The sequence below is a fragment of the Pituophis catenifer genome, unplaced genomic scaffold, assembly GCF_029215685.1.
Source record: "Pituophis catenifer annectens isolate HBS135680 unplaced genomic scaffold, rPitCat1.0.hap2 SCAF_3, whole genome shotgun sequence".
Classification (NCBI taxonomy): Eukaryota; Metazoa; Chordata; class Lepidosauria; order Squamata; family Colubridae; genus Pituophis; species Pituophis catenifer.
This window is the reverse complement of record NW_027256883.1, coordinates 145650109-145756448: the sequence shown is the minus strand read 5'-3', so window position 1 is coordinate 145756448 and position 106340 is coordinate 145650109. Positions and strand designations below refer to the sequence as shown.

General features: G+C 37.1%; 3 protein-coding genes across 3 annotated transcripts; 1 reads left to right on the top strand and 2 right to left on the bottom strand.

Annotated features, from left to right (window-relative positions):
• Positions 1–28553: 28553 nt before the first annotated feature.
• LOC139313971 (methylcrotonoyl-CoA carboxylase beta chain, mitochondrial-like) lies at positions 28554–60750 on the top strand. The gene is made up of 13 exons (XM_070939468.1): positions 28554–28774; positions 33011–33204; positions 35743–35921; positions 39560–39640; positions 40291–40469; positions 42615–42807; positions 43521–43612; positions 52122–52278; positions 54063–54185; positions 55243–55391; positions 58587–58668; positions 60450–60543; positions 60722–60750. The coding sequence occupies exons 1-12, from the start codon at positions 28554–28556 to the stop codon at positions 60537–60539; spliced, it is 1740 nt and encodes a 579-aa protein (XP_070795569.1). The 3' UTR covers positions 60540–60543; positions 60722–60750.
• Positions 60751–62009: 1259 nt separating this feature from the next.
• On the bottom strand, positions 62010–79009 carry RPE65 (retinoid isomerohydrolase RPE65). Its single transcript, XM_070939467.1, has 14 exons — positions 78966–79009; positions 78077–78159; positions 75635–75785; positions 74411–74518; positions 74166–74307; positions 72966–73113; positions 72625–72706; positions 71473–71605; positions 68009–68148; positions 66842–66971; positions 66322–66436; positions 66143–66237; positions 63121–63232; positions 62010–62478 (listed from the first exon to the last, which is right to left on the bottom strand). The coding sequence occupies exons 1-14, from the start codon at positions 78974–78976 to the stop codon at positions 62327–62329; spliced, it is 1602 nt and encodes a 533-aa protein (XP_070795568.1). The 5' UTR covers positions 78977–79009; the 3' UTR covers positions 62010–62326.
• Positions 79010–83700: 4691 nt separating this feature from the next.
• Positions 83701–96660, bottom strand: DEPDC1 (DEP domain containing 1). The gene is made up of 12 exons (XM_070939466.1): positions 96609–96660; positions 95612–95877; positions 94998–95148; positions 93921–94030; positions 92757–92887; positions 92172–92219; positions 91220–91360; positions 89983–90843; positions 89133–89305; positions 87917–88093; positions 86060–86245; positions 83701–83841 (listed from the first exon to the last, which is right to left on the bottom strand). The coding sequence occupies exons 1-12, from the start codon at positions 96654–96656 to the stop codon at positions 83701–83703; spliced, it is 2433 nt and encodes an 810-aa protein (XP_070795567.1). The 5' UTR covers positions 96657–96660.
• Between the last annotated feature and the right edge of the window lie 9680 nt (positions 96661–106340).

The following is a 106340-nucleotide window of genomic DNA, read 5'->3' as shown; positions in this document are numbered from 1 at the left end:
TCTAGTGAATTCTGGAATGATAGTCACAAGACAACGTGTTGAAAAGGTTTAACAGATTTTGGAAAAATAGAGGCAGGAACGATGAAAGTAATTTTAAAAATTCATTTATTTTTAAGGCGCTGAAAGTGGGAAATACTTTGAAACTTTTCCCCATGGTCAACTGTTTTTCATTTCCTTTTTTTTTTAAAGATCTGTTTTTCAGACGCTTGCGTTAAAGCAAAAATCATTCCTGTTAACTGTTTACAATTTAGAAGCCTGAAGAGTGGGGAATGAAAAAAAATCATTTATCTAGTCTCTTATCTGTTATGAATTCAGCTTGAATCAGTAGATCCAGCTTTCCAGGAGCCTTATTGTGCACTAGGGCATTTCCAAACTTTCAAATTCTAAACACCAAATATAAGAAATCTAAATGCCTGGAAAGCACTCCTGGACAATGTCATATAGGGGATAAATGAGACAACAAATGCTTGCCTAAAGTCCCAGATTTCAGAGCTGGCATCCTCTGTATCACATCTACCTGTCTCACATCTGCCTGTCTCTAATAAAAAAAAACTTGTTTGAGGAGATGTTGTGGCTTTGGGAAATTCTTGTTCCACTGAAAATTTTTTTACAATGCCCTTCAGATTAAAAAAAAAAATTAAAATCCAGGGGTCAAGTTAATGTGGGTGGTACACTTCAATGCAAAAATGATCATTGTTAGAATATTGTGATCTGAAGGGCATTGTAACCTAGTTATAATATACAGGTTAATACTATGTATAGTTTTCATTGCAACATAAATATAGATCAGTTTAGCAGGTGAATTTTCTTTTGAAATTTGAGCCAATGGGGAACTGGGAATAAGCATCCAACTTTACTGAAATATCCCTAATATAATCAGGCCAAAACTATCTTGAGTCCATTCTTGCATTTCTTTGCCTTGTCTTACACATTGTTATTCATTGATGTAATTTCTGGAAACCCAGTTGCATTACAACTAGGATTCAGAAATCTTGTCTTTCATGTTTCTTTCTCATCTTGCTACAAAATGCTTGTTCCATGATCAAGAGAGTATATGCCTTTTTATGGACTCCGAGTTTGCCCATTCAAGAGTTTTTGATCTGGAAAGGGATATGTCTGACCCATTCCTTCCCTTGGGATGTGTGGGGTTGAGAGGCAATCTGCCCACCACCTAAATTTATCCAGTTACTATGATTTTAAATGGGATAGTTTTATCCTGCTGTGTGTGTGTGTGTGTGTGTGTATACACACACACACACACGTGTATGTGTGTGTTATATAACCTTTTTAAATATAACCCACACTTCTTAAAAACTTAAGTAAAACCAATATATATATATATATATTTAATAGTTTTAGCATCATGTCATCTAACATTGGTGCCTCTTTACTGTTATACTAAATCATGCTAAACTAGCTAATTGGCTCTACATGTGAATAAATTTGACAAACCACAGTTTTGCTTCTGAGTAAACAGTCACATATATGCTTAGTATAGTAAACTGAATTGATCATTGGGAATGTTATAATGCCAAATACTCAAGAAATTACAAAATCTAACAGATAAAGTTTAGGCTTAGTCACTCTTCCCACCCCACTCCCTGCCAACTTTCCTCTTATTCATTTGTGAAGCTTCCATTTGGGCAGTAAGAGTCACGTTAAGAGGAAGGATAACTGGAACCCAGCCCTCTATCTAAACATGAATACAAATAGAAGGTGGATGAATCCGGGTACAAAACCTTTCAATATCGACTTCATAATTGTTTTTATTCCTCAGTGCTGTATGTAATTTTAATTCTACTGAATTTATAAGGGTTTTATTTAAAAAATTCAAAGAATCATATTTATAGTTCCAGGCAAACATGTTATTTGCTTGTGTGGAAAAACATGCTTACCTGGAACTATAAATATGATTTATAAGCATATTTTTCCACACAAGCATATCCCACTTAATATAAGAGGACTGGATATCCAGGGAAGTATGGATAGGTTTGCAATCTTAAAATGTATGGAGACATAATCAAGCAGAATGAGTATTAATTTTGACAACTACTATTCTGCTCAAACTGTACTTATGTATCAACTATTTTTAAATATGGTCATACTGGGGGTAACATTTCTTCTCACAGAATTTGAATTTGTACAGAAGCTCTAAAGTAAAATTTCTGTATATTTAATTGGGCAATATTGTTAATATAAATTGATTAAAGCTCCAGAAAATTACACTGTTTCTTTTACAGTGATCCCATTACTCAACACTTGGTAATAAACAAAAGTACAACTTTAGAGATTATAGTAAAACAAGATTTTTAGCTATAGTTGAATAAAGCACATTGGCAAGTGCATACATTGCATTAAACAACAATATGATCTATAAAATAGAAGGGCTTAATGCATACAACATGCTAAATCAGTATGAAGCAACTACATTGGTTTATTTCAAGATTATTGTCCAAATCCAAGGGGATAAAAATTACTAAAGCTAAGGCTAAAATAAGATTCACAAGGTTCCTTCTGCAAATAAATTGTAAATTTCTATGTTAAAATTACCAACTATTCAGGAAAAAAATGCAACCAGGCCTGCTTTTTCTTGTTTTAGCAACTTACTGTACCTCCAAAAGTCAGCAGAAGCTTCTCATAGTAGGAAGATAAGCACAATATCTTATAAATGTGTGTTATTGATGACATAGGACTAGAGGATGGAAGATGTCCTTGTTTCGTCTAGATGAAATTTACAGGCAGCCTTTTCTAGTCAAAAATTAATGTGTAATAAATAAATACCTACTCCATCTTGTTTGCAAAGGACACTGACAGCTGCTTATTAAACCATCTTCACAATATTTTGAATAAAACAATGACTTTTAAAAATGAAAGACAATTTTATCAATGATCTTACATTCAGACACAGAGAAAAAGGAGAACAAACATTTATCTATCTGGGCAATGAACTCACGAAAACATAATCTACCTACAAAAGTTGGCTATTATTAAGTTACATTTACTGGCTACTTCACATTCAGCAATAGTTCTTGATATACGATATATGATGATCTGGGAAACTGTAGGAAATCCATATACATTCATATCTTAATGTTTAAGATGTTTATCTTAAGACATAATAAAAATATTTTTATTCTGCAACAGCCAGCCGAATTGCATTCCCTAGATTTTTGCCTATTTTAAAAATACATTAAATGAAAATTAGAACAATTAGTAAAACATGGTACTAGCTAGCAGCCAAGACACACTCTTCATATACAGTCAGAGGTAATATACTTTTGTAGTGGTCAGATATTAACAAAAGCAACTGCTATAACCAGAACCATGCTGTCATTTATTTATAATATTTCCAGAAAGCAACTAGATGGTTGCTAAACCAAACTATTAGCTTGTTGATCCAGAAACAAATTGTAATTTTATTATGAACATGTGTTGAAGGAAAAAAAAATCCCACTCAAATCTGGCTTGACATGATATACCGATGTAATTTTTCTTAATTTGCCACAGCCTTTTTTCAGGATACTTTTAGACTTCCAGTCTAGACTAAAACTTTCAGATTTCTTAGTGGTCTCCTATCCGAGTACTAATTAGGTCTGATTATACTTTTTGAAACCAAGGCTGCTGGGTATGTTTAAAAATTGGTTCTAAAGACGTATTTTAGCAGATAGCTAGCATAGCTTATTTCTGTTACTCATTAAAGTCTCCTTTTTGTCAGTTTTCCATATGACCGATGACAAAAGTAATGCTTCTGTGACAAGAATCAACTTCATGGAAGCCTGGAAAAAGAGGACCTGCTTAATAGATAACATTGAGAAACTGCTCATGCAAGGTCAAAAGGATTTATCTTGCATCAGATTCTCCTGCATATATAAACAGATACTTGTAGTTCAGCCTTACTGTTAACTTGACTATAGTTTTTGTAAATAATAGAATAAGAATTTATTAAATTTGTATGATACTGAGGCCTATCTCAGCAATCAAATACTTAGTAAATAATATTCTTCCAATATTAAAAGATCCTGAAGGATCACACTTTGGGAGAAGAGCTGCCCTTTCCAAACAGGTGTCATCTCCTTGTGCAGGACTTCCAAAATTTCCAGGCAGCAAATGTGATCTTGCTGGCCAGGAAATCTGGGAGTTATAATCAAGGAAATCTTTTAAAAAAGAAAATATCTAGACTTTTAATGTTTTTTAGAAAGAGCCCAATACCCTTAAGAAATCAAATATGAGTAACATATATCTGGACATCTTAATAAATTACAGAGTAGCTTGCAACTGAACTACAAAGATTTTGTTTTTTTTGACTAATTGATAATTAAATGCCCCCACCCAGTTCTATTATTGGTATATAAAAAAGTAAAAACAAAATGTTTTGTGGGGGAGGGGTGTCAGAGGGAGGGGAAGAGAGACAGAGAAATCATAATGCACATAGTAATATGATTTCCTTGCAAAAGAGAAAAGTATTGTTTTAATTAGGAGAAATAAATTCATTTTAAATTTTGCAGAACAGCCAATTATATGGTAAAACTGAAAACATAAGTCATAACTTAATTCACAGACTAAATGAAGCATGCTAGACAAAACTACAGTCTTCTTCCTTGACATTCTTTGACCTTTCCTGGCAGAATAAAAACGCAGTGAAATGAGTTTTCAAACTCTTCCCCCACCCCCTCCTCAGGACTGATAATACAGTCTTAGTCTTAAGAGAGCGCATATCAGGAAGTGTTACAGGATTTCACAGTGTGGGCATGCATTTCTTTGGCATGGTTTGAAATACATTGCTCTGCTGCCAAGAAATAAATGCTCTGTGAAGGAATGCCCTGTGAGAGGCAGTCTAGAAGGATAATAACATGAACACCCCCTACTGCTAAGAATATGAATCCTCCATTTCAAGGCTTTGTGCATTTTGCTTTATCTGCACTGCCAATATGGATTTGCCTTTCTACTTCTTCTCACAGATTCCTTCAAGACAGAAACATTATCTCACTTTTGCCTCAATTAAGCTACAGACAGTTATCTCTCTCCCAAGTTCCTAACGCAGAGACACACTGGATTATTTGGATACTGCTTCAATTGAGCCTGACCAAAGGGAAGTGAAGCACAAAATGAAAAAAAAGCAGTGCCAGAAATACACAGATTTCCAAATACACACACACACACATTCCAAGATTGTCTTCTGTGCTCAGCAATTTAATTTTATAAACATTTTGCTCAAAACTGTTTATTGTTTCATATGTATTTCTGAGAAATGCTATGCATACGACTGGTTTGCATCATGCCACAATTGAAAGCTTGTTTGCTGAAAATTAAGTTCCCATTTCCTCAGGATAAATTGGACACACACTTCACTAAATATGTTTAGGATTGGAACTTTAGTAGATGTACAACTTAAGTTTTTCCAGTTTAATTGAAGGGATGAGCTGATTCTTGCTTATCTACATTTCTCTGCAGGATTAGTGGACTTGGTGCAGAAGGGAGTGTTTAAACTGCATGCCTTTCTCTCTCTAACAAAGAACAGCAGCAATAGCTTTTAAACCTTGATATATATATGTGTGTGTGTGTGTGTTAAATTTATATTTACTGACAAAGAAATAAAGGGAGACTAGTATAGATCCATTTCAAGCTATTTAGCTCTCATCAGCTAGCCATACCCTTCTGGGATTCAAACCTGGGCTTGCCTGCATATTAGTCAGATGTATTAACCTCTAAGCCACAGGTTCTCCTCGCTTTGTCAGTTTATACCAGGGGAGATTAAATGGGTTTTCTATCGAAGCAACCTGGTCTCCCCAAATATGGGAAGGAGCATACTGCTTCTTTTCGCCTTTCAGCCCCAATCCAGGAGCCCTCAGGCAGTCACTTTCTGGGGCTTTCTGGGATTGGGGCTGAAAGGCGAAAGGAAGCAGTATGCTCCTTCCCATATTTGGGGAGACCAGGTTGCTTCGATAGAAAACCCATATATAGATATAGATATAGATAGATATAGATATTATATATTAACCCTTATTTCTGTTATACTGCTAGAGGTGCAGTGAATGGACAGAACAATTGCAATCATTCCATGCAGCAAAATAATGCAACTTTTTTCTAACCATAGACCAGTAACCACTTTTTGACATGACCAGAGCTGCACTCTAAAAACAAAAGGCCAAACAAAATCAATAATTATTTAAACTTATTTAAAATTGAAGTGAATGAATTACTGTAGTTTTTTCCACATGTATTTAATTATTTTCTCCTGTCATATTGAACATTACAATTCAGAGGCAACGTTTGAAGAGGTACAAAAGAGCTGCACCCAAAATTTTCAGGGGCTTTTCAGGAATTTTTGCTATGCAGAATCCTATTCTGTGGGATAGATGTCATGATGGAACATACTACTGGAAGGATAGATTTTATTCAAATGAAACAGATTTGACAAGAGGGAAAATGGAGCCACATTATATGTAGAGAATGATTACATCTGTGTGGGAATTAGCTCTACAAGAATGAAAATCCTGTTAAAGTTGTCTGAGTGAATATTAAGGGAAAAAGAACTAAAATACCATTGTTGTGGATATATACAGTACCTTGGTACTCAACTACTTTGAAATTCATTTAATTTGGTATTCAACACATTTCGGCACAAAAATTTTGTTGGACACACAAGCTAGAACTTACTGGTATCAGCTGCTTGTGGCTCACTATATTATTCCTTATGGGAAAATTTTGGTACTCATCGTTGGTACTCATTGAGCCTCTCAGAACCAATTAATGATAAGTACTGAGGTACCACTGTACTTAAATCCAATGCAACAAACCAAGCAGAAGCTAGCTATGGAATCTTTGCAAATCAAATAGTCAAGATATTCAGGAAACACAATTGTTTTCAACTTCCCTGAAATCAACTAGGAATCAAATTCTAAGATATGCTTTGTAGAAAGTTTCATTATCAAAAAACTGGAAAAGGCAACCAGAAGATCAATTATATTGGACTTACTTACTAATAAAAAAGAAATGGTTAAAAAAGTGAAAAGTGGTAGGATCCTTCGGGGACAGTTACCAGAAAAAGGAGAAAGGATTTCCATGGATGAACATCCTGAAGGTAAAAACAGTTGTGGTACAACAGTTTAAAAGAGTTGGGAAATTCTGAGAAAAAAAAAAAAAAGAAAGAAATTAGGAAGAAGAGGATTTCTGTACTTTGAAAACAGATTTCTGTACTTTTGGGGGGGAAAAGTTGTGGAAAAAAAATAAAAAAAATCAGAAAGGAAATTAATCATTAGAAAATAATGTGGGCCTAGGAACAGAATTAGAGAACCCAATGGAACAAATTATGTATTTAGCTAATGAGAAATAACCAAGATGGTTACATCTTACAATTTCAATTTATTTTTTTCATCATAGAAAGCTAAAACACTTCCTTGTGTTAACTTTATTATAATATAAAATTCCAATTGCTCATGAACATTAATTCCTATATGAAGTGCTGACTACTCTGCCCTTCTCATCAATAGTGGAAAACTGTGAATTATTTTAGCAATTTGTTTTATTTTTATCCCACCTTTTTAATATATATTTTGGTCAACTCAAGATGGTGAATTTGGTTTATGTTTTCATTGTGGCAATTAATTTTTCTTATCAGAGTTTTATTCTCTTTTGCTTCATCTCTGAAATTTCCACACCTGGGATATTTAAACTGAAGATCAAGTTCTGTGTCTGTAATCAACAGATGGAAAGAGTAACAAATGAAATTGTGTCTAATAATAAAGACAATCTTATGCCTGAAGCCAGAAACTGTGTTTTTTGTTAGGCTAGACATGATTACATAAAGAAAGAAATTACTATTTAATTATATGCCATAAACGTCTTTTGAACGTCTTTAGTCCAAAAAAGCTTTAGAGCAGGGTTGCCAAACTTGCATCTTCACATTGTCATCACATGACATATCACAACTTTCTCCTTCACTAAAATGGGGGTGGGTGTGGCCACTGCAGGAGGCATCTGGCCCACGGGCCCGCAAGTTTGGTACTTCTGCTTTAAAGAGTAGAGCCAAATAATCATCTTCTTTTGCAAAATAAAGAGCCTTATTTTCTTACATCACATATACAAATACACTGAGTAACCTATATTCTGTATTTCCTCTACTTTAGAGAAACATATATTAATTCAGTGAAAAATTAAACTGACAGTAATAAGATACATTTCATTGTCCACAGTTCTATCAAATTCATGACGAAACATTGAGAAAATAACAAACTATACTTTTTCACTTTTTCCCAAAAAGCTTTGAAACACATCAGCAGTCTTGAATCATATTCCCCTCTTTCTCCATATTTCTTGCTATTTAAATATGGCCTATGAATTTTGTGGCTTGGCCTGATTGCTCTTCTGCTGGCATGAATCATATATGGAAGGAGGAAAAGGAGAAAAAACAGCTCACTTTTAGCCTTGAAGGGCTAAATGAGGCTTCATGAGCTGAGCTGACTGCTAGTTGGGGCTGGTGTGAAGAGATTTTGATTCAACAGTCCCACTGGTGCAGTGAGATTTATAGCTCCGGCGGCGGAGCTATGTGCACTGCGAGACTTCCCCCTCTCGCAGGTTTGGCCCTCCACTCTATCGAGGGCCTACCTTGATCACGGGTTTTGGAACCCTGAGAGGTGGCATGGTGCGAGAAGGGGGTTGAGGGGCTTCTTGACTAAGATTTTAGATAGTATTTTAAGGGGTTCTGGGAGGGATAATTTATGGGGGGTTGGGACTAGCCCGGCGAGGGATGGCATTACAGGGGATGTGCGGTCCGGGATTAAGGAGGGGGCCAGTGTCCATACTGTGGAGGGTTGTTCCATCTGTACTGTGGTTGGGAGGGGCAGATATGGCAGGAGCAGGGGGCCATATCATGTTCAGGGAGCGCGCACTCGCTATCTTCAAGCGATTGCGCGCTCTAGCCCCCAAGGCTCCTCTTGTTCCCTGGGTAGTCCAGATCCTCAGGGCCCAGGTTTTCGGCTGATGCTGTGCAACGCCAGGTCCATGGTAAATAAAGCCCCCGTTTGCGATCTCATACAGGAGGGGGGTGCGGACCTCGTGGGTGTTACAGAGACCTGGTCGGGGCAGGAGGGGGGTCCCCCTCGTTGAACTGTGTCCACCAGGTTTCTGCGCGTTCCATCGGCTGAGGGATCAGGGTAGGGGCAGTGGGGGGGGCGGTTATTATTAAAGAAGATCTGAGTCCGAGGGAGGCCACTGTTCCTCAGTTAGCCGGAGTTCCTCCTTGTGAAGTGGGGTCATGGGGTTCAGATGGGCCTGCTGACTGCGTACCTGGCTCCCTGCCACGTAGCAGTGGCCCTGCCCGAGCTGCTCAATGTGATAGCTGGGGTGGCGGTGGATATCCCAGACTTATGGTTATGGGGGATTTTAACCTGCCGTCTGTCGGCGAGACGTCAGAAGAGGCTCGGGAGTTCATGGCTTCCATGACAGCTATGGACCTGACCTAGGTAGTTCATGGCCCCACGCACACAGGGGGACACACTCTGGACCTGATTTTTGTCTCAGGTCAGTGGCTGAATGATCTAGATATAGGGGATGTAGTCATCGAACCCTTGTCATGGTCTGATCATTCGCTCCTCTGACTGGATTTCTGTACTGCTGCCCCCCGCCGCAGGGAGGCGGAACCGGTTAGGTGGTTCTGCCCCAGGCGCCTGATGGATCCGGATGGATTCCAGAGGGAGCTTGGGCCATTTCCTGAGGTTCTGGCTCACGATTCGACCGAGGACCTGGTAGCCGCCTGGGATAGGGCGGCTGCAGGAGCCTTGGATCACATTGTGCCTTTGCGGCCTCTGACCCGGTGCCGATCCCGTGTGGCTCCCTGGTTCTCCGAGGAGCTCAGAGAAATGAAGCGCCGGAAAAGATGCCTAGAGAGCAGTTGGAGGGCCAGCCAATCCGAATCCGACCGGACACTAGTGAGGTCTCATATTAAGACCTACCTAGTGGCGATAAAAGCAGTGAAATCTGAGTATTTCTCCGCTCTTATCACGTCATCAGATAATTGCCCAGCCACCCTGTTTAGGGTGACCCGCTCCTTACTCCATCAGGGAGTGAGGGATGATCCCTTACACGGACGAGCTGAGGACTTTGTGCAATATCTGTATGACAAAATCGCTCAGATTCGGGAAGGATTGGACTCTGACTGGGTAGTTTCAGGCGGGGTGACGGAGGCGGGCCTTGAGAATGTCATTTGGGAGGAGTTTGACCCTGTGGCTCCCGAGGACATGGACAGGATTCTGGGCAGGCTTAGCGCGGCCACATGTTTACTGGACCTGTGTCCCTCCTGGTTGGTACTGGCCTCCCGGGAGGTTACACGAGGCTGGCTCCAGGGGATTATCAATGCTTCTCTGAGTGAGGGTAACTTCCCCAACGCCTTGAAGGAGGCGGTGGTGAGGCCCCTTCTTAAGAAGCCTTCCCTGGGCCCAGCTGTATTAGCAAATTATCGTCCTGTCTCCAATCTTCGCTTTGTGGCGAAGGTTGTTGAGAGTGTGGTGGCGCGACAGTTTCCCCGGTTCCTGGAGGAAACGGTTTATCTAAATCCGTTCCAGTCGGGTTTCAGGCCTGGGCACAGCACAGAAACGGCATTGGTCACATTTGTCGATGATCTCTGGAGGGCTCGGGACAGGGGTTGTTCCTCTGTCCTGGTCCTATTAGATCTCTTGGCGGCTTTTGATACCATCGACCATGGTATCATGCTGCGCCGACTGGAGGGGTTGGGGATAGGGGGCACCGTGTTGCGGTGGTTCTCCTCCTTCCTCTCCAACCGGTTGCAGTTCATGTTGACAGGGGGGCAGAGATCGACCTCGAGGCGCCTTGTGTGTGGGGTGCCGCAAGGGTCAGTTCTCTCGCCCCTTCTGTTCAACATTTATGTGAAGCCGCTGGGTGAGATCATCCGTGGTTTCGGGGTGAAGTGTCATCTGTACGCTGATGATACTCAGCTGTACATCTCCACCCCAGACCACCCCAATCAAGGCTGTTCACCGCCCCGAGTCCTTCGGGAGAACAGCGGTATACAAAATAAATAAATAAATAAATAAATTAATAATAATAATAATAATAATAATAATAATAATAATAATAATAATAGGTATTGGAGACTAGAACCCCACTTCCTCAGACACTGTGGGACATGTTGCAAGTCTAAACTTTACAGAGAAAGAGAAAGTGTAGATTAGAGAGAAAGCAAGCAGACTAAAAGTCTGCTTTTAGTCTGGAGGGAATCTGGAGAAGCTAGGCAGTAAAGACTAGAGAGGTGTTTGAGGATGTAGCATGCAGGGCAACTATCAGTTCCTATTTGGGGAGAGGAGAACTATCCTGGATGTTGGGAAGTGAAGACCCAGAGGGACAAGCTAAACCCAAGGCCAGCAGGGCAAGGAAAGAACCGATTGGTTGCAGAAAAAGCTGCACCTTAATAAAGTTTTAGGCTGGTATTTCAAACATATATTTATAATTCTGTCCCTTCATGCTGATAATAATACAATACTCTGTTTTATAGGTCTAAAAATGTACCAAAGCCTGAAATTTCACACACTAAGGAGTTAAGTGCAGATAGCACTTCTATACAGGGCTAAAATTCTACATAAATTTACTTAAGAATAACTCCAAGTTGCTTTTCAAAACTAAATTTATGGACATGCTCTGCTGGAATTACTTTAGGTTGCAATATTTCTCCTATATAATGTTATAAAAATATATTTCTAGTCTCCTAAAATAGGTTGTTCCTTAAGTAGTTACCTGAGTAGAGTTCTAGCTTTTTATAAGAAAAAATGCCTGTTTTAAATATAAATAAATAATAAAATGTGGCATATAGTATTTAACTTACCTTACACAAATAAGTCATTCCACCTAACAGTTAATTCAAAGATTTGACTTTAAAATAGGCAACAAAACAAATGTAATTAACTACATAGTTGCATTTTTAAAGGACAATATGCTCCCAGGAAATTCAATAAAAACTTTATTTGATTAAATTATTCATAAGGCATTTAACAATTTATAAGGTACTCAACCATGATTTTTTAGGATACTATCATTCTCTCATAAAATAGATGCATTTAAAGTTTAAAAAAAAGAAAGTGAAAATAGAACATTTATGGTATTAAATGATGTATGTAACGAAAAGTCTGGTTTATAATCTCTAGTTTCCAGGAAGTAAATGATTAAAGTACTTTAGGCACTTGTATCTAACTGAATTTTTTAGTTTTTAAAACTCCAAATCCATGACATATCATAATCCAAATCCAAAATCATAATAACTTTGGATTGATTCACAGTACAATAAAATTACAGTATTTTACAGTTCAGAAGAGAGGCAAACATGGGAAACAGACAGAATACTTAAATAATGGGTGATAGATCTTGGCCAGTCTTTAACAAAAGTTTTCCATTGTCATCACAAACCATTAGTAGAAAAGAAAGCTTATATAAACATATAAATTGCTGCTGCAAATATGTAAATCAAAATGTTTTTTGATATAAGGATATTTACATAGGCTTGATGAATTTCAAAACTCACAAGACAATTATACATTTAAAAATGTATATTGAGAAATGTAATATAATGAACAGTTATTTATCTTTCAGCAATCAAGCTACTCATCAGAAAAAATAGCAATTCAAATCTTGATATTTTTCTCAAGTGTCTTCATCCTTCACTGCTGCTGGGTACCTAGCTTCAGTTGTGTTTTACTTTTTATGACACAAGTATTCTGCTGAGTGATTCCAGTTGACCCTGGCAAATAGATAGTTAAGCAAAGCAGTCACTAAATGAAACTGAGACTGTGCTTATGATCTTACTTCAGCTTTTTTTTTTGCTTTACAGACCTGCATAAGATCATAAATGTGAGGATTGGTTGCAAACTTACATTTTTGTCACCGTCTGCAAATGATCACTAAATGAGGACTATCTGTATGGTAATGAGTAATTACTTTTTACGTTCCAATTTACAAACTTTTATATATCATGGTTGTCACCAGATGGGCCTATACATATTGATCTCGGCTGCCCATTAAGCTTTTGATCAACTGAGGATTTTATAAAATGTTTTTGAATAATATAGAGGAGGTGTTTAGAGAAGGTGTCTATTAATGATAATAATATTTCTCAATTTTGGAGCATTCTGATCAGAAAAGCAAACAAAGTCCAGAGTTAACTCAAGTATATACACAGTATTCTATGCAAGATGGAATATCTAATCTGCCTTGCAAAGCCAGTGTTTTGTTGCTACTATCACATTACCTCAAAAGTATACAAGTAATCCTCGACTTATGACAGTTGGAACTGTAATTTTGATTGCTAAGTGATTTGATTTAGTGATGTGGTTGTTAGATGAGTTAGCACATGACCAGATCTGATTTTACAACCACTTTTACTATAGTTGTTAAGTGAACCACTATGGTCATTAAATCTTGTTAAATGAATCATGTAGTCATTAAATGAATCCAGATTTCCCAATTTACCTTGTTGAGAGCTGTCTGGGAAAGTTGTAAATCACCATCATGTGATCATAGGATGCTGCAACCATTGTAAATGCAAGACAGTTACAAAGTGCCCTGATTGTGATCATGTCACCATGGGGATGGTGCAAGAATTACAACATTGAGGACAGGTGATAAGTCAGTTTTTCCAAGGCCATCATAGCTCCAAACCATTGATAAATGAACAGTCATAAGTCAAGGACTACCTTATATAATATTCTGACACATACTCAGGATACAAAGTTGAATGCATTTCTTACAGAAACTATAAATATGAGGTAGAAGACTTAAATTGTACAAATGATCTCAGTTGCTTCACTACTGTCACTGTTAACACTTTTAAAATTTTCTTTCGCTAAACTAAAGATCTGGCTGGCACACTGTCAGATTATAAAATCACAGAAAAAGACAGTGAGGAAGAACCTTCAATTTGAAAATCCTTGTGACCCACTTTACTGAACAAAAGTTCTGCAAAGAAACCACAGGTGATCCTTATTCAAAAATAGTTCAAACTAACATTTCTATACAACACATTTTAATTGGCAAGTTTTAGTAATAGAAACATTTTAAGAGCTAACTTACTCAGTTCTTTCAAAAAATTTTTTAAAACATTCCTTTCAATTAGTAGGCTCCCTGCAGAATTAACTGACATGAATAATGAACAAATGGTTCTCTTATAGTATTTCCTACTGTCAAATTTAGGTGAAGATGATTCAAATGATACATATTTATACCACACATAACACAAATAAGTACATTGCGTAGATGAGAATGCATCAACAGTTACATACCAATAAAGGATAATATTTGTAGCTCAAGGTTGAAATGAAAGGTTCTTGGTGCTCTCTGAGCTTGGCTGTTTTCTTTCAGACATTTTATTACCCAAACCAGGTAATATCATTAGTGCTACCTCGGACAGCACCAAGGACCCTGTTACATACCATTTTTCTCAAAAATAGTGTTTTTGTCTAGTGTTTACAGGCTACAGATAGTACTAGGACAGTGCTATGTCTGAGGCTGTTTTTAGAAACTTTTATTTTAGAATTTTTATTCCACCTTTATTATTTTTATTAATAACTCAAGACAGTAAACATACCTAATACTCCTTTCTCCTGTTCTTTCCACAGTAATCCTTGATATGTAGATCTCTAGAAGCAAGAGAGCCATTTGATGTAGTGATTAAGATATCAGTTTACAGTGAGACCATGAGTTCTAGTCCCACTTTAGGCACAAAGGCAACTAGATGACCTTGGGCCAGTGACTTTCTCTCAGCCCTAGTATGCAGGCAATGGCAACCATTTCTGAAAAATCTTGCCAAAAAAGCTGTAGGGACTTCTTCAGTCAAACTCTGAGAGTCAGACACAACTGAATGGAAGGGAAAAAAGCAGATACCTGACATCAACTAGTGAGAAAGAGCACATGTGATCCTGATAACTCATTTTCAGAGTAAAAATTTGGGGCCGCTGATATGAATGGATTCTGATTTCTTGTTCAATAGATTATAGAAACTTGGCAATAACCAGTCTTTCTACTTTTATTTTATAGACTGAAAAATGTTTTAACTTCTGATTAAATGATATAAGCTTGGAGACTTGATGATGCACATTAAAAAACAGCTTCACCCATCACCAAGGGAAAGCAATAAACACTTTTATGGTTGGGTGGGGGAGAACTACACTGGGGGGTAATGTACATTACATTATTGTTCAGGAACATGTAATTTCTCCAAAGACATAAGGCAGAAACTGGAAGATATAAGTGCAAGAAAATACCATAGAATTAAATTACTGAAACATTTAGTTTTTGAAGAATTATGAAACTTTCAAAACTGCAGAAACAAGTTTTCATTTTTCAAAAAAAAATCTAATTCACAGCTATATGATTTAGAATATCTGTCTTGATGGTGGTGCTTGTGGAAAAGTACTGGAATAATAATTTATTGCAAAACAAATAAATATAAGCCAGCAACATGATGTCGCTGCAAAAAATTATAGGTTTCATCAACTTATATATATCTTTTTAAATTGTTTTTTAATTTTTTTATCTATGTTTTTTACTTTGGCTGTACACCGCCCTGAGTCCTTCGGGAGAAGGACGGTCTATAAATTTGAATAATAAATAAATAAATAAATAAACAAACAGAAATATCAAAATCACAGAAACTAATAACTGCACATTATTTTGCATTAATTAGACACCCCCACCCCAGTCTACTGTATCTTGTTCTGAGTATGCAAACTTAGGAAGTGTTGGAAAAAATGCCTGGGTTTGAATCTAGCCAGATTCTCATAGAACACACAGAGGAAAGTTTATTCAGACAGTATAATGTGGAGTACAGCAATCAAAAGGTAGGCTACAAGATGCTCTTGTCCTGAGGACATGTAAAGTCCAAAATGGGCTTTCTTCGTAAAGAGTGTGGTAGATGTATAGATCTTCCCAGATGTGGAATATTATGAGGGATCTGATATAGTATTGTGATTTAGGAGATTTGCTTATCTTGCTTCCTGGCTGGTTTCCCGGGAAGATGCCCTTTTGTCATCTGTAGCCTTCCATAAGATGAAAGCTTAAGTATCTTCTGTAACTTTGTGAATTAGAAGAGGTTTTTGCCTATTTAAAGGGGTGATCCAGTTGGAAGGTGGATAGTTTCCTTCCTAGAGAAGAATTCATAAGGTAGAACAGATCAGGGGTGAAATGCTCCCGGTTCGGACCGGATCGCCCAATCTGGTAGCGATGGTGGCGGGTGGTTCAGAGAACCGGTAGCAAAAATCCCTGCGCCCCTGCCATGCCCATCTGAGCCGTGAGATCATCAGAGGCTGTTTTTTTTACTTTTAAAAGCATTTTTTCTACAATCTCTTCGACTGAAAAAATGCTTTTAAAAGTAAAAAAAAAAAGCCTCTGATGATCGCGCGGCTCAGCTGGGATTGTCAAAGACTTCTAAAACCATTTTTTTCTGCAACCTCTTTGGCCGAAGAGGTGGTAGAAACAAAAATGCCTTTAAAAGCCTCTGGCGATCCCAGCTGAGCTGAGTTGCTGAGTTGAGAAAAGATCAAGTATCTGAAAGGATTTTGCACAAAAGATTAAAATCTGATCTACCGTGTTCCAGAGTGAAGGACCCAGAAAAATAAATTCAAATAACAACATATTCTGGATGAATATCCAGAATAGCAAGAGGTATTTGATAGATCAAATTATCCATACATAGTAGACTCCCCTTGGCTGGATTTGTTCAAATGAGATGAATCCATGTGAGATGTTTTAACTGGGACTCCTTCAATGAGCAAGTGGTTGGACTTGTGACTAAATGGCTCCTTTCAACTTGCTAATTCTATAAAGGCAGCAGGAAAGAAATGTTGTAGCCCTGAAATAACAACCAAATCTATTTGCATCATAACATTTTCCATATTTCTTAAGAAATCTTAATGAACATAGTGCCTTTGGAAGTCAACATCCAGGTATTTTTTATTCAGAATCTGTACAGGTAAAAACCAAAGCAAGACGTATTTGGATAAAATTGCTAGGCATTGTGCTGTAACTTATAGCCCTCTGCTGAAAATTTGCTACAACTTAAGCCTGTTCATAAGAAGCTGAATTTAAATTTAGTTTGGAGTACTAATCAAATAAATCTGAAAAAAAATGAACAAAGAAACTTCACTTAAAGGGCTAAAAAACAAATCAGAAACACACATATATGACACTCATGCCAGATAACACTAGTTGGTTGCTCATTCCTTAAAAAGATCTGTATGGCTCCAGCAATTCAGAGAGCATTTTTAATAAATAACTTGTACAAGAACAATGCTCATGTAAGAGATGAAAGCTGCCATGTCAAAAAAAATCCTGAGTGATTGTACATTTGAATGATTTTATAGATATATTGATATAGATTTTAGCTTCTTAATCCACATTCTTACTAAAGGATTAGTTCAAGATATTGAGATTGTTCTGGAATGTGACAGAAAATGTAGTTAGATATTATAAATGTTTCAATGTAATTTTTAAAGATATATGAATAATCCTGATGTTTCAAAAAGTATTAAACAGTATGCGAGACAAGATGGAAAGCAGTAGGATATAATAGAGAAAACCAGGCCATTAAATCAATAGTAGCAAATGCAAAGTTAGCTATTCATATACGTTCAGAACCAGTGGTGAAATTCAGCCAGATCTATCCAGCTCGCACAATTTGGTAGGGCCAGCGGCAGGAGGCTCCGCCCACCCGCCCATATGTCATGTCCCGTTTTTTATCATCTGCACATGTGCAGAAGGCTCTGCGCATGTGTGGAGGAGGCGCACATGCTCACATTTGTGATCCGGTAGTGAAGATAAGTGCATTTTACCCCTGTTCAGAACCACTGCCAAATGGTTATCTTATCTCAGCCAAACAATCTAATTGGTATCGTGGTCAACTCATATAGAAAGCTAATATTAAAACACCACTGCTCGTCCACAATTGTGCATAGCATTTCCGGAGCACATAGGACACTGCATGAAATAGTACACATATAACACACACACACTCATACACAGAGAATAAATTTATCTTAGATAATTTATAAGAGCGTAGAAGGTACTTAAGAATACATGCTGAACTAAACTGAAAGTGAAATGACAAGATATGGTTAAACTGTTCCATCTACAGGCTAAATTGTTCCATCTGCAGCTAATTTTCTCTTTGTGGAACAATCAGATTTTTAAAAGAAGCACTCAAAAGTGTTTCACTACCGCCTGATAGTAACTCATACGTATTCAAATCAGTAAAAATATTCATGTGTTTTTCTAGAGAGAACCCTTTACATGCATTTCAAATTATTATAATTTCTGGCTCTTGTAATTCTAATGCAAACACACAGCAGAATGGTCATAATTTAGTATATGTATGGTTCATTGTTGAATGTCTAAATAAGAAATAGCATGTGCCATAAATGTCTAGGAGACTTTTAACTCTGACAATATATTTACTTCATCAATTCTTAGCTCTGATAGTACAAGAAAGTATATTTGCTATACTGGTACATGGATGTACTCATAAATAAAAAGTAAATCATTACACTAAACATTATGACTGTGTTATATTGCAAATCACTTTTAAAAACACTCTAAGCTTAGCTGAAATTCTTCAAAAATCAGAAAAATTGAAAAGTTAGTAAAAGGTATAGTAGTAGTTAAGACGTTGAATTAAGACACCAAGAGCTGGTGAGTTCTAGTCCTTCCTTAGACATGAAAGTAATCTGATTGATTTTGGGTCAATAATACTCTCTCAGCCCAACTCACCACATAGAAATTGTTGCAGTGGAGGAAGTAAGCAGAAGCATTATTTATGCTGCCTGAATTTGTACAGAAATAAAGGTAGGATAGAAATAAAAAACATATATACATCTCTAGGCAAAAAATGAGAAAATGAAGTTCTATGGATATTACTGAATTGCATCTCTCAGCAGACATCACTATTGGTCAAGCTAACAGGCTGCTAGGAGTTTTATTTCATCACTGACTGGAAAACACAGTTCTACACTCTTGCCTTGAAAAGATTCTGGATAAAGAAGCAAGCAGTGGGAAAAGTCACATGAAAATAGAATTTTAATTGCCAATTCTGTATTCTTCTCTTTTACTTCATCAGCAAATGTTTCCTTCCTCAGAGGATTATGACAGCTTGCTACCAGTGATGCTGAACATTGAGACACCATGTTAATTAAATAAAAATATGCCAGCGAGTAACTCTGAAGGAATGTTTTCCAATCTTGAACAGATGGCTGTCAGACAAAGTGAGATGTTAATATATTTAACAAGTTTATATATGAACATTTTAAGGATTAGTGATCCAGTGGAAAAGCAATATGACTTTAACATAGCTGACCCTGAGGCTTTTGAGAATTTCTCTTCTAAACATAAAATTATCTGTGGGTCATATTATACAAATATATCAATTTCCTCAAATATTTCATTTACTGGATGATTTAAAAAAGGAGGAAAGGGACACAATGCCACTTTCATGTCACATTGTCTCTGGTTGAAATATTAGAGGTTGTCATTATTGTTCAATGGGACTAAACACTCTTTATACTTTGATTCGGCAACTATTACTTTCTTCTTTCATGATGTGACAAAACTGATGAAGTCTTCTTCAGGTTGAGGTCAAGTATTGATGATTGATGACTTGATCATTTAGCCATATTATTTTCTTGGCAAAGTTCAGAAGAAATTTGTCATTTCTTTATTCCACAATGTTTTTTTTAACTTCCTGGATTAGAAGGCCAGTATTAGTACTGAAAAGCGTGCCTCTAGGCTTACAACTGCTAAAAGTGGGGATCTACCAGATCTTTTGCCAAAAATTCAAATTGATTACACTGTTGTAGTTAAGTGTATATGGTCCTGGAGATACTTGGTGCCAACCCATAAATTTATATTCAGGAGGAAGAACTGTCATCTATATCAATATCTGGAGCTCAGTTTTAGTCAACATGAGAATCTTCCGAGTGAAAACATTTCGGCAACTACTAATTAAATGTCCCTTTCCTCACTAATTTCAAGGAAAGAAATGCAAACTTTATTCAGCGGAGGCTAACCAGCACTTCATATTTTAAGCAACTCCGTAAACCAAACATGTCTTTTCCTGGGATCACATCACAGCTGAGAAGGGCAGCCATGTAATACAATAAAACTGCAGCTATTAAAAACTGAAAGGTTTTATATGAGCCATCCCACATGCTCCAAAGCGCTTTTACTCCCTTTGAATTTAAAATGCTGTACAGTACACGATTACATTGTAATCCTAACTGAAAAAAAGGGGAAATTACCTTTTTGTTTCAAATGGGTTGAAACTAGTGGTTAATTCTATTAGCAATTTAGCCTGTCCATTCAAACCAGCTCCAGAAACAGTGGGAAGTAGGACTGTGGTTGTGGAATAGTAAAAGGAAGCACTGTCTTGTGTAACATGTGAGTAAACAAGTTTGAATAATGTCAAATATTTGCTGATATAAATATTAAAATAAAAATTTAAATTAATTTACATTAATTTACATTAAATTACATTTACTTTTCTTTCCTTTCCAATTGGTACTTCTTTAGAAGGAGTACAAATGAAAATGGCCATATTTAATATATGTGGAAGAAAAATAAAAACAATTATCTATGTCTATGAACAAAATATCTATGGATAAAAACCATGTCCATCTAACCCAGATAACATTTATTTTATTTATTTTATTTTTTTTGATTTATATGCCGCCCTTCTCTGGAGACTCAGGGCGGCTTACAGTGCATTAAGCAATAACCTTCATACTTTTGTATATTTATACAAAGTCATCTTATTGCCCCCACAAACTGGGTCCTCAATTTACCTACCTTAGAAAGGATGGAAGGCTGAGTTAACCTTGAGCCTGGCGAGATTCGATCTTACTTTAATTGCAGACAGCTGGTGTTAAATTACAGTGCTTCTGTCTGTTGAGCTAAACCAGGCTCCTAACATAAGGTTGAAGTCTTAAGAAGCACACACAATTGAATCCTGTTTAACTACTACATGACACAAATCATGTTTAAGATTGTTTAGTCCTTGACTTACCACAGTTTTTAGTGTTTGAAGTTACAACAGCACTGAAAAAAAGTGACATGACCATTTTTCACTTATGACTGTTGCACCATCCCCAAGGTCATGTGATCAAAATTCAGATGCCTGCAACTGATTCATATGACAGTTGCAATGACAGTGATCGTCTTTTGTGATTTTCTGACAAAGTCAATTGGGAAGCTAACTACAACAGTGTTACTAACTTAACAACTGCCATGATTCACTTAATAACTGTGGCAAAAAAGTCATAAAATCAGGCAAAACTCAAGAACTGTCTTGCTTTGCAACATAAATTTTGGGCTTAATTGTGGTCATAAATTGAGGACTACCTGTATCCTCTTCCTTCGACAGTTCCTATATTTGTTGAAAAAAATAACCATCTGGTTCAGTTCCAAGTGGAAAGACACTGGAAATGTGGGAGCTAATTGGAAAGATGGTTTATTGATGGACAGGACTACATGGGTTTGAGGTCCTGGGCAACTGACCAGTGCTGTGGAGTCGGAGTCGGAGTCGGAGTCGAGGAGTCGGAGTCGGAGGAAATTTTGGGTACCTGGAGTCGGAGTCGGAGTCGGCAAACAATGCACCGACTCCGACTCCGACTCCTACTAAATTTAGATTGGAATTTTAAAAAAAGCAAGTTTAAATGTCCCAATTCACAAAAAGTTATAATTAATGACTTCTCTACTGTAAGAATAAAGACCAATGCATGCAGTGCCTCACGTAACCGCAAAATGAACACGTTAAGTGACCGTGAAGAAGCATGCTTTTCATGTGCTTCACTATAAGGCACGCAACGCACAATTAGGAGTGGCAATACTTATACTTTCCATAGTGTTGTGTTCTGCTGTTACAGGGAACGCAGCGCCCATGGGTAACCTAGCCTCTCACTGATAAGGGATTAAGTAAATATGTTTTTTGCAGGACTAGAGACACTTGCATAAGTGAAGGGAATGGAGGGTCAATAGTTCAAGACTGAAGCTGTAAACCATTGGAAAAACTGCTGTCATTCAGCTAAGGCTATAAAAACTTGTAACTCTGATTGTTAGCTTAAACTTTAAACATGACTAAACACTGTTTAAATTTATGAACCGGCCAAATACTCTGTTCAAAGAAAATACATTGTATGTTTGTATGTGTGTTTCTAATTATTGTTATTTATTCCTATTTGTTCTCTTTTATTCTTTAAAGTTTAACAATTCATTCTTTATCTTAATATCTTTATATTTGTTTGGGGTTGGCTTTCTTCCCTTTCATCTTTTTTATTGTACAGCAATCTTTCTCCTCAAACCTACCACCTCTCTCTTTTCTTTCCTTCTTACTTTCTCTTCCTCACCCTCTTCTTCTCCTCCCTACTTCCTCTTCCTTTCTCCTTCTCCTCCTCTCTTCCTCCCTCTCTTACCCTCACTCCTACTCTAATTTCCCTTCCCTTCCTTCATCCCTCTCTATTGCTGTATCCTTTTATGTATATGGACTACTCAGAGGGCTGAAAAAGTTATTTCTGACTGGTCCTCTCCCTTTTGACCAGTCCTCGAACTTACGACTGTCCTCACATTTTACGTTTTTGCCCTATCTTGTCACCATGGTGAAGAGAAGCAGTTGTGAAATGAGTGACATGGTTGTTAAAAATGCTGCACGGGCATAAATGTGAGGATGGTCATAAGTGTGAGGACCAGTCAAAAGTGCGAGGACCTGTCAGAAATGACTTTTTTCAGCCCTCTATACACATAGCCATGGCCACCCGGTCACATGACCAGCTATCCACACCCACCCAGTCACATAACCTCCAAGCCATGCCCACAAAATAAGCCACGCCCACAGAACTGGTAGTAAAAAAATTTAGAACCCACCCCTGGTTGGGGGTCACCACAACATGAGGAACTGTATTAAAGGGTCGCGGCATTAGGAAGGTTGAGAACCACTGGCTTAGAAGAACTTGGTGGAACAGCTTCTTGGATTCAACTGTAAGTGTTTATATTGTATAGGACAAATCATGTCTAGGTTTAGTGCTGGGATATATAGCTTATTTGTTTGTATAAAGCCATGTACGTACAACTTACAAGACTGTGTATGTTGATATTAAAAATCTAATTATATGCCAGTTAGTATAACATATTTTATATTTTAGGGAAAGAGGCATCCTAAACAATGGCAAAAAGACTGCTAACAACAAACACAACAAAGTCTACTGTTTATGAGCACTTTGCATTATCAAGTGATGGAAAACATTACGTGTGCCAATGTATTAGAAAAGATGATGATGGTGAAAAACAATGTGATGCAAAAATTAGCAGTTTCAGTGGGCCTGATAAAAATGCACCTACAAGAGCATCAAATTTGAAAAGACACTTACAGTGTTTTCATCCCAAAGTGTTAGAAGCCGTGAATGAGAAAGATAGCAATGAAAACATTGCATCTACTTCTGTGACAAAAAACGTTCAGAAATCTACTGGAGAACAATCACAAATAAGAAAATTCTTTATATCTGACAAAGTTACCATAAGGATGACACCAGAAAAATTCAAACACCACATTATTGAAATGGTAGTAAAGAATAGTGTACCACTATCCTTCTTTTCACAGACAGCCTTTTTAGGCCTAAATGGAGAAATGGCAAAAAAACTTGGTGTTTCTCTGGAAAGAGAAAGTATAAGGAAACTTATAATTGAGGAGGCCAAATGTAAAAAGGAAGAACTACAGAAAGTTATGAAAGGACGTTTTGTCTTCCTTAAAATGGATGCATGCACACGTCACAGAGTCAATTATTTCGCTATTAATGTTAGATTTGTGGATGAAAATAACAAAACAATAACACGGACCCTCGGAGTAAAGGACACTCAGGCACATCACACCAGTGATTACCTTCAGAAGTTAGTGGAGGGTGTTCTAGAAGATTTTGAAATTAAAAAGGAACAGATTTTATGTGTTGTGACAGATAACGCTTCTAACATGTTGAGCACAATTGAGAAGATGAAGGCAGATGAAGAAGGTATCAAACAGATATTAGACTTAGAGGAAGACAGCTCTGCAAGTATTAGAGAAAGTTTAGAAACTGAAGAGAATGCTGACATTTTTTTAGACAACTTTGTTGAAGAAGCATTGAAGCTTGCTACTATTCATCATATGCGATGTGCTGTTCATACACTGCAACTTGCCATAAGAGATGGATTAAAAGATCGCCATGCAGCTACATTAATTGGCAAATTACGGCAAGTAACTGTTGCAGCCAGGGCCCCAAAAACAGATGCAATTTTGAAAAGACGTGCAGGAAAAGGAGCCATTTTGGATCAAACAACTCGCTGGGGAAGCACTTATTTAATGGTGAAGCGTTTGCTTGAACTTAAAGACTTCATAGAAGAAATGGACAATGAAAATCTTGCATTAACTGCAAGCCAGTGGACACAAACAAAAGAGCTGGAGAACCTTCTTTCTCACCCCTTCACTGTCACCAAGAGGTTGCAATGTGATGATCTAACCCCGGGTAAATTCCTCTTGGAATGGAAGAGCCTGTTATATCGCCTGAACAAAAATGGAGGGTTAATAGCTGAGGGCATTGCATCTTCAATGATGAAAAGAGAGTCTTTTGCTGGAAAATGAAATCTTGTTAGCGGCTATTTATGTCGACCCAATGAGCCGACTTTTATTGAACAGTAAACAGATTGCTACTGGGAAAAAGGCCCTCTATGATGTAGCAGTTCGCATGAAGGGATTACGACCTGAAATACCTCCACAGGAGGATGGAGTTCTTTTAAGCAATAGTGGTAACTCAGAATCATCTTCTTCAAACGAAGAATTAGACTTTGATTCCTTCTTAGACAAAATGGAAGTTGCTAAAGGAAAGCGACGTCGCATAAGCGTTACAGAACCAGTAAATGTCCAAATAAAAAAATTCCAACAGGAGTTTTATAAAGCACTAAAAGAAGTTGAAAAGTATGATCGCTCATCAAAACTTACTGTTGAAGAAGCCATCCTTGTTTATCCAGAGATCGTTAGTGATGTGGCCAGAATAGTTACTGCAATGCCACCCACCCAAGTCAGTGTCGAAAGATTATTTTCAGCCCTAAAAATAATAAAGTCTGACTTAAGAGCCTCTATGAAAGAGGATCTGGCAGAGGCAATTCTCTTCCTTAGAACTCTACATTGAATTGATTTGCATTTGCTAAGCCTATAACTACATTTCAAGATTAATATAAACCATTTCTAGGTTTTACAGATTTTGTTTTTGGTTCATATAGATAAGCTTTGTTTTTGTTCTAAAACAACCAAATAATGTGGTTTGTATTTTTGAACTGGTAAAGTTCCTGTTCCTGATGTTTATGCCTGCTGCTACTATCCAGCAACTTGATTAATTAAATTAATAAAAAAAAATTAATAAAACTTTGTTGTTTTCATTGTGTTTGTCTTTTGCTTAAACTGTTCAATACAGTAGACTGTTGGCTTCCCAGCCAGTAGTCCTGTGGTAATGACATGTATGTTGCCTTTCTTTCCTTCAAGGAATGTATAAAATACATTCGCATATTAATACAGAGGAGTCGGAGTCGGGGAGTCGGAGTCGGAAGTACAAAAAACTGAGGAGTCGGAGTCGGAGTCGGAACATTTATCTCCCGACTCCACAGCTCTGCAACTGACCACATGGAATGGAGAGTGAGGGTTATTTATACCTTCTCCTGGGCCTTGAGCTTCCTGTTCTTGTGGAAAGAGCATGTATTCTATTGGTTGCTGTAGGGGTCACTGCTAACTTAGTAGGCTGTCTGAGTCCCAGGCTTGGTTGAAGCTTGCTGAGTGATGCAATGAAGGGGCTTGTTGTGCCATGTGGTGAGCTCTGCTGCTAGATGGGAGGGCTAATCCTATTATGTCCTGAAGGGTCATGTCTTAATCCCATCACCCTGAAGCTGAAGGTCTTTTGTCTTGTAGATAGGCTGGCCCAGTCCTGCTGGGGATATTAAGAAAGGTGGGGGCTGCTTTCCAAGAGCATGTTTCCCCTTTAGGGAAGTATAATATTCTGCCTTTTTTAATATTTCCCAAAATATTTCATTCATTTAGGAGAGGGGTGGGTGCTAACTTTCTACATATTTAAAAAAAAAAAACTGAAGCAGGCAGTATTTCTTCAGTTGTTGCCCTAGGACCACAGAGGGTCCTCCAAGACTCTCCCAGGGGTTTGCACAATCCCAAATGGTTTGAAAGCTTCTGTTGAAAAACAAATAACACTTTTAAAATCCCATCAAGCAATCATGAGGAGTGGGAGGTAGCATCCCAGTCCCCAATCGAATCCAAAATTTCCGCTGCTAAGCAAGACAGCCACTAAGTGAGTTTTGACCCATTTTATGGACCCGCCCCACAAATCAGCGTTCCGCTGTAACCTTCAGCTTTATTTTTTTTTTTTTTTCACGGAGTGAAATTAACACGCCCGAAGGAAAATAATCCAACCAAGGTTTAGTAGCCGCCATCGCAGGTGAGACTCCTCCTGAACCTTCCCGTCCAGACGATGTTTTTAAAAAGCGCCTGGTAAAACGAAGACGAAAAGAAAGGGAGCTATGGGGCTTTTGGAAAGAAAATAAAACGAGCTCCTACTTTAAACTGCAAAATGAACGACTAATGGTGAGGCTCAGGGAAACTTTTGGCGGGAAAAGTGCCGGCCTACCGACCGGCCTGGCAACAAACGGCTCCTGGGTCTCACATGAGGCAACACCGCCTCAGCGCTTCCTCGGCGCATAGTGAAGGACGGAGCCGTAAAAGCAGCCAGGAAGTGGAGCGGGCCTGCGCAGTCCGCCACGGAGCGGCTGGGAGTTCAAGCTTGTGGAGACCGGAGTTACTGAGACCAGGAGAGGCGGCCCATCCGTCCGTCCCTTTCTTCCCTGAAGGCGCGGCGCCGCTTGTCGTAGTGCGGGGTGAAGCTTCTGGGAAGCGTTACGCCTGGTAAACGGTATAAAACGGCTGAGTTTGGGGGCGGGCGGGGCCGCTTCGAGCCAAGTCGGATCGTTAACTCTCGGCGGGCTCCGCTGTGCTCCGTCAGCGCTCCTTTTCGCTACAAAATTTTCAACGGTCTGAAGGGTGCCGGCCGTATTGTTTGCTTTTTGGTTACGGAATTACAGGATTTCTCGTCGGGGAGCGCCTTTATGGAGTAATACCGAGCCACAGCATGTCCGTATGCAACAGTTGCAAAGTCAGGTTTTGCAGTGTGGGGTGTCCTTTCGGGATTTGGGTATCCAGGTTTTCGGAGCAGTCGAAGTGCATTTGCGCCACTAATAAATTACTCTTTCCTTCCCCCCCAGATGTATCAAATGCGTTTTCTGCTGTGACTATATCTCAGTTACTATTGCAAAATGTTCTGTCCAGAAGTGTTTTCAAAAAGGGGTTGGAAACGATCTGAAACGGCCAGTGGACTTCTATACTGATGGCAAAAAGCCTAGGAGCTAATTTATTTTACATATGATTCCAACTGATAGTTACGACTGTAGTGAACCCCCAAGTATTTGCAATCTTATTATCTGGAAGACTACTCATTTCTGAGCTTGTTCAGGCTTTAAAATGTTTGGGAAATTCTTCATTTTCATCTTCCTTCTTCATCTTCATGCCTAATTCTGAAAAATCCCTGGAACTGGATACTAAAGCTTGAGTAAAGCTTGAGAAAATAGTTACTGATAATAACTTTTTAGTAACTGTTTCCAAATAATACCGAAGCTTTGATATCCAGTTACTAGTTGCTAGTTACTAATCTTCCAACAGTATCTTCACTGTTCTCTACTTTTGCATCTCAGATGTGATAGCTCTGATTCAGAATCTGACAAGAGGCTGGTACATTTTATCTAAAAGGAAAATCTGATATTGAATTAGGATAAATAATATAACAAACATAACTGTACAGATAATCGTCAACTTAAAACCATCAGTTTAGAGGCCGAAGTTAACAACAGCATTGAAAAAAGTGACTTATCACCATTTTTCACACTTAACAACCTTTGTCGTATCCCTGTGCCATGTGATCAAAATTCAGATGCTTGGCAACTGGCATGTACTTATGCCAGTTGCAGTGTGCCGGGGTCATGTGATTGCCTTTTGCGATCTTCTAACAAGCATAGTCAGTGGAGAAGTCAGATTCACTTAACAACCATGTTGCTACCTTAACAACTGCAGTGATTCACTTAGCAACTGGGGTAACAAAAGTCATAAAATGGGGCAAAATTCACTTAATTGTCTTGCTTTGCAATGGACGTTTGGGGCTCAATTAGGGTTGTAAAATCATTGGTCAAATAACCTGGAAAATTGTGGTGGTATAGCTCAACCTATTTGGAGACCATAAAATTGGGGAAAGATTTTTATTACATTATGTGATTTTGTAATTATGGGTTTTTTTAAATTAATAATTGTTTTTGTTGTTTTTTCAATCCAGAATGATATAGAATTGTGTTCCCTTTATTCCATTCTCCAGGAATTCAGAGTGCCCTTTGTTTACATCCTACTTCAGATTATTCTAAACACCAAGAGGCAGTAGCAGGAAATTGACATGGGCAAACAACAAATATGGAACTTGCTGAACTGCAAGTCTACAATAAAATCGATCAATAAAGTTCCATATAACATGATGCATTCTACACCTGTGATTTTAAACCTAAAAAATAAGTGTCAGGATATGAGAAATTTTCCAGTATTGGAAGGTGAAATACCTTCATTCTGTAGACATATATTTGAGGGAAATGCGAGGAACAGCAAGACATGTATTCAAAGGTAATTCTTTTGTTCGCAATATTCCTACCACTTTCATCTTTCACTTCATCATCAAACAATTTGGAGTAATATATTTATATATGCATATATTTACTGTATTGATTTATATATTGCTCATCTCACAATTGCAATTTTGGGCAGCAAACAGGAGTTTAAAAATGTAATAGTAACAATAAACATTCTATATATTAGTATCGGAAGTAATTTTGTATTGTTTTAGCTGAGATTGTGGATTCATTTAACTTGTCAGCACATAACCAGAGTTATATATAATCAATAATTTATTTTTTATTTTATTTATATCACCACTCATCTACCAAAGATACTATGGGCAGACTAGATAAAGAAAAACCAGAATCACAATCAAATACTTAAGAAAAACAAACAATGTAAGAGAGACAATTGCATATACATCAGAACACCATTAGTTGTTGTTAGTTGCGAAGTCATGTCCAACCCATCGCGACCCCATGGACAATGTTCCTCCAGGCCTTCCTGTCCTCTACCATCCTCTGGAGTCCATTTAAGCTCACGCCTATTGCTTCAGTGACTCCATCTAGCCACCTTGTTCTCTGTCTTCCCCTTCTTCTTTTGCCCTCAATCTTTCCCAGCATTAGGCTCTTCTCCTGTGAGTCCTTCCTTCTCATTAGGTGGCCAAAGTACCATAGTTCAAAGGCCACAATTCTTTGGCGCTCAGCCTTTCTTATGGTCCAACTTTCACAGCCATACATTGCAACTGGGAAAACTATAGCCTTCAGTATACGTACTTTTGTTAGCAGGGTGATGTCTCTGCTTTTTAGTAAGCTATCAAGATTTGCCATAGCTTTCCTCCCCAGGAGCAGGCATCTTTTAATTTCTTGACTGCAGTCCCCATCTGCGGTGATCTTGGAGCCCAGAAAAACAAAATCTGTCACTACCTCCATTTCTTCCCCATCTATTTGCCAGGAATTGAGAGGGCTGGATGCCATGATCTTAGTTTTCTTAATGTTGTTTCAAGCCAACTTTTGCACTCTCTTTCTTCACCCCCCCCTTTTTCATGATGTGCTCTGCATATAAATTAAATAGGCAGGGTGACAGTATATAGCCTTGCTGGACTCCTTTCCCAGTTTTGAACCAATCAGTGGTTCCATGTCCAATTCTCACTGTTGCTTCTTGACCCGCATATAGGTTTCTCAAGAGACAAATAAGATGGTCTGGTACTCCCATCTGTTTAAGAACTTGTCACAATTTGTTGTGATCCACACAATCAAAGGCTTTAGCATAGTCAATGAAGCAGAAGTAGATGTTTTCTGGAACTCCCTAGCTTTCTCAATGATCCAGCATATGTTGGCAATTTGATCTCTAGTTCCTCTGTCTCTTCAAAATCCTGCCTGTACTTCTGGTAGTTCTCAATCCACATACTGCTGGAGCCTAGCTTGTAGGATTTTAAGCATAACTTCTCCATCTTTGGCTGCAGAGCACATAGTCAATCTGATTACTGTGCTGACCTTCTGGTGATGTCCATGTGTAGAGTCATCTCTTGGGTTGTTGGAAAAGAGTGTTTGCTATGACCGTTGTATTATCTTGACAAAATTCTGTCAGCCTGTGCCCTGCTTCATTTTGTTCTCCAAGGCCAAACTTGCCTGTTATTCCGGTTATTTATTTATTTATTTATTTATTTATTTATTTATTTATTTGTCATATTTCTATGCCGTCCACTCTCCGAGGACTCTGGGCGGCTTACACCAAAGACAGTATACTAAATAGCATATTGCCCCCAACAATCTGGGTCCTCATTTTACCCACCTCGGAAGGATGGAAGGCTGAGTCAACCTTGAGCCAGTGAGATTTGTTCCGCTGATCTGCTGAACTAGCAGTGAGCTGAAGTAGCTGCAGTACTGCACTCTAACCACTGCGCCACCTCGGCTTTTTTGGCTTCCTATTTTAGCATTCCAATCCCCCATGATGACGACATCATTTTTTTGGTGTTAATTCTATAAGGTGCTGTAGGGCTTCATAGAACCAGTCAATTTCATCCTCTTCAGCACCAGTGGTTGGGGCATAGACCTGGACTACTGTGATATTGAATGGTTTGCCTTGGATTCGAACTGAGATCATTCTGTCATTTGGGGGATTGTATTCCAGTATTGCTTTTCTTACTCTTTTATTGACTATGAAAGCTATTCCATTTCTTCTGAGGGATTCTTGCCCGCAGTAGTATACCTGATGATCATCGGAATTAAATTCACCCATTCCTGTCCATTTTAGTTCGCTGATTCCTAAAATGTCAATGTTCAGTCTTGTCATCTCTTGTTTGACCACGTCCAGCTTGCCTTGATTCATGGATTTTACATTCCATGTTCCTATGGAGAAAAAAATCTTTACAGCATCAGACTTTCCTTTCACCACCAGATGCATCCACAGCTGAGTGAACTGTCGGCTTTGGCCCAGTTGCTTCACTCTTTCTGGCGCTACTAGTACTAGCCCTCTGCTCTTCTCCAGTAGCATATTGGACACCTTCCGACCTGAGGGGCTCATCTTCTGGCGTCATATCTTTTTTCCCTTTGGTACTGTCCATGGGGTTTTCATGTCAAAGATACTGGAGTAGGTTGCCATTTCCTTCTCCAGTGGATCACGTTTTGTCAGAGCTCTCTGTTATGACCTGTCCATCTTGGGTGGCCCTGCACGGCATAGCTCATAGCTTCATTGAGCTACACAAGCCCCTTTGCCACGACAAGGCAATGAACCATGAAGGGGAACTCAATTAGTACTCTGGGCCTAGTGTATTGGGGAACAGCCAGGTTTTCATGGTCTTAATGGAAGGGAGGCTGTTTCACAAGACAAGTATCAATATAGGGATGTTTCCATGGGCCCACCAAGTGACACTCTTCACCAATAAAACGCAGTGCATGCTGATTCTGTCCAATGTGTGGTGGGCAGAAATAATTGAGAAGTCCCCACAAGCATCTCACATACTGTATTCAAAAGGTTTCCATAGTTTATTAAGGATAGAAGATGGATGGATAAAGATACACATATATTTATTCTTTACCCATAGGTTATGTACATTCTTAGAATCATTTTTGGGTGTAGAATGGCAGAAAATTATATTGTCATCTCAAAAACATCAAGAATATAGTACCAAGATGTAATATTTAAAATCAGTAATCTGATTCAAAGTATTTGGAATGAAGAGTTACTTAATATAATATTAAGTAATTATACTATATAATTACTAAGTAATTATAATAATTAATATTATATTAAGTATAATATAATAATATAAAGAATCATTACATCTTTAAATAGTATATAGGGTCATAAGTATCAATATTATGATAACACATTCTATTCTTAAAAAGGTATTACAGAAAGACCTTCTGCTATTTATAAATATAAGTTAATTCCTCCTCCTTAAACATCTTCCATATAATTTCAGAGGGAAATAAATACTCAGCAGCTCTCTTTCTAGCACCTATACAAGGCTAAGAAAGTAATCAAAACTAGATACTTTTAATAAATACAAATAATCTATATTATTGAAAGGTGGTCTTAAATTTTAATTTGAATGCAAGATATTTATATTGTAATTACTCGATTGTTTGTAAAATCCCACCAAATGAATGCCTGTTTACTTCAGTTAAACATGTTCCACAGATAAAAACAGAGAAAGCAAGAACTTTACAAGGATTTTATTCAGAATCATTAACAAGAACTGAAAGAGTAAGATGAAGGCAAAGGAATAACTTTTCATAAATTCTTAACAGCTTAATTTCCAGAGAATCTTTTGAGAAAGCCAAAATCCAAGAATCAGAGAATGAAGTAATTTTAAATGGTAGATTTCTTTAAGATCTGGGATATTCACTATCATGGCAAAAGATTTCTTTATAATAGAACAGATCAGACATACCGGTAGTCAAATCTAAATCAAGAATGGCGTGCTTATATGTCAGGAAGCAGCCAGTTTTGCCAAGAATTTTGGCTTACCATGAACAATCAAGCATGCTAATTCAGGCTGTTTTATTTCTACCAGACTCTCATATAAGTTTATTTTTCTTTACATACTGAATAATAAAAATACTAGTAACTATTAAGTATGTGGAATTTTCATCTAACTATATACAATCGCATTATTTCTCTACCATACCCGTATGATAGCAAAATAATATACATACTGCTGTTTAGCATCTATGAGAACATTGATAAGGAGATTTGGGAAACATTTCTGGTCTCTTGACTGTTTCTTTTTCATATTAGATATTCAGAGCTATCTGAGAAGGTCAAAAGCAAAACAAAAAGTGCAATATTGATTCATACACAGAGGAAAAAGAAATTGCTTGTTCATGAACGCTTAAAATTGCTTCTTGATGATGAATCTTTTCTTGAGCTTTCTCCTCTTGCAGGGCTTAATATGCCCTATGGTGATGTTCCTGCTGGAGGATGTATCACTGGTAAGTTTTGTATAAGGCATAACTGGCCCAGGAATTCTGGGAATTGATGTCCACAGCTCGTAAAATTTCCAGAGTTGCCCACTCTTGGTATAAAGGGAAATTCAATGTACAAGTAGTCATTGATTTTACAACCACAATTGGGACCAGACTTTCTGTTGCATAGCAAGGCAATTGTTAAGTGTGTAGTGCCTGATTTTCTGATCTTTTTTACCACTTTTTAAAATTGAATCCCTGTAGTTATGTGGTCATTAAGCAAATCCAGCTTCCGCCATTGACTTTCCTTGTCAGGAGCAAACTGGGAGGGTAATCACATGACCCTGAATATTGCAACCATTGTAAATACATGTTGGTTGTCAAACACCCATATTTTGGACATGCAACTGTGGAGATGTCACAATGGTCATAAGAGTGAGGCCCTATTGTCACTCTTTTCAGTGCCATTGCAACTTTGAATGGTTGCTAAACGAATGGTTATAAATCAAGGGCTATCTATACATAACATCATTTGTGTGTCCAAAACTCCTAACCAGTTCAGATGTGGTAGGAATTGGACTTTCTGTCAATAATGACAGCAATAAAAAAGAAAAGAAATTTGATGCATATTGAAAGATATACTTTTGAATACAGAATTAGGGGAGATATCAGTATGAATTTTGTGACTTCTTAGACACATTTTTGGGTTTTTTAAGATACATCTTATAAAATTGTCATAGTTTGACCCAAATTCACACCAGCTTACAATTACCACTTTTCTAGATGAAGATGTGCTTAAAATGGATACTTTTAAAATAACATTATATATATTTCTTTTAGTAATTGAAAATTTCTGAATACCTAGCTAATCTGTAGGTTTTCTGGTTAGCTGTACCACCCATTGTATATAAGTGGCAGATAATTATTAGAAGCAGAATTTAATATACAAGATTGGAAGAATGATATAATTTATGATGAGAAAGCCTGTGATATTTACTGGTGACTGAGATCCTAGAAAACATGGCAATGGTATGTTATTGGCAGAATATGCAAGACTGAAATGTTTAGGGTTTTTTTTGGAGTGCTTGAAGATGGTTTAAGAGGTAAATGAAAAGATGTAAAATTTAAACGTACCCATTTAACCTGTGTTAAACATATACAAAAACAGGAAATTGGATGAAAATTGTCAATTTTATCTCTGAATTTTAGTACTGTGATCAGGGACGATACTCTGGGAAAGTTGTAAATGGGACAATGTGTGGATGACCTTAAGGAATGATGGGAAGAGATACTGCCTAAGAAACAATCAGATAAGAAAGACAGAGGGCCCCAGTGGCTTTGCTAGTTGTATCATGATGTGTAAATTGGTCATCGGTATATCTACTTGCTGTTGGTGTTATAATAAATGACAAGATTGGCCTCTGATCCTCTGACCCTAACCCACTAAATGCTGAACATCTGGTAGTCTTATTGTTACAATAAGAACAGCAAGTAGATTGAACATAGTTATAAATAGAATAACCTGGAATAAATTAATAAATATTGTAAATTTAAAATGAAAAGCAGCTCCAAAATTGTATCAATTAATTCAGAAATAAATATAAATTATAGACAGATCGGTTGAAAACCAAATTATTAATGAATTAAATAGTTCAAGTTGATAGAAGTAAATTATATTTAAGACAAAGGTAATAACTAAAAGGAGAGCAAAATAAAATTGGGGCACAAACTGAGTTTTCAGGATAATTTGATTTTAATATACCGTACTTTTCGGAGTATAAGACACACTCCCCCCCCCAAAAAAGAGGGTGGAAATGTTGGTGTGTCTTATACACCGAATACAGCCATTTTTGCCTTCCTGAAACCCCGCCCCGTGCCGTCCCGTTTTCTCCAAAAACGGGGCTGTTTTCGCAAAAACAGGATGTGCAGAGGGTTTGGGAGGCCTGCAGAGTGCTCCTGGGGGCTGGGGAGGGCACAAATGTGACGGAGTTTTGGGAGGGCAAAAACGGGCCCCAGGAGCACTCTGCAAGCCTCCCAAACACTCTGTGCACCTCATTTTTGGCCTCCAAAACCCCCCCACACATCACATTTTTGGCCTCCCCAGCCCCCAGGAGTGCTCTGCAAGCCTCATAAACCCTCTGTGCATCCCGTTTTTGGGAAAAATTGACTTTTCGCAAAAACAGGATGTGCAGAAGGTTTGGGAGGCCTGCAGAGTGCTCCTGGGGGCCGGGGAGGGCAAAACCCTTTTTTTTTTCTTGATACCTCTTCGAAATCTTGGTGCGTCTTATACTTCAGTGTGTCTTATAGTCCGAAAAATACAGTATTGGGGATTTTGAAAAAACGAGTTATTTGTTTTGTCTCTGCTTTTCAACCTTATCATCATAGTGATGCAGCAGATATTGAAAATCAAGGTATCTTCTTGGTAGCTCAGTTACAAAAGTTATCAAAAACTAACTGGAATATTCTGTACTATGCCTTAAAATTGTATACAATTATAAATTATTTACATTTGTAGAAAGCCTGCTAATGTTTCTCTCGTGATAATTCTTTTCACTTTTGTTGAAGGAATTGGAAGAATATCTGGAATCTGGTGTTGTTTCATGGCAAATGATTCATTAATAAAAGGTGGAACCATTTATCCTATTACACTGAAGAAAATACTAAGATCTCAAGAAATAGCAATTAAAAATAAACTTCCATTTGTCTATGTGGTAGACAGTGGGGGAGCATTCTTGCCACTTCAGGTAAAACAATAATATAACAAATAAATTATAATTATATATAATACTGTATAGACTTAGGCATATAAGGCTTATAAGACAGGTGTATAAGCCTATCTGTCACATTTTTAACCAAAGTATGTGAAAAATGTGCCACCTTCAATAAGCCAACTCAAATTTTCATTTGTTTTAATTTCCACAATTGGCCTATATCTGGGTAATTCACAGAGCATCCATTTCTCACAGTAGTTTGGTTAAAAATTTGAAAGTCATCTTATATATGCATCTCATTCATATATGTAAGTATATACAGGATATACAGGTACAGGTAGTCCTTGACTTATCACTGTAATGGAGCCTGCCAGTTACAGTCATAAGTCTTGGCAGATGTGCTCAAAGATCTTCTACTTGATTATTTTTTTGAAGATTTTCCCCGGTATTGATGTCAAGCTGTTTCCTTGACTTCCTTCTTGTTCCTTATATATTGAAAGAAACTTCTTAATTATATATTTTTTTGCATTAGTTCTCAGTATTAACTCATTTTGAGCCTTAGCTTTCCTAACTATTTCCTTACAGATTCAGGCTATTTGCTGGTATTCTGTTTTAGTTTTGTGACCCTCTTTCCATTTTTTATATTTGTTCCTCAATTTGTCATAGAGCTTTTTGTGAAACCATGCTGGTTTCGTATGATGTCTTTTTTCTTTATTGTTTTCACATATGTGATAATCCAATTTTACTGTCTTTTTATGCAGCAGTCATTAAATGAATGCTGTGGTCATTAAGAGAACCCTTTGTTCATTATGGAATTTTTGTACCAAAAACCTATAGGAGGACTAGCGGAGCCAGGGGAATGAGTTAAAAGAAGCATCAGTTTAGAATCGTTACATACTTGAATGCTGTTGACACTTATTCTAATCAGGTGCTAACTGTTAGTCAGAGAGATTCCTGTGCACATGCTTTAATAATAAATCAGTAATCTGAAACTTCTCCAAGTGGGTGTAGTTTTTCACACTTGATAAAATTGGAAAGTAAATTCTAGGTTTTGGCAAAACGTAAATTGTAGTCTTGTGACTGCAGGAGTTACAAATTTATTTATTTATTATTTAAATTTTTATACCTCCCTTTTCCCGAGGGACTCAGGGCGGTGCACACCAACAATAAAACACACATATACATAAAATTTAAAAACAATTTAAAATATATTAAATAATTTGGCCCCACTATTATTAAAAAACTAAAACAACCATTAAAATTCATATTTAGGCCAGCCCAGCTTGTTGGAACAATAATGTCTTGAGGGCACGGCAAAAGGCGCGTAGGTCAGGGACCATCCGTATCTCCGGGGGTAATTCATTCCAGAGGGCAGGTGCCCCACAGAGAAGGCTCTCCCCCTGGGGGTTGCCAGTCGACATTGTTTGACTGACGGCACCCTGAGGAGTCCCTCTCTGTGGGAGCATATTGGTCGGTGGGAGGCTATCGGTAGCAGAAGGCGATCTTGTAAGTACCCAGTTCCTAAGCCAATGATTGTAAATGCAGGCTGGTCATCGTGGGGTGGGGTGGGGTGGGGTTGGCTTTGAGAATTTCAGAAGCAGGCCACAACTACCTTTTGGAGAGTCTATTGTAATTTTGAACAGTCACTAAGTTACCGGTCATATAGATCAAGTTCTACCTGTAGTTTAAAAAATGCCTTATGTACTTCTGAACAAGTCTATCCATGGATAAGCTAAAGCCAATTTTTAAGGTGTATTTTGACACCTAAAATTTTTGGCTTATTCACAAATACGTACACAGTATATTAAGTTTTTGAAATCTACATTAAAAATATTCTTTTCAGCTTCTGGTGTGGTTAGTTTTCCTTCCTGGGTCCAAGAATATATTGGTAGAATACAAACTCAAATCACAAGAGCAGAATCAAATATAGATTATCTGTCTGTCTGTCTACCTCCTTATGACTAAGCATTTAAGTTTGTTACTAAAAATTTGAGTCAGCAAACTGCACATTGAAAAATATCTGTAATGAATAGATCTAAATTAAGCAAACATAGAACATAATGAACTGTCATCTAACAATTTGAATACCATTGGACATTTAGATGACCAAGGGGTGGAGGACCTGGGAGAAGGAAAAAAATTACTGGGTTTACACAGGAATATTCAGATCTGGCTATGCTTACATTGTAACCACTTGGCTTTAGTAAAAATATACCTTTCGCTACAAATGGAGTCAAGGGTCTTTTGTTCCTAAACACCCAAGTAGGGACAGGGCTGACGGTGAGGACTGGAGAGATTGCCGTCGCTAAGCAATCTGGTCATGTAATATCACATTTTACAACCACATTGCTTAGGCACAGAAATTGCCATTGTATAATGGAATTTGCTTGAATGTTGTACATGATTCAAATTATAAATACAAAATGAAGTACAGTATTATTATTGCAGTAATAGCAGATTTATCATAGCTTCATGATGCATGCTTTTGTATGCATATGTGAGTATGCGTATATACAGAAGAGTTATGCCTCGCTGTCAGGCAAGTATTGTTTTCCAGAGAGAGTCGCAACATTCAGTACAAAAACTACATGTTAAATTTTTGTCAATAGCAGACAGAAATGTTTTTGATATTGCATGCAGTCTTATAAGAACTGAAAATTGAATGCAGATTTTCTACAACAATTAGGAAACATAGTTTTTTCCCCTTTTCATTGCTTTCTTCTTCAGAGAGACAAGTAAAACAGATTGGGCTCCCAACGCAACACCTTATAAATTATTTTTATTTAATTGCATAGGAAGGCACACTCTGTATTCATTTTGTGGTAGTATCTGATCCTTTTGCTTTAGTTTGGAAACATAAGCAAATTAATGGAGAGGAGGTTTTTACCATGTAACTTTATTTTTGTTCTCTAAAGGGTTAATGTAAGAGATTATATTTGCTTTTTTAAAAATAAAATCAGCCAAACAAACCTCCACTGATAAAATATAACACTTTGATTGGCATTTTAAAGGCATTGTCCTCTAGCCAGACCTAGGATTTGTAACTGTTGGCCTTACATAAGAAAACTTTAGCTTTGTTCAGTTACTGCATGAAAAAAGAACAAATAAAATCTTGAAAAGCTAACACTGTACAGGTAGTCCTCAATTTAGGACAACAATTGAGCCCAAAATTTCTGTTGCTAAGCAAGACAGCTCTTAAGTGAACTTTGCCACATTTTGCAACTTTTCTTACCACAGTTGTTAAGTGAATCACTGCACATATCAATAGCATGGTTGTTAAGTGAATCTGGCTTCCCTATTGACTTTGCTTATCATAAGGTTGCAAAAGGTGATCACATGACCCAGGGACCTGCAACCGTCAAATACATGTCAGTTGCCAAGAATCCAAATTTTAATCATGTTGAACACAGACATGCTGCAATGGTCATAAGTATGAAAAGCAGTCATAAGTCACTTTTTTCAGTGCCATTGTAACTTTGAATGGTCACTAAACGAATGGTTGTAAATCAAGAACTACCTGATTAATATTGCTTTTCTAAACCTGGGTGAAGGAAATACAGAAACATAATATGACTTTTGTTAAAATGCAAAATTATGATATGTATAGGTTCTAAATTTATACATTGCTGACGCTTATTTTCCTTTCCTCTTTTCTGCCTCTGAATTGTTAGGCTGAGCTGTTTGCTGACCAATTCCATGGAGGCCGAATATTCTATAATCAGGCTGTAATGTCTGCACTGAAAATCCCTCAGGTATAATATTATATTGGACAGTACATTTCAAAATGTATTTTCAGCAAAATTAAGTAATAAGCAGAAGAATAAACAACTGTTGAGCATAGCACTTAATAATTTCAGAAGAGCTATTGTTTTTCATGTGCTGGAATTCTGTTATGATTCAGAAAACATTTTGTAGATAGCTCTCTGGTTAATGATTTAATGAAAGTATTAAGCATTTATATAGCTTCTTTATCTTGTTCTCTGCAATGAATTATTGGGGCACAGTAAGTGGATCACATACAATTATTCAGAAAAAAACAAGTCATTTCAAAATTCCAATAGTCTGTGTTTGTTTTGGGGTATTATATCAAACCAAGTACAGATTTTCCATTATTACCAGAGATATATGATAGATAGAGATGTGCACACATGCTTTTTTTTTTTTTGTTAATATACTGTTTATATGTTAAATATTTTTGCTATAATGTAGAATTTAGAAGGGAGTTTTGGTTCTGTATCCTAAAATAAAAATCTTTATTCTTGTATGTCTATGGGGTTTTCTGAAATTACTAAATGCTTCTCCAGAATATGTTACGAAGACAGCATGCCTATAGAACTTACTTAGAAATTTAAATTTAATTTCATTTATTTTTTTTCTTACACAGCTATCTTGTGTCTTCTAGGTGTCAATTGTATGTGGCTCTTGTACTGCTGGAGGTGCTTATATTCCTGTGATGTCAGAAGAAACATCCATTGTAGACAAAATTGGGACAGTGTTTCTTGGTGGTCCCCCTTTAGTTAAAGCAGCCACAGGAGAAGATACTAATCCTGAGGAATTAGGAGGAGCCAGTGTGCATGCTAAGTAAAACATTAGTTTCTCAGCTCTTAATATTGATTGAATTGTACATTCAGTCATAGGTAATTTTCTATAATGAAGGTTTGCCTGAAATATACTCAAACTATCGGTATTGAAAAGCATATTTCAAAGCCAATGTAAAAAGAAATTGCCAAACTGGAACATGTCCAGAGGAGAATTATCAAAATAGTCAGGAGACTGGAAACAAAATAGGGTGTGTGTACAAAATGGTAATATAGCGATATGGCCGCTCAACTCTGGTAACTCCGGTGACTCTAAGCTACTTAACAGAACTAAAACCCCAGATACAAAACTCAGTGGACACCCCCTCCCATGACAACAATAAAAAAACCCACTCGATGGGCTCCATATCCCCCTGTCTTCTGGACTTTTTGAAAGAAAATCAAGGCAGGAGCCAATCTTCTGAGCCGTGGTGGTGCAGTGGTTAGAATGCAGTACTGCAGGCTATTTCTGCTGACTGCTGGCTGACTGCAATTTGGCAGTTTGATTCTCACCGGCTCAAGGTTGATTCAGCCTTCCATCCTTCCATCCTTCCAAGGTCGGTAAAATGAGGACCCAAATTGTTGGGGGCAATATGCTGACTCTGTAAACCGCTTAGAGAGGGCTGTAAAGCACTCTGAAGCGGTATATAAATCTAAGGGCTATCGCTATTGCTATCTCCACAGGGATGATGTTCCACAGAGAGGGAGTGTCACCCTCTCTTGGTGGGACTAAGAAGGTCCTCTTCTTGGTCCCACTAGATGGCCCCTACATAACATACCCTGCATCATTTTGTCTAATCTGAAAAAAAATGTGCCTCATTTTGGATTATATGCTAAACCACTTTGGATCAGCCATAGTAGTGCAGAAACAAAGCCAGGATATATTGGCGGTTCTTGTTCCAAGTTTTGACACAAACAGTATATAGACAGATCTGCAGGAGGAGTAGGTAGGGCTGGCCCACATTTTCCTCTTTACCCTCCTCTACATAGCCTGAATGTTGGGCAACCTATCACCATCTTCTTTCCAGCTTTTTCTTCTCTTCCCTCCTTCCATTGCCTCTCCAAGAGATTTACTGGCTTGAGCTTCTGTACTTTATTATGATGGTCTCAGTACTATAGAAAGGAACAGATTTTCAGCCTGGCATATTACGCTGTCTTATTTATTTATTTATTTATTTATTTAATTAATTAATTAATTAATTAATTAATTGATTAATTAATATTGCTACCTATTCACGCATGGTGAGTCAAGGCGGTTTACAGAATATAAAACCACATTTAAAACAATAAAACTAATAAAAAGAATAAAATAAATTAATATAGTATAAAAAATAAAATCACCCCCCCCCATTATTCCCAATCTTCCCAACATCATCCATTCCCCTCCCTTTCTTAACTGCTTCCATTCATGTGAATGAATATACATCATGAGAATGAAGAACTTTTTAAAAGTCGAAACTAAGCTTTGCCAATACAGAATTAATTTGATTCAAATGCATAAAGGGCTCAGTCCCATTACCTGCTTTGAAAACAAAATTTCTAACTTTTGTGAATGCTGTAATAATAGTAATAGTATTTGTGCAGCTATATAGATGCAAATTGTGATTTGGAGGATGCATCAGCATGTTCCATTTGTCTATTGAGAATGCCTGTAACCAAATATATCTTTCCCATAATAGTATATCACCAGTGGAAATCGCTGATGGAGCTGGATAAAAGATGCAGTTGCTTTTAAGGTGCTATAAGCATTTAAGTAATAGCTACTTAAATGCAAGCTAAATCACATTTTGTCTTTCAAATCCAGATTGCTGCATAGCCTTATTAGTATGATGTATTGCCCATAACTAAGTCATACACGAGAAGCCATCTGACTTAGGAAGAGTGACTGCCAAGTTGCCTTGAACATAGGCATATCTCTATTGAAATTACTGTATTTCATATAAGCTTTTATATACTGGCAATATTTTCAAATCTGCATTTTGAAGTAGCATAATGAAAAGTAATATTTAATATTTTTCATGGGTCTCGCTGTTACTTGAAATAGATCTTAGTTTTTCATGCTTTCACTATTAAAACTAATATTTTAATGGTTTAACCTGAATGTTGTATTTTATACTAGTTTTATATATAAAGGAAATCTCTCTTTTAGGATCAGTGGCTGTGTTGATCATTTCGCAACTTCTGAAAAAGAAGCATTTGAATATATTAAAAATGCTATTTCAACACTGAATTATGTAATTCCTATAGAAGAGAGTCTAGAATTTGATAATCCCTTGTATGGTGATGATGACCTCCTAGGACTTGCACCACAAGATTATAGTTACACATTACATATAAAATTGGTAAGAATCCAGTTGCAGGAACACAGTTAAATTGATTTACATCATTCTGATATAGAAAGACTGAGCAGCCTATTTGGGTATTTAAATCAGTGATTAAAACAGAAGTCTTGAGATCCTTAACCTGCTTAGATCATTCATGGAAGCTTATCTTATTGCTGAAAACAATAACGAGCATTTTAAAATCTTAAATTTTATTATGGTACATTTTTGTGGGTCAGAGTCTATTTCATATATGAAGTGTAAACCTATATTTTCACATATAAGTTTACTTTTCAGTGATGGTTATAGTATACATCTAAAAAAGCTGGCTAAAATTTCAGAGATGTTATACTTAAAATAAGTGTTTAGGGACTTATTAGGATTTTTATTAATTTTGCTATAATAGACTAGTGCCGTTATTGTTACTGGCAATTATATTTTAATTAATTTTTCAAGATTTTTGAAACACCCATATCCCTCAAAGGACTCTACATTAAGTGTAGATATTCTGTTGAAGTGATTTAATTAATTAAAAGAAGGATTTTCAGGACTGAAAATAAAATTAAATTCTGAGTATACATTTGATGCCTAAGCATCAAATTAAACATTTATACGTAATTCTGTATTTGATTTGATTTTCTTATCAAACAAAATTGAAAATGAGCCAATATTTTTTTTTATTGAAGAAAAGTGACTTCATGCTGATTTTTCATTTCTTTAACAATATTTTACAGATTCTGAGTCGGATAATAGATGGCAGCAGATTCCAAGAATTCAAAGTTAATTATGGTATAACTTTGGTAACAGGATTTGCCTACATAGAAGGGTGAGAGTGAAATTTGAAATAACTGGCCAACTTATTTTAATAATTTTTATGAATGCATTATTCAAAATAAATGATTTAATTTTATTAACTATAATTGAGTCCTTTTATTTAGATAACCCCAGTATTGTAATATGTGCACATTTCAGATGCTGAAATCCTAAGTATGCTTATACTGAGGTAATCATCTTTGAACTTTGCAGGATTTACTTCTGAATTAAGTTTATAGAGTTGCACTGAAAATAATTCTACTGACTAAGAATCAGATGTACTTTATCTTTGTGAAAACATTTATCTGCAAAAATCAGATATATTCCACTTTTATTGTTATCTTAATTTTAATTACTGCCAAGTGTTATTTCCTTTATGCCTGTTTTTAGGCTGCAAGACCTTTCTTGATGCACACTAGACTCCTTGCCCCTTCCAACATTTAAAAGCTCCTTAATTAATATTTTAATTTTTTGAAATTGGAAGCCTATGTGCTGCAAATTACTGCCAGCATCCAAAAATAATCTTCAAAAAATGAATATTTTTTTAATTGAAGCCCTATAAGCTAAGACCCTGAGCTTGTCAATCAAAAGATTGGCAGTTCAGCGTTCGAATCCCTAGTGCCGCGTAATGGGATGAGTTCCCGTTACTTGTCCCAGCTTCTGCCAACCTAGCAGTTCGAAAGCATGTAAAAAATGCAAGTGGAAAAATAGGGACCACCTTTGGTGGGAAGGTAACAGCATGCTGTGCGCCTTTGGCATTTAGTCATGCCGGCCACATGACCACGGAGACGTCTTTGGACAGCGCTGGCTCTTCGGCTTTGAAACGGAGATGAGCACCGCCCCCTAGAGTTGGGAACGACTAGCACATATGTGCGAGGGGAACCTTTACCTTTACCTTTAAGCTTTCTTAGATCAGAGGTGTTTACAGTTTTTCAAACTGGAGAACCCGTAAGTTTTACAAAAGGAAGAGAATAAAGGTCTTGTGATAGAAAATTCACTCAGCTGAACTGACCTTTTATTTTTGTCCTTAGTTTCTCATGGATCCTAATCAAGTTCCAATATATCCTAAGGATTCTTCTGAATACAGATTGAAAAATACTGTTTTATATAATAAAATCATTGGGTAGTTGCAGTCCTCTGCGTATTGTTGTTGTATCAGTTCCTAGGGAAATCTGCTTTTTAATCTTCCCTACAACAATATTTTTATTGCATATAGTATGTGAATGCTGGGCATCTGGCCAGAAAATGTTCAGCTCCATCCAGTCACCCCGACTCTACCCTGAATTAAGGGATTACAGGGTTGTAAAAAGGGAAGGTTTTTTTAAATGGTATATGAGTGGTAACTAGACTATCATTGATGTTGTGTGTTTGTATTAGCTGCCACAGTACTAATGATACATAACAAAGTCCTCTTCCAGTTTTTCTCCCTTCAAAAGCTCAATTTGTTTTTCAAAGTATTTTGTGTGAAAGTATTTCTCCCTGCTGCATTCTTCAGTGATGCTTGATTATGAGTATTCATCTAGCCTTAAATTATTGAGTAAAGAAGGATCTTGACAAATATTAGTAAGAATTTTTTTTCATACATAACATTGCAGCTTTGCAAGTCTTTCATAACATTCATTCTTACAGTATTCTTCAGTATTCATACATATACAGCCTCTTTAGAATGAAATATAGTATTAGATAAGGCTGGGTTTTTTTTTCTAAGTGTAGTGATGTTTTGATCATCTCTGTTTTAGTCCATTCAGTATACTGGTAACTAAATCCTATAGACGTTATTGGGCTACTTCTATTTTAGCAATGTAGTGATACTCTATTCTTATGTAATGTTTTTTTGTGCAGAAAACCTAGTCTATAAAACCAGCTGTTTAAGATGAGTTTAGACCAGTATGTATTTATAATATAACAAGAAAGAACCTGAAGAAATTCTCCCAGTACAAATACATTGTAAAAATTAATCTTGTCCTAAGCAACAAGTTTTATTTCTTTAGAAGTGTTAATAAGGCTATTCTCATAAGCCCTTCAAACCTTTAAACAAATATTTAAATTTAATTTAGTTTGTGAAAGAGCTATTTTTTAAATCCTAATACTTTCTGATAATATTAACCTGATTTTGAAATAGGGTTAGAAAGTAAATTATTTTGCCAGGATTAATAAAGCATACTGCAAATTTAAATTCCTTGATTTCCCCAGTGGTGAAAATGTAATTTATTAAGATGGTTTTTTTAATGGTTCAACATAAAAATAAGTTAGGGCTAAAAATGCACCAAGAGCTTGAAATTCTGTAGCAAACACATTTAATTATTTCCTGTATCGGTACTTGAAACTGGTTTGTTTGTATTTTTTTGTATAAATATCACATCAGTAAAAACCAGTGATTTCCTTGATTTGGTTGTGTCATCGTCCAGATGTGGGCTGCTTCCGTCGGATCTGTCACCGGCTGAGCCATAGTTTTTTTACCAGCCCCTTGCTCCTCCCTTTGGGGCCCAGTTTAGGCTCAGTTGGCCTGAGAGTAACATCTCCTACAGATCTGGCTCTCAGCCCAGGTCTGTTCGATTTCATTTAAATCGTAAGTTTTTTGACCTTTTAATTTCTTAATTCTTCTTTAGACTTTAATTTTTAAATTTAACTTGTATTTTTTCTGAGGGTACCGGTCTACCACGCTAGTTAAAAAAAAAATTTTTTTTGTATTTTTGTAGCCTACCGATATACCCTGTATTGGAGCAGCCTGATCTATCAGGCTTCACTTGCTCCAGGCGGCGGCCATTTTGGAAGTCTTTCGTGCACTTTTTTTTTTTAAAAAAAAACTTTTTTCCTTTGGTGGGGCTTTTTAGCCCTATACCACCAATGAAAGCGCAGATGTTTTAAACCACTTTGCCACCAATGTTTGTAGTGAATTTCTGGGAAAAACCCCAGAATCACTAAAATCGGCCGTCACCGCTGCCCTCAGCTCCCAGATCGCTAATCAGCTGTAGGGTAGCCCTTTGAAGTGCCACGGCGCTTCGGGAAGGTAATAATTGCCGCTTTGCCACCAACAAGTCCATAGGTTTTTTAACGTTTTTGGCCTCAATCCTCCTATACCACCAACGGAGCTTCTATAGGAGGAGAGTTGTAAGGTTTCCTTGCGCTCTCCACGTGGCAATATTACAGCCTGGAATTTTGTGGCTGTGAAGGCGCTTAACGGGCTGTTTCTAGGTTCTCCTGTACAGTCACCTCTAGAGCAGTGTATATCCTGCTCACGTGTTGCCTGGCAGCCATTGAGCAAAACGCCAGAGCCTCCGCCTTTTGTTTCTCTTACCACGTGGCGAAAGTGAAACTAAATCTTTCCAGTCGACATCTTGGTTGCAGTGAGTATACTATTGCAATGGCGGAGTGTTCTTCCCAAGGGGAGGGAAATACCATGTCTCCAGGAAAAAAAGCAGCCTGCAAACGTAAGCACTCTTCTAAAGCAGAAGAAAAAGATTTGGAACGGAGACATAAAGCTTTAGAAAAGCACATTATAAAGGCTATTGTTCATGTGGCCAGTAAGGAGATTTCTCCTCCCCTACTACTCCCCTCCCTCCCTGTTGTTGAAGTTCACCAGGCTTGGTCTTCAGAAGGTGAGGGTGGGATTCTTATACAGGAAGAACAAGGCACTCTGCAAAATCCATTTGCAAGTAAATTAATTACTCCTGCTACTCCTGATTCTGGCAGAAATGTGGCACCAGTTCATGCTGCAAGGGAGTCGCCCTTGCAAGAACAGAACTCAGAGGACCCTTTTAAAAATTTGCCTGAAAGCTTAAAAGTCCTAATTGATCGGGCCATCGCCTCTCGGGTGGCGGATTCTGTCAAGGCCATCGTTCTGGCTCAATAATTTCTGAGCATTCCACTCATGTTAGAGCCTCTCCTGCAGTTAGCCTCACTGGCTCTCATTTCCCTGCAGCTTCTAGAGCAAGTGAAACCTTTGCATTGGAGGAGGATCACCATTCTGATTTATCAGATGATGAGGGAGTAATTCAGGATCAACCTGCCTTCACAGGTTTATTTCCCCCTAACAAATTTAAGTCTCTGTTACATTACTGCGGCTCTAGAAGACGGTGATTACATTAAAGAAATGCAAGGAACTCACCAGGGTCATAAAACCTTTGTTCCAATTCCTCAATTATTCATAGATGTGGTTAAGAAACAATGGTCTAGTCCTGCAACCATGGCCTCTGCCCTTGCCTCAGATAAGAAATATACTGTTGTACCCATATTTGCTCAGCTATTGCAAGTCCCTCCAGTGGACAGCCCTGTAGCGGCTCTCTCATCTTCCTCCTCCTATGTGACGGGATACCTCTGAAGGTCTACGACCAGAGGATAAAAAATTAGATTTCCTGCAGAAAAAGAATCACCAAGGTGCAGCATGGGCAATTCAATCGGCTGCCTCAGCCTCCTTTTTCAACCGTTCAACCATCCTTTGGCTTCAGCAATTGCAAGCAAGAGTGCCCCCTAGTGAGGTTCACCTCCATCAGGATATCAATAAAATCATAGCTGCTACTCAATTCTCAGCTGATGCCACTCTAAATTTGGCCAAATTTGCCTCTAGAGCCCTAGCCTCTACTGTATCAGCCTGCAGGATGATCTGGCTCCATCAGTGGCCAGCAGATCTTCGGGCCAAATGGCGTTTGGATGCAGCTCCCTACTCTGTGGAGAAATTATTTGGTGAGTCACTTGATCCTCTCCTTATTGAAACACGGGACAAGCATAAGGTTCTGCCTTCAACATTTACACATGTTGACAGATGGGCCTCTCCTTATTACAGGAGGGCATCCTTTCGTCCCTATTACCAAGGAAGCACCTCCCAGCAGGGATACCCTCAGGGATCAAGTCGGTCCTCGGACCATCAGTCCTTTCGGGATAGGGGCAAGCAATTCACACAATCTAAATGGTCCTTTCGCGGCTCCGGCTACCGCCAGTCCTGTTGCCATAAGTGATTCACCGCCAAATCCTTCCATTGGAGGCCGCCTGGCCCTCTTCACAGACAGGTGGAAAGCCTCAACCCCAGACCTCTGGGTCCTCTCTATAGTAACATTTGGCCTCCCTCTGGAATTTCTCTCCATACCTCCGGCCCGTTTCATTCAGTACCCACCTTACAGCAGCGAGTCCAGACGCCATCTGATGGACCAAGCTGTTCAACACCTCCTGCAAATACACACCATAGAGGAGGTTCCCCAAAGCCAACGGAAGCAAGAGTTTTACTCTATCCTGTTTGTGGTTCCGAAACGGTCAGGGGGTGGTGGTGGAGGGCAATACTGGATTTAAAGTCTCTCAATTCTTACATAGTGTATCGCAGATTCAAAATGTGTTCACTAAACTCTATCCTTCAGGGGATTTGTCCCAACGATTTTCTAGTTTCCATAGATCTCATGGAGGCTTACCTTCACATTCCCATTCTGCCAAAGCATCGACAGGATCTCCACTTCAGCTACGCAGGGAAACATCTACAGTACCGAGCCCTTCCCTTCGGACTGGCATCGGCCCCAAGGGTCTTCACAAAGGTCTTGGCGGTCGTAGCAGCTCACCTGAGACAACAACCAGTAAGACTCCAGGCTTACCTGGACGATATTTTGATTCTAGCTCACTCTCACGACCAAGCCTTACACGATCTAAATATCACAATTCGAACCTTGAACGAACACGGGTTCCTGGTCAACTACAAAAAGAGCCAATTAGTGCCAGTCCACAGACTTGTCCACCTGGGCGCCATTATCGATATACATCAAAGTGCAGTCTATCTGTCCTTGGAACGACGAGCCGATATCAAAGACATGATAGCTCACATTCAAAAAAACCCTTCTGTTCCGTTGGCCACCTTGTCAAAACTTCTAGGCAAGATGACTTCCTACATTCAGATCGTTCCCTAGGCACATCTTCACGCCTGACACTTGCAGTGGTTTCTACTTCCTTTCCAAAGAAAGCGTCAAGCTCACACCATGGCCACTGTCAGAGTCCCACTCTCAGTCAGGCGATCGCTAAACTGGTGGACATCGCCCTCTCTAGACAAGGGATGTCTCTTCATGGACCAGAACAGACTCACCCTCACGACAGACGCCAGTCTCCATGGCTGGGGAGCTCATCTCGAATCGCATGTGGCTCAGGGTCGTTGGTCTCCATCAGACCTGACCAACCCTATAAATTGGCTAGAGCTGAAGGCCATCCGCCTAGCTCTCACACAATTTCAACAGTTTGTGTAAATCCATCACGTTCTGGTGCTGACAGACAACATGGCTGCAAAAGCACATGTCTATCGTCAAGGGGGGACTCGCTCAAGATGTCTCATGGACGAATCGTTTCGTATAGGTAAGTGGGCCGAGCAACATCTCCTCTCCATCAGAGCAGATCACATAGTGGGGACGGAGAATACCCAAGCAGATTTCCTCAGCAGGACCCAGATAGACAATGCCAAGTGGCAGTTCCATCTGGACATTTTCCAAGCAATATGCAACAGGTTTGGGTTTCCGAACATAGACCTCTTCGCAACAAACCTGAACACTCAACTTCCTCGCTTCTTCTCGAGGTTCCCGACTCCGGAGGCGGAAGGGATCAATGCTCTCCGACTCACATGGCCACCCAGTCTTCACTATGCCTTCCCACCACTGCCTCTGATCCAAGCTCTGCTTCGGATGGTGGTCGCCGACAGGGCAGAAATAATCCTCATAGCTCCACACTGGCCCCGGTGCCCATGGTTTGCGGATCTGCTCAATCTCTCCATATCACAACATTGGAGGTTTCCATCAGACCAGATCGCCCTGCAGCAAGGAGTCATGACCTATCCGGAACCTCAGTGGCTCCAACTGACTGCTTGGCACTTGAAAGGGCCCTCCAGTATTTAGATAGGGTGATTCCTACTGTATAGGCTTGTAGATGCAGGTCCACAGTTAGGCTTTACAATATCACCTGGCTAGCCTTTGTAAGATGGTGTAGGTCCCGCCAGGTCAACCCTCTTTCAGCCTCCCCTCCCCAGGTCCTAGAATTCCTGCAGGATGGCTTGGACTGTGGTCTGGCCCACAGCACCCTTAGAAGGCACATGGTGGCTTATCCAGTCCCTCTGACCAGCCACTCACTCAACACCCTGTTATAAAAAAATTCCTAAGAGGAGTCAGGCTCTTACGACCTTCCTCAATTCATAGGTATCCCACTTGGGATTTACCCAGAGTCCTTGACGCTTTAACTGAATCTCCCTTTGAGCCCCTCCGCACGGTCCACCTTCGTTTCCTCATTCTTAAAGTAGCCTTCCTAGTGGCCATAACTTCAGCTCGCCGTATTTCAGAGCTGGCAGCTCTCTCTGTTAGAGAGGATCTCTGTATCTTCAGACCTGACACTGTCATCTTAAGACTGGATACCTCTTTTATTCCCAAAGTTAATTCCCTTTTTCATAGATCTCAGGACATCATTCTCCCCAATTTTTGTCCTCGACCTTCCCATAGCTTGGAGCGAAAGTGGCACACCTTAGATGTGCAGAGGGCTCTAAAATATACATTAAACAAACTGCCCCTTTCAGAAAATCTGAGGCCTTGTTTGTCTCCTTTTTGCCAAGTTCCCTAGGACATAAGGTTTCCTCTGCAACTGTTGGTCGTTGGATCAGAGCATGCATTGCCTCGGCATATCAGACCCAGGCGGTCCCTATTCCCGGTCGAATTACTGCTCACTCCACCTGGAGTGCGGCTACATCGGCGGCCTGGGCAACTCGCTTCCCTCGAGGAGGTCTGCAGGGTGGCTACCTGGTCCACCCCCTCGCCATTTATTAGACATTACAAGTTAGATATCTTTGCTTCTGTGGAAGTGTCATTTGGCAGGAGGGTTTTGCAACAGGTGCACCGGACAGAGGTCTCCTCAGGCCCTTCGTCATCCCGCCCTTAGGACTGCCAAAACTTTGGTATGTCCCACATCTGGACAATGACACAATCAAATCAAGGAAATTGGGATTGGTTTTACCTTGAAGGCCAAATTTCTTGATAGTTGTGTCATCGTCCATCCCCTCCCTCTGTCTCAGGGCCTGTACAGTTTGTTTGTTAATATTAAAGGAGTTTATTTTCCAGTTGTCCCGTTGGACCAGTTTCTATCTCTGACGGTGGTGGTTCCTATTGCAGATCTTTCCTGTGGCCTCCTTCACCAAACTGGGCCCCAAAGGGAGGAGCAAGGGGTGTGGTCAAAAAACTATGGCTCAGCCAGTGACAGATCCGACTGAAGCAGCCCACATCTGGACGATGACACAACTATCAAAGAAATTTGGCCTTCAAGGTAAGACCAATGCCTATTTCCTTTATGTACTCATCCTTTGATGAACCATGTAGTATTTACTGAATAAACAGCTTTGCAAAAATATAAGCCACTGCATTGTTAGCCTCCAAACTAATTTGTGGGCAGATCAGACATATTTTCAGAAGCTTTTTTACAATATTATTTATAATATTTATTAAATGTTTAGAGAACATTTGCTGTTCAGACCTCAGGATGGCCAGTGTTCTTGCAGTACAGACTGTATTTTATGTTTTTCTTAGAGAACTAGTTGGAATAGTGGCTAACAATGGTGAGCTGACACAGAATGCTTCTCTAAAAGGTTGCCATTTCATACAGCTTTGTAGCCAAAGAAACATTCCTATCCTGTTTCTCATGAATACCGCTCCATATACTGCAGAGGCAACTAATCCCATACAGGTAAGTAACTAATACAGAATGCATTCAGGTGGCTCTAACTTGGAAGCTCAGCTTTATTAGTTCAAAAGATCAGAGTCTTGATAGTGAAGAGCAACAGTCTTAACAACCATTCTAGATCTCTACTGCCCCAAGTAGTTGAGAAAAAGTTAATATCTATTATGCCAAGTAGAAGTATGAGAGAGATCTAGGATAGTGGACTCTGTTCCAAGCAACCTTTGGCTCAGTAATGATCAGTTTTCCTTCAAGAAGAATATAAAAAAAGGTAAAGCTTAGCTTCTCACAGTGATTTCACACATGTATCCTTATGGATTTCTTGGCAGCAGTATGGAAATGGTTTTTCCAATGCCTTTGGGGAATGTTTTTTTTTCTAATTTGTCCTATAGCTCTAGCATATCTCTCACCATCCTAGTAATAACCAGGTCAACTTTTCTTTACATGTTTAAATCAGTTAAGATCAATTTGGTACTGCCACCTAGTTAAGGGTGGTTGTTATGGATTTTTTTAAAGACCATGTTCACAGGTTCTATTTTTTCTTTTAGTATAGCTATATATAATTGCAACAGGCAGGAATTCTTTGTATGTTGGCATTTCTCTCAAAATCTAAATCTGAAAACCAAAACCTAGGCCATTTTTACTTGAGTATTGTATATCAACTGAGGAATGATGAGATATTATTGTGAAATATTTGATAGGATGTTATTTGGCTAGGATAGAGACAAGTGGTTTGTAACTAGTGTTAAACCAATACATACTTTTCTTTATAACTTTTAGCAAACTGGTTGCCACTTTTGATAGTTGTAGATTCTGAGAGAAATGAAGGGAACAACTGAAGGATCTTTACATTTAATTATCCTGAGATAGTATATCATGTCTCTCCTGTGGAGCTTTAATTCATTACTGCTGGATTTTCTATTAAAATAACTATTTATTTATTTATTTATTTTGTTTGTATGCATCTCAGTCACTAGATCAAGGTAAGTTTCTTTTCCATATCCATGCATATATAAATATATAAATAACAAGGGATATTCTTGCCCATGACCCAAGATACCAACACCAATGATCTTATTCTTTTTCTCAACTGATCTTGCGATGCTTTGTCCATGTTTAGCCTGGGTCCTCACTGGTTCCCTTCCATTGTCTACGGAGATTCTCAGTCATCCAGGTCATGGTTGGACCAAAGGTGTTTATTCAGGAGGCAACTGGACTTTCTGTTTTTTCTTTGAAGACATTTCACTTCTTATCCAAGAATGAGTTGAAGAAGTTTCTTGGATGAGTAGCGAAATGTCTTCAAAGAAAAATCAGAAAGTCCAGTTGCCTTTGAAAAAGCACCTTTGGGATTCCCATTCCCTTCCATTGATTTAACACCACATTGTAGAAAAAGGATGCATGAACAGTAACGACAATTTATGTTTCTAAGATGAAAATTATAGTGCCAAGATGGAAACATAAGAAATTATATATTTACCTCTAGTGATAATTATTCACTGGGAATATAGCTTGGATTTGTTTTGAAAAGTCATATCTTTTTATTTCTTGTATTCGTGCATGCTAAAAACAAAGCATCTGACAAATGATTAAATATTAACAGGAAATATTAACAGGATGTTAGGAGAGAAATATTTTCTGGCATTTTATTTTTATTTGTTTGCAACTTATCTGTCTATTCCAAATCAGAACTGATTGAGCAGTGTAATCAAGTGAACTTTTAATTAAAAGGAATAAATAGAACCTCTTTGTTCTATATAAAATAAAATAACTCAATTGTTTGCATTTTAAATTAGGCAGAAGATCAAGCTAATAGGTTAAAGGCACAGGCCTCCATGATGGCTGCAGTTGCCTGTGCCTCTGTACCAAAGATAACAGTTGTGATTGGTGGCTGTTTAGGAAATGAAAGTTATGCTATGGTAAGATGCTGAACATCCTGTTTGGGGGAGGGGGGTGATCTGAGGTTTCTTGCCCTTTGATTAGAAGTCCTTTGATTAAAAGTATTCTTCAGGCCTGATGATATTTTAGGTTGTCAGGATATTATGTGTGAGAATCAGCTCGCCTGTCCTAATAACCAATTTCAAACAGTCATAGCACAACACTTTTTATAAAATTAATGAATAGTCTCTATTATACAATAAAAATAATGTAAAATAACTGATATGCTGGTTTTCAGTAGGTTTGCAACAATTAATAGCTTAAAAACAAAAGTGAGATTTGACACAAGCTCCCTCCTTTTTTTTATTTTTTATTTTTTTTATTTTTATATGCCACCCTTCTTCGGAGACTCAGGGCGGCTTACAATGTGTTAAGCAATAGCTTTCATACTTTTGTATATTTTATACAAAGTCAGCTTATTGCCCCCACAAACCGGGTCCTCATTTTACCCACCTTAGAAAGGATGGAAGGCTGAATTGACCTTGAGCCTGGTGAGAATTGAACTCGCAGTAATTGCAGGCAGCTGGATGTTAAATGCTGCTTTAGTAGGAGGCATTAGCCTCCTACGCCACTCAGGCTCCTTTTTAACAGCTTCATGATATTTTTTTATAAAATATACACATTAATTAGTGCTATAGTTGTTGCAGTCATTTTACGTCTGTAACGTGGAACCTGTTAAGTATTTCCATGCAATTATTAAGATAAAAATTACGTTTCTGAAATGAAGACCATCTCTTGGTGATGAAATGGACGTATCCATTTAATATTCTTAAGCAGTAATATGGAAGTGGTTTGCCATTTCCTTCTTTCAGAATGTTTTTAACTTACCAATATGTCTTGCATCCTTGCTATTCTTGGATATCTTCCATCCATGTACTGTCAATCCTGATCCTACTTAATTTTTGAGCCAAATGCTGCCATTATGTTTCCTAGTATTTCTGTGATTTTAAATGTTATCCATAAGTCATCAATTTGTTCAGCTAACTTAAAATGAGCTTTGTTCTGAATTAATTGTTTTTATATTATTAACCTTCTTAGTGTGGAAGATCGTTTGATCCAAACTTTCTGTTTCTTTGGCCGAATGCAAGAATTGCCCTTGTGGATTCAAGACATTGTTTCACATTCACACAGCTCTGGAACAATAACTATTCAGAACCAGAAATAGACTTAAAATTATTAAAAGGAAAGTAAGTGTATTAAAACATTAAAGCATTGATATTTCAATGTGTAACTTCTAAACTTTAAACATTTGAACTGTCTTTACTGCATCTTTTGTGCTGAAAATGCTTTGGCAAAGTGACTATATTACAGTTAGACAGATTTTGGCAGTGAAAGACACGTTTTTAATTGTATTTTGAAGAGCATTTATGAATTGAGGAACTGATGACCCAAAGAACTCATCAAAATGAGCCAAAACTAAAATCTCTTGATAGCTGTTGGGATTCTAAGGGTTTGGTGCAAAATAGCTGTTCATGGTGCATTTGTCATTTCATGGTGACTTAAACAGATCTGGTTTGGTCTATGTATTCCAGAATAGCATAGACCAGCGGTTCTCAACCTGGGGGTCGCGACCCCTTTGGGGGTCGAACGGCCTTTTCACAGGGGTCGCCAAAGCCCTCTCTTGCCCCCCCTCACGTCTTCACTCACCCTCACTCTCTGCCTCTGTTGGATCGCCGGTCGCCGATCACTTACCCCACCCACTCCCAATCTATTGCTGCCTCCGGAGTCCCAGCTGATGGCTAGAGGGAAAAAAACTTTAAATTCTTGCCGTGGGGCTTCAAAGAGCCGCCCTACAGCTGATCAGTGTTAAAAGAAAACAAATGAATAGACCGGTGCCTGCAAAAATAGAAAAAACAGCCCCTTTCAGCTTCAGCATAGGTTAATTACCATAAGTTGATTTGATCAGCCTCCGGACTCTCAGCTGATTTGCTCTCAGCTGTTTTGCGGAGGGCTCTGTTGCTAGCTAGCTGCAAAGAGGTAAATTCCTGGAGCAGATTTTTTTTCCCCTAGCTATGCTGAAAAAGCAAAATTGAAAGTAAAGCAGGGTCTTTGCTGCAACGTGACAAAATGAGGCAGAGAGATTTCTTTTTCTTTTTCCTCACCAAAAAAGGTAGGTGCAAAACTGCAAACAATGGGGAATTTAGGGCAAAAGAGGAGGTTCAAGATTTTAAAACACAAAAGAAAAAAAGCTCTATTTAACTAGGGAATTGTAATAATTGAGGTACTATTAATTGTATATTGTGTTGAAAGCAGAAATGGTTAAGTTGTGGTTTGGAGGACTATATGGGGGAAATTATTTGGTTTATTATTATTGGTAAATATAATTAATTGATTTGTAAGAAATTGGATTGCATGGAAATAATTGGAATATTCATGTTCATATTGATTAATATACAAAAAAGATAGTTATATAACTAATTGATTTATATTAAAATGTTGAATTTGTATTAAACAACTGTATTACATAATTACATAATTAACCAATATGAGGATGGATATAAAAATAGATGACAATGCGAAGGGTTATAATATAGAATAGAAGGGAAAAATTGAATTTGATTAAGATTAGAGATGAGGATGAAGGGTAATATTGGTTTTTTAAAAAAATAGATGAGGAATAAATATGGTAAAAAGGAAATATAGAAATTGTAAATTTAATTGAAATGACTAAACACTGTGTTAAAAGAAATATCCTTCTGGGTTCTGCTCCAAATGGGGAAAAAGAGACTGGAAACATGGAGACTGCTTGGAAAGATGGTTTAATGGTGGACAGGATCACATGACTTGAGTTCCTGAACAGAAAAGGGGCAGATACAGTAAATCCTCGGGTTTTTATGCTCTCTCTGGCTTTGCATTTCTTGGGGCCCCGAAAGAGTATCCTGATTGGTTGTCAGACTCCCAGGGGGTGGAGGTCTTAGCTAGCCTTGCTGGCTGATGGTCACATGTACTTCCCAGGTCACATGCTTCCCAGATCACGTGTGGTCAGTTTCCGTTGCTAGATGGAGCCCATTGTGTTAGTTTCTGTTGCTATTGTGTTGCAAATGTCCTTTGACAAAGGATTGACTTTTTGCCTCGGGCCCATTAACAAAGGGTGGGGGGCAGGAAGGTGGGTGCTGCTTTGTCTGTAAAATATGCTTTTCCATTTCTCATCCAGGGAAATATAATATTCTGCCTTTTTAATATTTCCCAAAATATTTCATTCTTCTAGGAAAGGGGTGGGTGCTAACCTTCTACAGCTGTTTAAATTTGTGAACCGGCCAAATACTCTGTTCAAAGAAAATACGTTGTATGTTTGTATGTGTGTTTCTAATTATTGCTATTTATTCCTATTTGTTCCCTTTTATTCTTTAAAGTTTAACAATTCATTCTTTATCTTAATATCTTTATATTTGTTTGGGGTTGGCTTTCTTCCCTTTCATCTTTTTTATTGTACAGCAATCTTTCTCCTCAAACCTACCATCTATGTCTTTTCTTTCCTTCTTACTTTCTCTTTCCCCCCCTCTTCTTTCTCTTTCTTTCTCCTTCTCCTCCTCTCTTCCTCCCTCTCTTACCCTCACTCCTACTCTAATTTCCCTTCCCTTCCTTCATCCCTCTCTATTGCTATATCCTTTTATGCATATGGACTACTCAGAGGGCTGAAAAAGTTATTTTTGACTGGTCCTCGCACTTTTGACCAGTCCTTGAACTTACGACTGTCCTCACAATTTATGTTTTTGCCCTATCTTGTCACCATGGTGAAGAGAAGCAGTTGTGAAATGAGTGACATGGTTATTAAGAATGCTGCACAGGCATAAATGTGAGGATGGTCATAAGTGTGAGGACCAGTCAAAAGTGCGAGGACCTGTCAGAAATGACTTTTTTCAGCCCTCTGAATAGTCCCTATACACATAGCCATGGCCACCCGGTCACATGACCAACTAGCCATGACCACCCAGTCACATGACCTCCAAGCCATGCCCACAAAATAAACCACGCCCACAGAACCAGTAGTAAAAAAATTTAGAACCCACCCCTGGTTGGGGGTCACCACAACATGAGGAACTGTATTAAAGGGTCGCGGCATTAGGAAGGTTGAGAACCACTGGCATAGACTGTTCCTAACTTGTAAAGTTAACTTTCAGAAACCACCATCTGATAGCAGAATCAATGTAATCTAGAGGAGAAATAGAATATTTCAGAATTCTCCAGAATGATACATTCCCACAACAACGGGTTTTGTACATACCTAATGATCAATCTTTGCTTCTTACTCTTGGAAAAAAAAACCCTGTATGTTGTCATTTTTTTATTAAGCACATAATAATTCCATACAGAATCTTCATTTATATAAACCTGAAGATATAGCTATGTGTCTCTTAAAAAACAAATTCTTATATTTCCAGGCTGCAAAATGAAAGTAATGCATTTTACTCTTCTGCCAGGATCTGGGATGATGGAGTAATCTTACCCCAGAGTTCAAGGAAGGTATGCACTAAATGTGTTTTTAGGACTTTTCTTTCTTTTTGTTCTCCAAAAGAGAACATTTTTTAAATTGCAGTTTATTTTTCTTTTTAAAATCACCTGTGTTATTTTAGTTTGTTAATCTTACCAGATACCATAGACTGAATTATCCACTGCTATACATTGAGCAGTATTCAACGCAATGCTTCTTTTTCCAGACAAACCTTACCATCAGTTGCTTTCTTAGATTTGAAAACAATATGGAGATTGTGAAATCTATCTTAACTTGGGCATCCTTTGGATATGTTAATCTTAATTCTTATTATCTAACCTATGGCCATGTCTGCAGAAAGTTTGGAAATGGATACCTATACTTTCAGAAGGCATTGTGGTTTGAAAAGTCTAATTTATAGTATGTTTCCTTCTTTATTTTATTGTTAATCAGTGTTATGAACTTGGTAGAGATGATGATTTTACTTTGTTGGTAAAAAGTTTCCAAAGATTGCCCAGTTTAAAAAAGAAAGCTTCTGTGGACTACTGTAGAGTAGATTAGTAGACTATCAGTAACCAGACTAATCCTTCTTACATTCCTAGTTTGTCCATATGGAGCATTTATCCCTTCTATCAAGGTACCTTTATTGCTGTTCTAAGGAAAAACAAACCCAGAAAAGAAAGAATTCTGAAAATCTGGTGAAAACCTGAAATCACAAGAGATAGCTGAGCAATAGTCTTTCATATGATGAAGATTATAATGAAACATTCTTTTAAAACAATAAAATCCTTTTAAGTTCACTCAGGCAAAGTGGTATCCAAAGAGCAAAAACAAACAAACAAAAGTAAATAATGCTTTGTTAAGAATTACTTTGTAATAATAAAAGCAACAAAACAAATAGTTTTCTTATCATGTCTGCAGATAGCCAGCAATCCTGTTTGAGGTAACTCAATCCCTCCTTGGTAAGGAGGGGCTGGTGAAAAATCCATGGGGCTATGCATAAGTTATTTAAAGCATCTATTAGTTAAAGTTACTTGGTTTCATTTTTAGTTGGTCTCAAAGTAACAATCTCAAGGTACCTGGGCTGGGAAATTAGTTATATGGACTTGGTTATATAGACTGAAGAGGTAGACAAGGTCTTCGGGGCTATAAGCACAGCTAACTATGTTTTAGATGCATGTCCCTCCTGATTGATCAATATTTTTGAAAAGAGAACACATTATTGGATCCAGGTAGTGATGGATTATCCTTGAAGGAGAGAATAGTCTTATCAGCACTTAAGGAGGCAGTGCTCCTTTCTGTTCTCAAGAAACCTGTGGTATCATCCTGTCTTTAATCTTCTCTTATGGAAATACTTGTTGGTGAAAATTGGCCCACAACGTCAGAGGCACATTTCAGAAGGGTATATTGCTAAAATCGCAGACTTATGGATAATTCCTGATAGAACCAGTATGGCAGTAGTGTATCCGTCCTGGCTTTTCTTCTGTTTTAAAACTACATTTAATGCAGTACATTTTTGTAGTGGAATATCAGAAGATAATGCCATTTGTTTATGCAATATTAAAATGTAGTGGATATTTTTCTATGAAGAAAATATCGCTCATGTTGGTGTCATGGTGAAACATTAGCGTTTCAGAGAATGCAGTAATCAGGAATATAAAAACGCTGGAGAAAAATTGTCTAGGACTGTTCTATTTGTACAAACCAACAGTTATTTCAAATACCTGAATTTTGGAATAAAGATTCTTTAAGACATTAATATTATATTCTGTAATACTTATTATCACTGATACTAATTTTTATCTTTTGACAGGTAATTGGACAATGTTTAAGAATTATGAAGCAACAAAGATACCGGATAGTGTCTGTGCAACAATCTTCTTTTCCTATCATGAGAATGTAAGGAAGTAAGTGGGTTTATAAATAACTGAGTTTGAGTATCAGATTGGGCTGATGTCAAATAATAATATAAGAAAGTTGTCAGTAAAATATCATTATGGCATCATCATATAAAAAGTACCTGGATGTAACAAATATTTATATATTGCCATTTAATCATGTGTTTTTCTTATCTATATGCTATAGGTAAAAGTACAGACACTCTCAAGTCAATCTTGACTCCTCTGCCCATTGTGACACATCCATCTGTGATCTTGGCTACAATATAGAAGAAAAGTATTTTTTACTTCCCAATGTAACTCCAATGTTAGAACACTATTATGTAGAATTTATATAATCAAGAAATTATTTTTTTTAAAGTCTCAAAGATTTAAAGTAATTGACACTAAATTTTTCAACTTTGAAAAAAACTTCAAAAATGCCAAAGACTAGCACTCAGCACCTCAATCTTTATAATAGATTAATCCAGAAGTTCAAGATGTACTGTGTGTGTGTGTGTGTGTGTGTGTGTGTGTGTGTATATATATATATATATATATATATATATATATATATATATATATATATATATACACACACGTGCCAGAAGTAGAGCAATATACTTTTTAAGCGATCTTCCCATATTTTTTCACCAACTGATATCAAAACCCTTTTTCTAGCTATAAAGGTTTTCACTTCCCAGAGTTTATACAGAACATACTGTGAATATATAGGTGTTCAAATCTGAAGATACACATACAGGTAGCCCTCGACTTATGACCACAATAGAGCCCAACATATCTGTTGCTAAATGAAACATTTGTTTAGTGAATTTTGGCCCATTTTATTACTCTTAACACAGTTGTTAAGTGAATCACTGCAGTTATCAAGTTAATAAAAAGGTGGTAAGTGAATATGGCTTCCCCTTTGACTTTGATTGTTGGAAAGTCACAGAAGGTGATCACATGACCCCAGGAAATTGCAACCATCAAAAATATGAGTCAGTTGCTAAGCATCTGAGTTTCAATCATGTGACCATGGGGATGCTGCAATGGTTGTAAGTGTGAAAAATGGTCATAAGTTGAGGGCTACCTGTATCATAAGTCACAAGTTTTTTTCAGTGCTGTTGTAATTTTGAACCATCACTAAATGAATTGTCGAGGACTACCTGTAGTACAGTTGAAGATAAGGAGAAGCTATGAATATTTTTTTAAAAAATAAATATTCACATTTTACATAATTTTTATTAGACAAATCATTATTTGTAAAAGATGTTTAAGGTATCAGAGAGATCAAATTCAAAATATCATTTTCTCTGATAAGTGACAAAGATGAATTATTTCACTTTAATTTTTAAAAATAATTTATGTTCAAATATTAAAACTATAAGAAATCTAAAGTTGTTTCCAAACTAATAATTTGCTAAATACTTATTTCTAATTATTCACTACTTAATCTGCCAGAGTTCAAGGTTATTTGTTGTGTTTCACCCATGTTCTATTACCAAACAATTTTAACAGTTTTAAATTGTAAATGTTTATCTGAAGTTTACTGAGATTATAATGCTAATGCTGTTCCTCAGAATCTACAGTACTAACAACATTTAATTATCCTTATTTGTGGTGCATTACAGTCAGGAAAGCATTCTTAAAAATGGATATTTTCTTAAGTATTAAAATTAAAATTGGGCCTCAGCACAGGAAATATTTAATGTTAAACTAATTTTGCAAATCACTGGCAGATAATTAGAAGAATGCTTTATATTGTTCTGCACATTGTATTAAAAAGAAAGATTGACAGACAAGACAGACATCATGCTCTTTTGAAGAATCCATGGAAAGTAACTGGGATATTTATGTCCACTTGTGCCCTGGCAACCTCACTCATATTCTTTGCATTCAGGATCAGAAGGTAGGCAGGCTTTGGTCCACAGCCAGGACTGATGACTATGCTCAGAATAATACCTGTATCAAAATAAATACAAATTACTTAAACAAAGAAGCACAAAAACTTTAGCACAGATAGTAGGTTTGAAAATACAGTAATTCAGAAACATACTAATTTTTGCATTATTCCCCCAGGGAATATTTAGTGGGTATAAATTAAGTATATTTATTAAATCCTTTTCTTATGTATAGAGCCAAATTTGGATAAAGCCAGGGGTGAAATGCTCCCGGTTCGAACCGGATCGCCCGATCGGTAGCGATGGAGGTGGGTGGTTCAGAGAACCGGTAGCAAAAATCCCTCCCCCCACATGCCCAGCTGAGCCGCGCGATCATCAGAGGGTTTTTAAAAACCCTCTGCTGATCAAGGCAACTCAGCTGGGATCGTCAGAGCCATTTAAAAGAAAAAAAGTTTTTTACTTTTAAATGCCTCTGACGATCCCAGCTGAGTTGCCTGATCGGCAGAGCCTTTTGAAAGCATTATTTTGCTGAAGAGGTTGTAGAAAAAATGGTTTTAAAAGTAAAAAAAAAAAAAAAAGGCCACGCCCACCCAGTCACATTACCCCACCACCACCAAGCCACACCCACAGAACCGGTAGTAACAAATTTTAGATTTCACCACTGGCCTTTTTCTCAACTTTAATCAAAATGTCATAACATTACCATCATCCTCTTCTATATCTTCTGGGTGAGGAACAAAGATTGGTTCAGAGGGATATGTATCTGGTTCTTGCCATACCCATGTCTCTTTAGTTTTAACATTCATTTTGCAAATCTGGAAAAAAAAAATCATTTTTAAAAAACACATTTTTCTAAAAAGGCTGGTAAATCAATCAATGCATCACTACTACGATGCACAAAACCTTCTGGCTCCTAAACCTTCCAATCTTAAAATGGCAATTTTGAATGTTTTGAACATCAATTCATTATTTCCCATTTTTGTCAATGGAAATAATGTCAAAGAAACAGTGACAGATAATATTTAATGCATGGAGTTACCCCATGTGGATTGTCCTGCAATGAGTTGTCCTGTAGTGAGTTTTCTTGTGGCGAGTTGGCCATGGCAAGATGGCTGCCATGAATTGGCCACAGAGAGATGACTGCGGCGAGTTGGCCATCTACGGCAAGATGGCCATGGTCACTGCAAGTTGTCCCATTCTGTCAGTGCACATTTAGGTAGCCCTCAATTTACAACCACAATTGAGCCAAAAAATTGTGTTGCTAAGCAAGATAGTCGTTAAGTGAATTTTGCCCCATTTTATGACCTTTTTGCCACAGTTGTTAAGTGAATCACTGCAGTCGTTAAGCTAGTAACATGGTTGTTAAGTGAATCTGGCTTCCCCATTGACTTCACTTGTCAGAAGGTCACAAAAGGTGATCATATGACCTCAGGACACTGCAACCATCATAAATAGTATATGCCAATTGCCAGGTGTCCGAATTTTCATCACGTGACCACAGGGACGCTGCAATTGGTCATGTGAAAAATGGTCATAAGTCACTTTTTTCAGTGCCTTTGTAACTTCAAATGATCATTCAATGAATGGATGTAACTTGAGGACTACTGTACAATATTGTATTTTACATTTGTATCGATAATCCTGCTAAGGTTGGTTGTATAAGCTTTGGTCTGCTCTGCATTTTGTTGTGACTTGCTGCTATCGTGCTTTTAAATGAACTGCATTTTAAAAAGTGAAGATTAAAACTTAACTCTTTTGATTTAAGAATTTATTTGGATCACCCTGATCTAGAGATATTCCATCTTTAGTTCTGAATTATACTATGCCCTCAGTGACTAGTTCTTCTAGGGATCTTTTGGACTCACAATTCCTGCTTGAAATGGCAACTGGGGCCATGTTGGCCTTTGCACAGATTCAGTTGATTCACCAGTTGTGCCCATAGCTGGACTAAGAGACTCTTAAGACAGTAGCTTGTGCTTTGATTATCTTATGTTTGGATTATTGCAATGCACTATACCTGGGACTGCCCTTGAAGACCACCTGGAAGCTACAAATGATGATGCCTTGGTATGCCCATGTGATACTTCAGGCTCTGGTGTGCCCATGTAATTATTTCAGGTTTTTAGTTTGCCCATTTAATTATGTCAGGCAATATAGGCTTTGCACTGCTTACTATCAGGCTTCCAGGTGCAATTCATGGTGTTGTCATCTATAAAGCCCTTCATGGCATAGCACCTGGTTACTTGAGGGACCACCTTTGGTCCATAATTGCTGCTCATCTTATATCAGGGGTGTCAAACTGGCAGTCCACGTGCAGCCCATGCCCACCCCAGTTCCATGAATAGGAAAAATGTTGCGAAACATGGGCAAGTTCTGGGTCCCATCAATGAAGTAATGCCATCTTTTGTATTGTAGTGTCTGCCCACTGCAATAACTTTCCCCCAATATTCTTATGAACCTCACCTCAACCATATTTAGATAAGTCCCTCAGACTGACTCTTTTCCCAGGCTTTGGGCTAAAGAGAACAGCCAGTCCTTTGTGGGTTGTCTGATCTGAAATGATGGTCAATTTGTTTGGATAATATTTTTGTATGTAAAACAAAGTATTATAAATTTTAAAATTTAAATTTTGTATATTATATGTGACTTTAAGCCACAATGGACTTGAACAACTTGTGAATGGAATAAAATGAAGTATAAGATGGAACCACAACAATATAATCAAGACATAGGGAGCTGACACATTGATTTGATCACCCTATATTGAAAGTGAAAACTCAGCCTTACAAGAGGCTCATAATCTTTTGTAGAACAGCATAATAAAATATAACAAAATATATTTTAATGCCTAAAAGGAATACATTTTGTATTTTAAGTAACTAACAGAGTTGGAAGGGACCTTGGAGGTCATCTAGCCCAACCCCCTGCTCACACAGGAGACCTGTACTACGACCTGTACTCGAGTCACTGAACTGCCAACCTTTCTGATCAACAAGCTCAGTGTCTTAGCCACTGAGCCACCTAGTCAGGGTTTTATTTTGTTTTTATTTTGTTCAAATACAAGTCAGATTTGTCCGAGAACATAAAACAGATAAGTTAGAACTGACTAAATTTTTAAAGGCTATTTGGTTTTATACAGCATGCTCAAAGATGAATCTTAATGCAAGTCTCAGATGGCATCAAATCTATTTTTATCAAAGTATGAAACATTTGCATCTGTTCATTTGGGCAAATACACTGCATTTTCTTGATCGTTTGAGTGCAGGAGCAGTCTGAGCTAGGATGAACAATGCAGTGATCTCTTTGAATGGAAATCTATTAGGAACAAAGCTTTATGAGAAACTCAACCCTTTCGCATTGTGGTAACTGTGACTGCTGTTGATATAGTGTGATCTGGAAGAAAGATTTATTGTATAGTTGCTATCTATGGATTTCATACTTGGTATGTTTTTTCCTATAATAAAGATAGACATCCAGGTAGGTAGTTTGCAAACACCCTAGGGAAAATGGAGCATTCCCTCTCTCCAACAATGATATTTTTTTCCCTCTTAAATTGGAAATAGACTTAAAAGTAAATGTAGTAATAACCTGAATAGCAAAAGAAGCAGTTCAAGATGATGCACCTATCTTCTATATTCCTATGAGCCACATAAAATAGTTTGGACTTGAACTTTTCTTTGCCTTTTTGCAAAAATAAATCTAGTCTATTAATATGTATTACTTACTCTGTCTGGAACAAAATGATTTAGTCCAAGACCATATGCATATGTATAAGGTTTCCCAGAATATTTTGCATAGTTTATTTGTGGAAACTCAAAAGCTATAAAGCAAAACAAACACATTTAATTGGTTTTTTGTATTTGCCAGGATGGTCTTTTTTGCTTTTTGCTGAGCTTAGCCTTACCTTGTCGTGGTCCTGAAAAAATAACTTCTGGATCCAGCCATATGGTATCATCACTGTGCAGAATTGCTGTTGCTGTTGTATTAGGTAATGTGATTAGATTTTTCCCCGTATCAGCCTAGAACATCCCCCACAAAAAAGAAAGTAAGAAGAAACATTCTATACTGTGCCCCATTTTTCAACATTCCACCTATTCTTCCAACAATATAAGTAAAAGATCTCAGGAACTCTTTTGTTTTTTTAAGTCTTGGTTTTAAGAGGGAAAATTGAAACACTAATTCAATCATGTTCTCTCAAAACATTCTTTTTTATTATTCCTGTATGTAAATGCCTCTTGTTTTTTGGGAAAATACAAAATATTGCGCTTGAAAATAATGTTGCAAAGAACCTCTGAACATGATCACACACCCAACCAGCCCAATGTACATTGCATTCTCTATGAAGTCCTTGCTGGCAATTATCTGTACACATTACACGTACAAAATATTGGTTTTCTTTCCAGTGTATAATATTTAATTCTTACCTTCTCAATATTTAAGGGAAGGACATACCGTCGAACTTCAGGTTGAGGAGCTTTTTGTGCATTTTTCTTCACTTCTTCCCAGTTTTCTCGTAAATTGGCTAAGTATAAGTAATTGTAAACAAATTCATATCTATAGAGGAATAAAAGGCATCAGCTTCTCAATGAACAGGTCAGGGGATCTAGCCGAACAGCTACCTATTTGACTATTGCAGAATAATAATTTCTGGGTCACTGAAATGTATGTGCCAAAAAATATTACTGTATGTAAATTTATATTTTTCTAATTAATGGCACCCAAATCAAGTACAGCTACAAACAAAATATAGAGACAATTTGTCTAGTGGTTAAGGCACCAGGCTAGAAAGCAGGAGACCATGAGTGCATGTCCCTCCTTAGCTATGCAAGCCAAATGGGTGGCTTTGGGCCAAGCACCCAATCTCAGTCCAACCAACCTCACTGGGTTGTTCTTGTGGGGGAAATAGGAGGAGAAAAATGTGTTGGATATTATTTATAAAAATAATAAAGGTGGCATATAAATAAATAAAACAAAAAGTAACCACAAGAAAATTAATAAAACTATTAGGACTAGCCAAATCAGAACCTTTTCAATATCCTGAAGTATCTCATGAAAAGTCACATATATTTTGTTAAGTTCTTTGTCATCACAGCATTATTCTGTGTATGCTGACACAATCTTTGTTTCTTACTCTTAAAAAGAAAAACCAACCTTTAACAAATGTCACTTGTACTGTTAAGAATAAATTTCACTTTCTATTCAATCAGAGTTCCTTACTGTGGTTGCCAAAGGCAGACTGATGCTAGTCCTGTATTCTTGTGCTTCCTTTGTTTTTTCTTCTATTTTTATGTGTGCCACTAAATTAACTACCTCTTGACTTTATTGTGTTATTGTTTACTCATTTGAACAGAATAATAAACTAATGTGATAATCCCTGAAAGCAATCTGTTATACTGCAAATATATGAAGAAAGAATAATTGAAAACAAATGAATATATAGAAGTCATTCAAAAGCTAGTCTTCTGAACTAACATTCTTCAAATATATCCTCAGCTAGATTATGGCACCTGGAGTCCAGTAACGGGGCTAGAAAGATTGCTTTTAATTATAGTTGTAGCATTTTCTGTACACATAGGTTTTTCAGTACTTACCCTTTCCATGTACATAAATCCACAACAAGAAATCCATTATCCTCATAAGTATTAATATGATGAAAAAGATTAAAAGGTGAAGTTCTGTATTTGATGTTGAGGTACTCCCCTGTTTTCTTGTCAGCAACATGCATCCATACCTTTAAAAATTAAATATTATTAAAACTTTGTTAAATAATAAAACTATATTCTTGTGTCACTGTGTATATGCATGTGTGTGTGTGTAATTGTATATGTAAATAGCTTTAATGATGGACAGTGCCTTTCATCAATTTCAGCTGATTTAAATATATATGTATGTATGTATGTATGTATAGGTGAAACTCAAAAAATTAGAATATCGTGCAAAAGTTCATGTATTTCAGTGATGCAACTTAAAAGGTGAAACTAATATATGAGATAGATTCATTACAAAGCGAGATAGTTCAAACCTTAATTTGTCATAATTTTGATGATTATGGCTTACAGCTCATGAAAACCCCAAATTCACAATCTCAGAAAATTAGAATATTACATGAAATCAATAAAACAAGGATTGTACATAGAACAATATCGGACCTCTGAAAAGTATAAGCATGCATATGTACTCAGTACTTGGTTTGGGCCCCTTTTGCATCAATTACTGCGTCAATGCACGTCAGCTCTCAATGTCCCTGGATGAAGCAGATTACCTCAATCCATACCAATCAGGTTTCAGGCCCGGGTACAGCACGGAGACGGCATTGGTCGCGCTGGTGGATGATCTCTGGAGGGCTCGGGACAGAGGTTATTCCTCTGTTCTGGTCCTGTTAGATCTTTCGGCGGCTTTCAATACCATCGACCATGGTATCTTGCTGCGGTGCTTAGAGGGGTTGGGAGTGGGAGGCATTGTTTTACGGTGGTTCTCCTACCTCTCAGGGTGACGCAAGCAGTGTTGACGGGGGCAGAGATCAACCATGAGGCCCCTCACTGTGGGGTGCCCCAGGGGTCGGTTCTCTCGCCCCTTCTGTTCAACATTTATATGAAACTGCTGGGGGAGATCATCCATGGTTTCGGAGTGAGGTACCATCAGTATGCTGATGATACTCAGCTTTTTATATCCACCCCAAATCAACCCAGTGAGGCCCTCGATGTGATGTCCCGGTGCCTGGAAGCGGTGCAGATCTGGATGGGGAGGAACAGGCTTCGGCTCAACCCTGCCAAGACTGAGTGGCTGTGGATACTGGCATCTCAGTTTGAAGGAGAAGTTCCATCGTTGGCTATAGGGGGTGAAGTTTTACCCCTCTCCCCCATAGACAGGGCACGCAACTTGGGTGTCTTCCTGGATTCGTGGTTGAGTCTAGAAGATCATATAACAACCGTGATCATGGGGGCATATGCCCAGATTCGTCTGGTGTGCCAGTTGCGCCCCTATTTGGACCGAGATGCCCTACGCACAATTACTCATGAGCTAGTCACCTCCCGTATTGACTACTGTAATGCTCTCTACATGGGGCTGCCCTTGAGGACCACTCGGAGGCTTCAGCTGGTACAGAATGCAGCCACGCAGGTTGTGATGGGAGAATCCCGATACTCCCATGTAACACCTCTCCTGCGCAGCTTGCATTGGTTGCCGGTTGCCTTCTGGGTGAGATTAAAGGTCCTGGTAATGACCTATAAAGCTCTACATGGCTTAGGCCCAGGATACTTGGCGGACCATCTGTAACCAGCAACAGCTTCCCATTGCCCGGTGTGTTCCGACAGGGAGGGCCTGCTCCAGGTATCGTCAGCTAGACAATGTCGGCTGGCGGCCCCCAGGGGTAGAGCTTTCTCTGTGGGCGCGCCCACCCTTTGGAATCAACTCCCCCTGGGGCTCCGGCTGGCTCCTGACCTCCGCACCTTCCGCCGTGAATTAAAAACATGGCTGTTCGTGGCACCTAGCCTGGACTGAGGGGGTTTTCAATTATTTTAACGGGTTTTAATATTTGTTTATGTATGTATTTTATGTTTTTATTGGCTTGTTTTAATTGTTGTGAGCCGCCCTGAATCCTATGGAGATAGGGCGGCATATAAGTTATATTAAATAAAATTAAATAAATAAATAAATAAAATGCAGCGTGGCATGGATGCTATCAGCCTGTGGCACTGCTGAAGTGTTATGGAAGACCAGGATGCTTCAATAGTGGCCTTCAGCTCTTCTGCATTGTTCAGTCTCATGTCTCTCATCTTTCTCTTGGCAATGCCCCTAGATTCTCTATGGGGTTCAGGTCAGGCGAGTTTGCTGGCCGATCAAGCACAGTAATCCCATGGTCATTGAATCAGGTTTTGGTACTTTTGGCAGTGTGGGCAGGTGCCAAGTCCTGCTGGAAAATGAAGTCAGCATCCCCATAAAGCTTGTCTGCGGAAAGAAGCATGAAGTGCTCCAAAATCTCCTGGTAGACGGCTGCGTTGACCCTGGACTTAATGAAGCACAGTGGACCAACACCAGCAGATGACATGGCTCCCCAAATCAACACAGACTAGAAACTTCACACTGGACTTCAAGCATCTTGCAGTGTGTGCCTCTCCATTCTTCCTCCAGACTCTGGGTCCTTGGTTTCCAAATGAGATGCAAAAGTTGCTCTCATCAGAAAAGAGGATTGTGGACCACTGTGCAACCAGTTCTTTTTGTCTTTAGCCCAGGTAAGACGCTTCTGACCTTGTTTGTTGTTTAGGAGCGGCTTAATAAGAGGAATACGACATTTGAAGCCCATGTCCAAGATCTGTCTGTGTGTGGTGGCTCTTGATGCACTGACTCCAGCCTCAGTCCACTCCTTGTGAAAGTCCCCAACATTTTTGAATGGCCTTTTCCTGACAATCCTCTCCAGGCTGCGGTCATCCCTGCTGCTTATGCACCTTTTTCTTCCACACTTTTCCCTTCCACATAACTTTCTATTAATGTGCTTTGATAACAACACTTTGGGAACATCCAACTTCTTTTGCAATTACCTTTTGAGACTTTCCCTCCTTATGGAGGGTGTCAATGATGGGTTTCTGCACAACTGTCAGGTCAGCAGTCTTTCCCATGATTGTGATTCCGACTGAACCAGACTGAGAGACCATTTAAAGGCTCAGGAACCCTTTGCAGGTGTTATGGCTTAATTAGCTGATTAGAGTGGGACACTGAGCCTAGAATATTGAACCTTTTCACAATATTCTAATTTTCTGTGATTGTGAATTTGCGGTTTTCATGAGCTGTAAGCCATAATCATCAAAATTATGACAAATCAACGCTTGAACTATCTTGCTTTGCATGTAATGAGTCTATCTCATATATTAGTTTCACCTTTTAAGTTGCATTACTGAAATAAATGAACTTTTGCATGATATTCTAATTTTTCGAGTTTCACCTGTATGTATGTATATACACACACAATTACACACACATGCATACACACAATTACACATGCATACACACGCACACACACAGAGCATGGCAAAGGGACTAATAAATTTAAAAAACTTACCCCCATCTTTTCATTTGACTCAAAACAGTCCATGTAGTTGGCTCCCCAAAGACTCCAGGAAGAAAGAAACTTGAACAAATTAATTTTCACTGGAGTTTCCACAAAAACAATGTAATTCGGAGTTAGCCCAAAACTGTTAGGAAAGACAATTGATGATCGTATATGAGATGGCATAGCATTTTGCATATGTACATGAGATTCAAAATGTAGCTATTCATTTTTCAAATGCCCATAGTTTCTTTTTTGCTTCTTGTTAGGCTAAATGTATCACTTTCAAATTTAAACTCAGTAAACACTTTTATACATATGACAAGAATGTTGGGTCCATGTAGGACTGGAGGGGTCTATCTTCATCTCAAAGGAGCAGGTTCATAGCTGGGGAGGAGAGACAGAACCTAGATTCATTGTTGTCACTAGATGTCCAGGTAGCTTCAGTGATGGAGAATGCCTTTCATCAGTTTCAGCTTATCTACAAACTGCAACTCTTTGGAAAGAGACAGCTATGCAACCATTACCCATGCTCTTAATTTCCAGGTTGGATTATTACAAAACATACATGAGGCTATCTTTGAAAGTGATCTGCAATCTTCCATTGGTTCAGATTAAAGCAGCTAGACTGATCAATAGATCTGGCCAATACAATTATTTTAGGCCAATACTTTATCATGTGCACTGAGTGCTGGTCCATTTCTGGGTCAAATTCAAAGCTTTGAACTTTAAACTTTAGACTGCTCAGGGCCAGGTTATCTGAAGAAGCATCTTCTCCCTCATGTACCTACCTGGATTTTAAGCTCTATCCCATGAGGTGGTCCTCCATGCTGCTCAGATTAACATCATGTTGGTAAAGACCTTTCTATTTTCCCAGGATATTTATATAGTATTTTAACTGCATTTTTTATTTTAAAATAGTGTTTTAATGTATATTATTTGTTTTTCAATTATTGTCTTGCTCCTGTCCACTTGTATTTTTATTTGATTTGATTGTATATGTTTTAACTTGGATTGTATTCTTTAGGGTGTTTATTGTAATAGTTTTGGCTATTAGATGGTTTTAAAACTTAAATAAGTAAAATGATAAATAAAAGAAATAAATATTTTATAAAGCTACGCCTAACGTATTTAAATACATCTTTTTGAGGAGTTGTCTTTTACCTGTGCACATAAGACGGCTTGAATCTGTCACTGCAGGGAAACTGAACCACCACTTCACATTTTGTCATTGGATCTCTCTTATCTGAGAAAGACAAGGAGGTGGCAATGCATTTACCTGTGTTTAGTTGTATAGGCTAATTAATGAAAATTCATACAAAAAAAAGAAAAGACAATTCTAGTTAATAAATAAACATTCAGAATTTAAATACATGTCTTGATTCTTTGAATATTAGAAAAGCCTTTTTTTTTTCAGAAAAAGAAACTATATCAAGTTGGTTTAATCTGCACTGGAAGGGAGAAACATTCTGATTTTAGCAGCTGCTGCTTGAAAGCGAACAGACCTGCTTGGATGGGAGGTATCCTTACGATATTATAGGCAAAGGATAAATTCTTTCCGAAGCAGTTGCCAATATTATAAACTGTTCCATCATTTTCAATATGAGGGTGTGCTGTGACCCCATTGACTGAAACATATTTGCTGATATCCACCTGAAGAATATAACAGAGTAATTTGGTAATTTGGGAAATCCATACATTGGTCACCAACAAAATGCATTGATTATAAGCACATTACATTGTGTTGAATGTATTTTATGATTTTAAATAAAGTAGACAGTAATTTCCTTATCCTTAAAAATTTATATTTTGTGATTTTTAAATAAAGCATACTACACTAGATTGATCAATTAGGTGGGAATAGAAAGTGTATCCTAGGCTAGAAGGCAGCGTAACAGGAATCTTAACCTTATGTTACAAAACTGAGCCCTTGTGCTCAGAAATACAGTATCTGTAAATGCTTTGTGGAATAGCAATGGAAATGAGTTTCTGAACAACTACAGGTGCAACTTTTGTGAATTTAGAGAAGGCCATAATTCTCTTATCTAGCTCAGAAAAACTTTTCTTTCAGAATGTAAACAAACAAGATTCAAAGAACATACAACATAGAATAATAGGATTGGAAGGAATCTTGGAGGTCTTCTAGTCCAACTCTCTTGTTCGTGGCAGGAGATCTATACCATTCCAAATTTTTTTTGGGTTTGATGGGATGAATACAAGAGATCATAGAATATTATTACAGGGGTGCAATTGCATTCACCTGCATCCAGCACATAGCATTCAATTGAAAGATATATATCCCTTTCACTTACTGGCCACAAATAGGATGTACAATTCAACTGCTGAGCTATGGTTACTAAGAAAAAAAATCACATAACTGCTCTGGAATTATAACATCACTTCTGTTTCCATTGTTAAATAACAAAATCTTACGTGGATTTAGTACTAATTCTAAACAGTCTTATTTTTATTTCTAATAGTGCTTTCTGGTAATTCTTGTACTAAACGAGAATGGGATTGAATGAGATTCTAATCAGCAGATAAAATATATAGCTCTGTATAAGACTATATTACAATAAAATGCTCTATAAATACTTCTTCAATTACTGTTCCCATTTTAGGTGTTCTGTAAGTGATACATTATGTGTGCCATCAATACTCATTTCCAATTTTCACTTGTCTCTGTCTTTAATCTATAAAAAGACCTTTTTAATTGTTTCCAGGTTTTCTGTGTTGACTTTTGTTAGGAAGTTTGTCTCAGTACAGGCATAAAAATCGTCTCCCACAGGATACACGTTCACCAGGGCATTGTCAGTGATCTCCACACCTTGGAAGTATGAAAAAAATCTGCCGGACACAACCACAAAGAAAGTAGATTATTTCTAGATTGCTGCATAATACAACAATATGTTTCAGGCTTTCCATAATTATACCTTTATTTTTTTTTCACCTGGAAAATATATTTTTGCATGGATCTGGGTAAGCATATGTTCCAAATTCTGTGAGTACTATTCTCTTCTCAGTCATTGCTCTAACATAGGCATCAGTTCGAACAAACCTATGGAGAAATAAAGCAAGATTATGTATTATGTTCTACTTACATCTTACCAGCTCATTTCTCACTTCTATTAATATATTCCAGAGCCATCTCTGGGATGAAACCCAAACCCAGGTTCGTAAACGAGGCTAGTAAATACTCCATTCACATCTAAGAAGCAGAACACGGATGAAAAGAAAAAAATCTTCCTTTTATTTCCACCCAATAATCTTAGAGAAAGTATTGCAATGTTCCAGGAAGGACTTTTGGAATTGATGAAGGCAAACAAATAGAGACTTAATCTGGATGAACACTGAATTCATTCACGACACAACAAATGTTCTGCTTTCTTTGGACTTAATATGGAAATACTTGCAATAGAGAAGTCCAATTGACTTCTACATGAGCCTCTTGCAGATATTCATTTTAAAGGAGCAAAAGCTGCAAGAAAGCAAACATGCAAAGTTCTTTAAGGAAAAACTGGTTTAAATGTTGTCTGAAAGAATTACTCTGAAAGGAAACATTGACATGGATAAAGATACAAACAATTGTACAGGTAGTTCTCAAGTTACCACTGTAATGGAGACTGCCCATCACGGTCATAACCTGTGAAGATCGTAAAGCAGGTTGGTCATTTGAGCAACTCTATTTTATCACCTTTTTTGTGATGATTGTGAAGCAAATCACCATGGTCATTAATTGAATCTACAGTTGTTAAGGTTTGGTTTGCTATGGGCATGGTTTTTGGCAAAAATGGTGTAAAAGGCAGTCACGTGATGGTGGGATACAACAAATGTCCATGTTAGACCAGTAGTCCAATGTGGACAGGTTGCCAAGTGTGCAAACTATTGTCATGTGGTCACAGGAGTGACCGATTGTCAGAGGTTTACTAAGTAACTGGTCATAAGTAAAGGACTACCTATATATTCATTGTTTATATGCTTTACGGTCCTCATATTCCCTCCATACAGTTTCTGAAACAGATTTTCATTTTACAGAACCTAAGCAGTCAAAAATTCATATTCTCTTTTTGGAACAGAATAAGCTTTTAATGTAAATTGGATTTTAATGAATTGGTAAGAGTGGATGAGTTGCTGGACTGCAGGATGGAAAAAGCAGGCAGGAAGCATAACTTACCTCCTGTAATAAGTGACATGGCCTTCCTTGAAGTCAAACTTGTGAAGAAGTGCTTGGCCATCAAACAAATGATAAAACGGTTCTGATCCAACTTCAAATAAACCAGGCCCACATCTGAGCAGACTGCCTTTCAGCCAAACTGGAATTTTACCTGTTGCAAACAAGCAAAAAATATCTATTAAAAAGGTTGAGAAATGAAGGTTCTATTGAGTTTTCACTGTCTGTAGTAAAGATACCTCTTATTTATTACTACAGACTTGAGACTCCTGAGCAGAATTGGGTTCAGCATTCTTAGTCAAATAGCTAAAGCTGTACAATACTGAATTTCCAGAATATCTCACTCAGGATTGGTTATGGTGGCTGGAAATGCAGGATTGACCACCTCTGGGATTGCAAGGCTGGATATTTGCCTAGTTATCTGCCTGCCTCACAAACCTCCATTCCACATCTTTCTGAAACATATTTTAGACAATGGAGGGTTACTTATAGTAAGAATAGAAGGTTATAGCAGGTCTGAGATAGGTATAAACTTTCTCGCTTTGGTTATCTAGATTACTGGCATCCAGACAGCACAACTGTACTATGTTCTGTATGGAGCTGCTTTTATAACTGGAGTGTCAAACCCACATTGTCACGTGACATATTGCTACTTTTCCCCCCTTCGCTAAAACAGGGTTGGGCATGGCCAGCATGTGACGCATCCGGCCTGCAGGCCGTGTATTTGACACCTCTGTTTTATAGTATCAGAATATGAGACAGGACAATTTAGGTCACAAATCCTATTTATTACATTAAATTTAATTTAAGTACTGCCAACAAATTGCTGCTCAGCCTCTGGTTACACACAACCAGTGAAAGGAAGATTACACTGAGAAAAAGTTTGGTCAATCTTAAACAGAATATACAGGTAGTCCTTGACTTAGTCCATTTAGTGACTGTTTGAAGTTACAACAGCACTGGAAAAATTAAGTTATTACTGTTTTTCACACTTATGAATGTTGCAGGAGCTCCATAATCACGTGATCAAAATTCAAGCCCTTGGCAAGCAGCATAGATTTATCACAGTTGCATTGTCCCAGGGCCATGTGATCACCATTTGTAACCTTCCCAACTGGTTTCCAACAAGCAAAGTCAATGGGAGAAGCCAGATTCACTTAATGACTGCATGATTCACTTAACCACTGCAACGACTCCCTTAACAAATGTGGCAAAAAAGATCGTAAAATGGGGTTCAACTCCCTTAATAATTGTCTTGCTTAGCAACGGAAGTTTTGGTCCTAACTGCAGTCATAAGTCAAGGACTACCTGTATAACTGCCAGCCAAACCATTCCTTCTAAACTTTCTCTTAAGATGTAAATCACTTGGAAATGAGCAGCTCTTATTCCAAAATGCTTGTGTGCTCTTTCAACACTAGCAAGAGTAACAACTATAGTCCTATGACCACCTGTGAGAACAGTTGGGATCTCTGAAACAAATTAGACTCTTTTTAGCATACAACTTTATACTACCCTCACAATTTAAGTGTTTAGAAAAGCCCTAGACCTAAATACTCTTTTATGGGGAGTAGATACAAAGATGCATAAGTTCTGATCTTGGGTAACACAGGAAACTTGATATCACCTGGAATCCTTTGCTTTCTAACATTAGTCCCTCTCTGATTTGGTACCTATTGCTTGCTAGTTTAACTACTGTATGACTGTAGCCGACTGATACACAATGATTTCAGCTTGAATTGCTGCAGAATTTATAGTTAGAGCAAGGTAATAAACCAAGTTCTTCATTTGTGGAAATAAAGATTCAGAAATTCAACCTTACATCTACTGTAATTGAATTAATATTGCAAATAAAACGTAGTTTAGGATTATCCACTTTCATTCGCTAAAATGATTCCCATTTTAACAAGGTTGCATTAACACAAACTATAATGTGAAATCATTGTTTTCATATGAGCCCTTATATTCTGTAATATTCTATTGAGATATCAGCAAAAGGAGAAAAAAAGCACATTACAATTTAGTGTTGTGTGCTCAATCTGACATCATTCTGAAATTTTGGACTTCAGATCTCATCAACCCCAACCAGCATGGCCAGTGACCAGGTACTGGAGCAATGGCAATTCTAAACACCTAGAAAATACAAATCTGTCTGGTCTTAATTATGTGAACTGGGCTTGATTTTCTGCAGTAAATTCTACCTATTCATTTTCGTTATCTACATCTTGAGATGATTTCATTTTCACGAAGGCAAAAGAAAGCTACAGAAAGGTAAAGATGTCACCAACATGAGCTCAACTCATGAGGACTACATTGGCACATCCATAATTTTTTTGACAATTGTACAAAAATGATTTCCCATTTCTTTTTCCCAGGCTAGGCTGTAACACTGGACTCCTATCTATGTGCTAATTGGGACTGACTGTGCTTTGCTTGCAAGGCACAAACCTGTAACATTAGCAGTTATTGGTGAAGACAGTTCTTCTGCAGTCTCAAAAAGCTTCTTGTATCCACCAGCTGGATGCTCAAATCTGCAAGATGTTAAGAAAGTCAAAGGTGATTGATTTAGCATTTTCTTTAATAGTTTCCCCAATAATTGGATGAAAAGAAATTTGGAAAGTCTTTTGTTTTAGCATAGTTGTTGTGTTTCTAGATACCTGCTTGGGAATGAAGGGATATTTTCAACAGCAGTTGAAATAGACTATAATAGACTATAGACTATAGTCAATAGACTATAATAGTCTAACAATATAAAATTCCTTCAGTAGATGAAATTGTACACTTACATGTGCCAATTATTTTCCTATTCCTGCAATCTTGCATACACCTGAACCCTTCAGTAGCATTATTTTCTGTAACCTCATCCTAAGACTTTTTTTTTTTGAAAATCAAGTTTTCAGCTATGCTTACTTTGTGAAGCTCTGGAGATATATAATTTTGAATAGCAACAGTTCTCCGTAGGTCAGACAATCAGAAAGATTAATAAATGAAACATATGTGGCTCTGCTCTTCAAAGGAGAAAAAAAACCTAATTCATCGAAGAACAACTGAATAATTTTATTATTAAATGGAAGTTTAACTCAATAGATCTTTATACAATAGGTTCAATTTCAATAGTTAAAAGTAGAGAAAAACCTGCTTCTAAATATTCAGTTTCTCATCATCTATAAGATTGTTACTTGTTTTCTTCCATAAAGTCCCTCAGATTCTTAGCACAATGCTTGACAGCATACAGGATGTCCCTCCTGCTTCTAGAAATAGGCTATCTAGCAACAGGACTAGACTTATTTGGTCAACATTAAATCTTTATTCATAGAAAATCCTAGAGGATACTTACCGGCTGGACATTTTTTCCTCAGGAAAGAATGGAGACTTTCCTGAGCCAAAGACAGAGCACTGAAGTAAGAGTTTTGTGCTGGATATTTATATGAACATTGTCTTACTGATGGAAGCAATTACCTAAGGAAATGTATGAACCAATCAGCTTGGCCCCAAGAAACAGAAGCATCTTTCAGGCTCAAATTCTGCTGGAGATTTTGTCCTGCTGTGGTTTGCATATTTTCCAGGGACCTAAATCCCCATAGCAGAAATGGATTAGGAAGAAACAACAAGAGGAAACAAAGAAAGCTATAGTCACACAGTCTGTAACTTGCTCTTCTTGGCACCAGCACTTTGCCCTATTTCCAAACTTCCAGCTTAGAGACACTGGCATACTGCTAACTCCAATTTTAAGGGGGAAAAGGAGTCTCCCAATGCACCACAGATTCAGTGGTTACCCTCTTCTATTTAGTAGGAAGTCTCAGATAATAATAATAAACAAAAGATTACAGCAGTTAATACAGAATTACTTTGAGTCAGGTAACCTGTACAGACTTTTCAATATATTTTCAAAGAGCAACCCTCCACTCATCATCATCATCATCTATTAAGGGCACAGCACAAAAATATCATCTGCCAACATTCCTTTTGTTTTTCCCTGAACTTCTTGTTTGCATATTAAAAGAATGGACAAAGGATAAAGGAAGAATGGGTTAGGGTTAAATAAAATACTTTAACCTCCACTTAAGACCTTCAAGTATTCTCCAAATTCATCATGGTTCTGGTCATTTGTGGTGTGGAGGTTTTGTCACATTGTGCAAAGCCTAATAATGCTTTCATATTGATGGAAGCTTCATCCTTCTAATGTAGAGTCATACAGGTAGGTAATCCTAGATTTACAATAATTCATTTATTGACTGCTGAGCTCTAGTGGCTCAGCAGACTAAAGCACTGTTATTAACATCCACTTACATCTGCTGCCTGCAATTACTGCAAGTTCAAATCTCACCAGGCTCAAGGTTGACTCAGCCTTCCATCCTTTCTAAAGTAGGTAAAATGAGGACCCAGATTATGGGGCAATAAATTGACTTTGTATAAATATACAAAAGTATGAAGGCTATTGCTTAACGCATTGTAAGCCGCCCTGAGTCTCCGGAGAAGGGCGGCATATAAATCAAATTAAAAAAATAAATAAAAAAATAAAAAAAACTTTTGCCTATTTATTTTAGGATACATAAATATGTAGTTTTTCCTTGGAATTGCACAGCAGCTTTCATTGATCTTCTCAGGGACCTTCTTATGGATAAACTCAGTCAGTTTGTCTATGGATGGATGGATTTGTACATATTGCATCTTTATTTTTCAACCTTATTTATGGGTGCTCAGAGTTGCCAGCAATTAAATAGCATACAAGCCCAACAAAGAAAGTTTGCTGATTCAAGGATAAATACTAATTCAACTATATATATTTATGTGATATATAAACACGAAGTTATGACTGAAAATTATAGCGGAACTGAATAAATTAGAATGTATAATTCCCTTATTTCAATTTTACTTTTAATTCTGGGTCAGAGCAAACCATTTGAGTCCAGGAACACTAAATTAATTGTTATTGTACAAATGGGAGTGAAACATGATTTGTGATATGATATTGGATGATTTGTATATTAACTTTTTTGTTGTCTGAGTAACAGCAGTCCAGCTTCTGTTGGAAGGGGGATATTTTTGGTTTGGCTAGGAATACCGATTCTCCACAAAAGAAACCCAGATTGTATCAGAAAGACAATTTAGAAACCAGTGGGCTAGAAGGCAGGATCAACGTTCGTTAGTAGAAGGAACATGAAGAGCCTAAAAAAAGAAAAAGCATAGAGAAACTTAAAGGGAAAAACAGAGAGCAAAAAAGGACATCATATTAAAAAAGAGGTTCAAAGAAATTTCAAAGAACAGCAAAGGCAAATACAAATTGAGTAAGATATTATGAAAGATGAGAGGAGTGTAGGCAAGGCCACTCAAGACCTTGACTACCCAAAGAGAATGAGAGTGAGGGCACATCCAAACAACTGATTTGATAAATATTTCTCCAGGTCAGGAGGCAAAGATTTCTGACATAATATGCTCTGTTGCTGCAGAGGGCCAAACACAAAAATATAGCTATTATTTAATAGTGAAGACCCAGAGAGACCTGCTTTTGCTAAAAAGACAAGATTCCAATTTTTTGTATCAAAAAAGCAGGAAGAAATAGAGAAGCATTTTGCTACCATGAATTGCCTAAAGGTGCTTCCTTTGAAAGTAAGGTAGTTGTTATTGTTTTAAAAACTTTTATTCTAATAAAGTAATCTGATCCCCTGAATTCTTATTCCTTCAATTAACTTTTCTGTCTGGAACTCAAGGAGGGAAGCCTGACAATAGCTACTGCAAAAGGCAGGTTGTCTTCTAGGGCATTGGAGGCCCTAGAGGTCATTGCTTGTGTTTTAGTGTATGCAGATAATCCTTGTTTAGCAACCACAAAGTTCCAGCAAAATGGTCACTGAGTAAACCACAAGGGAGTGACATGCTGCAGATTGCTAGTTGAAGCTGTTTCACTTAAAAGTTCTCTCATGCAGAAATACCAGTGTTACACTCCAGCATGTTATTGTCATGCCCGGAATTGTGGGTATAAATGTACACATTGGTCAGAAAATGTTTTTTTTTATTACCATTTACTAGTTGTATTTGCAAATGGTCACTTAACAAGACAGTTGCTAAAGACTCTGTACACAGGTTTCAGAGGCAGGCTGCTTTAAAATGGTCCTGGGTCTATCATTTCCTTTAGTAGTCTGGGTTCTGCAGCTAATGTCATGTCAATTCAGCAACACAAAGTAGTCATGGAAAGTCAATGGTGATAGAGAAAACTGCATATGTATGCAAGAACTGCTGTCACTCAGTAGGAGCAGGACAGATCCAGCCCGACTACATCCCTGCTACAACTGCTGCTGGAGCCACACAAATGTTACACAGACTTGCTTGGAGAAAAATGAAAAATGCTATGTCAGCATCAAGTCAAAAAGTTGTCAGCTGGCTTTGGCTAGGATCTGGAAGGCTGAATTATGAGGGCATTTTCTTAAAGATATTAGTGAATAACTTTTCAGCTGAAATTAGGGGATCTACAGTCAGCATTTGAATAAAATTCTGATGAGAATATGGGTTTAAATAAATCAAAGGAACAAAAACATTTACCGGTAGTTTCCTTGTTGCTACTGCAGCATGACTTAAAATCAACAAAATCTTCGCCACAAGTGGTGAAGTTAAATGCATATATATATATTACTTTGACTAGCCAGGCAGTGAGATTGTTACAGGCATCAGGTCTTATTTAGTCTATAAAGGTAGAATTCATATTTAAAGCATTGAAGTGTAATTTGATTTATATGACATTTATTTATATAACAGTTATATAAAATTCATCAACAATTCAGCTACTTAACCAATATCTGCTAAGTGTTTCTTAGCCTGCTCAACTAACATTGGTAGTTGGTTAAAACATTTTAATTTGCTAATTAAAATGTGTTGGCTGCATCATGAATTTTATTCTGATATGTTCCCTTTTGTCTTTTTAATTTATATTTGTATTAACTGGTTTTTATAAATAGTTTTAACTGTTGATTTTTATTTATTTTTTAATCAGATCCATCTGCTGTGAAATTTAATAAAATAAGAAAATTAAATAATTTCCCCACTATACAAGCTCCTTTTTTTATTCTTATAGTTAGATAACAGAATATAATATTTCTGCTCCTTTCAGAAGACTCAAGGCTCACTGCAAAAGCTTGTTTATGGTACATTAGAAATGGTTCACATAGTGGAGCATAGAAAGGGAATGAAACAATGTCTTTTAAATTGTTCCATTTAAAGTTCAGGTCTGCATATGTATAGAAATATATTTTCTAAAACATTTTTTATACACAATATAACCGAGTTATTAGCATTTAGATAGGTTTCATTAAACAATCTCTTCAGCGATTCTTAACAATCTGATATTTGCAAATATATATCATAAATAGAAAGTACTTAGAAGGAAAACACAAACAGGAGTAAGATGGGGAAGATAGTCTCAGGAATCTAATTCTACTAAAGCAACATAAAAAAATGAACCACAACTAACTTAAGCATAACAAAGATGTGAGCACATATAAACAATAGAGGACCATTAATTACCATTCCAAATGATTAGAATGAATGAATGAATGAATGGTTGCTTTATGGCTGCATAACCAATATTGTTCACTTTTTCTAACCAAGAGTTCAATTTCTACAATAAAAGTGAGGCTGGCAATCATTACCTTTATGGCCATGCTCCATGCTCACTATTCTCAGCTGTGTTATTTAACTCAGCATTAACACATACAATATATAAATAGATTATATACTGAAGATCAACATTAACACAGTATTGTGGTATTCAGAACACAGTATGTTTCTTTTAAAAACAGTGCAAAGAGTTACAACACATGTTGTTTGTATTTATAATTGTTACTACTATATTTGTTTGCTATTGGTATATTTAATATGCTCTTTATATCTCATTAAGCATGAAAAAATGGAACTATTTATAATTTTGGAATTATTTTGTAAACAACGGCATTTATAAAATACACTTCAGGATTCATGAAGAAATTTTCATAAAATGCATACTTGCATGAATATGCTTATTGAAAGATTTCTAATGTTCACTTTCAAAAAGTTTCTTTATAAATATATAAATGAGGTATAGATTAACTTTTCAAGGTAACATGTTTGGACTTTCGCAAGCTAAGCATTGGCTGTTTAATTGTAGGCTTGTGATCAAACAAGATGGCTTCACTTTCTGAAGTTGGAAATCTGCTCCGATAAATCTCTGGATATTCCTTCTGGAACTGTAAATCAAAACAGTAAATCATCAGTATAAATCATATATGTTATCACATGCATATTACAAGGTTTTTAGCCAAATCAACTAACAATTCTTGCAAATATTTATTCCTAAATCACAAGTACCCTTAAATGTACAATGGAAACTTGTACATGTAAATGTAAATTCCTATTTCTGGTCATGCACTTCCATAAAAAATCACATTGCAGGAAGTGTCTGATATTCTATGGGCCTACATCTTTACCTGTTTCAAAGGTTAAAGAATAACTTATTTAAAAGTTCATTGTTTATATATATATATATATAAAACTTCTAATCCCTAATTTTACTAACCATTTTATGTCAAAACAAAGATAGGATTTATAAAAGTTATGGGCAGTGATTTGCAATGGTTTTCTAGCTGAGAAACTAAACACAGCTAGAAATCTGGAATCAGAAAATTGTTGGGTCTTTTCTCAGCAACCAATAAATTCTTATTCAAGCAACTCTAAATTTAAAAGTAGTCAAAGACCAGAAAGAGATGATGTATGTGTGTGCGTGTGTGTAAATGTTGTGTGTTCTGCCAGAATTTGGAACAGAAACAATGGTTGGTTGTGATCTCTCTATCATGCCTAATAAGGGACATAGTTCTTTCACTTATGTACCTTTACACTTAAAATTACATAACAGCAGATGCATTTCATGATTGTGAGTACTAACATATTCATATGAGAATCAGGACTCGTTGCTGTTCCTCTTAAATGGAATGTGTACATATCTAAAGCTGCCCTTTAGATGTATTGGAGTGAAATTCCTAGCACATTTGTCCAACAGTCATACTAATTTGGAATCTTGTGAGTTGTAATCCACCACATTTAGAAGACATGCTGCTATATAACAGATGTCAAACTTTAAAGTCTAGCTATGTTATAAAACACAGTCATGGACCTTTAAATGAAATAGTTTCAAGTTTTTTCAACTTTTTTTCTCAACTTTTTTCAATCTTCACAAAGAACATAACAGGGAAAAATAAAGAACAGTAACTTCAATGCTGTGGCTTAAACTCTGGTAATTTAAAGCCAGTCTTCAGTCATGAGACTTGTTTAATACATTCTAGGACAAGTATAATTCTATGAAGCAATTTGTTCAGAAAAAAATCCCTCTGTATTAAGCTCTGCCATAGATGTTCTACTTTGCCACAAAGCAGATTACAATAAACTGTGTCAGGTGAACTTGAATAAAGCAAGTAAATATTTAGAAAACAATTGTCTAGTATCATATGCAAGTTTTCATAATATATTCATCTTAAAAGTATTAATGTCAGAGATGATGCTAACTGCAAAACACAATGTAACAATCCAACACACACTCTGGATTAAGGGAATGTGTAATCCCAAGAGTAAAGAACATTTCCCCAATCTCTAGTGGTAATCTCTAATTTTCCTAATCTCTAATTTGCTCTTAATAGTAATAACACGCAACCTGTGGCACTTCAAGTAACTGCTCAACTATAAATCATCCTTGAGGAAACATGCCTGTGGTGATATCTCTGGAATGCCATGGATTGTCTGTTCCTAGTGTAACACACAATGTGGCAGCAAATCTAGTTTTCAAAATGCCCTGCCATTTAGTCTGACTCTATGTGTTATTTTCCAGATTGCAGCTCTGGAAAAGAGGATGTTGTGTTTACCCATTATGGGTTTTAACACAACTGTTTGGGCTGGGATAGGAACTGTCATCCTGCCATTCTAGAAAATCCTTCCATGTTGTACTCATCCAAGAAGGATATAAAAAGAGAGGACTAATAATTATTTCACCACTCTTAAATGTGCTGATATCACCTCATATCTTTAACAGAGATACAAGCCTGATCCAGTATAATAGTTTGTTAAAGGTTCTAGCAGGGGAGTAGATAGTGGAAATCCTTCACAAATCTAAGGCAACGGTTTAGGTCAAATTCTTGACAAAAGGTAAAGATTCTTAAAACACCACTTTTGCTATTGCAGTCTAAGTCCTCATTGCACCACAGTAGGTAAGAGTGGTGATATAAAGTGGGACTGTAAAAAGCTTTCAAAAATAATCTAGCTAAAGGGATGCAGTCCCATGTTTTCCACAGAACACATTTATTTCCAGAAAAAATAGTTTAGTTATCCAGATCTATCAAAAATAAATCAATCTCCCCAAAATTACTTGAGGCTTTCTTGGCAAGTAATGATGTCTAAACAGTTCACCAATCTCATTACCTGTTTAAGTTTTTTCCTCTTCTCTTTCAGAGATAAATTTCTATTCTTAATAATATTTTCCAAAAGTTCAGCTACTGCTGCCTGAGAAACAGAAATCTTCTGTTCGTCAAATTCCTGAGATGTAATCCTCATGCAATAGGAATAACTTGGAAATATGGTGCTCAGTTCTTCTTCAAGACATTCCATCTGCAAGCAAGCAAAAATAAACAAAGAGAACAGGATAGACATTTTAACAAATGGATGACACCACCAATTCTGGCTAAGAGCAAGAGTTTCAATTCTGAAGCACCAATCTGAGATCTAAAACAGTGGCCAGTGAGAAGATCTCTGATAAGCCAGAATTCTCTCACACAATTTAATATAAGAATAAGATGAACAAGCTTATAGCAACTGAAACACCTCAGGAGAATACGATAACTAAGAAAATAATATGAAATGAATTCCACAACTAGAACTACTTTATTTTGATACAGGAGCCTGTAGTTGCAATTCTTAGCCTTCAATTCACTAGTATGCACAAATGCAACTTCATTAAATTCCCCTGATGACATTAAAAAGAAAAAAAGAGGAAAGTCAATATCAACTGGACTGTCAAAAAGCACTTCAGAAAAGATGACTTCATTTCAATACCTAAATAGGTTCTAAGGCTTACATTTAATGATGTATTATGCACACTCGATCACACTTCACAAGTAAGGGTAACATATTCTTTGAATCTTGATTGATGCATATTTTTAAAGGGAAAAATATCTAAAACTTGAGATATTCTTATATACCAGTGATGGTGAACTTTTTCGGCAAACCGGAATGAGTGTGCGTGTGTATGATCACCAGCCAGCTGGTCTTCGCACGCTCTAGTGTGTGAAGACCAGCTGGCCAGCATGTATGTGCACATTGGAAACCCGAAGCCCAGGTGGCCAGCGCTGGTCTTCAGGTTTCCGGCGCTCTGGTGTGCGTGAAGACCAGTTGGCCAGTGCGCATGTGCGTGCCGGAAACCAAAAGACCAGCTGGCGATAACACACATGCCCACAGAGGGCTCTGCATGCCACCCCTGGCACACGTGCCATAGGTTCACCATCACGATTATATACAGATGTCACTGTAGATTCAAAGAAGAAGCTAAGTAAATTTTCAAAAACTCTGCTTTTGAGATAGCCTCTGAACAATTTAATGGCCCCGATTATGAGTTACTGAGCTGCTGTGTGCATCTGAGTGTACTTTGGTTAAAATTACAGAAAATTAAAAACTTTGGTACTGATTCCTGCTCATAACCAGTTAAACTCAAAATTGATCGAAAACCAAATTGAATGATGAATGTTATTTCCACAAAATCTTCACTAGGAACTAATTTATAACTGAACTCTAGCAATCTATAGTATTACTATACATTTAACAATGGTTTGTACTCGCATAAAATATTTTTTCAATGCCTGTTAAGCGTAAATAGTGTCTTATGGCTTATTTGAATCTTGGTGATCAGGATGCAAATTACTGCAATTATTATTATTTTCTTAAACTTGTTCAAAAGTTCAAGACAGCAATGAATAGAAGTTCACTCTTCATGTATTACACTGCAAACTGGCTATGGAAAATAATAGAAATGCCAGACCAGATAAATCATATCTGGTGGGCATACAATAATCTATTCAGAACAAAGTCTCAATATGGGGAAATATATACCGGTAACATGGACTATAAAATGTCAGTTATTAATGCAAAGCATTTTATTTAAATCTGAAAAGTAACAGTAATGGTCAGATAAGTTTGAAGAAATAATTCCAAGACCATGGCTGTTAAAGCAAAGTATTTATCTGACTCAAAAGACATTAACAGATATAATTTAACTGTTTTCCTCACCTCAGTAGTTTTTAATGTTTCAATGTGATCTTGAACTGCAACTTGTAAATATATAGGGACTTCTAAAATTTCCTGTTGGTGATCCATTAGAAAGGAAACTAATCTTATGGCAAGCCACTCATCTAGATCCACTTCTTCCTCACAGCATAGTATACAACGAGAAAACGTCTGTATCATCTGGAAACATTTAAACATGCAGTTATAAAACACCAAGTATTGAAATAACTTTCTTCTACAGTAGAGAACTTTTCCAACAGTTTGGAGGCTGAAGACCACATCTGATTTTTAGTATGGGGAAAAAAAAAAGCAAATAGCAGGACAGCATAGGGGAACATGAGTTAAATGTGCATTAAATAAAAAATTACATTATGTTCAATATTGTTTACATAATCAATCCCCATATGTTTAATATCTCTTTCTATTATACATATACATTAGATGGCAAACTTTGAAGTGTCTCTAAAATTTAACTCATGTATTTGGGATGGGGGGGCTGCATCACATCCAACTTTGCATTTTCAGTGCTTATTTGGATGTTACAAGCAACAAGGATCTGCATGCAGTGAAAACATAAGAGTTGCATGCAGATAATAAACAGACTGGGGGAGGACAGGTGAAATGTTTCCTCTCTCTTCTGAAAGTGAACTGTGGCTAAAGGAGATCTTCCTTCTCTGGTTCCTTACCTATTATAGATATTTATTTATTAAATTTATATGCTGCCCATCTCACTCTGCAAATCATTCTGTCGCTTAACTCTGCACTCTCCAAAGTGTTCTGTCCTCAACATAGAAATTGTTTACCTATGAAACTTTTTATCACAAGCTATAAAGGCATCAACTTAGATTGGTTCAAAACAGATTCTGAGCATGGAAGATTGCATCATGACAACTAATCAAGACAGCTATCTTCAGTTTTCAGAATCAGAGCCAGCTGCTGGAGGAGAATAATAAGAGAAGCCTTCTGATGCTGCATCTTTCAGGCCTCCTAAAGCCACTTTTGAAATGAGAAAGCCAAGCAAGGTAGGACAGCAGAACATATTTTTGTTGACTTAAATTTAACAATTAAATGCTTAGGCCCTTCCTTGCCAGTCTTTAGAAGGCCATTAAAATGTTGGCAGTTGATCAGGCACGCAAGACAAGGCAGGGAGGTTTGAATACATTTGTCAATGAGGCAACTAGAATACCTGCTTAAAAACCATAAGAGGAAATAATCATACCAAAGATCTGGTGCCTACTGAATCATGAAGTCGTGGCATATCAACATTTTCACTCATCCGAGAGATCATGCGCATTAAAAGTTGAAGTTTTCTGCGATTTGCTGGTGGAAGCAATAGGCAGCAAATTTGCAAAGCTTCAATTGCAACTCTTTCTGAATGAGGTTGCAACAAATCTAGAAAATTATTAAATGAGGCATTATTTTTGCAACTTTCCTAGAAATTAAGATTCACTTTTATATCATTAATGCAAGTTAAGTCTGATTAATGTGCATGTTATTATTTATTTGTTGGTAATCTAAACTTTTCTCTAGAAACATAAGGTAACTCACATGGGGAATCTTCCTCAGATGGGGAATTTTATCCCCACATTAATTCTGTGAGGTAAATTGGGTCGAGAAAACTACTAGCCCAAAATTATCTTCCATGGCTTTGGCAAGAATTGAAGTTAGGTCTCCATAGGTCCAACACTTTAACCACTACTGCACACAGCCTCTCCTATTGTTTTCTATCTGTTTAGGTACTAAATGATTAGTCATTTAAAATCACAATGCAAAAGATCCAAGTTACTTAATATAATTTGAGTCATAGAAATACCAGCATGGGCAAGGGAACATACATTTTGCATTAATGCATTTTGCATTCTAGAAAATATTGATGCTTGCAGAATAGATAGCATTAGCTTTAAAAATTATTTAACTTCACAAGCTAATGAGTTTTTTTAGCAAATTTTGTTGAAACAGTCAGTTAAAATACTAGGATTGGCAAAATCACCCCCCTTAAAGAAAAAAAAGCAAGCACACAAGCAAGTTAGTACAAATGCATACAAACATGCTCCACAAAGCAATCTTACGTGATCTGCCAGTCAGCATAAAGAAGCTGGGAGAAAACATGTATTCTGAAAGCTGTGTTGCACTTTTGTGGAATCTTTTATTGATGGCCATATCAGAACCCACATATTTACTTCCTGTTTTAAGAGCCAGTCGGCTAGTGCTTTGAGTTTTGGAACCAAGGTTTATTGGACGTGGTTTTACTGTGATCTCTGCAACTGGAGTGTGTATGCCACACAAACTGGAGTTTTTAATTCCACATAGACTCTGACACCGGCAAAGTTGTTTTGATTCCGGGTTGCCACTAGATTTCTCTTGGTCAGGAACACTTGATGCAGGAACTTCCTTGAAACCATGAGTCTGTTTTTCACTAATATTATCCAAACATAGATCCAATGAAGAGATTGGTTTACTCTCAGAGTGCAAGAGTTTGTTCTCATTATTTGTTAATGGCACAATATGAATTCCAGATCGAGAAAATTGTTTAAATTCATCCTTACTACAATTGCTTGAGGTTGTTTCTGCAATTCCCTCCAAAGAGTGACATCTTGCCTTAAGCCTCAGAGGCAGAGCTTGTTCATTTTTCAGTTGTGAAAGATTCTGACAACTGCCACCTTTTTGTACATGAACAGTATCACCTTTACAAGTCATGTTACGGTGCTGAAAATTCATGCTGCGTCCTATTTCATTTGTATGCCTTTTAGAACCTTTATCAGAAGTGTCAGATTCATCTTCTTTGTCAGTGTCACGCTGAAGCAAACTTAGCAGAAGACATTCGGTTGACTTGAACGAGTTTAAATGACAAGGTTTTGAACATACCAAATTGTTCTGGATACCAACATTTCCACTGGATCTGTTTGGGATTGTGATGTAGCCACACAAAACTATCAGAAAATGAAATACAAATTCAAATGCAGGCAATTTAGAAGCACAAGCAACATAATCAGAAAAATTAAAATAGAGATTAATATTTAAAAGTTAGTGGTGCTGAAAGACTGTACGTTCAGTCAGAAGGTATTCAGAAACACACATGCAAAGGATAGCTCACATATGCAAGTGTACATAACAAATCATATATGATTAGCAGTCTGCACAAAAACTAAGGTTATATTATAAATAGTAATTACACTTTATACTTGATGACTTATTCTGTGAAACTGGACATACTTCTTTCCAAAACTAGTATATGGTTGTGGCATCTTAGATCTTCTCAACTATATACCAGAATTCTATACCACCCTGATATGAATGGGTACATACCTAAGATCTTCACAAATAATTCATAATATTGAAAAGTAAGCAAAGGTTCAGAGAGACTAAGAAAATAATCAGCAACTGTTTTGAATACATCTCGCTCAAAACCCGTGTATGTTGGCTGACTCGGGTCATTACATCTAGGCCCTGAAATGTAAGAGGAAAGAAATCTCAACAACACTGATCTCCATGATATTTCAAGTCCTAGGAATAGCACAGCACTACTTTTCTAACATCCTACATTAACAATTCATCAGATTAAATTTATGAAACTAAATAGGATACTACTGGATACAAGATCTTATCTATGTATACATGATATAGCAAAATCACTGAAACCTGTTCCTTATAATGAACCTGTTATAAAGAACAGGTTCAATGAAAAATGCTTCATTTCTGATGCATGTTTTTCATTATTCTATACATTGTATTCTTTTTATTGGCACTTTATCACACATTCATCTTCTAAATTCAGATAATGTAACATTTAGAGCAAAATAAATTAATAGAGTTTACAAATATAGTCAGGTCAGACGAGGAGACCTCAACTCATTAGTAGCCTCACATTGCAACGAACAAGGACATGCATTCAATTTCGCAGCTACTAAGATTGCTGACCAAGCAAGTACAAAGATACCTAGGGAAATGATTGAAGCCTGGGAAATGGGCCCTGATTTACCACTAGTTTATAAGGGACTTAGGATCAAGGACTTGGCAGCACAAGGAAACAACAGCCAATGACTTAATAACTGGCCCTTAATATCTCAATCAACAACTAAAAAGCCACACACAACTAGGCACCACATAACTACTACACATATAATAGCCCAAAAACTCAGAAGACTAAAGCTCCAGTCCCAGTGACTGATCTAGATTGGATCCTGCTACAAATAGTGTTCACATTCTGTTTACTTTTCTTCTTTTTGCATTGTATTTTCCTTATATACTTCTAACTTACAGTTTGCCAAACACTTCATAGCTGACAATACCCAGTGAGGGAAGTCTTCTGCAAGAAAAGGGGGAGAAAAAAGATTTACCAGCTATTACTTTTATACCCAAACTACTGAAACATATTTGTTATATTTATATTTCATCACTCTTCCAAGGACTACAACAGCACATATAGAAAAACACTTAAAAACATATCACTTTAAACTTCATATTTACTATACTACAATTCACTCATTCAATATTTTGATTGAATGGAAATCTGAATTTAGCTTACCCGGTCCCAACACTGATTTTTAATGATAAAGATACTTCAAATAGAAAATTGAGAAGTGGAACACACTTAATAGGTCAACTTTTTAAAATTTTACTCATAATTTGAAACTGCATTTAAAATTAAAATATCTATCAAACCAAAATGCTATAATCTATTTACCTAGAACGATTTATGACATAGTTTTCCTGTAAATGAATGCAGATCAAGCTTTTACGTTTAATACAGGTGCCTACATCCCCTAATACAAAAGATATTATATCACACTTTTCCTCATAGTTAAATTGGAAAGAACTTTAAAAATTACATTATAGCACTTGCCTGATTTATCTTGTGGAAGAACAACTCCATGTTTAGTTGTATTAGTCATGTTATATATTATGTAGCGAGGAATTATTTGTGCTGGATTCAAGATGTGTTCTAAAGATGGTATACCTAAAATAGTTTGCAAACTATGAAGAGGAAAAATGCAATCAATTCAGAAACCTAATGAAACCTTTTCAGCAATTCTCAAGGAAACAGGCTTTTAAAAATTCAATATATCTTGCTTTAGGCAACCCAAAAATGGTTAAGAATTACATTTTACATAGTATTGTCAACAAGCCAAATTATATACCATATATAAGATGTTGACTTAATCATGGGGTGATCAAAAGAGAGAAACATTTAATACATCAGAAGAATTATTATCTTGTGGTTCCTCCTTAGCTTTCATTAAAAGAACTAGTCTAAATTCTAGAAATGTGCAAAATTTATTATTCTAAATATGGAATATTCTGGGGAATAACAAATAATGCTGATCCATCTGGTTTTGGACATAAGTGAATAGTTTTCTCCAAGTAAATGTTTTTGGAGAGGAAGTTGTTTGTAAATCTGAAATACTACAAACTACTTTCTATTCTGGAAGATATAAAACTGATAATGTAGAAAGGCTGGATTGATGTGGTCTGGGAAAAAATGATACTCCTGTGTTCTATAGAATGTCACATTTTTGAAAGGTTTTGCACACGATTATAAAATTCCCTGTATTACTTAAAGCATTCTAGAGATAATGAATAAGAGGATTAGTAAGATCACATAAGGAAAAGACTGAAAGCTAACAAACTGCCATTTTAAGTCCAATAGCAATTTGATGAAGTTCTATAGCAACACTACAATTTCCTCTATAGATAAAATGATTTCCTAAGGTAATTTCCTAAGGTAAACTCCTTAGTTAAGTAATTTAAATAAAGAATTTTTATGATACAGTAGAAGTGGAGAAACACAACTCTTTTTCATCAGTTTGATATGTTAGTTTTCATAATTTTGATTTTCAAAATATTGTGGAAGAGCAAGTGCATATAACATAAGTTTATATATCAAAAAATTGACTTGAAGAGTACTTTTTTAAAAAGGTCACTGGGACACCAGAATAATCGTTTTCCCAGAAATTGTTAATCTTATTTCTAAAATCTCTGGGAGAAAAGAAATACATCTGTTACTTACTGTATCATAACAATGTTTCGCCAAACTTCTTCTATATCTTCTTGAGTTATTTGTCTGCCACTTGCTCCCCATTTTTTATCATCTTCATATTTCACATTTTCTTTGTTGTTCTGCAAATACAGAATTACAAACATGTTGTAAAAGCATGAGACTTTTATTCAAAATTCAGCAGAGAATAATTTTAGCTACCTAGTTATAACCCATTTTTTTCTTATCTCAATTAATCTGGAAACTAGCAGGAAATTGCCAGCAGTCACACTGACACTTGCTTATTGACCAGATGACCTTTGCAATATTTATTTCAAAACACAGCAGTAAACTTTGGAAAGTGGAAACCATTACTTGCCATCGTTTTTAGCAGAAAGGTACAGATAGTCCTTGATTAACGACCACAATTGAGCCCAAAATTTCCATTGCTAACTAAGACAATTAAATGAGTTTTGCCTTTCTACGACCTTTCTTTCTACAATTCTTAAGTGAATTATTGTAGTTGTTAAGTTAGTAGTATAGTTGTTAAGTGAATCTGGCTTCCCCATTGACTTTGCTTGTCAGAAGGTTGCAAAAAGTGATCACATGATTCTTGGGGCTCTGCAATTATCATAAAAGCATGCTAAGTTGTGTGAAAAATGGTTGCAAGTCACTTTTTTCAGTGCCATTGTAACTTCAAATGATCACTAAATGAACTGTTGTTAGTCGAGGATTATCTGTAATGTGTAATTTATGCAAAACAAATAGAAACTTTATATGACCCTAAATGACTCATTCTTTGTGCACAACAGTTGGACATAACTGCAAATAAAATTAGCAAATCAAGCTCACTTTTGGTGGGCCAAAACAGAAACAAGAGCCTAATCAAGATCAATTATTATTAGACCTTTTAAAAATGATCCATACTTGTTAAGTTTAAGAATAATCATTTTTTAAAAGATTACAAGGTCTACCCAGAAGAACCTCTGTCTTCAGGACCATCAAAACCTTAGAGGAATGATACTCCATATAAAGATTTCACCTTGATAAGGTTCAGTTCCAGCTGTTTTGGCATTAAACTGTAAACACAATTAATCAATAATAGATTACCTGACATTCCTGAAGGTCATGTTTTTTAGGAGTTCTCTTGGAGTACTGAGGTAATTTAAATATGCTTTCTGGTTTTTTGGGTACATTATGCAGGGTTTCTTTCAATGGATATCGGCGTGGCAAAATTTTAACAGGGGAAGCTGAAGGAAATCTATAATTTGACACAGAAAATATCAATGTAGCAATTTAATTGAGTTGTAACAAAACTCACAGAGAATTTGTCCTTTTGCAAGCTAGATTTAATATCCCTATTTGAAGATAAAAAAATATTTGGAAAAGAACAAACATTTTCAATACACCAAATAAATAATTTTCATTAGAAAAATAGGTATATCCGTCACTTTTTGGTACTACAATATAGATTGTGGCATTTTATAAGATACAGCACTCTTGGTATCATCAAAGCATTTATTATATTGGGTTACTAAATTTGATCTTTTGAAACAGATTTTTTAAAATTCCATATTCCATGTATGGGTAAAATGTCCAAGTATCTCTGTTCCAGTAAGCCACAAAATAAGAAACATTTTTTCCTTCAAAACATTTCCAGTCAAACATTTACTTTCAATATATGATAATTTTTTATGGATTCTGTCAATAATTCTATAAATTACCTGTACAAGTTATGATTGTCATCCAGATTTTCTGAACCCCATCTTCCTTTTATGTCCTCAATCACATGATTTTTAAGAAATTTCCTTAACAGTTGAATAGTTTGCTGCCTAGTAACTTCTGGACCAAAATTAATATTATTCCTGAGTAATTCATGAAGCCAGTCGACTGCTTCAGCTGCAGTAAAACAATTTCCATATTTTCTAAAGTGTTGTCTGTGTTTCTTTTGTGGCATTTGTGCCCGAAAGTATTTAGTAACTTCATTCCACTGTAAATCAAGAGAAATGAAATTGCAAATGGAGAGGACACAGAGAAATAAAGGACATACGGGTATTTATTTATTTATTTATCAAATTTATGCTAAGCCCCTTTATGTTTTCAAGTTATACAGTCCAAAAAGTACACACAGTGGTCTTTATTTTGTTAAATTTTTTTTACAAAACAGTTTAATATATTTGACACTCTTGTGCTGCAACCAAGACTTTACTAATACAGAGTAACATCTTCATTTCAGCTGTCAAACCTGGTGACATCTTGTTACTACATCAGACCAAACTACAGAGCATGAAAAGACACCTGAAGGTTCATCCACAAGACCACTTAGAAATGCTCTGAAACGTGGATTCTCAAGGAGAGCAAAAGAAACTCGGCTGAATCCGGGTTTTTTTAAATGGAGATTTGCCTGATCATCATCCAGTGACTCTCCTGTCACTGATGCCAACGGGAATTAAAACGTGAACAAACCAACCACATATTCGGAGCACCTCTCCCGATTGGCCCGTGGATTAGGATTAGGATTAAGTTTGTAAACTTTCGCGGACTGCGCTCTATTACAAGAAAACACCTTAATGTTGGGCTCGCACGTAAAGACAGGCGTAGATGCACCCAATACAACATAGACATTTCTTGGGAAGAAATAACTAAGGAAGGGAAGTCAATGAGGTCCCATAAGAACTGGCCCTCCAGAAAGCCCCCTCCCCGTTTTTTGTTTTTTTTTACCAGCTTGGTGGCGCGATAAGGTCCAGGAGAGACCACCCGATTCTCCATCGCGGCTACAACATAGCGCAGCCAACGGACACAACGGACAACGGTAGCTGTGAAAACGTCCACACGAGCAACCGCTGCCTAGAAGTTTGAACTGCGTTCCGGAGTTTCTGATTGGTGAAGCTGCAGGGTCGCGTGACCCAGAAACCGGAAGCCAGGTGCGCGTGCCCGGAGGTGTCCCGAGCCACGGGGACTTTACTCCGTGGAGATGGGGAGCGGTTAGAAAAGCGGAGGAAAAAGTGGCGGTTTCTTCACTTTCTTGCGGAATGGGAAACGGGGTGGGAACTCGCGGCCGTTTGCTGATCAATTCTCGGCCTTTTGGCTAAGCTCGAGTGTAGTGGGTGTAAGAATCTCAGGATAGTTGAAGAGCTGAGTAGCAACTAGCCAGAAAAGAAAAGAAAAGTGTTTGAAGCCTGAACTAGCCCTGCGGGATGGATCTAAACACTCACCGTTTAGTATTTTCTGAAACTGTTACAACCTGAATTTTTGGAAGATTTATTACAAGTTTTTCTCCTTGGCCGAAAGAAGATGAATGAATGCCCTCAAAAATGCCCTCAAGCTATCAAAAGTGGTTCTTATTTTTGAAAAAACAAAACAAAACGCTGTCAGAATCTATCTCTCCCCACCTCCCCACCCCCAACTAATCTCAACTGTCAATAACTGCTCTTCCATCTCCCACACCATCCAATACAACTGATGAAGCCTCCAGGATAGGAAGCCAAACGGCTTCCTCAAAAAAATAAAAATAAATCACTCCAGTTGCTTTTTCAAAAATAAAAACCACTTGATAGAACTATGACCTGGATGGCTGAGAATCTTCATAGACCCTGAAAGTCTGCATACCAATAGGCTAATACTCAGTGGTGGGATTCAGCCAGTTCGCACCACTTCGGGAGAACCGGTTGTTAACTTTCTGAGCAATTTGGCAAACTGGTTGTTGGAAGAAATGATTAAGGCAGAGAACCAGTTGTTAAATTACTTGAATCCCACCACTGCTAATACTGATATGTGGGGGGAAGGGGTGGGGAACACAGAGGGAGCTGATTTTTTGAATTTATTCAAATTTTTATTAAAAATATAAAAATAAAGCCATAGAGGGTCAGATGACCAGCATTAGGGTGAGCCCAGATGTTGTAAATCAGAGGTCCAGGCTTTTGCTCTGTTTCAAGATGTCTCCAAGATGTCTCTCCAAGACTTCGTAGAGAACTTTATTTTTATACAGTTTTACACAAGCAGACAAAAGGTAGCACAGTAACAGTATTCTGATTGGATAGAAGTTATTCACCCCCCTCTCAAGTTGCCATCTTCTCTAGGTGAGCTTATATTAGATCATCCACATCCGAGCCAATTATGAAGTAATGCAGTAAGCAGGAAAGACCCACAGATCACCAGCCGGCAGTGTGCTGCTACAGCCTGGCACTGACCCTTGACCCACTGACCTACACCCAGAGGGCTCAAAGAGGAAAATAGTACATGGCATCAAATGCATCTTCCCTCAAGAACAGCCAGCCCTGTCTCCTACTGAACTTCTCTCTGCCTGTCAAAGCTTAGATTATAAACAGACTACATCAGTGCTTTTTAGCAGGGGACTGGCTGGCTCTCTTTGGGGCACAAGGCCTGGTTTCCTTCTGTCTCTTGGCAAGAGACAGATTTGCCTTCATGTAAGAATGAGCATTCACATTCATGATCTGTTTTTATGGAGCTATTCATTCATGTCTATATTTCCCCTGAAGACTACTGTGATGCCTTTATAAAAACCCACAGTTGAGAATTAATTTGGCCATTTGTGTGTTGAATTAGAAAGGTTAAAAAAAAAAACCTTTGAAACTCTAGAATACATTTGGAAGGAAATGTATTTGTTAGGTCTATGTCCTGCTTTTGTTGCAGAAGCTCTTTAGTATCTTCTCCAATTTTATCTTTACAGTAACAATCCTGTGATAGCGTCTGGATAAAGAAAGAGTGCACGTGGAGCAGGAGCAGGGAGATCAAAACTCCTGCTGATTGCTATATCTTGTCATGTATCCACCCATGCAAACAGAATATAGATTATATATTTGCAAACTGGATTGGCCAGAAAGAGAAGTAACATAATTATACCCACAGAGTTAGAAATCCTAATCGTAGGTGAGAATATACTCATTTTTGACAGCAGCAAAAACTTCAGGAAAGATCACAGGATGTGCTGGGGCTTTGGAGTGGATGACTTATTTTAAGTTCTACAGTGTGATCACTGTTATCAACTCTCTCTATATATAGTTTATAAATTATATAAGTATATAAAATAACATGTACATAACTTTGTGTACTGTATGCTATAAATGTTTAAAATATTGTTAACACAGCAACCTAAATAAAGTAGAGCTTCAAGCTCTGCAATAAAGAAAAGTTTAGTATGCTATATTCTGAGCCATCCCATAACTAGGGATGGGATAGCTAGGAGCTAGGAGCCTGGATAGCTCAACAGACTAAAAGCCTGTTATTAACATTCAGCTGTCTGCAATTATTGCATGTTCGAATCTCGCCAGGCTCAAGGTTGACTCAGCCTTCCATCCTTTCTAAGGTAGGTAAATTGAGGACCCAGTTTGTGGGGGCAATAAGCTGACTTTGTATAAATATACAAAAGTATGAAGGCTATTGCTTAACGCATTGTAAGCCGCCCTGAGTCTCCGGAGAAGGGCGGCATATAAATCTAATTAAAAACAAAAAAAACAAAACAAAACAAAAAAAAACTAGATGTTTCAATTTTTTTTTCAAATGAAAAATAAAAGGGGGGTTATTTCCCTTTTCAAGTAAAGGAAAGTAAAAAATCTTTTACCTTTCTGGTAGCCAGATGGTGTTGCTTTCACTGTGCAATTACAAAAGAGCAGCTCTCTTAACACATTGCCCCAATTTTAAATAGGAATGACTTTGCGGGTCGTGGTATGTGGTGTGAATGCAAATGTCTTTTCCTGCTTATCCAGAATAGTAATACTTTCTTCCTCAGTTTCAGAAGGCAGTATCTTCTAGTGATCCTTCATTGCTGGATAATCTTGGTAGCTATTGACCTTTCTCTGGATTTCTATAAATATTTAAGTGGGTATTTAAATTTTGAGAGTGCATTGAATAAAATTAATATTTATAAATTTTGCTATGTTCATTTTAAGTGCACCCAATTATGTGACCCTATTATAGATAAAGTGAGCCAGTTTGGTGTAGTAGTTAAGTCACTAGACTAGAAATGGAGAGAATGGGAATTCTAGTCCTATCTTAGACACAGTCAGCTGGGTGACCTTGGGCCAGTACCTCTCTCTCAGCCCCAGGAAACAGGCAATAGCAAAGTTTTAAAATGTTGCCAAGAAAGTTGCAGGAAATTACCTAGGCAGTCGCCAGGAATCAACATTGACTCGAAGTATGTGTATGTGTATATGTATGTAAATTGTTATAAAATCTCCTTTCTTAGACACATGAAGGGTCCATATGAAGGCAGAGAAATGAGCCCATGAAATTCTATGCATGTAGATTTTATGGTTTTATAATATCCCTGTTCTTGTACAGCGCTGTAGAGATGTCAATCACAGTGTTTACATGTGCTTCATCAATTTTGAAAAAGCATTTGATAAAATAAGACGCAGCAAACTATTACAAATCCTGAAACAAGTGGGGCTAGATGATAAAGATATCCGAATCATAAAGAATCTATATTGGCATCAGGTAGCAAATGTGAGACTAGGCCAAAAATACTCAGATGATAAAGAAATACAAAGAGGGGTCAGACAGGGCTGTATTTTGTCTCCGCTGTTATTTAATAATTTACTCTGAGTCAATTTTCAATGAAGCACTGGAAAACATTGATGCTGGCCTCAAAGTAAATGGTGTTCAGATCAACAATTTAAGATATGCTGATGATACAGTTCTGCTTGCCAGTAAGCATGAAGACCTTCAGCTCCTCATCAAAGAGTCTCAGAAATATCTGAAAAATATGGCTTGAAGCTTAACACCTCAAAAACCAAGATCATGGTCGTCAGCAAACAACCCATTAATTTACCACTGATAAATTTGGAAGGTATACCATTAGAAAAAGTTGAAAGGATCACATACCTCGGTTTTAATTTACATGAAAGCTGGGATATGATCAGTGAAGTAAAGACAAGGATAGAGAAAGCTCGAACAGCATTCTTCAAAATGAAAAAGGTATTCTGCAGTCACGACATAAGCCTAAAATTGAAGATCAGGCTTGTCAGATGTTAGTTACATCTTTTCTATCCTGCTCTATGGAGTAGAGAGTTGATCTCTGACAGAAAACGACTTGAAGAAACTAGAAGCATTTGAAATGTGGATTTACAGATGGCAGTTACATATAAACTGGGTTAACAAAATCACAAATGAGATGATAAGCCTCCTGGGAAAGCAAAGGGAAATAAAGCCATTAAAAAGCGAAAGAGTATTTTGGATATGTGATGCGACACCCAGAAAAATACATCATCCTTCACTTAATCCTTCAGGGAAAAATTGAAGGCAAACGAGGCCCAGGCAGAAGAAGAACATCATGGCTTCAAAACCTAAGGGACTGGTTTGGACAAAACTCAGCAGCACCTTTTCATACGGCTGTTGACAAAAATAGGATTGCCAATATGATCGCCAACGTCCGATGACGGACATGGCACAAGAAGAAGAAGAATATCCCTGTTTATTATGCAGACAGTTGAGCAAATACATTTTCTACTTTGGTCAGTGAGTCCTGCTTCCAAATAAGTGAACAGTTTTTAAAAAATACATAAAATCCATTATATCTTTTTGTTATAGAAGCAGTTTCGGAGCGGGCAGATCCTAAAATAATTCACAACTTGTTTTCAGGCATTATTTTTTTATACTTTGTACCCAGCAGTAGCTAACAATGTAATATTTACATTGGAAGAGTGAGATCTTGCCTGAGATTTTTGCTGGTATACAGTACACTGAATGTGATAGTGCTGATTACCTGGATTCATTTCAGTCCAGCATCACACTTGGCTTTGTGAACGTATCAATTTTAATAGCTCTGGTAGATGGGATTAGTTTATGAAGTATGTCCTTGGTTTTGCTGCACCACTCAGAAGCTTTAAAGAGCATTAACCACATAATCCTTTGGATAGTTCTTCCTGGATAAATATTTTTTTCAGAAGTTGCTGTTTAAGGACTTGTGCTGCACCTCATGATAAGTGGCTTGTGGTCATAAAGTTTTACCTTGTCCATTAACATTAAAAAAACTCAACATCTCAGCAAAATGAATAGACAAAGCCTGGGATTAATTCATACTGTAATTTTCATTTTCATCTATAGAAGGAAGCTCTACAGACTTCCTGAATTTATATAAGACGACAATTTTTGGATAGATGAGGGCAATTAAACTTTGTTAGCTCCAGCCATGATAGATGTAAAATAATGCTGGAGGTTCACCAAATTTAGATAAAAGAATGCATACAATTTTAATTTATGAAGCTGGGAATTTTTAGGTGGTTGGTATTAATTGGAGAGAAGCTCGTATGGTAGTACTTCTATCTCACAGTACTACCTAGAGATACCATGTTATTTCTCAAATATTAATAATTCTGAACATATGCTGAACTGTTATAATGGGTTACATGTGTTTCAAGAAAATTCAGCTGGTTCAGAACAGATACTGCTACAAGCTGGCTAAGCACTCACTTGACTTCAATATTTCACAATTACATGGATTTCCACGATTTCCAAACTTAGCGCTAAGTTTGTTTTAAACTATTTGCAACCAGAAATACTTAAAGACATGTCTTCTGTACAAGTTGGCCTTCATTTAAAGTCATTGAGGTTGTTTTTCACTTGCCTACCATTAAAAAATGGCTGTAAGATTGAGGACACAGGAAGAAAAGGCCCTTTCATCAATAGCCTCGTACTTCTGAAATGAGCATCCATTGTGGGTATTAAGTTCTTTCATTGCAGAACTTCTGCGCTGTAAAATAGGGACTTGTTTCTGTTGGGTTATATAAAGTTTGGACTGGTTTTATTTGTAGTGATTGATTGTGTTGAGTAACACTGTTTTATGCTTCAAAATCCTTCAAGGGTATTATCCTTAACAATAGCTTAAAAAAACTTGGCAGCAATATAATGAACCAGTCTGATTTAGAGCAGAATTCTTTATCTTTGTTCTAAATTCAATAGACTATGATTTAATTATTTTATCATGTATTGATTTTTCTTTGATAGAAGATACAAGGTCAGATACACTAGCTTTTGTACAGTAGCAAAGTTAATACAAATGTTATAAAATTAGAACAAGGGCAGATGGACAGATGAAACAGGTATACTTTTTCAAGATTGGACCATGCAAATAAAAAATAAATAAAAAATATAAATAAATATAGATAAGTAAGAAAAACTCAATAGAAGGAAATATCTTTTCCTTTTATATCTACTTTTTTTACATGGCATGTTTTGTATTTGCCACATGATGGTGCTGTTGAATTCCTTTTTTAGGCATGTAAATAAATTATAGAACCTGTGCTATTTGAACGTTTATCTGATATGCTAGTATCATGGTTACAGAATTAAAAATGAAAAAAATACAACAGGAATGATTATAATCCTGTTTTTATAAGATACAGATGATAGCACAACCTTGGTTTCTTTCCCAAAACTCCTAAACCCTATGTGATTGTTGGAAAATCATGTTGAATGTTGAATGGTTTGGAACAGTTTATTCTTTTGCTGCTCCAGTCAATTCTGAATTTGTTAATCAGGTCAGAAAAATAGGGTGTGGTATTTCAATAGGAACAAAATATACACAGAGTTTTTGCCTTTCTTATACTTTAACAAAACTTGACATAATTGAATGTCTGTACGTGTCAACATTGTGATACTTAAAGGATGTCATTTTATCTCTGTGTGCCTTTTTTTTCATGTGATAGCTCAAAATATATAATAACTGTCGTAGAGAAGAACCCTGGAATTTAGCTCTAATAGTTATAGTTCTTTATACTGCTAGTTAGCTTTTTTGGGGACGAAGTTTTAGGATGAAGTTTTACTTACTAGGTAGTTTTTAAAACTTGTTCTTTTAACAACAAAATAATTGTAAATACAATGGTGATTTGAAACTGAGGTGGCTGAACCAGTGTCCTTGAAGACTCTGCTGTGGTTGAGAGCTTGAAGACTTTCCTCATCTCCAGTGCTCAGACCATGGCATAACCCCTATCCAGTGATAGGGCCAGGAGCAGCCATCCAGAATACAGGTGGCAGTCTCTCTCATTCTAACCAATCTTAGAGCCATTCTATTTTTATTTTATTTTATTTGTTTATTTGTCAAGTAGTAAGACTGATGACAGTTAGCATCAGGTACAGTCATCATCCAGTCAGTGGAGGCTGAGTGGAGACTGAGTTTAACATTTCCTCAATTCTAGATTCATGTAATTCTAGATCCGTCTACTAATTCTGTGATGGAGAGTTTCTCCCCCCACCCTCAAACTTGGCCTTAGAGTGGCATGTAGGCAGATGTACTCTGAAAAGAAGTGAAAAGATTCAGAGCAGAAATTAAATCTGATTTTATGTAGCTAACATGTACGCTAATTCAAATTTTTCTATAGCACTATGAACATTTATGACACTATAGGTGTGTTTTTAATTAAGTTGATTTTAATGCATTTTCTATTTTGACACTTCCAATTTTAGAACTCAAGTAAGTGTAAAGTATATGAAATGTCAGAGTTGATGAGTATAATGAAATAAGATGAAAATAAAATCAGGGCGTATTTGAGTAATGCTACGGAAATGTGCCAAACTTCCCACATCCATTTAGTCAGAGGAGTTTCTGCAGGAAGTTTTATGGTTACCAACATACAGGTTTACCCCATCTAAAGGGTACTGAGAACAGGTCTTTTCATTAAATGAGAATTCATATTGAATCTAAAGTTTTGTCCCTAGCAGTCTAAGGGATGTAAATCTCGCTTGATGTATAAGAGTGGCTTCCATAACTGGCCACAGGATTATTTCTGGGACATTAATGTTATTGTTAGGGATAGTTAAGCATCACGGTCAATAATGCTGAATAGAATAGAGTAGAATAGAATAGAATAGAATAGAATAGAATTCAGTTCAATTCAATTCAATTCAATTCAATTCTTTATTGGCCAAGTGTGATTGGACACACAAGGAATTTGTCTCCAATGCATAAGCTCTTAGTTATTCATACAAGCAACAAAGTGATAAACCATAAATCATAAGATATAATCATAAATCATAAGATACAACCAACAAAGTAATAGTCATAAGATACCAATAGGAGTAATATAGGAAGCTTAACATTAGATGGCCAAACAAAGACATGATGTAATTACATTAAACTTTATATTTTCAGGTAGAATTTGAGCTCCACAATTGCTAAGGTCTACAGGGTTTGTGCTCTTGGAGTTTGTTAATAACAATTAGAAATGCTATAATTGGCAGCTAAGTTTCATAGCACTGCAGTGCTCTTATAGTAACCATGACTAAGCTGAAACAAAACCTCTTGAACTCCCCATTAGTACAATAATGTTTGTCTAGCATACTTAGACAAGGTACCAGGTTAGGGAAGAAAGACCTCAACATTTTCTATTTGCAGTGGAAGAATATTTCTCAGCATTTCCCTGTATCTGGGGATGGATATTATTAATCCCCTTTGTGGAGGGACATTTGAGACTCTGTCAACAGGACTGACATTTAAAGGATTTAGTTGGATTCCATCAGTAATATCCATAGTTCTTGGAAGATAAATACCTGAAACTATATATCTTGCTATCATGAACAGATTCAAAGCTACTCTCAAGAACTGACAGGCCATTCAGACTGAGTGTACTCTCTGCAAGATGAATGGGAAGAGATACCATTAATCCCCAAGGCAAAAAAAGTCTCTACATGAAGGAGCAAATTATGTTCCAAAGAGAGACAGAACCAGCAGTGCTGTGTTTGATGTAATTAGTCTCTCTGAAGTCCTCTCCCTCCCCATTTGGCTACAAGCTTGTAGACTGAGTTACGTCATCACAACATCAGGTCTGTCCCTTGTTCATATGTCCTTTGAAACTCTTTCCAGCTCTCTGTGTTTCCTGCTTCATTCTTGCTTTAAGGCATAGTTCATTGGCAATCAAGAACTTAATTCTACTGTGCCGCAAACGTATCTGTCAACCATTCATGCAATTAAGAGAAAATATCTGCTAGCGTTTCCATGGCATCAAAACATTTCAGTAGAACAATCAGCCCACACAGGTTCTAGGAGCTCTAAAATAATACTTCAATACAAGAATTTGAGTGAGCTCTACATTTATTACAGATTACAATAATTCATTCCTAACTGGCCAACTATATACTGTTCTGCCAGAAGCTGTTGACATCTATTTAATAGTACTAAAATGTCCTTAATTTAGACCACTGATTAAACAGCCTTTGGATAAATATATATTTGAGGCAAAATATATATTGTATTTGACTTGTAAAAATGCATATCCTGTCAAACTGAGTATTAAGGCATGTCTTATCTATCATCTGGAGGTCTAATTTATATCTATAGGCTTTGCCAGTCTACCCACTTCATTATCACCATATGCTGTAATTTTTCCAAATGATATAGAAAATATATGTCTCATAATCCCATACTTTTTTACCTATAGTATTAAATATTCAATCAGCCTCCATCCAGGAATTGATCAGCAGAACTAAATGACTTATTTG

Bases quoted from the DNA above. Each gene is read 5' to 3' on its own strand.
- LOC139313971 (XM_070939468.1), top strand. From the start codon at position 28,554: ATGGGCAAACAACAAATATGGAACTTGCTGAACTGCAAGTCTACAATA. The intron at 28,775-33,010 runs GTAATTCTTTTG...TTTTCATATTAG, and splicing joins AGCAAGACATGTATTCAAAG to ATATTCAGAGCTATCTGAGA. The intron at 52,279-54,062 runs GTAAGTAACTAA...ATTTTAAATTAG, and splicing joins AGGCAACTAATCCCATACAG to GCAGAAGATCAAGCTAATAG.
- DEPDC1 (XM_070939466.1), bottom strand. From the start codon at position 96,656: ATGGAGAATCGGGTGGTCTCTCCTGGACCTTATCGCGCCACCAAGCTG. The intron at 95,149-95,611 runs GTAATTTATAGA...GTCAAATTATAG, and splicing joins GACAATCATAACTTGTACAG to ATTTCCTTCAGCTTCCCCTG. The intron at 92,888-93,920 runs GTAAGTAACAGA...TCCTCTTCATAG, and splicing joins CGAAACATTGTTATGATACA to TTTGCAAACTATTTTAGGTA.
- RPE65 (XM_070939467.1), bottom strand. The intron at 73,114-74,165 runs GTCTTTTTATAG...TATATTCTTCAG, and splicing joins ACCTGGAAACAATTAAAAAG to GTGGATATCAGCAAATATGT. The intron at 66,238-66,321 runs GTAAGGCTAAGC...TTTGCTTTATAG, and splicing joins TTTTTCAGGACCACGACAAG to CTTTTGAGTTTCCACAAATA.